The 144,179-nt window shown below is 37.8% G+C and overlaps 1 protein-coding gene across 1 annotated transcript; it reads left to right on the top strand.

Moving 5' to 3' along the window:
* The first annotated feature begins 63,022 nt into the window (after positions 1–63,022).
* Positions 63,023–133,756, top strand: ATP11A (ATPase phospholipid transporting 11A). Its single transcript, XM_075728105.1, has 29 exons — positions 63,023–63,046; positions 65,859–65,981; positions 77,821–77,910; positions 79,041–79,121; positions 82,639–82,746; positions 86,681–86,809; positions 87,296–87,399; positions 90,244–90,294; positions 92,437–92,501; positions 94,047–94,128; positions 95,032–95,182; positions 96,409–96,606; positions 99,505–99,678; positions 101,099–101,262; positions 101,560–101,631; positions 103,371–103,444; positions 103,686–103,789; positions 105,593–105,774; positions 107,890–108,141; positions 110,701–110,875; positions 112,144–112,246; positions 112,497–112,642; positions 113,604–113,663; positions 115,244–115,371; positions 117,679–117,814; positions 123,679–123,744; positions 124,045–124,148; positions 126,008–126,173; positions 133,356–133,756. The coding sequence occupies exons 1-29, from the start codon at positions 63,023–63,025 to the stop codon at positions 133,611–133,613; spliced, it is 3,570 nt and encodes a 1,189-aa protein (XP_075584220.1). The 3' UTR covers positions 133,614–133,756.
* The last annotated feature ends 10,423 nt before the right edge of the window (positions 133,757–144,179 follow it).

Here is a 144,179-nt window from a genome sequence, read left to right as displayed (position 1 = left end):
ACTAATGGAGACTTCTAAGAGGCTTCTGAGTTCTGCATCATTTCTTTTCTTTCCCCATACTATGTGTTGTAGGACATAAAAACATAAGTTAAATATCAGGGTTCTTGTCCTAATTGTGAAGGTCCCCCCATTCCCCTTTCCTTTACTGTTGTTGCAGTCGCTGTCCTGGAGCAGTGCAAAATAGCTCATATCTTTCTCCAAGGCCCTGTGCAAGCATAACAATGACTGGGTGCTGTCAGTTCAAGTTGAAATCAGTTTCCTGGTTAGCATTTTCAAATACTTGCCTGCTGTTTTACCTGCACTGAGTGTTGTCTTTATATCTTCCACACATTGGAACAGTTTGGTTATGTGGGTTGAATAAGAGAGACGTTCAGCGTGCTAGTCATACAGTAGTTCATATCTCTTCACCAAGAGATGGTGTAGCCTCTTAGGACAGAGACAGTGATGTCTTTCCCTTACTAAATTTCTAAATTGACATTCTGTTGTTCTGCCTCTTTATAGCCATCCTGCAAATTTCTTTTTTGTTTGTTTTCACTTCAGCTCTTGTTTTCCCTTACCATTACTGCAGCCATACACAATTTATAGGACTGTTGATGAAGAATAACTTTCTATATAAAAGGTGTTAGTTTCATTGCAGTACAGCTGACATGAAGTTCAATGTATTTTTCGAAATGCTTCATGATCCTTCAAACTGAAATGTAGCAATGTAACTTTTCTTAATTGTGTCTGATGAGATTGTTCTGTATATTTTACTGCTTCAAACTGTGTGAGCTGTAGTAGAGGCATCTTTAGGTAACAAAATAGAAACATCTTATATATAGCTTTTCCCCTATGGAACCACAGAATCTGAATGAGCCTTCTACAACAAGATAAATTTTGACAACTGTATTGTTTAATTTACTTTTCTTAATAATGGAAATAATGCCTATGTGGGGGTAGTATGAAAATTGCCTTGAGGGAGGTATACAGTTTGTCACATATTATTAAAATACAACCTCTTTTTCTGGATGCTGTTTTTGCATCAGACAACATGCTTCTCTGTCTTCTTGGATTGTTTGTGCGTTCCCCAGAGGATGTGTGCTACCCTGGGGAGGGCAGCCTTGCAGCCTGAGAATGTGGCATTAGTGTGTACTGTCCTGTAAGTGTCATGCAGAGCCTGCTGTGTGCTCAGTAATGAGAGGAACTTGTTAGCTTAATATTAAGCAGTACGCTATTTAGAGAAAAACAAACATACAATGATAATTAAAATTGTGTCCATACAAGATTAGCTTCTGGTTTACAGTTAGATTATTTGGGATGCTTTGTGGATATCAGTAAGCAATGTATTTTGCCCATATAACTGCAGTTGCATTAGTTTTCTCTAGTAACTTGTTTCTTGCTGATCTTGGGAATTCTGGAGTTCTTCCTCTTTATAGTCAAGAGATGTCTAATAATCTTAAAATCAGTCTTGATGATGTCTTATCTTTCATAAGCAATAAAAGGAGAGCCAAGGAGGATCTCCATTCTTTGCTGGATGTGGGGGGGAACATTGTCACCGAGGACAAGGAAAAGGCTGAAGTACTTAACGCCTTCTTTGCCTCTGTGTTCAACAGCCAGACCGGTCATCCCCAGGGTACTCAGGCCCTTGAGCAAGAGGATAGGGATAGGGACCAGAATGGAGCCCTCATAGTCCAGGAGGAAGCAGTTAATGACCTGCTATGCCACCTGGACGCTCACAAGTCTATGGGGCCGGATGGGATCCACCCAAGAGTACTGAGGGAGCTGGCAGAGGAGCTTGCCAAGCCACTTTCCATCATCTATCAGAAGTCCTGGTTAACAGGGGAGGTCCCTGATGACTGGAGGCTTGCCAATGTGACGCCCATCTACAAGAAGGGCCGGAAGGAGGACCCGGGGAACTACAGGCCTGTCAGCCTGACCTCGGTGCCGGGGAAGATTATGGAGAGGTTCATCTTGAGCGAACTCCACAGGCAAGTACAGGTCAACCAGGGGATCAGGCCCAGCCAGCATGGGTTCACAAAAGGCAGGTCCTGCTTGACCAACCTGATCTCCTTCTATGACCTGGTGACCCACCTGGTAGATGATGGAAAGGCTGTGGATGTCATCTACCTCGACTTTAGCAAAGCTTTTGACACCGTCTCGCATAATATCCTCCTCGGGAAGCTGGCAGCTCACGGCTTAGACAGGCATACTCTTCGCTGGGTAAAGAACTGGTTGGGTGGCCGAGCCCAGAGAGTAGTGATAAATGGTGTTAAGTCCAGTTGGCGGCTGGTCACGAGCGGTGTTCCCCAGGGCTCTGTTTTAGGGCCAGCCTTGTTCAATATCTTTATCAATGATCTGGATGAGGGGATTGAGTGCACCCTCAGTAAGTTTGCAGACGACACCAAATTGGGTGGGAGTGTCGATCTGCTCGAGGGTAGGATGGCCCTGCAGAGGGACCTGGACAGGCTGGATCGATGGGCCGTGGCCAACTGTATGAGGTTCAACAAGGCCAAGTGCCGGGTCCTGCACTTCGGTCACAGCACCATGCAACGCTACAGGCTTGGGGAGGAGTGGCTGGAAAGCTGCCTGGCTGAAAAGGACCTGGGGGTGTTAGTAGATAGCCGGCTGAACATGAGCCAGCAGTGTGCCCAGGTGGCCAAGAAGGCCAACAGCATCCTGGCTTGCATCAGGAATAGTGTGACCAGCAGGAGCAGGGAGGTGATTGTCCCCCTGTACTCGGCGCTGGTGAGGCTGCACCTGGAATACTGTGTCCAGTTTTGGGCCCCTCACTACAAGAAAGACATTGAGGTGCTGGAGCGTGTTCAGAGGCGGGCAACGAAGCTGGTGAAGGGTCTGGAGAACAAGTCTTATGAGGAGCGGCTGAGGGAACTGGGGTTGTTTAGCCTGGAAAAGAGGAGGCTGAGGGGAGACCTTATCGCTCTCTACAACTACCTGAAAGGAGGTTGTAGTGAGGTGGGTGTTGGTCTCTTCTCCCAAGTAGCTAGCGATAGGACAAGAGGAAATGGGCTTAAGCTGCGCCAGGGGAGGTTTAGACTGGAAATTAGGAAAAATTTCTTTACGGAAAGGGTGGTCAGGCATTGGAACAGGCTGCCCAGAGAGGTGGTAGAGTCACCATCCCTGGAGGCGTTTAAAAAACGGGTAGATGTGGCACTTCGGGATATGGTTTAGTCTGGTCTACCCTTGATTAGTCTAGAGTGGGCTTGGTAGTGTAGGTTAATGGTTGGACTGGATGATCTTAAAGGTCTTTTCCAACCTAGATGATTCTATGATTCTATAAAGCGAACATTACTTTCCTTAATAAGATAATGTGCATATGTCTTTTGTATATTCATGATGGCTGTTTATGGCTGAATGTGGATTTGGATATTTCTGAATATTGTGGATTTGAATATATCTGGGCAGTCTGGAAAAAGGTCACTCTTTAGCATATGTTTGTTTGGACACTAAATGGTTGCTAAATATCTTGCAGCCTATGGTGACAGTCTGTTCTGTATTTGTAAGACAGCTGGCCGTCATCACTAAATGCTCCTGCCCAGGTTGACAGCTTTGGGTTGTACAATAAATACTACTGGATCAGAGGTCTGTATTACTGAACACTTTTCCCTGTATTATGTAGTATATTTGGAGATCCTGCCACTTTATTGCTTCTCCTCTTTCATGTTCTCCTGTTACTTCAGGATTACAAATCTGGATGTTAAGTATTTGTTGCCTGTGTAAATATCTCTAAATGTGTATAGCAGCAGATAAGATTCGCTTCCAGAAGGAACGGTGATTTATTACAGCTCTGGGAAGCTTCTGGCCTATTAGTTCTGCAGATATTTCTGAAAAATCTTTTTTTGGGAGGTTGGAATAAATGAGTTTACAAGTGGATGCTTCATTTTTCACTTTTATAGGACTGGGTCAATGTTAATCATAGTTTGAGAAGGTGATTGACTAGCCTGACCAGGAAGTTTTGTTACGGGTTTTTAGCAAGTTCTCTACTAAATTTTATGGTAGCTTGTGGCTTTTGGTGATCGGTTTAGACAATTTTGTTGTTTCTGTTGGCAGTATACTTCTAAAACTGTTTTCTAATTAGATTTTCTGAGTATTTTACTTGTGTATGTAGTCTGAGTAGAAATAAATGAATATTGAGCTTCAGGGGTTTTTTTTCCATTTATCTAGCTTTGATACAGCAAAGGTTGATAACTGCTTTGACCTGAAAGTTGGAGAAATGGTAAGCCTTAGTGCTCTGGACCAAGAGCATCTAAAATGACAGTCCACTTATCAAGTGTTTTAGATGACCTACTGTTTTTAATCTAAGTTCAGTTAATACATATGAGGGTACCCTTACATTTTGGTTCTTGCTTTTGCTCTGTCATTCAGCTTTCTCTGCACCCTTGCAGACTCCTGTCAAACTAGTACTGTTTAGATGTTTCTTAGTCAGGGTGCCTGTAAAAAACACCATTTTCTTCTTAGCTGTCACTTAGTGCAAGTCAAAAGGTTTGTGGTTTTTTGTTGTTTAAGTTCCAGGGATATAATTTGATAAAATCTTAAGCTGCTTTAAATGTTGTGTAAATGTGTTTACTTACCGATTCTTTGTCTGCAAACTGCCCTGATTGTACAAAAGATGTTCTCAATAGGGGCTATGCCTGTATTCATAGGTCAGCAGTTGGTAACTTGTATTTCTGAAGTGTTTGTTTCAATACCTGATATGTAACTCATTTTTGTTATCTCTTGTGGAAGTCAGTGTGTCACAATGTTTTCTTGAAACCTGAGATGCTTCCCAGTTGTGTCTGTTACAATGTGTCTGGGTAGCTTCTGAATTCCTGTTTCCCCAAGCACCATTTCTTTGTTGTTCTCTTAACTGGAGAATAACTGGTGTGTGTAAGAGTCTGTATGGTGTGCTGCCTGCATACTTTTCAGCGTGTTATTTAAAATAGGCAAAGTTTGAAAGCTTTATTTACCTCAGAAGTTAATTCTGCTGAACATTGAGTGTGGCTGACAGGATTTGGCACTTCTGCAAATCTAACTAGCTATTGCGTACTAGTAGTGACTCTTGTTGTGTTCATTCTGGGTTTTGTAATGTACTCTTAAGATATTTCAGTATAATCCAAGGCTCAAAAAAATCCCAGACTCTCTCCCTTCCCCATCATTACTTATTGGTGAGGGGCAATAAACATGAGAGTTGCATGGGCTTTGTTTCTGCACCCCTCCCCACTCCTCCCCCCAATCAATTAGCTAATTTACACATGGAAAACATGATTTGCTTTTTCTTTTGAGAATAAACAAATGAAAATAGGACATTGTGTATGTAAAACAGCTCACTTACAGGAAGCCACAGTACATATTACAAGCTGGTTGCTATTGACTACAAAATATTGCTCATCTGCACTCATCAGATGCTCTCTGATAGTAGACAACGTTGCTTTTGGAGCATATAAATTGTAGAAGTATTTCAGTGACTTAAAATAGATCAAAACTTTTAACCTTGCCATTTTTAGCATGAAAAATACTTGTCTCTTCTGAGATGAGAACTGCGTAGTTGCTTTTGTCAGTATGTTTTTGATTTTTTTAAAAAAATATTTCATGTAGTTCTGCTTTTATGCCTTTTCTAAAGTACCACAGAGTATTTTTCAATACTGAAAGCAGGAAGCCTTTTCAAAATCATTTTTGGGAATGGAAGAGGGCAAGGTATGATGCAGCATGTATGATGTTATAGCTTAACATCTCTGATCACAGTTTCTCATTCATTCTTTGCTTCTGTCATACAACAGTAATTGAAGCAAGAAAAGTGGCAAGGTGGATTGGGATTTTCTAATGAGCCTGCTTTTTAAACTGAAACACTTAGAAAACAGTAACTGGGCTGACAAGTAAAATGTTCCACAAATACTATAGCTGGCTACTGTTTGTGCTGTCGAGATGGGGATAATAAACCTCGTTAGATTAAACAAGTTTAACTGTGACTAGAAAACAGTTGTGTTTTTTGAGGAGCTGCAACCTGATTGATGGTGAGATGCCTCCTCTGTGTTATGTGCAGGTGTGGCAGGCAGAGGAAACCAAGGGAAGCCTGTGCCGCAGAAAAGAACGAGCGCACCTGTTATGCAACTGGGTTAAACTTTAGTGGGATTGTTTTTTCAGCAAAATAGCCTTCCTCTCCTCATATAAGTCTTTTAGTCAGATTATATTTTTCCAGAATAATGCTTCTTACTTACCATTACACAGGATAATGTAGTATTTCTGTTTGTATAATTGTCAAGGGACATTTCAGTTGAAGTTCATCCTGAGCTACGAGGCAGAATGACACTGGAATGCTATTATCTTCTCTGCTGTAATTGCCATGGCAACAGCTGCAGGTAGACAAGGCAAACCAAGGATTCTTTTTCTATATCATACAGACACCAGTTGGGTTTTTTTTTTCTTCCCTCTCAGTAATGAGTCTGAGAAGCCTGTGGCACAAACACATTCTAGAGCCATCATGAAAAGTGTTTTGTTTCAGGTTTGGGGTTGGTTTTTTTTTTTTTTTTAATTTGACTTTGCTTTTAATTTTGTAAATGTTGAGTATTTGTGATACTATATTAAAAATGCATTCTTTCTAGGAAGAAACTGGCAGCCTAGCCTGGATTATTCTAGGAGACTGATGAGATGAGCCAGTGGCTGGGGAGTTCCTTTGGAACATCACAGAAGACCACAGGCTGATAAGGCACCTAAATATCTTTGTGGATATTAATTTCTCTGTGCATTCATCTTTCCTTAGGACAGGGATGAGAGTATTACCCAGCTCTTCCATAGAGAGAAGTTGTAAGGGTAGTTTAATACTCTCAGGTAATAAAATTATTATGTCACAGAAAGAAAACTGGGTGTGAACATAAGCCTATAATGACTGTATTTTAGGGTTGGGGTTTTTTTCTTGTTACTTAACAGTGTTCTACACTGCTTCTCCTTCTGCTGCCCCTGATTTCCCCCTTTATTCCTCCATCTGCATACATGCACGTGCATTCACATGCAGATGTGTGCACATGTACTTCCTGAAATTGTATGCACTTCATTTGGCAACATCAAGAATTATGCCAAAATTTACCAGGGATCCAGATGTGTATTGGTATTTAAAAAAAAAAGGGGGGGGGGCTTCATACTAGCTCTTCTGTCTGATTACTGAGATATACTGTGAAACTGTGTTCTGGGATGCTTGTTCCTATTTATGTTATCGTGGTAGTTACTATGAGCATGAAAACCTAAGAATTTGGAGATCTTGTAGGGACACTTTTCTACTTATTCTGCTCTTCCATGTAGGCTAATTTCCCTTTTTGAAATAAGAGACTAGTTAATATGCTTTCTTCATTAATCATTAAACTTATCTAGATATGGGGCAGGGTGAGGGGGGAATAGTGTTTCTTTTTCCTGGTGGCACTGACTAATCTCTTTGCTTCAGTCAAAAGAGGATTTCATCTAACCTATTTTAAATAGAGGATTAAGGACAATTAGGCTCTTCTGCTTCACCACTAAGATAGGATGTTGTGAAATCCTCTGAAAAGCACATCTGCTGATGTGCCAGTAAAGATTTGCAAAATTAATGTTAATAATCAAAACAGTTATATGCAGAAACTCTGTGTATGAAGTACTTGTCCAGAGAAAATTGTGTGGGTGAACTGGAGAGAGGGAAGGAGTTGAACTGTTTACCCAGTAGTTTTTTGTCTCTAATGCTTTTAATTTACATTGTGAAGTAGACATGTAGATGAACTGAAATAAATTTATTATCTGAATTGCATTAGCAACTTGTAGTTCTTGCTTAACACTTTACCTAGCCCTTCACATCTTTTCAAAGTACTGTTAATGAGTTGTTTGCACAAATGATTATAATGAAGTACAAACACCAGTATCCATTATCTGTGCTTGTACAACTATTTTATGCCACTCATAATGTCAGATGTTTTAATCCTAGTACCTATTAGGCTATTATGACTTTAGCTGTATAGATGGGCGTAGTGTCAAACTTTACTGGTGAATAACAGAAATGGTATATCAATCACTGGATGCATTTTATGTAGAGCATAACAAATGTGGGAGAAAAGTTGATGTGCTGTTTATTCTGCGATTTTTTTCTTTTTTTTTTTTTTCCAGAGGGAGAAGACATTATTTAAAATTTAACTGCCATGAAAGCTCTTAAAAACAGGCTGCCATTTAATCTTAACTATAAAATGTGCCTATGTAGAAACGGACTCTTTCATTATGTGAAATATGATATGTATGAGAGCAAATACTGCAAAGGTAGGCTCAAAAGAGTTTATTGACCAAGTTATAACTAAAAGAATAATTAACTTTTCTGCTGAAGTTAGCAGACCTATAATGTGAATAAGTTCAGGCTGGACATTTTGCTTTGGTCAAAAAGACTCCGTACGCTGTAAGCAGATTTTGATTGATTAACTTTAGTGCTTTTCTTTAGTTTAATGCTCAGCATTTTCTCTGTAAACATGGAATGTACTGAAATGCTGTTGTTACTCATTGCTGTTTTGTGTGCGTTACAGAATAATTGCAACTCCTTTCTAGTAAATTATTTGTAGTTTCCTTTTGATTTACCAGTGGAATTACATTAATGTAAGTGTGATCTTAAGAATTATCTTAAAAATCTTTCAAATTCTAGCCTCCTGACTACCAGTATGAGCTTTGGAAAGCTTAACTCTCATAAAAGACCTTCTGTTCATCTAGGCTTTAAAAAAAAAAAAAATCAAAGATTTGTCAGGTGACCTCAAGTATTACAAACACTGTCAAGTTAATTTAATGTTTAAAAACCAATATATAGATTTTAAAATGTCTTATACTGTCTCAGTTTTAAGAATATTTAGTATTTTTTGCTTTGGTACCAGATTTTCAATCAAGTCCTGACTACCTTAAACTAAAGCAGTTCTAGGGGTTCTAAACAAATCCATTCTTCTTGTTAACTTTAAGCTCTTTGCAGGAATGTGTATCCTCTGTACAACAGATATATAGCCACTGAAATGTATGGCTGGTCTTTAATATAGTGGGGGTGTGTGGGGGCAGGTGGGTTAAAGCTGAGGTAAGAATTTTGTTTAATGACAGTCATTGAGCACAACTAGAAAATCCTGTCACCTTCTAAGACTTAAAAAAACCCAACCAACCAAAAAAAAAAAAAAAAACAAACCCCAAACCAAAACTAACACACAGATTTATCATCACTTCACCTGTGAATGCTGGAATATTGTTAATCTTTTAAACAGTGTTAACTGAGTGTTTACTGTTTACAGTTGTCAGGTGACCAGATGGCCTACTTTGGTAGGAGGTGCCTGTGTATTGGTACTGGGAGGGGAGAAATGAAGGGAAAATGAAAAAAGCTCTGTTCTCAGCCCTGACCTGCATGATCACTTTAACATGATTCACGAACATGTTGACTTCTTGATGCTGCAAGTTTTTGTCTGACATAAGGAGGTTAAACTTCCATACTTAATGGCTGTAATGACAAAGAAGCAATAGGAAAGCTTCACATGCTTTTGTGAAGCAGTGCACAGTGAACACAAGCAGGTATAAACACAGGTTTATAAAAAGCAATCTGGATTGTGGTTTTGTATCTCCTGCCTCTTTCAGCCCAGGAGGTCTCAAATTTGAAAGACTTATCCCTTTTTCTTAAAGGAAGGCTTCTAAGCCCCTGACTTCTTTCCTAAGAAGTGGAAAGGTTACCTTGAGCATTTTTACTCTGTTAATGGTATCTGCTGTAACTTGTGCAAAGAGCTTTTATGTCAGCATATATACATAAAATAAGTTTTTAAAAAAATATATTAAAAAAAATTATTTGAGCCTAGATTTCTGCTGGGCATGTAGAATTAAAATACCAGTATTCCTTTGCTATTTTCCTCCATATAACAAATTACAAGGTATTGTAAACTGAAAATAATAATGCTTTTACACATGCATTTGCATTCTTGTGTGTTAAAAATAATGACAAAAGCCAGACAAAGTTTGGTTGAGTTGTGGTTGTAGTTCAGTCATTAAATGAGACAACTGCAAATACTTCCAAACTTTTAAGGCTAGTAAGACTGTAGCATTGGCTTTTCTTCTTGCCTTCTCCCTCTGCCCCCAGTCAGACCACTTAATTCTGCTTATAATGACTTCTTTTTGCTGCAGAATAGCAGCTGCTTGGTTACGTGGCTTTCTCTGCTCATCATAATACTCTTCAAAGATCAGCTAAAAGTGCCACTGCACTCTTCATGTCAAATTCATATCTGTGTCTTGGAGATGCACAAGGGAAAAGCAGAAATGTGGCCTTTACAGCCCCTGACTCGATTGTAGGGAGCTTCCTGCCTGGTGCTGGGTGGTTAGATCAGCACAGGAGTGGAAAAAGCATGTTTGTGGTGCTGCTGCTGGCCTCAGGCAGCTGCATCATGTCACTTCTTCCTTAAACTGATTAAAGGTGTGATCTCAACGTCTCTTCAGTTTCTCATATGTAGTATGTAGAAAAGACCAAAGCAAAAATGTTAAGCAGGCTGATGCAGCAGCATATAGCTCTTGTAAGGGCTGTCAGAAGGGACTCTGGCAGTGGAGACAGGTTTGCTCTTTCTTTTCCCTTCTGTTTTGGATGTGCTGTTGGCTTGTTGATGGAGACATCTGTTTTACTTCACTCTGAGTGACAAACCATTGGGCAATTGAGTATATGTGGGTGCTTTCCTAAAAAGGTAACTGTCGCTCTGGGTTTGAAGCTGAAATGGGTAAAGTAGTAGCAAGTTTCACTGAGGGAAAGAGTGCCATGGTGGGGTTCTAGGTAGTGCTTCTGACTGGGATGCAGTGACATCCCAGAGCAATGACTGATGAGTTAGGGCTGATTTGACAAGTTGCTGATGTCCACGGAGCACTGGCTTGTTTTGTGGGTAGCATCTGGCATCAGAAAATGAGTAATTGGGAGAGACGTGGGAGTTAACACCAGGAAGCCTTACGGATTATGGAATGAGGAGAAGTGTTTGGGGGACTACATACTGCAGGGAATGTTAAAAACAAGCCAATCAACCAGGAAATAACTCCAGCCTTTCCTCCCCAAACTAACCCTGTGATGTGCACTCTTGTAGTGCTTGCATGTCATGTGGCTCAACCTTCCCAAAGTTCTAAGTGCAATCAAAGCATAATGACTTGAGGGAAAACGGAACAGCCATTACATGCTTAGCATTTCCTCCCATGTGTATATTATAACATGTTTTATTGAAATAAGGATGCTAGCCAGCACAGGAATCCTTTGTTAAGATTCTGAAGGCCTATAGCCCCTTTAACCCTTCCACAGGCAACTGTGGGAGACTGGTAAAGGAAGGTTTCTTTGGTTTAGTGTGAAGGCCAGTGTCAAATGCTTAAAAACTAAGGTTTTCTGTGCATGAAGACAAGGTGTACATGATCTGTTTCACTAAGGTTATTTGGAATTAATTTGATATGAAAAGAAGTATTTAAACTTGGTATTTCTGAAACAGGCAACAAAACATTTGTTAATGTCAGACTAGTCTGAAAATGCTTTGTGCTTTTTAACTCTTTCTGTAAAATGTGACCAGATGATCTGGAGAGATTCCCTTCTAACCTGCATTATTCTGATTCTAAAATAAGAACTGTTGACTTCTGCTTAATGTTAATTTAAAGTAGAAAATACTCTTGCCCTCCATGGTTTGCAGCCATCTTGGTTTTCATCTCTGAACAGATGGTACTAATAAGACATCCTAGTTTAAAACAGGCTCTGGATAAAGCTGCATAACATCTTAAAGCGATAACCTACAGACTCCACAGGTTGTTATTCTGAGCAGTAATTATACCGCTTGGTATGTTTGCTCATTCATGCTTTAAGATTGCCATAATAGAGGTTCACAGCAACTTCCCTGTGTACATCTGCTCAGTAAGAACTACTGTAGGCAGAGCTGAGGCTTTAATAGCTGTGGACCTGACTAGGTTAAAGTATTTCTCCTGGCTCCTGTTGTTCCAGTTAAATAAAAGTTATTGAAGTCAGCCTATACCCAGTTATTGTCATCACTCCCTACTGGCTTTAATTGCTAATGTGGCTATTCTGAAACCTTTTTCCACCAAAAAAAAAAAAAAGATTTTTCTCAAACTACTGAGTAATTTGAGGTTGACCAATTCATGTTCCTTAATCCAGATATTTGTAATATCTGAGGAAGTGCTAACCTTTTTGAAACAGGATGGTAGTGAGTATCTAGGTGGGTAGGGAGCTGTGGATGGGGAACTCGTCTCCTGGAGCCTGAAGAGGCTACATGCCTATAACTTTGGAATTTTGGAAGCTGCTGGTGTGTATGTGTGACCTGAGAGACTGGAAAAGAGAAGCTACTAGACTTTAATTAGTAAAAAAAAAAGTGAAAATGCTTGTGCCCTTGAGACTTAAGCTGGCTGGTCTCAGCTTTCATGACAAGATAGTTGTGTCACCATGGAGCACTGACTGCAGGTGCATGTGCTCTGAGAAGTTACTCTGGAACTGCATTTAGGTGTTGAAACTACATGTGTGTTCAGTTTGGGGAGTGTGGGAATGAGAGAAAGAGGATGGAAAATAGTATCAACTCTGGATGTCTGTATAAATGGACTTATTTATTCAATGCTATTACCATAAAAAAATTGGATCATGATGATGGGCTGTAAGTTGTTCTTGAAGGACTTCTTACTGGGTTAAGAGCTGACGAGTTCTGGAAAAGATCTGAGGCCTTAAGCTGAATAAAAAGTGGTGAAGATTATTTGACCATTTGGAAGGAAAGTATGGAAGTAAAACCCCATTGATTTCAGTGTACCTGACTTCTGTTTTCTTAATATAGGTTGGGGCATGTTAATGCAATGGGTTTCTATATCTGGTTTAAAATAGCAAAGAGAGAAGGAAGGTGAAAGAATATTCCATAGAAGAGAGGGAGTCCTTGGCTGAAAGAGAAGCTTGAGCACTTGATATCATGTGCTTGAAGTCATGTGTTGTAATGTGTCCTTCTGTGGTTTCTGAGCTGATGGCCGAGGGAGAGCAAGCTATAAATACTTCTCTGTTCTCCATTTATGTGGTCAATTGAAGCTTGCTGGAACTTTTATTTAGAACTTGACCACTAAGTTGGCAAATCAGGCCAGCTTTTCTGCTCTGATTGGAGTTTGCTCTTAAAAAAAAAAAAAAAAAAAAAGCAAAGTGAATCTACCAGCTTAAACAGTTTGAATTGTGGGATGCACTCTTAAAAGATGCAGATTCTAAAAGAGGACCTGGAAGCTTTGACAGACTACCCCAGAAGGAAGATTTTTCTTCATCTCTTTGAAGAAGACTTCTGAGGGATTAATGATACTCCTTCCATACTGGGCTCAGCCTTTCCATCCATTTACATAAAAAAACTGAGCTGTTGCTTTTCATTAAAAATGTTTATTTTCATTAGCAAGTGTGTTAAAACATCTGTTCTCACCTTGTGCAGTTCATGGGTGTGCAGTCTGTTTGCAGCAACTCTTTGAAACACTGGAGACGTTCCTGAAAAGGCTTAAATTCTGAGCCTGGGCTCTAGCTATAATCAATACCAGAAAGTATACAACCCTTGCTCTGGATGGTGTCTAACAGCCTTGCATGGCTTGCTAAAGCACTGTTTGTCCAGCTTTGCTTCCTCTGCAGGTGGTTCAGCATGCTCTGTTCTTCCATGCACTATCTCAGAATAATATACTGGTCTTTAAGCCCAGACTTATCCTATTCCAGTGCCTCAGTTTCCCTTTGGTGCTGCCTCAGCTAGTCTTACTATGGTTTCTGTCTATTCTGAAAAGCCTTTCTTATAGGCCTTTTTCTGTTCAGGTCTTCTGGTTCATTGTTCCACAGTTATCCTCCTTCAGCCTGTATTCTTATGCCAATAGGGTTTCTCTGCGGTTCTGTGCCCTAGCTTGTCTATCTTCCCATATGCATCCCTTTTGAGAGGTTATAGAAAATGGCATAGTGAACTCCAAATGAGTTCTCCTAGCCTAACAGAGAAATTGCCTCCCTCCTTCCCAACAGTCTGATCTGGGTCATCTGATCCCCAGCTGAGCCAAATCAGCTGTTGCTGTGTAGTAGGCCTTATGCAGGAGGGATAAATTGACCCTCGCTTCCTTTGAAGATCCAACTTCCTTTGGTGCTTGGAAAACTACGGCCAACAAAACATGCTTTCGTTATCTCCCTCAAACTGATCTGAAGCATATGATTGAAAGGATTATGCCATACTAGGTTACTAAATATATTTTTGCATGACTCTCTTTCACTAAAAAGAAAAACGCAATGATAGCCATCTCCAGTAATGATGGGAGTACCTTCTCTTGGTGGACTTCAGTGCCAAAACTTTATTTTAGTACCTTCTCAAGTCATTAGTATGGAAAACAGTGCAGCTGTGTTGGCAGGCTGTGCTATGAAGGAATGCAGTTCCTAATTTAGTGGGTGTCTGATTGATGCATTTAGAAGTGGCAATTCAGACTGGCAGCAAAAGAGGATTGAAAGCTGGTGCTGAGCACAGTAGTGATTAGCTTATGGTAGGTCAGGGTTACTTCATTCTTTACAATAGGGAAATGTTAGTGTGTTCACCCTCTGCTCTCAGAGAAATGGATTGCAGAATGGTCAATGTTGCAGCCTGGTTGCTTGTTGCTAGGAAAGGAGTTAAAAAATAAAGGCATCTTTTGAAATACGTGCCTTGCTGTCCTGAGACTGAAGGCCTTGTAACTTTGGTCTGACCTACTAGCTAGAAAGCAAGCTTTGTACCTGGGAGAATCACCTGAAAACATTCCCAGCCAGCAATATTTTGGTCTTGTCCGGGGCTGTTTTGGAAGATTTTTGTTTATCTAAATAATGATTGGATGCTTAGGCTGGGAAGTTGTTGTGAGGGCACTGGTTGCTACTGCTTCACTTCAAACAAAGCTTAAAATCTGGATGCTTGTTATCAGAGGCACATGGTTTGCAGGAGATTGTGATACTTAATATTGTCTTCTAACAGTTTTGTAAAGAGAGCAAGTGGCTGAGGGAAGCATGTTCCTTTGGTCTCTTACCGGAGACCTGCTTGGAAAAATCATTGCATTACAGTGTGTGTTAAGTCCTGCCAGAAACCAGCTTGTGGCTGTTATTGCTTCAGTGTCAGCTCTAGCTCTGTTGATTGGGATAGGCAGTTGTGCTTTTAAATCTGAAAGTTGCAATGGTATTGCTAAGTCTCATAACTGTGCTGTGTGCCTGTTGTTTGAGATATGGTTATATGGCTACTGCCAGGGCAGCTATGTAAAAGCTTGGTGAAACAGTCTAAAATAATAGATTTAACATAACATTGAAACTTTCCTTTGGTGACAGGGGGTGGGATACTGAAGATAGCATGTTACTTTAAGGCCCCTGCATTCCGCATCATCTTATCGGTTGTCTTGTGGATGTTACGCTCCAAGTTAGATTTGTTAGGTTTGCTTTTCTGAAGGTAGAAATGTTGCTGGCAGAGGGGGATAGATATTCTTTTATAGTGTACATGAAGTTGGTAAATGCTTCTGACCTTTCTAAGTTTGTAACATAGACTGATGGAAAGCTGTATGGGGAAACAAGTTGATTGTCTTTTTGCTTTGCTAAAACCATTTTTACTTTTTTTTTTCAGGTAGTGACAAATGTCCATTTTATGGAAAAGTATTTGATGCATGTTGACCTTAATGCAAAGGGTTAAGCTGTCTTGTGTGGCTGCTTTTTGTCCTGGAAAGAATGGGCAGTGAAAGTTAGGCTGTCAGCTTTATTTGCATTTCCCAGCTATTGTCTGCTTGCCAGTATCTTTTAAATATTTTAAATGTAGCTTTTGTATTTTTCTAATGCATAACATTTGTATGCAGTGTTTCTTGTGATGATGCCAGAACAGCCATATGGTAAATATTTAATAAGAGTAGTAAAGATTTCTTGTTCTCAACAGGCTGAAGTCCTGTTCTAAAGGAAATTAAATTGCCATTCTAAATTATTTATGAAAAGCTGCACATAACAAGATTGGGTTTGTTTGGTTTATGATACATAGATGGCAGGAGTAATGGTCTTAGTTAAGACATAAACAATGTAGGTGGGTTGTAGGCATGATAAAAATCTAAGTAATCCCACTCTTATGGCTGAGGGTGATATATCTTCATCCAAGATAGTAGCTAGTACAAGTTGGATGTTGGAAATTCTCCTGTTGCTCCATACTTCAGCTGATTCAATTTTAGGACAGCTTGCTTTGTAATCCTTTTTCTGAAAAGTGTGAATTGACACGCAATTGACATTGTGAAGACAATGGAAATGTCTTACTTATTTTTAAGATGGTAGGCATGGCTATCAACTCTCATGGGAACATGAATTTCCCTTGTGATTTACTATTATTTAAAGATGACAATGATTATTGGTATAGCTACAACTTCAGTGGAAGGGGAAAGTGTGTGAAGCAAGTGTGGTTGGTGCTTTGAGCTTGCAAGTGAACATGAGAAAAGTACTCTTTCCTCTTCCAATGCAAAAGGAAAGTATGCAGACTGGTTGAGACTAGGGAAGGAGTGAACAGAAATAGAGAGGTATATAGAGTAAAGGAGACCAAAGTTGTTACAGAAGGGCGGGGGGGGAAGTGTGGGTACCCCTCTGTCCTGAGACATAAAGCTTGAAGTGCAAGCCCCTGGATGTTTAATTGGTTGAGACACCCCATACCTGACCCCTCTCCCCTTCCTCACTATTACTGTTCCATTTCTGTCACTTGGAATGAAGAGTGATAAAACTGAGGAGAAACGTGAAGACTTCAGAAGGAGGTAGGAGCTTACATACTTCTCACAGCAAGGGCCAGCTATTTGAGGAAGTAGCTGTCTGCTGAGAATGTGCTTCCTTTCAGCATTACCATTTTCATAGGTGTTTGGTTGTTTGGGTTTCTTCCCCTGCTCCCCCCTGCCCCAGGACCACAGATCTCTTCAGGGATAATAACTCTTTATTTCAAAACTGAGTCTGTCCTAGTGATGCGAGACATGTACTGACATGGCCTTTACTCAGGTCACTCTAGGCTTTTAAATGTAATCCTGGTCTGGTGAGAAGCTGCTGTAGTTTTTAGAGCATTAAAAAAGAGAATGATCAAGATTGCCTGGCAAACAAATAAGAACTGTGCCTGAGAGGAATAATCCTTTTTTAAGGAAAAAGCTTAAATGTGCTTTCTTTCATGCCTCAATTCTGCAGTTCACTTTTGATGTTGGCATTTACTTTTATGTACTAGTATTAATTTCCTTTCTTGCTTATTATATTCTTGTTTGAAGCATAAGTTGCCTTTTGTAAGTTTGAGTGTATCTGGAGTGAAAGCACATTATTCTCTTTAAAAATACATGAATGTGTCTAGCAACTTTTAACATAAATTATCCAAATTCACTTTTTTGCAAAGACAGATCCAAAGTATACCCATGGAAGTTAAGCTCCATAAAAATGAAGTTCCTGCTTTATATTGCCTCTCAGTGGGACTGCAGTACTGCCTTCCTTTGTTTTAAAATAAACCCATTCTAAAGCCATTAAAGAGCGTGTGTATATCTGACTGACTGTTTTCCACTTCTACAGAAGTGAGCTTTCAAAACAGTAGTTCAAGACATAGACATTATATTGCTCTTTAAGTAATACCACCTCTGAAAATGCTGATAGTTGCTCTGTTTTATGAGCCTGTTATATTTCTGTCTTGGGTAAGATGGGAAGCTAACATCCTTGCTATTGAGTGTTTGGGTTTTGTTTTGGTTTTTTTTTTTTTACATTTTAGAGTATAACCTGGTCTTAATAAACACACATGAATACTATGAAATATGTTACAACAACATTAAAAAGGTTTTAATGATTTCTTTTTTTTAATTGGTCATTAGGTTTGGCTTGAATCTACTGTGGTTTGCTTCAGAATGTGGTGGTGGGGTGTATTTAAGTGGTGGACATTATTAGATGCAAGACCTATGATGAAAACAAACTCACCTTTTTCATGGTGATAATCCTTCAATAGAAAAGGCACAAAAGCAACTTTTGCTAGTGGTATGCGCTCTTTCTGCCAACTCTTGATGTCTCTTGGGGGACTGAAATAGAGCCTAATAGTTAACTTGCTAACAGTTGTTGTGCATGCCCTGTCCTTAATGAAAGATGTGATAGCAGATGTGTGCATGTTAATATTGCTGGACCTGGAAAAAGTTACAGGACTTACTTTTTTTTCTGTTCTGAAACATCCCATGGAATAGACTTGACAATTTATTTTAAGCTGTCTCTTTTTGGGTAATAAAGATCTAACTGTGTACTGTGTATTGTATTTATGTGTATACACGCATATACATATAAAACTATTTTTGTGGAAACAAATTGTGTGCTGTAGATACCAAGCATATAGATGTTCAGAGGAGGAAATGAAATGTGACCAGAAGAGAGATGTATCACTGTTCCAAGTCTCCATACTCCTCCTCTGAGTAGCCCTTCCCATCTCTCTTATTTGAATGCACCAATTCTTGTGCTTCTGAAGTAATTTGTCCTTCTGCCAAACTAGAAAATGTGTTTGGTTTTGTTTTGTGTGGGTTTTTTTTTTTAATGCTACCTCCCATGTCTACTGCAGAAAAAGCAAAATGGCTTAACAAAGCAAGCAGCCAATTTCTGACTCATGTCTGGTTGAATCCACACTTGGGTTTTCCTGCCTCTGTGTCTGAGCTTCTGAGAAACCTGTTTCTTTCCTGGGTTTCGTGCTCAAGAGCCTTTTATAAGCAAATGTTTGCAGTTTTCTGCTGTCCTTTCCTGTCTGCATTTTGAGACCTCCTAGAAGCTCTTTTAGCATGCTGTGCTATTAGTTTGCTCTTTTGTAGGAAGGCTCATAATTTCCTCCAGGTTTGAGGAAAACCCTGTATCTTACGTAGGAGCCTTCCTGTCCAGGCTACCTTCAAAGCCTATTTACCACTTGGTAAGCTAACAGCAGAATTGATCTGACTGCAGCTCTTAAGTGGTCTGCACTCTCTGGAGCCTTTGGAGTCTGTCCTTTTTTTTTTTTTTTTTTTTGTAAGGAGACTCTAAGAAAGCAACACTGAAATAAAGTACTGTTCTTGCTATGTTTAACTCCTTGAAATAAGGAGAGAGAAAAATGAGAGGGGAAAATTACTAGCTTAGATAGCTTTCTGATTAAAAAAGCATCCTAGAGAAAGGATGACAAGGGAGATTCTTCCAAAATGGTTAATCACCAGCAAGCTATGCTTTCAGTTGGAAGACAAGCTAGAAACAGGTTGTCCATTGAGCAAATGCTTTTCTTGTAGAAGGTCTTAATACTCTAGAATATTTTTGATTGATTAGTTGCACGTGCATGCAGAGTTTTGTGTTCTCCTTGAACTCCCTCTGTGCTTTCAGTGGTCTAATGTGGCTGTGGGTCATGCACTTTTCCAATTCTGATATAATAAAAACAATTCTTATGGAAAAGTGGTAGGCCAATCAAGAGCTGCAATTTAGTGTGGAGGAGAATCAGGGAGAGAGTGAAACTTTAGAAGTGATATAAACCACTCAGTTGTTTATCAGAGCATAATTTCATGCTTCAACTATTTAAAATGTTTGAAGAATTAAACACTTGTCAGTGTTAATCAGTTTAAGTGTAAACTTAAAAATTAAACCCAAGAGAATGCTTAGACCCAGTTCCACAGGTTGTTTGTTAGGTACTGATTGAAAGATGCTGTTCCCTGCATGAAGAGAACTTTTTCTGATATCTAGGAATCTGGAAGGTATCAGGAGTCAAGAACTGTGAAACTAAGAGAAATATGGATTGTTTTTCTGGTTGTTTCTGCACAAGTCCCTAAAGGCTTCTCTTGCAGCACAGTTTGTTTGAAAGATGCCTCCCTGATGAATATACTGTGAAGTATGTTTTGTTCTGTTGATTAGCAATATTACGCGTACCGCAGTGCTAATGTTACACTCATCTACTACTACATTGATAAAAGCCTAATCAGTAGAGGCAACTGCTCAGACCCTAATGGCTTTCCTACAGTGCCATATGTATAACAGTGATGGTCTAGGGTAACGTGACTCTTGGTCTGATATTGCTGCAGTAGAGGTGGAAATAACTGGAGAGAAGGAAGATGGTGTTGCCTGCAAGAATTAGAAAATATTTTCTAAAACCAATTTAAGGTTTCCTCTTTGTATTTTCTGAATCTGGTGGTATTGCATACTACCGTGCCATTTAGTAAAAGGTAAATTCACTCAAGCGTGGTTAAGTAAATTGTTTGAACTTAGAATCAAGCTTTGTTCATTTTCTTGGCAGTTACTGCCCTTTATTCGGTATTGCACTCTTCAAAATTTTGTGTTTTAATTTTAGAGGATAAATCCCTTGCAACGTATTGTGATGGTACATATAGATGTTACTCTACTTTTTGGTATTGAAAAAGAAAAACTCCCTCTTTACTGTATAGATATTTCAGGATGTGCCTCTAATGTAATCTCTACTCCTTGTGTGTGCATGTTGGAAGCTTTTATGTTGTAATGCATCCTGTATGCTGCTGTTATGCATCGTGGATAAGTAACTTCATTCTCTCCATTACTGGTACAGCTTTCTAATGTTTTATGGAATGGCCTTCCCTTTCTGTGTTCTCCAGCAGCAATACTGTCTGTGAAGCATCCTTCTTTCTAACTAGTATTATACACCAGTATTATATGCTGAGTCTGCTTCAAGGGAAAGGTGTTGCTCTCCTTTCTCCAGTCATCAGGCCTGTTACTGAAAAAGTGTCTCCCAGTGGCAAGTAAACATTTATTAATTGAAGTTTTTGGTTTTGTATCTGAATTGTTCTTGAGATTTTTTTTTTATTTAACTAAGACAAGTCTAAGCCACCAAAAATGAACAAAAGGGCACTCAGTGGGGTCTGGCATGCAGTTTAGACTTCTCAGGAACAAGTTTGTACTGGTTTAAACCCTTAAGCGTAAATGGCAAAAGCAAAGATTGTGGTATCACGTCAGGTCATCTGAGAATCTTAAAGCTGAAAATGGCATACAACTGATAGTTTTACATTCCTAAGAAACCCTGGTGAATAGGATGACTAAAAGAACAAAATGTTAGACATGTAGTTAGCAATTACAGTTTTGTTATAAAACAAGATTATTAATCTTCTTCAGTTTGGTATGCTAGTTGTGTCGCAGTTTGTGGACGGAATTGTAAGAAGGTAGCTATTCATATGCCTGGTTCTCAGGAGGATAAGCCATCATATATACAATTAGTATCAGGTGAATTAAAGCTTTTTAGAAACAGACAGACAGACACCTCCCCCCAATACAGTCCAATATGTAACTCATTTAATACATGCAAGAATTCTTGTAATTTTGACCTTGGGAGATCAGTTAAGTCAGTACTGGGCATGCTTGAAGGCTTAGCAAGGAATTAAGCACCAGTGAATTGCTGTCTCTGTTTCCAGATCTGGGTGAGCTGGACAAGTTTATTTCATATGCAGTGCAAAAGCTGATAAGCAACTTGGCCAGGGTCCCCCAAACCTAGTGCTAATGGTGAAAACTAGAATTTGCCTAGTGAATGCTCTCAATAGACTGGTCTTTCTGGTAAAACTGGTCAACTAAAAAGAAGGTTTTAGTCTTTCAGTGCCATCTGTTCTGTGGGGCACCAGCAGGTGATCTGTCCATTCACAGGACTGGCAGAAGTAGCCCTGCTGCAGGGTGGGTGAAGCAGTGATGGCAGAGAAAGCACAGTGGAGTTATTTGCCTGCTATCGCTTTCTCCCTGCCCGATTTCCATTTAACCAATTAGACAGGCATTAGGACCAAGAAGTCTGTACTTTGAAGACAAATTATGAGAAAAAATACAACTGCCTGATGTTTTAAAATGACTCTTAACCTGTGTTCAAGCTGAGGTTTCAGATCAACTGCAAGTGACTTAATTCTTCCTGTCTACCACTTTTGCTTACTTTAAAAGGGGCAGGTGAATCACACAGCTCAAGCTTAGGATGCCTAGTGTTGAATCACAAGGTTTGAAAAGATAAATTATGTGATACTCTAATTGGTTGTTGCACTTGCATCAATGTATCAAAACTCCTATACCATTCTAATCTCACAAGTTCCTGGAGCTTTCAAGTGCTCCAAGGTGAACAAAAGCACTAGCTTATGTGAAGTGCTTGTCTGCACACCCACAGAGGAGTGCAGAGACACTATGGCAGTTGGAGGTGCCTGAGGAGTACCTTGACTGGCTATATTTGGAGGCCCATCCCAGGAGGCATCAGCCCCTCAAAGGCCCATCTCCACAAGCCAGTGAAGCACAGAGGCAAAATGGTGGGCAGGGAGAACCCAAATCGGGGACTCAGAGGAAAGGAAAACCCTGTCCAGGCCCCTCCCAGGGCTGTCCCAGGAGACCCTCAGCCCTAGCACCCAGGAGTGAAACCCAGCAAGATGGGTCACTGCTTGGACTGAGGGGGGAAAAAGCATTTTGGGGTAGCACAGGATTTGCTATGGGATGTTTAGGAGATGAACCAAAGGCAGAAAAGGGAGGGATCTAGGTCATTTGGGGAGGAACAAATGTGGGGAAAATAAGAGGGATAAGGGGATAAAAAAGGCTGGTTGCATGTAAATAGAGTGATTGTTTGTATGGTTATCTGTCCACGCCCTTCACCTTATCACTGCAGCCTGTCCGGTCTCTTTGTTAAATTACTTTCTCTTTTGCTGGGTGTGTGTGATGGGGGTCTGAGTGCAGCAATGGCGTGGGATCACAGGTGGAAAGGCCTGTGTGCTGGTGGTGCCAGCAGTTGCAGACACTGCAGTGAGAGGCTGCAAGTGCCAGCAACTGGAGTGGGACCTTGGGTCAGAAGGGCCCCTGTGTCTGTGGTGCCAGTAGCTGCAGAGAGTGTGGGTGTGCCAGTGAGTGGGTGAGCACTAGCAAAGATCAAGCCTGGAAGAGAGGTGTGTCTTTGTGTCTCTAAGGGTGAGACCATAAGAGGAGCTTAGTACTGGTGGGACCAGGGGAGTCCCACCAATTGCTAGAGTTGGTGGGGTCTGAGGGTCTCTAGGAGCGAGACCTACGTGTGTGTGTGTCTAAGGGGAGACCATGGGTGTTTGGCTGCTGGGGGACCAGGGGGGTTCCAGCCAGCTGTGTATGCAGGTGCATGAGAGTGTACCAGCAACTGGAGCTGGACTGTGGTCTTGGGGGCTCTTATATCCAGGTAGCAGCAACTGGAGAGACTGTGATCCTGGGGCTGGCTACTGGGCAGACTGCTGGAGGAATCCGCATTGTACATATGTATAGATATATCCTCCCTAGTGGACCTCCATCTTGCTCAGACTGGAGAGGAGATCAGGGTAAGGCTGTGGTGCTGCCTGTGTGTGTTTGAGCGCTCAGTGCGTTAATGTCTCTGGCCAACCATGGTATGTAAGTATGTACATGTGTTGTGTGTGTGCCAACAGAGTGCAAGCTGAGCCTTGCTCCTGGTTGAACCTGGTGACTTGGAGCTGCAGCAGGCTCCCCTCTATCAAGCTGCCAGATTCAACCCCCCACACTAATGCAAAGAGAAGTATAATACTATACTATCTGTTTGTCTTAAATTGTGAAGCTGTTCTTGTAAACTAGTAAGTAGTGAAAAAAGGTCACACCCAGGATTTTGCATCTTCATGGCTTTTGTCATGGGTCACTAAAACTCAGCTTCTGTTATTACTTGTTTTAAAGCCCTGTCCAGTTACGTGTATGAATGTAGTCCTATGAACTGAAACTATTTTTAAATATAACTGCAGTCCTTCTGAAAGGAACACTGTATCCACACTGAGAATTTATGTACTGAGTTTGAGATATTACTTGAGATAAATTAACATCAGCCAAGTTGGCCTTTATTCTGAGGGTGCTTTTGTCTGGAAAGCTTCTTAGAAAAGTCCCTTCCAAATGTCACTTGTAATCTTGGTTTTTTATCTCACTGTTGCAGAGGGAGGTGCTGATAATGACAACTTTGCCAAAACCCCCATAGTATTGTTTTAAAAACTTGTATAGCAAGAGATAAAAAATCATATCTGCCTTTTCAAGAAACTGACTTTCACAGTGTAGCTGAGTAACACTGGGCAAGGAATGAAACCCAAAGTGCCACATGCAAGGTTAAATACTTCAAATAATCTCTAAATTGAGATTATTCACATTTGGTCTCCTACCTAATGGATGTGTTGCTCCAAGTGCACTTCTTTCCTAAATATCCTTTTACTATTTGCCTGGCACTTTGCCATATTTTGTATTTTTGCTCATATTCATGCCAATGACTAGCATGTTATTAGAACAACAAAACGAAAGCAGGTTATGTTGACTAAAGGGCAGGAAGAAAAGATGTGCTTGCAAGATGTACACTTAGGACCTTAGTCATCTTCCTGTTTTATCTGTCCGTCTCCTTAAACCACTCTGTTCTCTATAGTGTGATTCCTATTACGCTGGGCTGTACGGTAATGCACAAAGTATTTTGTTTTAACAAGTGTTGAGCACTTGGTCTCAGCAGCTGAACTGTAGCTCTAGGCAGAAAAAGAAACTGCAAAATGCAGTGAATGCTTATATGGAAAATAACGAAGTTTTCCCTTCTCCAAAATCTAGTTGATTTAAATAAGCAAATTTAAAGCAATTTCAAGCTATTTTTTTAGCTGTGTTTTTAACTGAGGGAGTAAGAATATCTTTGGGCTTATGGGTTTCCGTAAGAGACCTCCCGGCTGGGTGAGCACCTGAGGTTCGTTTGATTTGTTGTTTTGATTTTAATATCTACAGTAGAGGAGCCTGTAGTGGATGGGGGAGCAGTCCTCTGATTCCTGTCTCCTACAGTTACCAGGCAGAGTTGGTGAGCAGTCTTTGACTCTGCTCACCTGCTAGGTAGTGGTATTTGGACTTCACTCCTTTTCTTTATGACTGTTCATGATTTCACAGGTTCAGGTTTTATATGTTAGAATCATAGAATCGTTTAGGTTGGAAAAGACCTTTAAGATCATCCAGTCCAACCATTAACCTAACACTACCACGTCCACCACTAATTAAGGGTAGAGTAGCAACCCCATGCATCCTGGCTTGGTGGATGGATCATTTATAATGAAAGTAAAAACTAGGAATCATTAAGATTGGAAAGGATCTCTAAGATCATCAGTCCAATCATAAAACCAACACCACTATGCCCACTAAACCATGTCCCAAAGTGCCACATCTACCCATTTTTTTAAACTCTTCCAGGGATGGTGACTCCACCATGTCCTTGGGCAGCCTGTTCCAAGGCTTGACTACCCTTTCCGTCAAGAAATTTTCCCTAATTTCCAACCTAAACCTCCCCTGGCGCAGCTTGAGCCCATTTCCTCTTGTCCTATCGTTATCAACTTGGGTGAAGAGCCCAACACCCACCTCACTACAACCTCCTTTCAGGTAGTTGTAGAGAGTGATAAGGTCTCCCCTCAGCCTCCTCTTCTCCAGGCTAAGCAATCCCAGTTCCCTCAGCCACTCCTCATAAGGCCTGTGCTCCAGACCCTTCACCAGCTTCGTTGCCCATGTTGAGGCATGCTGAGGTGTGTATGGCACCACCTATGCTTGAAAGGTATTTTTTCTAAAGGAGGTGGGAGGAAAGACAGTACTCTGAGGAAAGCAGAAACTGGCAGGCTTGAGCACAGTGTCACAAGAACAGTGAAGCTCTTCTAATTTTGAAGTTGAAAGCTCTGCTTGCTTGCTTCCTAAACCTTTCAATACTCGAATATCTCTTCTAGTCACAATAGAAAGTTGAAATAGAACAAGAATGAAAAAAATATGATTAAGCAACTTAATTCTGTTTAGCAGCTTATTTATTAGAGGTAGTTTGCTACTATGATAGTTCTTAAAACAACAAAACCCAGAAGTCTCCAAACTCTTGGAAAAAATTATTGTGCTTAAAAAGCTAGACTAAGATTCTCACTCTGTCCTTCTAGAAGTAGTGATATGTAATCTGACAAAAATGAGCATACTGTAATCTAATATGTCATTATTAGTGTAATAAGAAAGCTATTCCATGCTCTACTTGCTTTCATGCTATTAATAAAAGGCTGCCACATTATATTATTCATTTTGAGCTGTGACTTAAATTTTTTACCCTTCAAGCAGGCCACATTCAGTGATCTGATGCCCACTACATTATTTCATATACAAAGTCAGATGAAGTGACAGAGTAGCTGCAGGTTATAAAATTTTGACATTTCAAGAGGATGCAACAAAAGGCATCAAGAGACTTTGACAGCTAGTGAACTACATCAAAAATGCCTAACAATTGAAAGGTTGCACTATAGTTCAGTTTGATGGGATACCAAATGGAATACCAGTATTTTGCTGTATGCTAACATTTTTTATGGAAATAAAATCTCTCCCACCCAGAGAGCATCTGAGCCGAAATCAGTTCGAGACTGTAAGCAAGGGCTGTTGTTTGCCATATCCTTGCTTATCCTTAGGCATTTGCTAACACCTGCTGTTAATGTAGCTAGTTATTTGTCTGTTGTTTTATTTTAACCAAGTCTGGTTTTCTCCAGACTGTTATGCTAAGACAAAGTAGGAATGTTTGTATTAATGTCATGCTGTTAGTAATTTCAAGGCCCAGAAAAGTTCAAACAGACCTTAAATAGGACAGACCAGTCTGCAAACAGGTGTCTCAGCTGTCTCACCCATTCAGTAGGGTTAAGCAATGATGACAGAAAAGGGGAATTGAAAGAAGAATCTTGAACAGGAGCCAAAATTGAGCAAAAGGCATGCCTCAGGTAAGAAACAAGCTTTTCAGGCATCCTCAGGAACAGTCTAGTAGTATTAGAGAAGATGAATGTAGAATGCTCAGATGTAACATGCTGGTGGAGACACTGAAGTGGTTAATGAAAAGCGTTTGGCTGAGGAGGAGCTGTCTGAGAGACAGTATTGCTAAATGAAGGTGTGCTGAGCTGCTACACCTCCCAGGAACTTGCAAAGGGGCTGAATGGTTTTTCAGTGAAGAACTACTGGGAAGTGTAGGAGGGGGCAGTGAATGGGCAGGTGAATGAAAAATGTGAGGATTCTTTTTTAGTGCTGGGGATTGGAAAGGCACTCTTACCTGTTGTCAAAATCTGCTGTAATAAAATGTAAAAAGCATACTAGTTTTATTGTAATAAATTTTTAGCATTCCTTAAACTGAAAACAGAAAGCTGTAGAAGAAAATGTCCTTTGGATAATATTTCACTGGGTGATGAAAGCCCAAGGAAAAAACTTTCGTGCCTTTTTTCTTGTTGCATCTGTCCTGAATTTTAATGTATCAGCAAATTAAGTATTCTTAAATAGTGCACATAAAAATAGACAAGCTGATTAAGTGCAGAGTCTTGTGTGCTTTTATCAAAATGCTCTGTGCCTTTTAAAAAAGGTAGTAGACCGAAATACCTGTTTTAAAATGAGCATGCTGATGCTGTGAGCATTTTGAGAAACTTGATGGAAGACAATCAATGAGACTGCAGTATCTGGGTGCAGATATGTAGGAAATACATTACAGATTAGTTCCTTTGGTAGAAAAGTGCTGTATGATTAAGGAGAATGGGTTAAAGTAAGATGTGTTAATTGATGTGGATTGAAATATGCCTTAAAAGTAGATGAAGGTGTTTAATATTGTAGCTAAGCTGTTGACCACATAATCAGAATACTGACAATTTTGTAAAATGCCAGAAGACATAAAAGAACTTAAGGAAAAAGTTATGGTAATAGCAGGAAACTTTATTTGCTCTCAAGAGGGAGGAGGAGGAACAAATCTCACAACTGAATGTGAAGGAGAGAACATTTTTTCAACTGTCAAGGATGTTCTTTGATCATCTGCCTCAATCTGCCAAGAGGGAATTTTAATCTTATGCAATGCAGGAGGTCTGGTTTAAGATGTTACTTGGCAATCATCTTGTAAACTTTACCTGTGTTGTACTGTTATTTGGCATTCTTCTATGAACAAAAACACTCACAAATTTTTTTAATAAGGCTTATCCTCACCCCTTCCCAAAAAACTTAAGCAAGTTTCACAGACTTAGTGAAGCCAAACAAGAAGCAATGAAGAGGTGTAGCTGTGAAGGTGAGTCTTGCATATGTCACGGAGACCAGATAAAGACAGCAAATTGAAGACTTGGAAGGAAAACGTATCAAAAAAGTTTTTGTGGGTTTTTTTTAAAAAAAAACAAACAAAACCCTACTGGTTAAATAGAATGAAGAAAGCTGATGGTAGCAATCCTTCAAAGAGCAGAGCTCATATCTAAGAAAATAGGAGGAGGAAGGGAGTGACAAATTTAAAATTAAAACCCTAATATGCCTATCACTGACAGTGGGAAGCATGCGAGGAAGGCTGTAGTCTGTGAAGTGACTGTCACGTCAGGGAATTCTCAAGAAAGGTGCTGCTGCAGCAGGCAAGCCACAGGAGTTCTTTGCAGTAGTGTTCACTGCAGAGGACTATCGAGAAATTCCCAGACTGAAGAGTTTCTTGCAGGTGTGGACAAGAGGAACTGTCTTTAATCAGTGTGGTGGGAGTGAATCAGTAAAATGAATAGGAGGACATCATGCAGACCAGATGATATTCACTCAATCTGTAAAATACCTCAGATATGGAAGTGTCAATTTTTTTGTCATAAGTATGTAATCCATCCCTTAATCAGGCTGTGTTTGCTGGAGGAGTGGAAGATGCGAGTGGGATACCACAGGGGCCTAGGAGGGAAGTAGAACTGGAAGCTTCAAGGAAATAAAATATAAAAATTCTGTAAACACATAAATACAGTAAAGAGATTAAGGCTTTTTTAGTTAGAAATTGCGCTTCACAAAGCAGTTAGAATCCTTTGAGCAGGAACAAGTATATGACTGGTATAATGCACTTCGATTTATAAAATGCATTTGACAAGACCTCCTGCCAAAGGCTTTTAAAGGAAGTCAGCTGTTGCGGATTAAGAGGAACCACCTCCTGATGTATTAATAACTGGCCAGAAGATGAGAAAAGAGTAAGACTAAATGATCAGTTTCCACAGAGGTCTTTCCAGTGGAATCTTCAAGGATATGTGCCCTCAGCAAAGTCATACATGTTCTAGACAAAGGAACAAAGTAAACTGACATTCAGCTAGGAATACAAAATCACACAGTCCAAAATTGTGAGACACTCAAGAAGAATTTCAAAATACAGAGAAGCTGGAAAATAAGTAGCTGCTGGGATTTGGCATTGCTAAATGCAAAGTAATGCATACTGCAGGAAGACAATGAAAATAATTCTACTTATATGGCTATCTTAACAGAGTCCTAGTTAGCTGTGATCCTTTGGGAGAAATTTTGTTGTTATTGTGGGCAGTTCTTTGAAAGCATAAGCATTGTGCTCAGTAGCTGTGAAAAATGGAAACAAGGCAGAAGTGTTTAGGAAAGAAGATGGAACAGAAAACATCATTACTGTTACTCCTTGGTATACTGGATACTGTATGCATCTTTGGTCACTGCCTCAGACCGTGAGTAAATGTAGTAATGGTGACAGGAATAATTACTATAGCATGACTTCCATTTGAAGGAAAGCTAAACAGGATTGAGCAATGAGAGGAAAGTTTGTGGGTAAAACTTAAGCAGGTGGATGTTCTGGAAAAGGGACCCAAACGGTGTGCTTCCATGCTTTTTCTGTGCAAGTCCTACCACTTTATTGCAAGTGAATTTCCATTATATAGATTACTGTATGAGTACTGAAAGACACTTTGCACAGTGGATTTTATGGAGAGGGTTACAGAATATCTTAAAGTCCTGATCAGTTTAAGAATTGATGCTAAATACAACAAAATAAAGCACTGTGGAAATAGAGCTTTTCAAGGCTGTCATGTGAAGTATCATTAATTCTGTCATCTAGGAACGATTGTCTCCTGTGTAAAACTTCAGAAAATTTTGGTTTTCATTATCTACATATAGGAATATAAATGTGGGCTAACCTGGGCATGTGAACTTTGAAACCTGAAAAACAGCATTCTTAGTTAGAGGTATTAATCACCTACAGCCCTGATTATCTACAACAGGAGAAGCTGTAGTGAAAACTCTCTTTAAAACCAGAGCAGCTTTAATTTAGTCACCTTCCTTCAGGCCTGAAGTGACAACTTTGGCCATAACTTTCAGAGGGGAGGATTTTGTTTCCTGTTCAGAGACCTTGGTGAGTGTTTCTGGGTCAGGTTTATGGCTAAGCACTGTTGCTTTTGTGAAGAGGAATACAGGTGTTACAACTTCACTTATGGAAAATTTTTCCGTGTGTCACCTTGAATGACTCATCAAATGGACGAGCTGAATAGTCTCCTCCCTGTAGGTTGTGGTGATTGAAAAGCACCTACCGTAGATTGCTTTCAGGTATTATGGATAGTAGAAGAAAAAGCTGATCATCTAATATAAGCTGCTAGAAACTAATTTTCATTTTTAAATTTGATGTAAGAAAGCGAGGATATTAACCCTTCCTTTTATTTCCCCAAAACACTAGCAGTAATCCACCACAATTTTCTGGACAACACTTTATTTTTTTTCCCCCACCTTTGCAAGCTGAGTAAAAAAAAAAAAAAAAATTAGGGAACTATTCTTGCATGCACTGGATAAAGCTGGAAAACAGTTCTGTTTAAAGTTCTAGATTTTCTGTTTAATGCTGTCTATACTTAATTTAAGTGCCATGCAACATAGGGTAAATTGTAGCTTATGCATTACAAAAAGGGGGCAAATTGACCTCCCAAATTTTTTTATTATTCTGAACAAAAAAAGTAAAATAAATCATCTTGTCATATAAGCAATTGAGCAAATGTTACAAGATATTAACAAGGTTCTCAAAACTTTTTTCCATTCCAAAATGATTCACTTCAAAGAAAAAAAAAAAATTTTTTTTAAAAAAAGACCCATCAGTATCTCATGCAAATTCAAACTGATGGAAAGGATTTTTTCTGTATTGAGTTGTGTAAGTGTACACATTAAGCTTTCCTCTTTACTCGTATATTCGGTCTTTTCTGAGCAGAATGGAAAGCCCCCTAACCGTACATAATTCTGTAGTCTAACAAGATACTGTGAGTTTTGAAATGGGGTAGGTTTTCTCAAATTTCAAAATCAGCCCTGAAATCGTCCATGTTTTCTGTTCACGTTTTTATTAACTAACCTCTATTTTGCACTTCCCCCTCTGATGTTAACTTAACCCCATTTCAGACATCATTTAACTGAGCCCTTCCTTTGTCTGAACTGTTGTTCCTTGTCACATACACAAGCAGTTCTGTTTGTCACCTTCTTTCCCAACCTCAGCTTGGGTCTGAAGTGGAACTGCAAGTTTTAAAATTACTTACCACATAGGTACTAACCATGGGAAGGAGGTTACTTGTTTTTTTGCAGATAATATGAAAAGTAGCGTGTGTGCACACTGTTAATTGCCATAAGAATGGAACTTTCTACTGATGTGCTTTATATGTGACTATATCATTTGCTGATTGTGAGTAACTGTTCCTGGCAAATAAGATAACCTGAGAACAGTAAGTATATAAATAGATATTTCCACTGTATCTCTCTCAGTATCTTCTAATTGATTTAGGATCGAAAGAAAAATATTTTGGAGACTGACAAGCACAAGGGGAAAACCTTGTAAAGCACAAGGCTAAGTTAATAATACAAACAAAAGAGAAGTTATCCAGTAGCTGCAGTAGATAAAACATCAAAACAATATGGACAGTGAGTGAAAACTGATAAATGCCACACTGTAAGCCACTGTAGAGACACAGCTGGAGACAACTGCCATTAGACCCTATGGCTTGGGGTTATTTCTCCTCTTTATTTTCACCTTTATATCTTTTTTTGAGGGAGCTGTTTAGGGTTGTTTCTTGTTTGATATCAATTTAGTGCTCCTCACTTTTTGCAAGATATAAAGTTACATTTATAGTAAATGCTCTGTTTTAAAGAAAACCTCAAATCTTTCAAACCTTGTTCTTTGTTTTTAGGACCTCCTTTTAGGAGAGGGGAGGAACAGAGAGGACAGCAATGAATGAAGAGAGTTATATTTTGAATTTACATAACAGGCTGAAAATGTGGAAGATGTCTTATTTTCAGTGCTTTCTGCAACTGAATATTTAAAGCAGATGCACTTAACTAGTTAACTTAATGAAAGAAATTTCTGAACACAGTCTTTAGTGAAATGTATGAAGGGAGATAAAACGGAGGTCACTCTTTTTTTAGTGGAAAAGCTCTAAACTAAGTTTGACATAATCAGGGTTAGTCTGGTTAAAACAAGGTTATATTTAGAGCCACATACTACAAATGCAGAAAGGGAAATCGATGCAAATTGAGGATTTTTATGTACTGTGTTAGAAATTGTATCCTAAGAGGACTGTTTCTGAAAGACTGTGTTTTTTCTCCCTCAAATTAAAATCTGTGAAAAGAAATTAAAGTTATAGTTGAGACTTCTGGTATGCTTGAATCTGTTACAACTGAGGATAATCTCCATGTAGAGTAAATTAGCAATAAAGCAAAATTCAACCTGGATTTTTTGATTTTGCATTTTTTTAATCTTGTTGTAATTTCCTGATCTAACTTTCTTGAATTGGATGTTTATTTAATGTTGTAAATATATTTTTTCATTTTAATTTTTGTTGAACTGAGAAAGTTGTCAATTTCTGCATATGGAGATGAGAATTGACCACCCTCTCCTCTTAATGACTGATGCACTGGACTTCTGACCTTAATAGTGAAAAGTCACCTAAATATTAAGAAAGCTAGATACAGCTATCTCTACAGTTAAATTTTTTGTGAACTTTTCTGAAGATTATTCTATTTTTATCTATTTTAAGAAAACTCAGCTTTTACAAAAACCTGTGAAATGCTTCCTGTGTTAATAATCATGATTACTTTCAGAGTGGTTGGAAGAACAGTACTGGCACAGCACTGCTCTTAAGCCTTTGAATGTGTAAAATCTTTTCAAGGCTTTCTGTTAGAGTGGAATTAAACTCCAGCGTAAAACACAGCCTAATCCATACCAGGCCCAGATTTTTTTAATAAAAATGAGGTTTTGCAGTGTTTTTGTACTGGTTATGCTTTCTACAGAAGTGATTTACAAATGCTTCTGAGTTTAAGTTCAAATATTCATTGTAATTTTGCTGTTGCAACTTTAAAAATTTTTTCTGATATGAAGATGTTCTTAGTTTGTGCAAGAATTCGTGTGGAGATCAGCTGTGACAGGATTAAGATTGCAGAGGGTTGAAACAGGTTTGCCTTTAGGGACTATGACTGCTGGAAACCATTTGTTTAAAGGTAAAAATGTTTGGCTTCATTTGTAGTTTGTGTGCACACCAGTCTTATCTCTAAGCAAAATGCTTCATGAAACCAACCCCTGATAATTCCACATTTGTTTGAAATGCCAAAATGTGTCTGTTTAAATAATTAGAAATCCTATTATTTTTGTTTTGTTTGCCAAGTCTGACACTATACTGAAACATGACCACCAAATTGCTTCTGTTCCTTTTGTCTTTTTTTGTGGTTTACCATTTACACAGTAAATTGCTTAATCCCTCTTCCTGCTTAAGTATTGTTAAAGCAGCTAATGCTGTGTAATGTGGGTCACTGGCTAAAATGATGTCTACAACTTAATTCCTTCTGTTCAGACAATTATGAAAAGGGGAAGATTGATATACTTCTGAAAAGTAGGTTTTCAACAGTTTTTGCTTTCTTCATGCTTAGGTTTTTTTCCTTACCTTAAAGCATTGGATGCATTGAAGAGTTGAGATTTAAACTCAAACTATCTTCCTGTAAGGACAGGGTTTGGACTGTTCTCCTTTTTTCAACTCGGAATAAGTCTTGGTGATACTGTCAGTTTATGTAGCTGTATTATTGGAGAAAGTAGGTGCATGACTTACTGCTCATGTCAGTGCAGTGGAAATTATCTGAAGAATTGTATAGTTCACGGAAGGATTAGTATTTCACAGTTGGAGAATATCTGAAGCTGAAGTTGTCATTCTCTCATTTAATGTGTAGAAAGAATGCGGGTTCATTTCTAGGGCCCCTTTTTAAAATCAAGATATGGAAACATCAGTGCAAGTGGATTGCAGTATTTGTAGCGGTGCTTACAAAAGGAAAATCTCTTCTGTTGTGGCAGAAATGTCGCTCAGTCCTTGGAAAAGGACAGATAGTTTTATAGATGCTTATGGAGTATGAAGTAAATACCTTATCTGCATATTGTTTGAGTGTTAGTGCCACTTAGCAATTTGCTAGTAGAGCACATCTTTCTTAAATGGATTTCTGTCAGGAATAGAATAGCTTCTCTGTGTTGTGTGTCAATTCCCTTTTTTAATGTGGCATCATATTTACCAAGAATGTTATTTCAGTGACAGCTAAATGTGCCAGATTTAGAAATGGTGTTTCTTCTGATTTAAAAGGACTTCAACCTATTTTCCATTTTCCCTTTCAAGACCCCTTCTTTCCTTCAGCAATTTTTTGTCTTCATTCCAGCCTCTTTAGCTTCTGGTATTCAGTAATATGGTGCTATCTCAGGTATTGCTGTTGCCTGGAAAGGCTCAGGAGTTGCATGGAAAATGAGAATACTGGGCCTACTGATCTTCATATGCTCAGAGCACACTTTACCTCTTGAGATGATTCCCTTCCTGAACATTAATTCTTTTGGCTCATTCTATGCATGATGTATTCTTGTTCCTATGCCCATGTGCCCTGGTTTCAGCTGGGATAGAGTTAATTTTCTTCCTAGTAGCTGGCATAGTGCTGTGTTTAGTACAAGAATAATGTTAATAACACACTGATGTTTTAGTTGTTGCAAAGCAGTGTTTGTACTAGTCAAGGATTTTTCAGCTTCCCATGCTCTGCCAGGTGCACAAGAAACTGGGAGGGTGCACAGCTGGGACAGCTGAACCAAACAGGCCAAAGGGCTATTCCATACCATATGGTGTTATGCTCAGTATATAAACTAGGGGGAGTCGGCTGGGGGGCAGTGATCACTGCTCAGGGACTGTCTGGGTATCGGTCAGCAGGTGGTGAGCAATTGCATTGTGCATCACTTGCTTTGTATATTATTATTGTTGTTACTATTTTACTTCAATTATTGTTGTTATTTTACTTCAATTATTAAACTATCTTTACCTCAACCCACGAGTTTTCTCACTCTTCTGATTCTCTCTCCCATCCCAACCACGGGTGAGCGAGTGAGCGGCTGTGGTGCTTTGTTGCTGGCTGGCGTTAAACCACGACACCATGCTAACCTGTTTTCTTTGTTCAGAATAGATTTTGTTGAAGCTTGATTTGAATGTCACATCTATTTCTTCTTGTTTCAGGAGAGTGAAATTCTTCTCCCTGATGGCTATCTTTGGTGAATAGTCATGCCTGAAGAGTGCTTAACATTGCTAATAAAATTAGGCAGCATTTTGTAAACTTTGTCTCAGCTGAGTACTAAACAAGCTTTTGTGGAAATTTAATAATGTTTGTATTTATTGCCATGTCCTCACAGTAAACTTTCTGTGTGTTCTCCCAGCTCCCTTTGTCATACACTCTGGTATTATGCCTGGGTTTTGGATGCCTTACATGCGTATGTTCGTGTTTGCAGTTAAGATATAGTTTAAAGCCTTGTTTACGCTTCAGGGCAAGTTCTGACCCAGCCACTTTGCAGAGATGGTGTGCAGTCAATCTCATGTTAGGTGATCCTTCGGTGTAAACCCACATTTCTTAATCTTCTGGCCCTTTTGTCCACTCATTTCCTATGACCCAAGAGTTGTCTGCCTTTCAGTGTTAAACACCGTTCAATTTCTGCAGTACATGGTTCACTATACCCAGGGAGCCATCAAGGATGTCTAGCTGTAAGACTGTTAGTACCATAGTCAGTAACTGTTAAAAGTTTAGGGAGCACTAAAACTTTAGTTATTGTTGCCTGCATCCACTAGATAAACAGGGCTTGGTGGCCTGTGGATCAAGTACTGTTAGAAGCCAGCTATTTATTTCAAGCACACTGGTTATATCTCTCACTTTACAGGTAGGCCATTATTATAGTGGAGGCTTGTTGGAGATTGTTAATCTTGGTATGATAACCCCCCAAAATATTATCTATAGGTCTTTTCAAGGCTGAAGTAGGTAGCTTTCTGTTAGCCATAGCTTAGCAAGTTTAGACAGGTATGCCATTTCTTGCTCTGGTTTCCTTCACCAGAATAACCTGTTACACTCAGAAAAGTCAGTGACTGCAGCATGCACAAAATCTTCCTCCAAGAGGCACCATCACTTTCTGAGGCAGAAGAAACTTCTGTGGAATTGCCCTTGGCCTCTTATGCCTTATCTGTATCTTGGGGCAGCAGCTGGGTAGTCAGAAGCAGGAACACTTTGTCTGTACTGACTCCATGACACAATGTTGACTTGATCATACAGAAGCAAGAACGGAAGTTGCTTCATTTATGTGTGTTGTGGGCTATGAATGCCCTAATAGGGAATCTGAAAGAAATGACAGATTGCCTTACAGACAGTGATGACTGTTTTCAGGGTGCTTCTAGTTTGTCACCTTTTTAGCCCTGAAAATGTTCTGTAGAAATCCTATTGCAAAACTAATGTAATTACAATATAAGTATAATTACAGGAAGATGTTTGAGACTTTTGATATCATAAGTCATCCCCGTATAATACTATGGGGATACTCCCAGTCTCAGACACTGTTTTCTTGGGCAGGATTCCACTAGTACCTTATAGATAGGTTTTTCTTTAAGCAAAGAAAGGCCATGTTGCTTGCACTTGTTTTTAACCCCAGGCTTTCTTGTTCAGTTGAATACTGCCACCTGTCCAGGAACTTAAAAATCTTTTCAATAAAAAGGTTGAAATTAGCTGTGGTGGCCCTCATCACAATGGATTATCCTCATTGGTAGCCAGGAATATTTTAGTAACAGCAGTTATTGTTCTGCAGCTTGAAAACTTGAAAATTCTGGGGTTGTGCTATTCTCTTAATGTACTTTGCTATTTTTCTTAGTATCCAAAGCTGTTCCATAGCAATTAGAAAAGGCTGTACCAATTCTTAGTGTTGAGATAGTTTTGAGAATGTAAGTAACTGTACTGATCTTCAGCTTTGAGGTTACAGCCTGCTAGGCTTAGATAACTGAAATAAGGAAAGTCAGAGCTTCTTCCATTTGTTTGAGGAGTGCATTGGTTTTCAGTTCTGACTTATTGCCAGTTCTGTTGACTGCACAATAGGTATATCCAATAAATGCAGATGTATAGGCGTAGTCATCTGTCTAGTTATGGTTGTCAGCAAAAAGTCTTCTGGGATGGAAGGACATCTTAAGTATAGACTAGATGAGCAATTTCAGATGTTAGGTTTGGTAAAAATTTTCTAGTAAAATAATGTGTGTCGGGTGACTTTTCTAAGCTGTGTTCTGAAATACTCCTCATAGAATCCCATTTAATAAAATGAAGTGTCATTATTTCTAGTGAATATGTTTGTGTAATGAAAAATATTTTAGGAGATTAACATTTTTCAGTGAAAAAATACGCAGATTGTTAGTGGCTTGAAAAAATTCTCAGTGAGAGGGCATGTGTCCGCAAGTGAATGATAAGCAGTACCTCTCCCCCTGATGACTTTTGGCTTTTATTCTTTCAGGTAAAGCTTCATATTTCAGACAGCCGGCATTTATGAACCTTTCGGGCATTTCTGTCATCAATTTATCAAGTTCAATCTTAAGAATTGTTAGAACTCTTTTCCCTTGTTGAAAAGAGTTGGTTTTTTTTTTTAATTACACCCCCCCACACCCCCAAATAACCCAAACTCTGCTTCATTTGGAAGCCTTCTTTTAATTTCAAATCAAACTTTACAGACAATTTATACACATCTGTTCATAAAACAAACTTTTACTGTTACTTAGTGTTATTCCTTCTTATTCCAGTGTATTTTAGAAGACAAACACACCTCTTTTCACACTTAATTTCCTAGATTCCTAGGTTTGCTAGGTTTTCCTAGACCAAGATGGGTTAGTTTCTCCTCATCAAAAAGGCTCTCTGATGATTATTGAAGTAGCACTGTGGTGTGCCTGGCTTAGTTTGAATTGGTATTTTTTTGAATGAGGAGGACCAGAATCATAAATGTTTTTTTGATCTCACCCATTGCCTTATATAATGACATCAGTACAGTACTTTCTCTACAGGCAGCATCTCATCCTCTGGCATGCTCTCAACTAATGAACTGCCAGTTTATAGCCACAACTCCTGCTGTGAGTCCTTAGAAATGCTTCAGCTTGTACTCTATGATTAAACTTTACTGCTTTTTTTTGCTATAGTTTTCAAGGTGTTCTAGTACAATATCCTAGTCCTCTTTTGGTGTCCAACTTTCTGCTGTCATCAAAATTTACCACTACTCTGTAAAACATATTCATAGTTATTTGTGAATAACGGTGTGGATGATCCTCATTTCACCCAGGCCCTAGCCCAGTTTAGTCCACTGCTATAGATGTAGCCTTTGTTTTGCTGGCCAGTCTGCATGCTTGCTATGTTGAGTGTACACCAGACACATTGCAGCTTCCAGGCTTTCATTATCAGGCAGCTCTTCACAAAAAAGCAGATTTGTTGTTCTCCTCTGAATTTCATTTGGTTTGCTGTAATAAAATGCAGGACTATGGGCTGTATTTCTTTTCTTGCTCTGGTTCAGAAGAAAAGATAACAGACTGGAGATTCCCTATTTGTGGAATAGGGAAGCAAACACACACACAAAACAGTTCATGAAACACTCTTAATCATCTCTTGGGGACTGATGCAAAAAATACCATGCTACGGTGCAGTGTGTGGCCCTGCTGCTGGTCTGATCTTGGACCTAGCTTGTGGTTCTGTTACATTTTATTAAATGATATCGTAAAGGCTGCTTTCTTGTGTTGACTCACTCTAATATCTAGTCAGAAGATTCTCAAGGTAAAACTGTTGTTATGGTCAGATTTTTTTGGTCTTCTGTTAGAGTTGCATATCAGCAAAGAATAGGATGAGCCCACTTAGTCTCACACTGTGTTCTTGGAACTGACTTTTTGGTGGAAGCCTTTTGTCAGTATGAATGCGGAAAAATGCTTTCACAAGAGCAGGACAATAGAAATAAACTAATAACTGAAATGAGTAATATAAACAGTGGAAGAGCAGATGAGGATGCTATTAAAATGTTGGTACTCTTTAGGGAAAAAGAGAGATCTCTTGTGTGGCAGCCTTGAGAGAACAAAAACATACAGATGAAACTACAAGTAGTGTTTGGAGATCTTTTCATGTCTTACAAAAGAAACTGGTTTTCTGTTCAATGTGAGTTGTATGCTTTATTTCCCTTTCCATGTATCTAGGTTATGGCAATTTAAACTGTATTAAAGATTGAGCAAGTGACACTTTGCATAAGAGGATGCTGCTTATTATATTACGTATGGGTGACTTAACAGCTTATGCTATGGCTTACTTTTCCTTCATGAAAGAGGAACCATTTTTATTAATAAAAGCTTTTTCTTCTAGAATAATCCTGAATAATTCCCACCACAGCTGCCTAGATTATGTTGCTTTGAACACAATTAGGACTGAAGCTGTATGGGAAACTTAAAACCCGATTTTCTTTTTTTAACTTGACACTGAGTAGCACTATATTTAATGTGATGATCTGATTCAAAAGTTTTCCTTTCTGATGTCTAGAGTAAAACCTGCAGTATTTGTGATTTGTTTTTGCAGATAAGTAGATTGCTTTTTCTCCCTTTGCAAATGTTTGTTATGGATTTATGCATTGATATTAGTAGATATGTTTTTTCTGACAAGTAAGTCTTGTTATCTGTAACGGTGCATTGTTAACTTCTAATCTCTTATTATGCGATTACTAACAGAACATGGAAACTGAAGTTTGAAATTCCAAGTGCTTTGCTTTCGTAATAGGAAAAAAGTCAGTATAGTCCTGTAATGAACCATTTTCAGTTTGTGTTAACATAGAGTAAAGGAGTAGAAAAGTTCTTTTAGGTTTCTAAATGGAACAATATTCAGGAAATAGTCTATACACAATAAAATAGTACCGCATGCACCTTGACATAGAGAGGACATGGGCTTGTGCCTTTTTAACTATAAAACAACTGACTAAAGTGTCATGTGGACAACAAGAAGTCTTAGGAGTAAAGGATGGATTTGCATGGGATGGTGGCAAAGCCTGCCAGGGAAAGAACATTGCTTTTTCTATAGTATTGTCATATATATGACAATCAATTACTAACTGTAAAAATTTTTGGTTATGAATTAAATCTTTTCCTTTGCTGCTTCAGACTTGGTAGTAGTTTAACTGTTGAGGGAGGGAGGAATCTATTCATATACATAACAAGAATTAAAACCAGAAATCTGAGATGCAAGTTTCCATCAGTACACAGGTAAGGTTAGGCACACCAAGAGAGTCAAGAGTCATTCACTATTCTAGAATTTTTTTGTTTGCTCATGCCAGGTACAAAATTGCAAAGGTCCAGCAATTTTTCCCACACCAAAGGACCCAGGACTAAAAGATGTGACAAAAATGATCCGAGGGCTGGAGCACCTCCCCTTATGAGGCCAGGCTGAGAGAGTTGGGGTTGTTCAGCCTGGAGAAGAGAACGCTGCAGGGAGACCTTATTGCGGCCTTTCAGTACTTAAAGGGGGCCTATAGGAAAGATGAGGACAATCTTTTTAGCAAGGGCTGTTGTGACAGGACAAGGAGTAATGGATTTGACCTAAAGGAGGGTAGATTTAGACTGGATATAAGGAAGAAGTTGTTTACAGTGAGGGTGGTGAAGCACTGGAACAGGTTGCCCAGAGAGGTGGTAGAGGCCCCATCCCTGGCAACACTCAAGGCCAGGTTGGATGGGGCTGTGAGCAACCTGATCTGGTTAAAGCTGTCCCTGCTCACTGCAGGGGGTTGGGCTAGGTGACCTCTAAAGGTCCCTTCCAACCCAAAGCATTCTATCATTCTATGCCATGTTTAAATGAAGATTGTTACAGTTAGGAGTGATCACGTGTTATGGAGAGTAATGATGGGGGGGGGGGGGGGGGGAGTTTATGTGGTCTTTTTTTATTGTATATAAATTAATTGAGATGTGTAAGATTTCTGAAGTTCTTAAATACATGACTTCAAGAGTGAAGTATTTTTGCTGATTGGCATGTGTCTTACATGGAAAGACAATTTTGGTGATGAAGGAAGTGGTTGCCAAGTCACTGTTCATCCTAAAATCACTTGATTTGTCTCTTTAGCTTATAGACTTAGATATGATATGGCATGAAAATAATATTGGTTACATTGCTTGTTTTATGCCTGTGGTGATGTGCATGCAGTAGAAAGCTGTCTATGCTGACTGGATTTGTGGAAGTGGCGTTACATAGGTAAGTTGTTCTGATGACCTCTGGTCCAGTAAGGAGTGAGAATTAATATTGTGTCATTGACTGGCTTTACAGTAATTCTCAGTGAAGAATGATATCAGATTTAATTTTGTCCAGTGGTATATAGATCCCTAGTAGAAGATAGAAGTGATGCTGATAAACATGAGGACCTTCAGAAGACTGAAGTGCTTTATCTGTGCTTGAGGCTACTTGAGTTTTGGACTTTTCTTTGTTGTTTTTTCTGGGTTTATGGTACCATGCTAAATACATGGACCTTATGGAAGCATGAACTAACATGTCCTTTCATCTGCATATGGTAGGTCTTTATTCTTGATGTGTCATGTAGAAAAAATTACCCACACTTTGTCAACTTCAAATATGTTTATGTTATGCCTAATGTGCTTCAGAACCTTCAAAACATTAAGTAGAAATAGAATCATTGAGCAGACAGGATTTCCGTGACAGCATAGTGTACTTAGCTTGGCAAAGTCTGACAGCCTGCTGAATTTAAAAGGTTAGCTGTGTTTTTGTGAAAAATCTGTGGCCAAACAACCTTTTCCCCAGAGAAAATATCATTCCCTCTTCTCCGCTGGACTTCTGTTTATGCTTGAAGGTTAGATATTGAATGTCCTCTGACCTTGGAAGTTGATCTACTTGAATTTTCTAGAGCCTGAGCTAGGGAACCTTTAGATCCTGCTCTGAGGTTTGCTTGCTCAGCATGTATAGTTCTGTTTTGTTCTGACTTTTCATTTCTCTTTAGTTGGCTGTGTGGTTTTATATTGGCTGTAGCTAAGGAAATGTATGTAACAGGCTGAGCTGACGAAGTTATTTTTTCTTTTAAATGCCAGGCTGATGTGCTTCTTATAAGCACTCTTTAACAGAAACTGGATAAGCAGTGTTGATTCTTGGCCATGTCTGGTAGTGGGAGAAACACAGGAAAGTACATTTATCCAAATGTAAGGGATGATGAAATTGGTGAGTTTTTCCCTAGGGCAAAAAAGGTGTCATGTGTTTGCCCAAGTCACAGTAATCACTAAAGCTCAGAAATAGTATTGGTGTTTAAAGGATCTGTAGAAAACACCTGTAAAAACTTACCTTGGGTATTGGTGTAATTCTAAGCAAACTGAAGTACCTTTTTAGTGCTTTTTTTCCTCTTCCATTTCTCTGAAGGGAAGAAGCAGCAACAGAGAGCTTGTGTGTGGGAGTGCATTTATGTTGTTATATTTGGCCTACAAGACACAGTGCTGACCTGTAATCTTGGTATATTGGTACTGAGTGTCAATCTAGGGGTCTTTAAAGAAAAAGCTTGAACATTTCTAGAGGGCCTTGAGGAGGGAAAGGAAAGTGTCTGCAGAGGATATGAGTTTCAAAATGTCCCAAAATGGACATCGGCTAATCAATTTTTTTCAATATTGGGGCTTGGACAAGTAGTAATAATCTCTTTAAACTAGCCTCACATAACTGTAGATTGATCTTATTTGCATCACTGGAAGTAATTGTTGTAATTAGAGCTAACTTGCGAAAGCTGTGATCTGTTCTCTTATTTCAATATTGGAGAACAGGAAAAAATACTGAAAGTGATAGGTTTTATGTCTATTGATTCCTATTACTTGCTGTGACTTGAAGGAAAAGTGTTTAATATAGGCCTTGTCATTTATTTATTAATTCTAAGGAATCACCAAGGTGACTTCTTTTCTTAGCCTAGCCTTGTTCTGTAACCGCAAGAATTTTTAAACTAAGGTGATGGGACAATCCAATAAACTTCATCATTTGTCTGAATTTAATGTGAGCTTCCTGGAGTGGAACTTCTCAAATCAATAGGTTTTAGTGCTACTTATTTTTGAAGGAAATGGCACCAACCAATAATGACAAGCTAGCAATAAGAGGAATAGCCTTTTTGGAGAGATTTCAAAAGAATAAGAGTGTTCTTAGATCTTTTGGTGTATGATCATTTCAGAGACACTGAAACTACTTGACTAATGTTGAAGAGACCAAACCAGAAAGCTGGCTAAATGTTGGCTCTGTATGAAATGGGAGAGGTGTAAGTTTTTTGCAAAATGATCAAAGATGCTATCCACAGTTAGATGTGTAGTACTTTAAAATACAATATCAAACTTTAATTTAGGGAGCTCATTAGCTTGTGGCAACTTGAGTACCAGTACAAAGGACAAAGGTAATCAAAGAACAGTGTAAATAAGTTTTAAAAGGCCATGAATACAGGTTAAATGTGCTTGTTTTAAAAACCCAAACCAAATTGTCTAATTGTCAGTTGACTTAACCGTAATTACACTTAAAGGAAAGGACTTTCCAAGAGTAGTACCTACTAATTTTTTTTTTCCCCCCAGGTTTACCATGTGAAATAGAAAGTGATGACATCAGTGTAACATCTAGTATTGGCATTGCCTTTTTCAGTTGCTGAGAGGGGACTGCATTGTTTCCTGTTACCCGTTACGGTATTGATAGTTGAACTGATTCAGTGGTGTGAACTGATCCACAGTATATAGAAAGCTTAGAACTAAAAACATGAATAGAAGTTTGAGAGATTAACAGGGTAGCAATATGGGGCTAGATTATGTGTTTTCGCTATTCTGTTTAACTCTACACTAACTCAGTTTTAACAGAATATGTCATTTAGAGCAAATTTGGTCCCATAGATGGAAGTCTTATCAGGGACTAGAAATATTCATTTCAGCAAATTTAAGACTGCCTTGGAAAAGATTAATGATTACTTTTCACTAGCTGCTTTGTGATTTCAGACATTATATGACTTTTGCTTGATAATACAATTATTTAAAAAAATAGTAAACATATCTCCTGTTTCTGCTAAGATGTGTCTGATTTTTTTTTTTCAAATAATACATATATTTGTGTACAAGGTGGGAGGGGGAAAAATTTATTCTTTATAGCAAGGGAAAATATCTGTGTCTTCAAGTCCAGAACAGTAAAGGAGAACACCCTTTGCAGTGTCTTTCAACAGCAAGAGGTTGTTGCAACAATTGTTCCACAAAACTGCATCCCCGGTGCAAATCAATACTTTTTTTGCAATGGTTGTCTCCTTGATTTTTGTAATTCACTAGATGGGACCTTCTCAGGTAGACAACTTTCCTATCTCCATGCCTATAAATAAAGTTCCAAATTCATGAATCTCTCCAGCGCTATATTTTTGTAGAAATCCTTTGTTTGCTTTTGCAGCTTCATATGGAGATCTGGTTAAGGAGCTTTCTTACACTTTCTGATACTAATCTTCATCTTACAGGGTGTGGAATAAGCAGGTTGTTTTGTGTGTTGCTTGACCTTCTGGTGGTAATGGCGGTGGCTACCATGGAAAGCCACTAAGGTGACTGATGCACTGTCACAGGTGAGAATTTCAGTATGTGCCTGCAGTTTTGTACTGAAGATGCAGTTTTCCTGTGTCCTTTTTTTCCTGAGAGAAAGAGGCTTTATAAAATGAGTGTGCCTGTACACTGGCATTTATCACGTGTTGAGACAATGGTGACTGCTTCTTGGATGGCAGTGTTATTCGTGTGCGTGCAGGACTGCCAAGTGAGGGTGAGATCACCTGTAGCAGGGTCGAGGCCAGGGTTTCAGCAGACTCTAAAGTCATGGCTTTTTGACACTGTACAGCAATGGCTGCTGTTGTGGCCCCAGGGATTGAGACCAGTTTTACCTATTTCTTGCGTTCACTTGTAGTCTGGCTGTAGTGATGTTACATTTTGTGTGTCAGGCCAGACTTTCAGTAGCATGTGCTCTCCATCAGACAGGGTGGCAGCTGCATAGGCACAGCAGAGGTGGAACTCGCTGGTTTTGCCAGACCTTCAAAAATACATTGGCTTGGTTGTTTGGTTTTTTTTTTTTAACATCGGGAAACTGAGTATCATATGAATCCAATTCTTTCATCCAGATGTGTATGCTTTAAAAACAGTTCTGTCAGTGAAACCTGAATGCTTAGAAAACTAAAAAAGTGTGCAGATGGTCCATTGTAAGATTCACCTTTCTTGTTTACTGTTGGTTTCTTTGTCTTACAACAGGGGCTTTGCAGCTATCTGAGCACAAACTACATTAGCTTTGTCTACATGCACCTCTGGCTTTCTGGGAGTGCGTGATCTGGGGTGCTGCTGTGTCTCTTGGGACCCTCCCTGTGCAGGCCTGGCAGCCATTGGGCACACCCTGCCTCTTTCCGCACAGCACATCTAGCGTGGCCGCCTCTCCACCCCTTCCCTCAGTGCCTTTCCTGCCACTTTGGGAGCCCTGCGTTAAATTTCCAGCCAAGTGTTTGCTTGCTTTTTGTGCTTAAAACTGGGGCCTAACAGACAAGGCCTTCTGGAAGGCTGTGTGGGTCCCTGGTGGCGGCCATCAGGTGGCCAGCCCTGGATGGCCATGGTGAGTAGCTGCTGTCTTCCCACACGCCTGCAGCCCTGGAGGCAAAAGCTAAGGTGGGTTTACCCTGTTGCATGGCCTCCTTTGGTCAGTGTCTTAGCATGTTACTTCATCAAAGCCCTTTGACCTGTATGGGCTTTTCCCCTTTTTGTGTGTGTTGGTTTTTTGTTTGATTGGGTTTTTTAACAGCTTCTATCATCTAGACTTTTTTTTTCCTGTTGTAACTACAAGAGATAGCATTGGGGAGTTTAACATTTTTACAGATAGCAAAGCTTTTATCAGCTTTAGTGTTCTTCCCAGGGACATGCATTTTTTCTGCCTCCTATTCAATAGGTCTAACTTCTTCAGCATATAACCCTCTGCTTGCTGGTTCTTCACTTCTTTCACCAGTCAGTCTTCACTTTAATTTGCTTTGCAAATCCCATTGTAAATAAATTGGGAAAAAGTATGAAGTGTAGGTATTTCCCTTTCTTCGAATGGGAGAGCTTGCAAAGCTCACCAGCATCGGTGGCTCCTCTGTGTCCTTTCGTCTTTGAGGTATACCTGAGGTACACCAAGACTGTGTACCTCACAAGACATTGAGACAAAACTATGTATTTGTCATGAGAGTATTCCTAACTATGGAATATTTGGCAAATCAAATGCTGTATTGATCTTTACAATATTTAGAAATGCCTAGACTTTCAGAGTGGATGTGTCAATAAGGAGGTTGGTATTAAGGTGAGGGATTAAAAGGGAAAAAAAGCTCAGTTTCATCTTGAAACCAAAATATTTATTAGCAGATGGAATTGGGTTTTGTTTCATTTTTTACCCATAAGGTTTCTAGCTAGCACCACATTTGAGGAAAATCCTTTCCCATCTGTCCAGTTTCATATTTGTGCAGATGTATAAATAAAGCACAAAAGGATTTATGAATAATATTTCACTTAACCTCAAATAAGTATGTCACATTAAAATGCAAACACTAGGAGTAAGCAGAGTTTTATGCTATTAAGAATGAAACCAGTATGCTATTTCTTCCTTGTTCTGGTATCTACATTGTAAGAAATCTGTTTAAATGTCGGAGAGAGTGCAATAAAAAGCCAAAGATAATGTCTGAGAATTAGAAGGATTACCTTACATTGATTAAATTGAGAATAACATAGAAACTAATATTTTGCACCATGGAACCACAGGTTGCTGAGGCAGTATACATTCCATATAATGGATAACCTAAAGCAAGTAGCATCACAGTTCTGACACGGGTAAAATTCACGTGCCATCTTTAAATCCAGATCTGACTATTTTTTAGACATGTTCTCTGTTAATGTATTATGATATGAGATTTAAATACCTTCAGAGTTAAAATCCATCTTCATAATATTTGGGTTTTTCTAAAGATAACCTGTTTATATACTTACTATTCATCTATTCAAAATGTTTTCAACAGTGAAAGTTTCAGGCTTTGATATAAAATATTGTTTGTCCTTGAAAGTACTTCAGTCTGCTAAGCAAACTTTAGTTTGTCATGTCAGCTGTTCAAGTTTACATTTTCTTCTTCTTCTGTTTTTGTACTCTTGATTGTTTTCTATGTGATGGGATAACTAATTTTTCTTTAAAAAAAATCCTAAAATGTGCTTTTGTCACTGAATTGGCAATATTGATATTGCTTTCATGATTAACTTGAAAATAAAACTAGTGATGGGTCAGTCTTGCAAGAAGTGTTAGTTTTAATGGACAACTCACCATAAAGTACAAATTTGGACTTCCTGGATCATTTATCCAGTTTGCTGAAAATCAGTTAGCAATAACTTGGTTTTTTTAATAGTTTAAGTTTCCCAAAATAATTTGTTGATCAGCTTTATTTAACCTCCTGCTTTCATCACCAACTTTCCCCTAGTTCAAAGAGCAATTTAGAATATAATTGGTGCCTGGTATTAAATCTGCTGGTATTGAAGTATGGAGAACCTTAAAAAGGTCAGCGGCATATAACCTAAAATGATAACAAGAGGAGGGAAAGTTATTTGCTTGAGCATTAATTGGAAGGCATGGGTATCTGTCACATAATACAAGTTTTCCAGCATGAGTTGCTTCATGATACCTTGTCTCTTCCATCTCCATTGCCTAGCCTGCTTCCCTTTGTGCACATGCACGAAGAGATGAAGAGAAAACTTTCTTCTAAAGTTCATCCTATTTCAGCTCCCTGAGCAAATGCAGAAGAGTTCTCTTTGAGGGTGATATTGTGGGGTTTTTCTGCTGTGTCCCCAAAGAGAAAATAGGTAATATGATTTAACCTCTGTGTACTTTCAATAGATCTGAAGCAAGCAGCTTCAACAGTTGGACATAAATAATACTGTTGTAGAGAAATGGTATTTTTATTGTTTGCTGGTCTTGAGTGAAACACTAGTTATTTCACAAGTGCACAAAATTTTGATGTTTTCTAAACCAGTTAATTTTGATACTAAATTTACAAATTTGCAGCATAGTGACTTTTAAGAATAATTACTACTATGGAAATCTAAGCCACTTTCAAAGAAAAATACTACAGTTTTTATAGGGCCACTAGGTCAATGTAACTTTTATTTTTGGGACATAGCAAGCCTTTCTTTTCACAGTATCTCAGTCTTTCAACTGTGACACTGGAATAAGCGAAAGCAGGCCGTTTAATTTGTGTTCGGTCCCTGTTAACAGTCCAGTGTTAGCATTGCTCCTTACAAGGACAAGCCTTTGCTTTTGTCTAGTGTTGAGGCTTCATTTTACAGTCTTTATAGAGTATATGAGAGGGAAGATATAGGTTCTAATGCAGATTATTTAAGATGCATGATTGACTCAGGTTTTATAGCTTTTGCCCTTTTTTCACTCAAGATGTGCAAAGTCCAAAACAAAACAAAAAAACCCCAACCCCACAAAACCCAATGTTCTTGACTATTTGAATATGTCCATAATAAATCTCCTTAGGAGTTACAAGTTCTATTTTTATTCAAAACAATAGCACATTTAACTTGCTTGTGGTAGAACTTGCCATGTAGTATCCATATGTGGCAGAACTCATCAAACTGGTGTGAACATGACTTAACCTACCATCAGAAGGAAAGTCCAGTGCCGTTTCCACCTCACAGTGCCCCATTGACTAGAGGCAGTGGCTCAGCTGAAGTAAAACCTCCAGCTGCCACCGGATAGCCTCTTGCATAAGCACATAATCAACTTACTGTGTTTCTTAATGTTAGTAATTATCTCTTACAATCAGAATACTTCATTTGAATTCAATTTATAATGTATAATTGACCCCTTAGGAGCCATGTGTACTACAAAAAAAACAGAATAACTAGTAGACTCATGATCTTTCTCTGCACTAGACTTAACAGCAGCTATCCACTTCCAGGGATATGGTTGTTGGATATGGTAACTGATACTGCTGCTGTGGCAAGGCCTCAGATGCAGTCGTAAGTGCGCTTTACTTGGTTTTAGTCATAGCTGCTTATAAATAAGACAAAATGGTGAGTTTTCTTTTTTGTTTGTGCTATGCCTCATAAGAGAATTCAAGTCAGCATCTGTGCCTGGTATTCCCATCTGCATTTATTAAACATAGTTGTATTTTATTTCCAAGGAATTGTCCAATAGAATGCTTCCTAAAACCAAGAAAGAGTAGTTGTTTCTAGAAGCCAAAAGTAAATGACTTTCCCCTCCTGAAATTACCTCTTTTATTTATGGGTTAAATCTTCTTATATTTAAGGAGGAGAAAAAAGGAAAGTATTAAGAAGTAGACAGAAATAACTCCAGTAAGACATTGCACTCCCGACCAGGGCACTGCTAAGGATTAGTTATCTCATTTGTAGTAATACTCCTTGGGCTATCACCTGAAGCTTTATTTTTGGCACTATAATTTTAGTATCTTGCCCCATCTTCTCTCCCTGCAGGACAGCTCATGCTGTCTGTAGGATACAAGTCCTGAAGTGCACAGAGTGTAGTCAAAACCATTTGTAAACATGCAGATTTTACAAAACTGATAGTATGTTCTTCTGAAGGAGGCAAACATTCCTCATTCATTGTGAGCATATATTTGTGATATGTCTGTGGTAGGATTTGTAGAATCTTCTGTTATTTTACTGCATTGGGGGGGGGGGGGTGGGGAATGAGCCTAGAACAATGATTTCTGACTTGATTTGGATTTTGCCTTTGGCTTCCAACTTTCTTAAGGGCTTAAGGTAAAAAATCTGCCTGATGGGATAAATGTCTTGAATATTCAGGCTTGTGTTTACAAATACAGTTGTTACTGAAATTGGCGTGGTAGTCAGTAAACTTGTGTTAGCTGGTTTTAGTGATAGCCTAAAATTACCTCTCCTAAAATCACTGAATTGTGGGCATTTGTCTGGCAGTTTATGCACCCAGTTAAACTTACCTGTGGAAGTTGTTTGATCCAAACCTCTTGTCAGAATATGGACAGTTTTACAGTTCAATTGAACTTTGAAGTCGGATCATGTTGCTCAGTAAATCTGTAATCATTTGAGAAGATCTATGAATAAGGAAGTATGAATCAAAGTACAGAATTGTTATGGTCATGTATTTTCCAAATAAGCAATATTTGGAATATATGTTACAGTATAATAAGAGCATTGGATATTTACTTGAGACTTCATTTATTTCCTGGACACAGGGGTGTTAAAAAAAAAAAAAAACAAACCACGAACCACACAACAAACCCACAAACAAAGGGGAAAAAAAACCCAACCAAACATGACAAGCTAGATCAAAATTCCTCATTGCTTTTCCTAACCCAATTTTGCAGCAATGGAGGATTTGCTGTTTTGTTTTGTTTTCTTCCTTGGACCGGTTCCAGGAATTTCTAGTCAAACAGGAAGAGACAGATGGGGGACACACTGTTTTCTGGGCATAGATGAGTTTTATTGAGCATAAAAGCTAAATCTTTAAAAAGAAAGTCTGTCTATTGGACTGTTTTCAAAAAGATAACACTAAGAGAGGAAACAAAATATTTTCTTCGCTGTTGTAACAACTCCATTCTTAAGTATGTGTATACATTTTAAATACAACAAAATGTTGCAAAAGAAAAAATATTACATATTTTTCCCTGTTTATGATTACCTAGCTGTTTCAGTTTGTAGCTTCTTTAGCCTGTCATACATAGTAGATTAAAATAGATAATCCTGATGATTTTGGTTTAAAGTGGTTTTTTTTTTTTTTTTTTTGATACTCATTCAGTTGAACTAACACCTCTCAGGTATCTTCCTTCTATTTAAAGATTAATTGTTTTTTTTCTAAGATAATCTTAGTCATAGAGGCTATCCAGAAGCCTGATACTCTTGACTTGGTTCTTGAAGGGCCTGTGATGTCCTCAAGTACATATACGATTTTTCAAGTTTGCTAAATAAAGGTGTTTCCTGCCAGCATGTACTTTGTACTGGGAGTTTACTTATGGTAGGGTATGGTATCACAATATGTGGGATACAGGACACTGTCAAGCTTCTGTAAGCTACTCTTGGCTAATGTTGGTTTCCTTTGTGGTCTTCTATTGAGAATAAAATGCATTCAGATTTTTTTCTTATTTATTTGCTTATTGTTGACAAAGGGAAGGGAAAGCAGATCAGCCTTTGAAGTTTGAGAAACATTTCTTTAGGGAGTAGTTCACCAACTCATTAAAGATGTGAGTTAATGCTGTGGGGTATGTTTGTCTAGGGAAAAAAGGGGGATTTTTTTAGATTGCTAGAGTCCTGAGAGAGTGAGTTTTATGGCAAAAAGAGACTATCCCAGCACAAGCTGTTTTTAGGAGGTGATGTATTCTAACTACTCACCTCTATCACTCCCCACATCAAAGAAATCACAGCAGTAAATGAAAGCCTGGAAGTGGGTGCCTTCTGTTGTGTTTTTATGTATGCTTTTGCTGCTGAATAGAAACCCGCAATATCAAAAGGTTGTTTAACCTTTTCTGTATCACTGAATGGCAGACATGTGAAGGTTGAGATTGCACTTATCGCCTCATCCCAGACAAAGCTACATAACTTTCTTTGCCTTTACTATCAAAATCATTGCAGCTCAATATATATTAATCTCAATGTACTACCCTTAATAGAAAAAAAAATCTTTCTTTAAAAATATCTTTGCTTTCCTGCATGAAGGACACAGAACAGTTTTGATACATTAAAATGGAATGTGGACATTTGTTCTTCCACATATAAATAAAAGGAGGTACATGGAGCATCGAAGGCTTTCAAAAGCATGTTCCTCATGTTCTATAATTACATTGATACCAGTTTTATAGCATTATTTAGGACCTTCCTTGCTGAGCTATAGATAAATGCTAGAGTGTGAGATTTACATTTTAAAGTGGGAAATAGCTACAGTTTTTACTAAAAAAAAATCATTTGTACCTTTACTTTTGATCAAGAGGTGGTCATAGACACTGTATTGAGTATATTGGAAATTTACTTCAGATGCATTGGGCATAACATGTTGACCTTACTGTGAGTTCCCTAGCTATCATTAATGCTCTTAGTAGTAGTATTTTACAAGTATGGAATGTCTACTCAGGACAGCCAGTCATTGTGGATCAACTTCTAGTACCTTACATGTCAATGAATATATGTTAGAAAAAGAGTGCTTTATTTAAGTGTTCCTCACCTTTGTTATATCAGAAGTTCCCTCTGAGTTATTAATGATATTTTGGTTTAAACTTCACTCAGTCTTCACTGAACTATTTTAAGAGGGTAAAAACCAAAAGTCTGTCTTTGATTTCCAGTGTCCTGTCTTGTTCAGTGTTTAGTTAGGTATTGGAGTTTCTCTGAATTTAGGTACAAAAAAGTTTAGTTACAGAACTTCCTTTTCAGTTTTGACTACTAAGCATTGCCTATTTTGATTTCTGAAGTATGCTATTTAATTACTTGTATAATATATGTTCTGGACTTCTTAGACTTTTTTTTTTAATAGCAGCTGGCACTAGCTTCTAACTGACTAGTCAATTTCATTTATTTTGTATTGTGGCTAATTTTTTTTAGTTGTTGCTTACATTTTTCTGAGACTATGACAAAGCTGTAATGTAAAATAATTTTGTATTAATATCTAACTTTTAAAATATAACTAATAGCAAGTATGTTTAGAGCTTACTTTTTATAAATATTTGACTGGTTACTGTAGAAGTGTTTGTTCATGAAATAACTCTTTTGATGTTTGTAAAAGTAAGAAGTTGTGAAATATTTGTTGTACTTTGTACTGTTCTGTTGCAAATCCTTAAATCTGTTCTTTGAGAGTAAAAGAAAATATTGAAAAGCTCAGCACATCAAAGGAATTGTCAAGTAATATTTATTCTTTGTGGAATTCATGTTCTTCAAGTGCAGTGAAAACAGAAGGGATTCTAAAATCTTGTGGTTATTGGTGTCATAAAGCTTTTTATGCATCATGAGTAGGTTTACTCATGCTCCTGATATGAACACCCAAGGGTAACAAATGTCCTTCATGCCATTTTATAAGTTTAAAACTCTTGTTTTTCATCAGTATAGATTTTACGTGAAGTCAGATTTATGATCCTGATGCCTGCTACTTTTGGAAAATTTAAAAGATCTTCACTATTATGTGTGTGGATTGAATGTTATATGTAATCAGCAACACCTGTATGATAGTAGGTAAAATTGTAAAATACTATTTGTGAGCTCTTACTTGAATTGGCACATGGCCTTTTCCCCTCAAATACTTCAACATACGGCATGGCTTTGCAGTGTTGGAAGAAGTAATAGATGAATATCTTACATACATTTATTGTGCCAGAGCTGTACTGGAATCCTATTGTATAATTATGTAAGAGTTTGAAGTTTCTTGAAAGTAAGTTTTTCAAATAGCTCCAAATAAATGTTTCATTAACCTTTATAACCCTGTGTAGTTAGGGTCCTTTCTCATATCAAAGTGTGTGTCTGGGTGTTGGTGTTCACCAAACTGAATTTGCATCACATGGGATTTGGTGTTGGTATGCAGTAAAAAGTAAGATGATGAAGGGAAAAGCTAGGTAGCTTCCACTGATATATAATTAATCAGTTATTCTGAACCACCAAGTTATTTTTGAACTATCAATACAAGATTTCTTCAAGATGAAGTATAGGTATGCTGGGATTATGATGTGACTTTTTAAATAGCTCTCAAAACCAATTGCATATAAAATAAAGCAAGATATCTAATTTGCAAGTTTCACTGCAGGGAATATGGCAAAATATAATTACTGATAGTAGAAATTTGGCTGTTAATATTGTCATTTTGACTAATGCCAGGGCTTCCAGGCTGTTGATAAATTTACCAGTAATGCAGGGAAAGCTTGTCATTTGCACCTTATCTGTTTACATCTGTGGGTAGTTATGTAGACCAATACAGTCTGGCTTTAATGAGGGGAATAAGTTGGGGACTGGAGTAAGTGAGCAAGATGTTACTTTGAAAATTTGTCAGAACATGACACCTGACAATTTTGCTGAGGATTTAGGTTTCTCCTTATAGGTGTGGAATCCTAACAGGTAGTAAGTATCTACATTAATTGTACTGCTTTCTGCAGCACCCATGTAATAGTTTTCTCTCTCATTTTTCTTGGGGTATTTGCTTCCGATAAGCTTGCAGCCTGACCTCTCAAGTATGTATGGTAGCATAGATAAAGACACACTGGGAAGGTTACTTTTTTAATTAGTCTTTGTGTAGCAAAAAACCCCAAAAAGGGGTTAAATAGTAAGTCACTGTTCATTAAAAAACTGTAGTTCAGTATCAGCTAAGTATAAATAGATGAATATGTAAAGATAAATATGAGATAAAAGAGTTTACAATAAATATTTTGGTGAATATCCAGTACAAATATATAACATAAGGGCTAAAGCCCTAGATTATTACAGATGGAACAGTTCATGTAACGTCTGAATGTTCTTTGGCCACTGACTCAATGGCCTGCAAGACCATCATTTTACAAATTGTTAGACTTATATTATAAAATATGATGATACCGCAAAGTAGCTCCTCCTCTCTCTGCTAGAATCATAATTTCACTAGCTCTGTATCCATTTAGGAATGAAAATCCTGTTGAACTCTAACAAAAACTGACCATCAGGAGAATGAATAGTTACTACTCGCAGTGAAGTTGTTATAAATTTAAAAACGATGACAAGGGTTAACAAGGAAGGAAGGAAGATGGTTTTTTGGCTGGAAAACTGCATTATATTTCTCTAGTGAAAGTACAAATAGAGAGGTTTCCTGCTCAGCTGTGTGTCAGTAGACTGTAGAGTGCAATAGTTAACAGCTTTTTTTTATCCATAGCTGACCTGAACAATTTAGAAACTGGTTAACATATAATGAGACATTTTGACAGTCATTGTTCTAAGTGTAAAGAAGCATATGAAAGCCTGTATCTTTTAACTGTCCTTGTTCTGTAATCCAGGCCAGAAATTTGACCCTTCCCCTTGCTTTTTTTATTTAGGTGTAGTCATAACTCGATTTTGGCCTGAGGGTCTGGCAAGACTGCCACCATGTTGCAGGCAGGTAGGTATAGTACAAAAATACAGAGTTCTGTTTAGGACTTGCTTAAAGAAGAGCAGCACTTTTGAGAGTGAATAGAAGATAGGCAAATAAATTGAATATTAGGTTCATTGTTTGCTAAAATCCTTGTAGAAGGTGTGGTCACTGGCCAGTTCTTATCAGGTCCATGTGAACCACAGAATCACAGAATCATTTAGGTTGGAAAAGACTTTTAAGTTCACCCAGTCCAACCATTAACCTAACACTACCAAGTCCACCACTAAACCAATTAAGGGTAGAGTAGCAATTTCGTGTTTCCTGGCTTGGTGGCTGGATCATTTATAATGAAAGTAAAAACTAGGAATCATTAAGATTGGAAAGGATCTCTAAGATCATCAGTCCAACCATCAACCCAACAACACCATGCCCACTAAACCATGTCCCTAAGTGCCACGTCTACCCGTTTTTGAACACCTCCAGGGATGGTGACTCCACCACCTCTCTGGGCAGCCTGTTCCAATGCTTGACTACCCTTTCCGTGAAGAAATTTTTCCTAATATCCAACCTAAACCTCTCCTGACACAGCTTGAGCCCATTTCCTCTCATCCTATCGCTTGTTACTTGGGAGAAGAGACCAACACCCACCTCACTACAACCTCCTTTCAGGTAGCTGTAGAGAGCGATAAGGTCTCCCCTCAGCCTCCTCTAAGCTAAACAACCCCAGTTCCCTCAGCCGCTCCTCATAAGGCCTGTGCTCCAGACCCTTCACCAGCCTTGTTGCCCTTCTCTGAACACGCTCCAGCACCTCAATGTCTTTCTTGTATTGAGGGGCCCAAAGGCTGATGGTAGGGTAATTGACTGGTCTAAATATAAAGCATATTTTTAGAATGTGTCCCTTTTGAATAACCTGAAGCTTCTTTAAGAACACCACTTAGAAATGACTTTTAGTTGCCACTGATATTGTTAGTCTTGCCAATGCCTATTGTCCCCATATGCATTTACTTGTGCTTTTGAAAAGGTTGACAGCAGGTATTTTTGCTTGATTTTTCTTAATCATTTAGTATATTCATATAAAAGAAAACAAACAGTATGGTATATCTGTGTTTTGATTACTTATTTTTGAATGAATGAAAGCAGTCTGCTGCTTGCCTCCCTCCATCCTCCTGTTTCTTTTGAATATGTAATCTGTAAAAATAGTATTTTTTTGAAATGTCAATTTTCTGACCTCAAAATCTTGATGAATTACTGCAAATAGAATTATTTCCTGGCAACTGAGAGTATAAACCCCTGCATTCTGAAATATCTGTACAACTCTCTTTAAAAGTATCTATCTTTAGAAGTATCTTTACAGATACTCTCTGAGTTTGACTGGCACTGCATGCAAATCTTAGTGGTGTTTAGTTGCCTTGCAAGAAATAAAATTGCTCTTGTTGTTTTGCAGCTTTTGTTAGCACCTAAGGAAGCTGTAAATTTTCTCCACAAACCTTAATTTCAGCTGTTGGTCTGGAGCTACTTAAATACAAACTTGATTTATAATTAATTTAAATGCTAAGGCTGCCAAATATCATGTGTCTTATGTGACACTTTCCCTTCTAGCTTCTCTTATCACTTCTATTTGCAGTGTAGTTTGTTCCTCATTTGCCTTTCTAATTGCAAGTGTGACAGTCTTGAAAGGATTTCCATGTAGCAGTTCTTGACTGGGGCTGGGGAGGTGTGCAAGGAGGCACACTATCTCCCTGTCCCGCTGGCAGCAAGAAGCAAAATGTGTCAGAACCAGTATAGTGGGAGGAAGGGAAAGAAATGAAGCAAAAGCATTTTTCCAGCTGTCCAGTAATTCACATATTTCACAGATCTACCTTTTTACCATCATCCCAGTGACTCCTTGAAATTGGTTGAAGATTAAACATGTGAAAGAAATAGAAGACTTATCTGTATCACTCTTATTGCTCCTTTTCGTGGAAATAAACAGGGAAACTAAACATGATTCTTTCTCTTGAAGAGAAAGCACAAGCGTCACAAATAGGTATACCTAATGGGCCAGTTTGTCAGCAATATTTGGTGTTTAAATTGACCATTTATGAAAGATCTTAATCTTGCTTGAAAAACTTGGGTTAGTTTTTATGTATTTGAAACAAAGAATTACTGTAACTCTTTTTAGAAGGAACACAGATCACTGGCTTTGTCATCCATGAAGTTGAATGATTCAACCACTCATGTACATGGAATTCAGTTAAAGGTGATGCTCTAAACTGGAAATCAGAAAGGACAATTGGACTGTCTACAAAGTGCTATATTATATATTAGAATGTCCCTGTGCAAACTGATGTGACAAGATCGGAATATAGCTGTATTAGGATAGCTTCAGAAACCTTTTATTCTAAGTACAGTGCTCAAGGAGGCATGAACTGGAAGGCTGAGATAAATTTATATTGAGTGCACATACAGAGGTGTTAGGTATTTTACAGAAACTGGAATATTTGCTATTGTGTCAGAATGTTTGTTCTAACCACTGTGAATTACAGAACTTTTACATGATTTCATCATCATATTTCTGCATTTCCTCTTTCCAACTTCAAGCAATTTCACAAAACTTTATGTAGCCTATTGCTATGAAATCATTTACTCTTCTGCTTGCATGCACAAGACACTTGCAGGAGATGGAAAAGAAGGATCAGAAAACCAGGATCCACCAAATAGTATAGGTGTGGCTTTGTCACGAAATTTACTTGTGGACCTAGCACCATTTTCTGTCGTTAAGATGTACCTCACTTTGCTTCTAATCACATCCCTTACCTGAGATTTGTAAATAAAATAACCTATTTGAAGTCAAAGAATGTTTATTAATCTTCTCTTTCCTCTCCCTCCACATGTACTTGTGTCCAACATTGTGTGATTTGTAGGCAATTGTATTGGGAGTTTTATTTTCAAATGTTATTTCTGATGAAAATCACCATGCAAGGATTTAAAATGCATTTGCTGAAAAGAAATGCAGTGGTAAATATTCTGTAGCAATGGTACAAGGCAACAGATCCCATGACAGTGACATTTCCTGTAGGAAATGTGTTGATTAGTCATAGAATTTTCTGGGAGAGAGTTGTTCTGGTTTTGTTGTGGTTGCCTCTGAAGTGCTCCATTTTGGTTTTCCATTAAATTAGTGGTTTAATGGCATATGTCCATATGGCTTATAGGTGCATGAAATAATTTACTTTCTGTTTACAGTACCTAGTACTGAGGTGGTCCTTTTTCAGATTATAAAACCTGATAGTGAATTTATCTGATAATTATATGTTTGAATTATTTTATCTCTGCCAGTCTATATTCATATGAAACATATGAAAGCAATCTTAACAGCTTTAAAAGTTATATTTACACTTCATTCTGAGCTTGGTTCATTCATATGGAGGGCTGATACAATGCTGCGAACAAAATGAAAATCTTAGGTGATCTATATAGGTCTTAGTGAGTTTGCCTAACATTTAAAATCTTACTAAGATCCTTTAAGTGGATGAGAATTTCACCCTTTATCTCCATGGAGACAGACATGTAAATTCATGAGATTTCTTGCAAAGTGTGGGCTATTTCAATTCTTAATCTCTTTTACTGGCTAGCCATTACAGGAAATGTAGATTTATTTATTTATTTAGAGGGATTCTGCTTTTTATGATTCATAGATCAGATCTACCTTTAAAAGGACAGTGTATCTGACTGGATTTGGAAAGTTTTGGTAAAAATTTGTACAGTGTGCCATTGTTTGCATAGGACGATGGCTGCACATTTACCTGTAGAATGGTGCTGAGTCAAGTATAAACAGGTACTCGGTACCTTTGACAAATGAAGACAAAAACATGGTTATATGATCTCATGATTTGGTAAATAGTGTATGATAAATAAAGAAGATAGTTTGCCTAACATATTAGAAAGGAAAAGTAGTTCCTTTTTATCACTTTAGTGAATTACAGCTTTCTGAGATACTGAAGTTGTTTCTCTCCACTGAATGAAAAATTACAAACTGAGGGCATTTTTTTAGTGCAGAGCTGTTGTAATGTACCCAATTAGATATGAGCAAAATTCTCTATATGTGAAAGCTTTTCCACACTGTGTGCCATTAGTTCTTCCTGCAGGTTTTGAGTGATAATAGCTTGTCAGTGTCTGCTGTCCTGAAGCTCCAAAGTGATTGAGCAGCTGTGCATTTGGTGTGCAATTTTAACAACAGTGCTAATTGCTTTACTGAGATCAAATAGTGTTTTATTGAAACACCAGGCTGTGGCCAAAGCCTGCCTTTACAAGTGTAAACTATTTTGTTGTGTAAGAACTTGAGTTACAGCCTGTGTGAACAAGGCTGTAGCTGATGCTGAGAATTCATTGCTGTCAAATCTGCGGTTAGAGTGTACTGTCCATTAATGACTTTCTGAGAAAGCATTTAGCAAAAAAGTAGGAGAGAATATTGTTCAACAAAGTGTACTTACAGCCTGGCCAGGGCAGATTTTAGCTGAATTTTCAGCTGTACTTAATGCATATTAACTTATTTTAGTGGTGGTTGTGTTTACATTATTTGGAGAGAGACTATAATTTTAAACCAAAGACCATTGCTACTAATTATGCCCAAGTTACTAGTTTAAGTGGAGAGTCAGGAAATGTCATTCAATGTTTCCATTGATTTCCAAACCATAAGTCAAATCTCTTTACTAAAAATACTTGGAAAGACTTGGAGTCTTCCAAGGTCTGTTACTTTTCCAAGAGCTACTGCTAGCATCTTCCCATCATCCTATTGCCTGTTGAATACTAACTCCCTTGTCTTTTCAGATAATATATTTTTATTTAAATTAAATTTAGATAAAAATTAGCAGAGTAGCATGAAGGTCAATCTCAAGGTAGTTTCAGTTTGATTTTTAAATCAGAAAAATAAGCTGCATGAATACTTGAACTCATACATGCATTAAGGTATAATCCTGTTAACTGGCTTTATTTAGTGTTATGTAAGGAGGACTGTAGTCTTTTGCTGGTCTTTGCTTTCTGTATTGCTGACCCTGCTTGAAAGAGTAAAAGCTAAGTAATGCTTCTTCCTTGATGTGCCAATGAAAATAGGTCTCAGTACATTGAGCTTTATACTATAAATAGAAGCAGATAATGCTAAGGTTTATTTATGGTTTCTTGGACAGAGCCTTAATGGGTTTAAATAATAGAACTTAAAAAAAAGTGAATATAGCTCATTGTTCTGGCAGCAGCATCAGATTGCTTTTTTCAGTTACCCTGGTGTCATTCTGTAAGTGGTCTCTCATGTGCAATACCTGAACATTAAAAGAATTTTTGGATCAACGTGTTTGGCTTTGTAGATTAGCAATACCAGACATTCAGTTGGTGTGTTTTGATATTTCTGTGGCATGTGTCCTGACTTACAATGCTGTTTTCCTAAAAGCATCTTTCTGCTTTGTGTAAGGGACTTTCCTTGTGGTCATACTGAATAAGGCCTGCTACTTTTTGCATTGCACTTCTATCTTGCTGAAAAACATAGCCTTACTCTTCCCTGCTAAATTTTTACACTTAGACTGTGAATGTTTTGGGGTTTTGAAGCAGTTGAATTGGATTAGTGAAGTGCATTTATTTTCTGTTCACTATTAAGGGCGCAGTCTCAAGGGCGCAGGAGCGGGCTGTCCCCGTGTGCCGTAAGACCAACCGGAGGGGAAATCGACCGGCCTGGCTGAATAGGGAGCTTTTGCGGGGACTCAGGGAAAAAAGGAGAGTCTACCGCCTTTGGCAGAAGGGGCGGGCAGCTCAGGAGGAGTACAGGGATCTTGTTAGGTCCTGCAGGGAGGAAATTAGAAAGGCAAAAGCCCAGCTAGAACTCAATCTGGCCAGTGCTGTAAAAGACAATAAAAAATGCTTTTATAAGTACATCAGCAATAAAAGGAGAGCCAAGGAGGATCTCCATTCTTTGCTGGATGTGGGGGGGAACATTGTCACCGAGGACAAGGAAAAGGCTGAAGTACTTAACGCCTTCTTTGCCTCTGTGTTCAACAGCCAGACCGGTCATCCCCAGGGTACTCAGGCCCTTGAGCAAGAGGATAGGGATAGGGACCAGAATGGAGCCCTCATAGTCCAGGAGGAAGCAGTTAATGACCTGCTATGCCACCTGGACGCTCACAAGTCTATGGGGCCGGATGGGATCCACCCGAGAGTACTGAGGGAGCTGGCAGAGGAGCTTGCCAAGCCACTTTCCATCATCTATCAACAGTCCTGGTTAACAGGGGAGGTCCCTGATGACTGGAGGCTTGCCAATGTGACGCCCATCTATAAGAAGGGCCAGAAGGAGGACCCGGGGAACTACAGGCCTGTCAGCCTGACCTCGGTGCCGGGGAAGATTATGGAGAGGTTCATCTTGAGCGAACTCCACAGGCAAGTACAGGTCAACCAGGGGATCAGGCCCAGCCAGCATGGGTTCACAAAAGGCAGGTCCTGCTTGACCAACCTGATCTCCTTCTATGACCTGGTGACCCGCCTGGTAGATGATGGAAAGGCTGTGGATGTCATCTACCTCGACTTTAGCAAAGCTTTTGACACCGTCTCGCATAATATCCTCCTCGGGAAGCTGGCAGCTCACGGCTTAGACAGGCATACTCTTCGCTGGGTAAAGAACTGGTTGGGTGGCCGAGCCCAGAGAGTAGTGATAAATGGTGTTAAGTCCAGTTGGCGGCCGGTCACGAGCGGTGTTCCCCAGGGCTCTGTTTTAGGGCCAGCCTTGTTCAATATCTTTATCAATGATCTGGATGAGGGGATCGAGTGCACCCTCAGTAAGTTTGCAGACGACACCAAATTGGGTGGGAGTGTCGATCTGCTGGAGGGTAGGATGGCCCTGCAGAGGGACCTGGACAGACTGGATCGATGGGCCGTGGCCAACTGTATGAGGTTCAACAAGGCCAAGTGCCGGGTCCTGCACTTCGGTCACAACAACCCCATGCAACGCTACAGGCTTCGGGAGGAGTGGCTGGAAAGCTGCCTGGCCGAAAAGGACCTGGGGGTGTTAGTAGATAGCCGGCTGAACATGAGCCAGCAGTGTGCCCAGGTGGCCAAGAAGGCCAACAGCATCCTGGCTTGTATCAGGAATGCTGTGGCCAGCAGGAGCAGGGAGGTGATTGTCCCCCTGTACTCAGCGCTGGTGAGGCCGCACCTGGAATACTGTGTCCAGTTTTGGGCCCCTCACTACAAGAAAGACATTGAGGTGCTGGAGCGTGTTCAGAGGCGGGCAACGAAGCTGGTGAAGGGTCTGGAGAACAAGTCTTATGAGGAGCGGCTGAGGGAACTGGGGTTGTTTAGCCTGGAGAAGAGGAGGCTGAGGGGAGACCTTATCGCTCTCTACAACTACCTGAAAGGAGGTTGTAGTGAGGTGGGTGTTGGTCTCTTCTCCCAAGTAGCTAGCGATAGGACAAGAGGAAATGGGCTTAAGCTGCGCCAGGGGAGGTTTAGACTGGAAATTAGGAAAAATTTCTTTACGGAAAGGGTGGTCAGGCATTGGAACAGGCTGCCCAGAGAGGTGGTGGAGTCACCATCCCTGGAGGCGTTTAAAAAACGGGTAGATGTGGCACTTCGGGATATGGTTTAGTCTGGTCTACCCTTGATTAGTCTAGAGTGGGCTTGGTAGTGTAGGTTAATGGTTGGACTGGATGATCTTAAAGGTCTTTTCCAACCTAGATGATTCTATGATTCTATGATTCTATGATTAATATATCGAAAAAAAATGTTCTGTGCTAGCAGATAGTTAAAATTAAGTTACATATGGGTTTGTACTTTGTGGCGAATTTATCAATTCATGATAAAACCACATCCAATTAAGCTAACAGAAGAAGTTATCCTGATTTGATACCCATGCTTAAAGTAAATTTTATAGAGCCTTTCTCTAGGGATACAAATTCCAGGTTGTGACATTAACTTGGTTTACTTAATGTTAACACAATACTCCAGGGCCATCAGACCTTTAAAAGCTGGTAGTAATACAGGAGAATGCTGTTTAGAGCTTTGTCTTTGGTACTCCCTAGCTTGATAGGTAATTTCAGAGGACTGTTTTAACAAGAGTCATGATAAAGATCAGTTTTACTGTGAAATTTAAAAAAAAAATGCTTTTTTTGAACTAATAATATCCTTCTCAAGCTGTCTTAGATTGTCTCATAATAAATATAAGAGAAATTGTCAGGCTGGGCCTGTGTAGAAGGAAGGAGAAGCCGAGGGATTTCTTCTTGATGTTCGAGGATTCATGTGTTGAATTTCCATTAGTCCTTTATGCAATAGTCTCTGAACTCAAGCACTTAACTGTATCAGGAGTAATCTTTGTGTTGCTTTTGTGTCTGGAATGTCCTCCCTAACGAAAAATTAATAAATGTTGTACAATCTAATCTACTACTTGGAAATATCTCACACTCTCTGGCATTTCTAGGAGTATTACTTAGGACAAGTGTCAATAAATCATTTGTGTGCGTTGTACATTCAAGTGCACTGACAAGGTAAAATATATTGTGTTCCAATAAAATGATAAAAGGTACCACATTTTGTTCTTGGCATAGAAGGAGGGTAGAATATGGAAACATATTCATTGCTTTACTTTCAAAATACTTTGGGTTGCTGAAAGAATTCTACCTGGTCTTCATAAGTGGGCTGAATGTCAGTTTGCTTTTTGAGTTGTGAAAAGTCTAATCAGTGACACAGAAAGAGTTGTCTGGCTGGAAAATCAGTGTAATTTTTAAACTAACCCACATCCTAATTTCAGGTCCACACTGGAGGGATCTGACGTGTGAGAAATGTTGTGTGTGCATTCCTACTGAGTCAGGCATACTTACAGAGTGTAGCATAACCTGTGACTAGGCTATTGGTGTGTCCTATGGCTGTCACTTTTATTTCCTTTAAGTAGCTTGTCTTCATATAATATTTAGGTGACTCTTTCAAATTATTGAATATTGAATAACATATTGAAATGGCTAAGAAAAACTTTGGGTTTACCTTTATTTTTAGTTTTACGCCTAATTTTGTAATTTTGGCCTTTGGTGACTTCTGAACATAATGCCTTCATTTTTCTGTAATGTGCAAGAATTGGTAATGGTTTAGGGTCCTTTTTAACTAGTTCTACTATAAATGCCTGGGACAGCAGAGATTGCTTCTCTTTCAGCCTCTTATTTCACTTTACATTTTACTTCATGACTACTCAGCTATTCTGCGGTTAATAGTCTGAGTTCAATAGGTTTTCTCTCTATTGTTCCCCCCACCTGCACGAAAGTCATGCACATCACATAGATAATTGTTTTATAAGCTTCACTGCTCCAGGTTTTGACAGTATTGCAAGATTTTATAAGTGTATATAAACTGTAATTTCAACAGTAATTTATGTTGAAAGCTTGTTTTTTGCATATGTGTTGCACTTAAGGCAGTGGAATAATCATAGTAATGAACCAATAAAAGAAATGTTAGGGTGAATATTTTTTTAAGTTTGAGACTAAATTTTATTTTAGGCCATGTCTGTAGTAGTAAAGTAAATAAGCCCAGAACTATTGACAGCAAGGCTAGCTAGAAAAGAAGATACCATGTCTATATGATTGAACTCTTACTGTCAAGAACTGCACAGCTACATCCAGCTGCTTTGGGGAGTGATGCTTTGGTTGTTCTATTTACCAAACTGTTCCTGGTATTTTTTGGTCTTATTTTGCTAAGTAGCAGTCTGACAGGTCACCCTTAGAGGTGCCCAGGAGTGCTTTCAGGACATATTTAATAAACCAAATAGATGTAGCTGTTGAAGATGCAGAAAAGAAGCTTCCCTCTAATATGCTAAATGGAAGTGTATGTAAATACATCATTACAACATAAAGCAGAGTTTTTGAGTTTAAATTGATTACATATTTAAATAGTTAAATTACTGCAGACTTGACCTAATGATGATGTTAAAAGAGCTGATGCGTGGGCTTCTCTATGTGGGACAAAGTATTAAAAATGTATTTTGTACTTAAAAAATATTTTTCATATGGTAGATTGGAATTAGTAAGACTGTTGGCTAAGGGATGAGCATTTTGTAATCCAACACCCTAAAAAAATATTTCTAGATAAAAATTGATCATTTTGGTTTTATGTAAATTCATTTTCTGCAGTGACTTGTACATTTTTTTACAGTGAATTGAAAGCATAAAGTGCTGCTTTTGGACAAGCTGTAGGTGTGGTGGGGTTTCATGATGCAAATATATGAACATTTTACTTCGGCTTATCTACTTTTTTTTTTTCTACTTGCAGACACAGCTTTCATTAAAGAGAAAGGGATCTGAGTTGACAAGCTGAGGTCTTTTTCCTGGCAATCTAAGAGTCCCTAAACTTGTTCGTGTCTGGGGAAATAGTTATTACTAGTGTTTCAGAGAACAGAGTATCACTTTGCAAATAAGATACCAAGTTATGGCTAGCTAGTCTTAAAAATGAGATGTACTTGTCATATACATAAACATTTTAATTACCACTGATTTTTATCAGCAGTAAAAAGAGTAGCAACCACATAAACACTTATTAAATATCTGAGATACTCTTTAGCCATTCTTCTTTATTCTGACTTTTTAGCTTTATAATTGAAAAGTTATTTTCATGGATTCCCTTTTATTGCCTTAAGGGAAAGTGCAGTGCAATTAGGGCAGAGTTTTGACACTTAGTTTTATGTGTTTTAGTGGTCTTGATTATACAGAGAAGTGTGAGGGGTTTGCGGTGATAGCTGTGTGTGTTGATGATCAGACATGTGACTAGTTAATTCAGCATGTGATTTCTCTTACTGCAGAAATACTGAGTGAACTGACACGATGACTTGTTTTTCCCCCCATAGTGTGCTGGAGAAGAGAATTGGGTGGACAGTCGGACTATTTATGTTGGGCATCGTGAGCCACCTCCAGGCACTGAAGCGTACATTCCACAGAGATTTCCAGATAACCGAATAGTTTCATCAAAGGTAGCAGTATTTTCCTTCATTCATTTACATAATCAGCTTAAGTTATTCTTTGTGTGTTCATTTAGTTCTTTCAAGATTTTCTTCCTATGCTTCCTATATATTTCTCCTTTACCATGACTGGCAAAGGTAAAATGAAGGTATCTCAAGTTTCTTCCACAAAAACTAATTGCCATATTGCCTCTAACATGAACAGGAATAGAATGACTTCTCCAGTTTACTGTTATAGTACATAGTAAAGTCTTAGAGTGATACTGTGCTTTTCCAAAAAGGAGTAAGAAAGCAGTTTTCATTTGGGGCAACCCTGGAGTAAAGAAGATTTTCCCAAGGAAAGACAGTGTTCTTTGTAATCTAAAGCAATACCTCAGAGTACTAGAAATAGTGTGATCAATATAAGTGCTCAACAAATGAAGCTATCTCCACAATAACAGTACTATTCCCTTCAAAAGCTCATATTTACAAAACCCCATAGAAATTATATTCTTTGTTACACACATACAGGTGAATCATTCTTAAACTCTTGGTACTATGATACATTTGTGCCCTTTAGAAACCTCCCAGTTGCCCCTCACTGTAACTAGTAAATCTTTCCATAAGCTTCAGCAGCTTTCTGTGAGCAGTTTCGTTGTTGGTACTCTCCACCTGTTTAGACTGGCTTGCTGTAGCCAAAGGTTCGTACTGTAGTGGCATGGAAAATTGCATATTTACTGCCTATTGTATGGCTAACATCCCAAGAACTTCAAGTTTTTAATGTGCTTAGATTTTAATCTTCATGAGCACACATCTTCAACCAATTGCAAAATATTGAATTAAAAAAAATAGCTCCTCTGCTGGGAAAATTTCTTTTTGAACAGTGGCTCAGCTCCACAGACTCATTTTAAGAACCTTAGTAGCATTGTGATCTCAAGGAACTGAGTGCTTGCCTTCATGGATCTGAACACTTGCCATCCATTAATATAATGGCAAAGCTGTAATAAACCCCACACTTCTCAAACGGTGCCTCATTTCTTATGTGAAATTTTGTATTTTAATACCTTCCTTCACTACTACTTTTACTACTTTATTTCTGTACTTCATTCAAAGACAGTACAATAACAAACAGCATAGTATCTAGGCATCTTTAATTAGATAGAATGTTCAAAAGGTAATGTGATGAATAATCCAGATGGAATACAGTCACACCAGTATAGTGGGAAATTCTGTGGTCTACACATAAATTTGTTTTGCCTTTTGGATTATTGAAGAGCAAATACATTTTATACAAGTCTTTTTCATTCCTGTGACACTTTTCTTATTTTTTTCATCTTGTACATCTCATCTGGGACATACGTAAATAAGCCATTGAAGTTACTGCTGATACTTTTTGAAATAAAAACATCCTACTTGACTCTGCAAGATGTTTGACATCTTTTTGTGATTATCAAGTTAGTGGAAGTTTCAAGTTACTGTGCTTTCCAGAGTGAGATTTTTAAATATGACTTAAAGCTGGATTGAGCTGAGGATCCCTGCCAGCAATTAGTAAATATGTATGATTTCAACTAGTTCAGGAAAGAGGCTTCACTATGTTTTTATTTGGATATAAAGCCTGTTCAGTTAAATGTTTTAAATGTTAAACTCTGTAGTTGTGAACTGTATCTGTAAACAGTTTTCCATAAACAAAAGATTATTAGTGGAAATAATTTTTTTATATATACAATGTTTCTTAAATTTTCTGTTTATTGACTAAACGTCTCACACTTAACATATGTCTTTGTGAAAGTAAATACAGTGGTGGTATTGCAGGAGGGAACAGAGTTCACATAAATGCTTTATAATATTGAATAGCTCCTTAGACTGAAGGCTCAGTTTTAGTGACAGTTGTCTTTAGATGAAAACTTTCCATACTGTCTTGCCTGTACCGTCCCTTTTCAAGTAAACTCTGTTATTCACATGCTCCATCCCAAACAGCCTGGGTAAAACACCATCATGACTTGACTTGCATTCATTCTGGTTCTGTAAGCTCGCTAGCTCTTAACCTTTCATTCTGTCCTTGTCACTTGCTCCCTTATGAGCACTCTGGTGGGACATCTACCACAGCTTAGGAAACACAGACATAAGCTTCCTGAAAAATGATCAAATGTACAAAATTAAGATGGGGAATCTGTAGTTGCTAGAGTAAAATATACATGCACACAAGCACACTGTATAATGTTACCTCAGCCATGAAGGATATTTCCTTTGTCTCTCATCCATAAGACAGAGAGTAACTTTCAGCTGTGCTTTTATAGGTCTTTAATGCTTATATAAGAAAGTATATGACTGCTCTTCAAGGATGAGGAATTCTGAACTTCCAAGTACAGATTTCACCAATTTAAGACAAACTGAATTTCTAAAAAGGGTAGTTTAAAACCATGAGGAAACCTCATCAATTAGACTACATGTATGCTGCTATACTAACAAATGTCCTGTCATAAAGCTGTGAAAAAAGGCAGCAGCTTGAAATAACTAGGAAAGTCTAAGGTTCATATTATTTCCTTCCAAAGGTAAACTCTACTGTTCTTCGCCAGAGGTTTCCTGGTGTCAGCAAGACAATAATTTGATTCCAGTACAGAGGGATATTTCTTGTGTATTGCAGTGTCACTGTGGAATGTGGTTAATGCTCTGTCTGCTTAATGACATACTCCTGGTGGTGAAAAATGATATCCAGACAGACCTTGGCCAAACAAAAATGCTCTTTTGATTTGATGTGTTAATTCAATTATGATTTAACAAAGCATTACAAAAAGGCTGTGTTGAAATAATAGAAGGCAAAAATTTATGCCTTTTGGATTGTGTATGCAGTTTGCTTATGTTCTAGAGGTAGTGACCTTTGTAAGGTGGATCCTTATGTTGATCTAGCTTCTAGCTACTTCAGCTGCATAGGGTGTTAGCCTTTAAAGTAGCTTTTGTGTACCCTTGATTGAATTTATCATATGACAGTGATGCAGCATGGCAGAATATCAGCTGGTAGAAAATCCTAATGTTTCAAATGAGAAGAAGGGAAAAGTAATTGAACTGGCAGGGAGGCTGCTTGCTTTTTTTTTCTTTAAAAATTATTCACATTTTGAAACTACTTACTGATTAGTAGAATTGCTATGTCAAAAGGAAAGTAAGTTAAGCTAAGTTAAAACAGTAGCAGTTAGCAGAACTCTGTAGGAAAAATGTTTTTTTCCTTCTAAAACAGGATAACAAAAGGGTTTTGTTTTTTTAATGACTGATAAATTACAAAACAACTTTTTAATATGAAACTTCCTTAAGGTCCAAGCTTCATATTTTTGTGCTGGGAGTATCCCAATCAGTATGCTAAACAGTATCTGTACATGCATAGTAATATGTGGATGTGCCTGACCGACTAAATTGCCGAAGGTCGATACTGCTCAGTATGTTGTCACCAGCAGTAGATGCCTAGGGAAGAATGCAAGAACAAGTAAGCACAGAGTGATACTTCCCCCGACTACTCTTAGTGTTTGCTGATATGTGACCAAGCTGTTTGTGAGCCAAAAGTGGTGGTTTTGTATTTAATAAGTCTTTAATGGATTTCTCTTCTGTGAATTTCTTCAATACTTTGAGCTCATGTAAATTTTCAGAATACATCATTAAGGCACAGTTAAACTGTAGAAATGTTTGCCACAAGAAACTATGAACTTTAATTTTGAAACTCCTACTTGCTAACTTCAGTTCACGTTCCAAGTACTTGAATCTGAGAACAACTGTTATCCCCTGTTTACCTTCTTGATTCTGTTAGTGATCTTTCACTCTATTTCTTTCCAGGCTGAATAACCTTAGTCTGTTGAATAATTGCTTGTGTGGAAGCTAGTTCATACCCTTGTTCAGATTGGTCTGTACCTTTTCCCAAGCCAACTGTAGAGTTTTTAAGATGGAGAAATGCACGGAACAGTCAATGTATAGGCTAACTATGGATTTATACAGTGGCATAATGATGTTTTTGGTTCTTTAATCATTTGTTAATTTCTAACATTCAAATTCCTTTTCCTGATGTTGATCAGATATCTTTATAGAACTGCTATGCTTCAAGGATCTCATTCATCTGTAGACAAAGTAGGGGTTTGCGTCTCCTGTTCTAGCTGAATCAGTGAACTGAAGACTAATTGAATGTGTACATTTGTCTCATGAACAGAGGGGAGAGTCGTATAGAAAATAAAATCTTTTTGGGGCAACAATATGGAGTTCTGTAAGAACATGTTTAATTATAGCTGCTTACTGCTTTTGACAGACAACATAAAGAATAAACCACAAGAAAGAACTAAAAATTTCAGAGATGTCAGGATAGGGACAGCCTGTTGAATGAGAGATCAGAGACAGCTGACAAACTTAGAAACTCCAGGAACATTCTGCAGGAGGACTGATTGGTTTTTTTCCATACCACCCATAGAGAAAGCTGGGTTAGAGAGGCTTGCAAAGTCTTTTATTCTTCTTTTCAGTCTGGGGGTAATCGGTACCTAGTATTTTGCCTTGATGATCATATCTAGCTGCAAACTTTTACTGTCATAGTTTCATAAAGAGAAATTTTTACAGCTACAAAAAACGCATGTGCCTGGGTCACTAACATAAGTGGAAGCAGTGGGGGCCTAAGCTCCCCAATGATGATACTGAAGAGTAGCAGGATGACTCGTAAGTGAAATGCAAGATTGAATCTACAGTGGATGCAGAACTGTTATTTGAAGAATTTGCCCTGAAGTAAAGAGATTTCATTCAAGTTAATTTATGATATGAAATGCTGACTTGTACTGTAGCTTTATTTCCTGTGTAGGTTCTTATAAAGAAGCAATAAGGTGAGCTTAGATGGGAAAACAGTATTATTATTACTCCTGCTTTGCAATGCTGTACAACTATATTCATGGACCATAAGTGCTCCTGGTTTTGCTTTACAAATAATACTGTCTCCAGTTGTCTGCATGTTTCCTTGGGACTTCTCATCAAATACTGATCCAAACATTGATTTGTATGAGAATGGCCTGAAACTATAATGCTGCATGTTGAGAATCCTATAAATTGCAAGGGAAACCTTAGCTACTTTCAGTGCTAATCTGATTAATTCTGAGTCATCTCAATTGCAGTGACTAATAGTTAAATAAAGTTAAGTAATTCTGACATGTTTCAGTGGATGTTGTTGAAATGTTCCTTTCTTCCAGCAGAAGTTCATGCCCTTGTGCTATACCTCTTCCCTGCAGCACTCACTCTTAGTGTCTTTACAAAAATGCACAGACTGGGGGTGTGTGTGTGGTGTGTTCTGATTCCTCATTTTGTTGCCACATTTAGAAGAAATGTTAATGCTGAAGCTTAAGGAAGTATTATAAAATGCCTCCACCAAGATAAGCCACTTGGAACCCAGAGGAGACATAGGCTGTCCCAGACCTCTCCAAGGTGATGCTTCATAACTGGAAGGATTTGTCTGGCCTCTCCAGGGCCATGACACGGCAATTTTAAGTTGAGGAGTTCAAACACAGCCATAAGAAATGACATTTGAAAGTCAAAAAAGCATCCAAAGCCCACAGTGGAAACTGGCATGGTTGTATGTTTGTGAAGGTGACAAATATTTATGTAGCATGCCATGTGGGGTCAGAGAGGATGGGTAAACACAAATGCATATTGGGACAGGTATCAATGCAGGGAATGTTGTGTGTGCCTTTTAGTGTGGACATACTGATCTGCTCTAAAAGCAGCTGTAACATGGAGCTCCCAGCTTGTGCTCAGGTAATGCACTGACTCACAGCCTTACTGGCTGAAGCAGAAGGTCAGATCCAATGCTGCAAGGGTTAAATAGTCAGGTTTGCGCAGCCATGCCAAAGCAGTAGTAGCTGTTAGCGATGAAGAAAGAGCAAAGGGGCTTTATCTGGCAGTCAATCTAAAATGTTTCTGAATCAATTGGGCTCTCTAAGGTGTCAGGCTGAGGGGTAGCAATAGCAGTGATGGGATGGGAATGCATGTGTGCAGTTCTCCTTCCAGGCATGATAATACAGTTTCCTTCTGTGGACAACTGCCAGTGCCTAGAGAGCAAGGAAGAGCTGTTAGCTCTTGGTGATTGTTGTGGTTTAGCCCCAGCCAGCAACTAAGCACCACGCAGCTGCTCGCTCACTCCCCCTACCCCGATGGGATGGGGGAGAGAATCGGAGGAGTAAGAGTGAGAAACACTCCTGGGTTGAGATAAGAACAGTTTAATAATTGAAATAAAGTAAAATAGTAATGCTAATAGTAACAGTATAATAATGATAATAATAATAATGATACACGAAGCAAGTGATGCACAATGCAATTGCTCACCACCCGCCGACCAATACCCAGACAGTTCCTGAGCAGCGATCGCTGCTCCCCGGCCACCCCCCCCAGTTTCTATACTGAGCATGACGTCATATGGTATGGAATAGCCCTTTGGTCAGTTTGGATCAACTATTCTGGCTGTGCCCCCTCCCAGTTTCTTGTGCGCCTGGCAGAGCATGGGAAGCTGAAAAAGTCCTTGACTAGCATAAGCAGTACTCAGCAACAACTAAAAACATCAGCATGTTATCAACATTCTTCTCCTACTAAATCCAAAACACAGCACTATGCCTGCTGCTAGGAAGAAAATTAACTCTATCCCAGCCGAAACCAGGACAGTGATCCTGCTCGGGTGGGATTTCCAGGGCAAAGACTCTCTGCAACCTCCCAGGAGAAGCCATCTACCCTTCCCCTGACAGCCCAGGGTTAAGAGTGATCTTCTATTCTCTGCTGGTACTGCCCCAAACAGAGCTTTTAAGTTAAGTTTTTCATATCAGTATGGAGTCTGCATGCAGTAAGAGAGAAGCGGAAGAAAGGAAGGAAAGCAAGCAGGTTCAAACCCAACACTAGGGAGGACAGGTGTAATTTGTCTCACTTTACATATAACAAAGCGAAGCTCACTCACTCTTGCACACACTTTATTACGCTTTCTTCTCTTTGCCTAATGCTCTCCGTGACTTCTGTCTTTTAGTCAGTCATTCTTGCTGTAAGTTTTTGGTTTTTTTTTAAATTGTAATTAGATAATCTTCCAGATGCTGGGGGTACCTTTGTCAGAGGAGTTCCTGGAGATACAGCTCCCATTTGATAAGATTGAGAGTTGCTGAACAAGGACTCCTAAAGATATGCTTCTTTGTAGTAGAAATCCTGTTTTACTAGCAAGTATTTTTAAGAAACCCTATGACAAAATTTGTATGCTTGTTCATTCAAATGCATAGGCACCATTTGAACTGATTTCCCCAAATCAGTTTCATTTTTGCACTGTCTCTGAAGTGTACAGGTGGCTCTGTCACATGCAAAAGCCCTACATGTAACAGAGCTTACTGTGATCCATGTAATGTGAACCACCCTACATCATGTGGTGTACAGAAACAGGGGCCTCTCACTCAATGGGGAGTGATAAACACTGTGTAGGTGGCATGCATGTTAATATTTTCATTAAAATGTAGTTAATTGTGTATCGCTACATTAATTCCAAATTGTCCTAAATGTTGCAAAATGCTTTTCAAAATTTCATGCATATTACTATTCTAATTTTGAGTTGTATATAAGCACAGAAGTCTGAAGTTGTTTGCTTGAAGAAGTTAGAGTTGACACTGATTTAATACATGGTAGATTGTAGATCAGTTCTGCTACAAACTTCCTGTGTGGTTATAAGCAAGCCACTTGAGATAGACAAGCCATACTCTCAACTCCGTTCTTAGGACTTCAGGTAATTATTGATTTCCTTTTTTCACAGCCTTTACTATAGTTTTCTCTGCCAGTTCTCTGCTCTATTAGACTTTCACAAACTGTGTCTTTCTTTAAAAAAAAAAGTAACATTTTTAGAAATAAAACTAATTTTAAAGAAGCTGTCAAACTGCTGATCAGACCCTTTTCAGCTGTTCTCTTGAAGGGGGATAACTATAGGTATATAATATATGTAATACTCATGCTGTTTTAATAGCATAATAATATGTAAAGTAGTATATATAAAATGTTACATGCATATATATACACACACATACAGTCCAGTTGTTAAGCTGGCAGCTTTAAGAATGTGTTGTCTCTAGGTGATTGATAGGTACTATAAAAATCTGTATGTTAAAAATACTGAAGCCACTATGGACATGTTTAAGGTTTGTGTATGTGTCTTGATCTATTAAAAGAAAAACACTGAAAAACTTAAAGAAGTGACTGCAAGATTATTGTTCAGCTTCTATCTGTTCTTCCCTGAATTTATTATCCTGAAGATGGATTCTGTTTTGCACAAGGGATGAGAATCAGCATAGCAAGATGTCTAAAAACCAGGGCTGGAGCAACATAGTAGATATTTTTGTCAGAATAGTTTTAAGCCTCTACAAGAAACAGTAGAAAAGTTTGAGGGAAAAGAGTGAAGTCAGAGCAGGTTAGAAGAGAGATGATGACTAAAACAAATAGGCTGTAAGAAACTGAGGTGTTGACAGAACTCAATAATGCAATATGGAGTGCTTTTTTTCTTACAGCTCCAGCTTTTGATGTCAAGTGATTACTTAAGAAACTCTCCTTTTAATTAAGAAAATACCTGCCTCTTACGGTGGAAAGAGAAGCTGGAAATGTCAGCCAAAATTCTGACATACAGATATGTCAGAATACAGTCAAAATATGTCAGATAGGTCAAAATACAGTGTTTAAAAAAAAAAATTAAACCATTATTAAGATGACCTATTCTATATTTTTTTAATTCATGGGACTGGGTCTAACGAGGAGGTGTTGGAGCTGGAAGCAACACAGCATTAGCCAAGAGGGTGCAAGAAGTGCTGGGATGGAACAGGGGCATGAGCGGGAATACTGTGGAGGTGTTCATAAGTAGTCCAAGCACGTGATTACAGAAATACACCAGCACTGCAGGTGCTATTGCAATTATAAATGGGAGGACAATCTACTTGAATTATGCTGTTTTGATTCTACATAAACTGATTTTATAGTTCTTTACACAGTGTTCAGATGCATCTGTTCACACAATGTGTTCATCTGTTGGATGAAAACATAACTCTACTATTTGCTGTCTGATGTATTACCTCCTGTATGTAAAAGGCATATATGTGCTATGGCCTTTAAGTCTTTTGCAGCAATTGAAAAAGATCAGTTAAGCCTTCCCCAGCTTAAAAGCTTCAAGTGGACAACTATTTGGATACCCTTACTTCCTTCAAGTGAGTTATAGTGAAAAAAGGTAGTTAAATATACATAAACTGCTTTTCAGAGTTTTCAAAGAGCATGACTAGAAATTATCTGAGGAAGAGAGATGGTATTAACTCTCTATCTGATGCATTTGATATCCTCATTTTTAATGCCTTTTCTTCAAAGATTTTTTTGTGTGTGTGTGTAACTAGGGTAGAGAAACTGCCTTGAATGCAGTCATGAAATAAATCTTGTTGAGTGGCAGCCATTTTGTTGTTTCTCCTGGGAGTGATTATGGTGGTTAAACATTAATCAACCATTTGTCGATACTGCTCTGAGCTGCTGATGGCTAGGGCAGGGGGGGGGTCTGTCTAGGCATCTTAGTGGTCTGTTTTTCTTACCTAAACTCCTTTAAAAATTGTTACTTCTTCTTTAAAGAAAGAAGAATGGGCAGAATAAAGGTGTGCTTTGTATGTCTGAAACCCAGTGTAATAAAGTGCTAGAAGTCTGTCAGGTTGATTGAAAATAAAGTTTTAAGAAGTTCTCTGTGTTAAAGAAGCATCCATTTTAAGTAACACCTCTTGGACCATAAAAATTACCTGCTCCCAGGTTATTCACACTTATTTGGGTAAGAGAGATGCTGACCAAAGGTGGAACTGCAGGAAAGACCACTGCTTCACAGGGAAAGCGGTGAAATGAGGTTGGAATATGAGGAGGATCAGATACTAAGGGTAAAGATGAACATTTTTTTTTTTACATGTTTTTGTAGATTGTTGTTTAACTAATTTACTTGACTCCCTCAATTAGGTGTTTTAAATACCTAGTCTGACAACAGTATGCTGTTGCCACGCATTTAGTCAAATAACCCTCTAGGAGATTTAAACAGGGAGTTAATTGCTTAAGAGATTTTATTTTATGAATGGTCATTTGAGGAGCTTGTATACATCATCAGACTTTAACAGTCAAAAAAAACCTCCTTAACGTGGAAAAAACACTTGTTCTGTCAAAAGAGCTAAACATAAAAATGTGAACAGAAGTTTTTCACTGAAACCTCTATAATTTTTCCTTCTCAGCAGAGATTCATAAAGAAATAAATGTGTAAGATTAGAAAACAGAGATAATTTGCCTGATAATCAAAGTTAATGATGAAAATAATAAATTCTTAGAATAGAATCTATATTGGCATATATCGCAACAGCAGCTTTGAATGAGTGGGACTGTTGTGCAAGGAAAAATAATCAAGTCTAACCAGTTCCGTTTTGAAATTCCAAGATAAGTAGCTGGGTAGTGGGCAGTTCAAGCAGCATTCCAGTGTGATGAAAAGTATTCTGATTGCAAGATGAGAGCACTTGACTTCCTAGCTGTTGCATGTATGCCTGCCTGAGTTTTGGCTTGCTCAGAGGTTATTTAATATTGAGGTAACTATTAAGCAGGATAAGTGTTTACTTGGGACATATTTAGAATAGATATTGATTTTTGGCACATGATAGAAAAAGAACATTTCATTCCTATGTCCTACAGATGTCCAGGTTTTAACCCAAACGAGTAGAAAGATGACTCTGCATACTAGGGGTTTCACGTATAACTAAGGTGTGCTTTTTGGGGATCCTTTTCATCTGCAGGCAGAATGGAGGTATTTTCCTTCTACAGCTCTGGCTGTCTTTGCGTTTGGGGCCAAATTCAGAAGATGTATAACTCATGGCATAATTTGCCTATCAGCAAGTATCAGTGCAAGCTGCCAACAAGAGACAAGGCACATTTGTAGCAGAGCAAATAATTAGGAGAACCTTTTTAGCCTGTCTCCTTTGAAATGAAAGTTACATTGGAGTTGTCATTTTATTATGTGTCAAATGATAATTTGTATAATAGGATGATACGATATTAATTTTCTCAAGCCATTTTCCACGTGTTTTCACACAGTTTTAGCTGGCATTTTCACATGCATTCCAATAAGCAATCCTTGCCTTTTTTTTTTTTTTTTGGCTCTACAGAATGAGCTGTGTAAAAAGACTACTTTTGAAACTGCTGCAGGGCAGGGGAAGGGACTAGATGACATAAGATGCTTTTTCACTTATATGATTTTTCTCATTTGGAGTTTTTGTGTTTTCTGTTTGCACTTTTATATACTTATAAATTTTAGATAGTTTGTAAGATCAGTGGAGAAATATGCAGCCATATACTCTTATTCAGTCCTACAGTTTATTTTGAGAAGTGTGCTTGTGTCCAAGCCAAGGAAGAGAAGTGGGGCTGACAACTTTTATTTGGTCAACTTGCTATGACTACATAGTTAACTCTCAGAATGCCACCTACCTCCTCAAGTCATGCGTGCAAATATGGAAGTGAGGTAAAAACGATGTTAGAAGTGACTAGGATGTTTTTAAAATCCTTTGATTTAACTGAACTGTTCAGTTATCTCTGAATGAATATTTTTGCTAGTCAAAAACTATTTCAGTCCCTAGTACCACAATTATCACAGTTGAGAAAATTCTGAGGCAATTAATATGATTCCAAGAATACATGATTGCCAATTTAAGATTCCATTTCAGTAAATTATTAAACAAAATAACATGAATACTACCACTTTTTGTCTAGTTTAATCTAATTGTGAATTATGAATTTGTTTGATTTTAGAGCATAGAATGCAAATAATACTTCTCTCATAAATACTGATAATCTGTGCGTTTGTTTTCAGTACACGTTTTGGAACTTTGTACCGAAAAATTTGTTTGAGCAATTCAGAAGAATAGCTAACTTCTATTTTCTCATAATTTTCCTTGTTCAGGTAAGATATCCCCATTGTTTAATAAATTTCTGGACTCTTCCTAGAAAACCAAGGAGTTGAAAAAGATTTAAAAATCCACTGGTTTTAAAGACCGGGGAGGTAAATGGTTGAGCCTGGATAGCCTTTTACATTCATGACGTGACAAAAGGAGTTTTATTTCATTTCCAGGTTGTAAATGTGAATCTAACCTAAAGAGAAATTGACACGATCACTGGTTTGATGGCAAGACATCCCTTGATAAAATTGAAAAGAACGAGGGTCTTTTTTAAATTTTGTAATAAACAAATACCCAGATCAGTAAAACCATTGTTTTAAATTATGTGGACAATAAACTTTTATTAGTTTTGCTAAATATTACATTTTTTATAATGGAATGATGCTTAGGTAGAAATTTTCCAACTGTTCTGTCATCAAAACCTGTGGAGAAACCAAAATATAGATGCTTATACAATACTTGCTTAGAGTAGTACATAAATATTTGGTTTTGTAGCTATTACCTCAGATAACTAGTTTGCTACTTTCTAGGTGTCTTCATTCTGATCCTTTCGCTGTTGCTGAAAGGTGTTAAAGAATAAATATTTTCCTAAGTGAAAAGCTGTGTTACTTTGTACACCAGCTTGTGCATCTATGCGGATTCCCAGAGCAGTTTTGTTATTATCTGAACTCCCTCTATGGAGTCTACCTCTTTGTATATAACTGTAGAAGCCATAGCTCAGTATTTCAAGATTTACTCCTTGCATGCATGCAAACAGCTGTATAGCATAATGTGAAAACAGTACTATGCTAGTTTCTAACACTGCTCAGTAATTTTGCCTCCAAAGCTGCAGCTTTCTAGTCTGGTACTTAATTAAACTCTTGCAAGCAAATATTTTTACTAGGCATTAATATCTTAATGTTAATATGATTTAAATATAGTATTGTATCTTACTATAACGTATAGTTATTTTTTAATTTTTGTTGGTATGGTATATGTTCTTAAAATTGTATTAAAATACTGTTGTCTTTAATTCAAGTTCTTTGGTGCTTTGTGACATATTGGCGAAATGATTACTTGAAACATCTTGCTTGAAAAATTGACTGCTTATATTCACAAAAATGTAACCAGAAAATATTTGTTCCTTTTGTTGCAGTTAATTATTGATACACCTACTAGTCCAGTTACAAGTGGACTTCCACTTTTATTTGTCATCACGGTAACGGCTATCAAACAGGTGAGTAATTTAGCGAGCAAAAATAAAACTAAAGAGAAAACTGAAACTAAATTATTATTTGTTTTGCATTTCAATTTTCCCTGCCTTTTTGTGTTAGAATGTCTCAGGGTAATGCCTAAAGAATGATTGCTGTGAATTTTGACAGAGTAATTTTATTTTTATTTCTGTAGCTTAAATAGAATTGATTGCTATATGATGTGATCTCTCTAATTCAACATAAGCTTCTAAATTATTTTATAATTTTGATCTCATTGTGTTCCAAGGAGTCATTTACATTCTTGTGTTAACTCAGCACACTTTTACTTATTGTTTGTTTCTAAATAGCTGTCCACATCCTATTATGTTTTCCCATAATGACTGAAAATCAGTTTAGTAAGAACTACGAAAACTGCTGTTACCTTTGAGGTTTCCTTGGCCTTTACAGTATGAACAGATAATAAAAATTATTTTGGTTCAAGTCTTTGGTATATGTTCATTATAATCTGCCATTCATAACAGTAGCTGCAGTGCTTTCTACAGATTAGTATTGACCAGACATTATAGTATTCTCTCATTTTTAATGTGAAAATTAATCCATAAAATTGAAGTATTTTTTTAGAAATCGGTTCTTGCCACATCACTGAGTATAAAAGATCCTAATAAAAGTTGTTCATTCAAAATAGAATTGTATAGTACACATGTGGAATTCCACTTTCAAGTTAGCACTACCAAAAGGAAAAGATTAAGGTGGTTTTTCACTTGCTACCCTAATGCTGCAGTGCTACAGTTGACATGAGCACTTAAATGTAGATGGGATCTTACTGAAATGAGTGGAACCTCAGATGAATATAGAATGTTTTAATTAATATGGGGATATTGCAATCAGATCTATGTGTTATTAGGGTTTCTGATATTACAAATTTGGTCTGGATCAGGCATGAGCTTATGATTGTCCTTCTGTTGATTTAGCCAGAGCCAAATTTGACTTTGTGAGTTTCAGGCCATCTGCAGATGATACCTGATCTGGCATCAACCTTGCTAGTGCAAAGTTATTTCATCAAAAATTTTACTAAATTTGAACTAGCAAGTGAGTTTATAAGCAGTACTTTGCATTCGGTGCCTACAACACTATTCTGCATTTACTGTACCATCTCACCATAGCCACAGAGTAGATTCTAAAAATCTGGGCTCCTAAAGTAATAGTCACAAATAATGGTCTTTACAGTGGTTCTGTGATGTGTTTGGCTTTTTGCCTTCAGTCCAGTTTAATGATAATTGCTCCTGCAGGACAGCTATCAGCATAAGAACTCAGTGGTCCAGTGAGTTCCCTTTCATGGTTTAGTCTTCGCTATCTCTGGGTCCAGAGCACAGCCATTTCTTTCCTTCATTTCAGTGAATGGGATGGGAATGTGAAAGGAAAATGTGTGCAAGCAGCTTGACGTTCAGCATCTTTTGCTGGGCCACTTGAAGGAGTTAGCACTTTCATGGGCATAAGAAAGATCTCTCATGTCATGCTTCAAAAAAAAAAAAGTAGTTCTGTCTTTTCGGAAAAAAAATTCCATGAGGTAGTTGAACATCAAGAAAGTTTCTAGGTCAGAGTGCTCCTTGTTTTAGCTCAAAATTTGTAGGGGGAGTGTCTGTATTTCTTATGTACCTATGATGGACTGTGATGATTAAAACAGTGAATAACAAAAATGAGAGTGTGGTGGGTTGACCCTGGCCAGCAGCCAATCACCCACCCAGCCTCTCGCTCAATCCCCCGTCCTGTGGGATGGAGAGAAAATAGAGGGAAGGCGAAAAGACTCGTGTGCCATGTTAGTGATGCTTTAATAGGGAAAGCAACAGCTACGCACACAAGCCAAGCAAGGTAGCGAATTCATTCACTACTTCCCATCAGCAGGCAGGTATCTAGCTACTTCCTCAAAAGCAGGGCTTCAGCACATGTAACGCTTGCTTAGGAGGACAAATGCCATCACAACAAACAATCTCCTTCTGCCTGCTTACCCTGGGCTTTTCTTGCTGAGCACAATGCCATACAGTGTGGAATACCCCCTTTGTCAGTTTGGGTCTGCTGTCCAGGCAGTATCCCCTCCCAGCCTGTTGCCCACCTCCAGCCTCTTGGTCTTTTTTTTGGTGTGGGGGGAGGTTGGAGAGAAAGTCTTGATGCCGTGCAAGCACTGTTCAGCAATAGGCAAAACAGTGGGCTGTAACCAACACTGTTTTAGCCCCAAGTGCAAAGAAGGAAGAAGAAAGCTAACTTCATCCCATTCCAGCCAGACCCAGTACAGAGGGTACTTTTGATTGTCCCTTAATAGGATAGCTGATGACCTTCACAGTCTTTATGTTAAATGCAGACTTTTCCTTCATTAGTTTTCAAAGAAACTACAAAGAGCAGTGTTTCTATTTCTTTACAGTGCTAACTATACACACCTGAGTGTATTCTATAGTAGAATTCAGGTCTTGCTGGTGAGCAAAAGTTGTGATACATGCAACAGCTAGTATTTTAGGTGTGGAATGTTACGCTTTAGGGTCTTACTGTAGTTTAGTAGTGGTCTATCAAAGCCTGGATTATGACATACTGTGCCTAGTACTGCAGTTCTGTCTTTCTCCTTGAGTCTTTCTCCTGACAACTGGTGTAGACTTTAGGACCTGCTTGAGGAGCTAGTTGTACCAGCCCCTGGAATTACATTACTCTAAAATTATAAAGACTCTGTGAGTTCCCAGATGATCTCTGAGAGCATCCAAGGTAGTGATACTTCTGTTCTACGCTGAATTTTCAAATGTGCTGAAGAAAGTCAGATGTAAAAATGCTATGGAATACAAGTGATATGTTCCATCTCTTAACCACTGGTGTCTTTTTGTCAGTCCCAGTCTTTATCCCACACCAGGACCTTGTGAATGGAAAGTTGCAGATTCCCTGTCCTTTACTTTGTCTGTTTGTATAAAACAGAAATTCATAGGATAATTGCACAATCAAAATAGGTTACACTGCAAAGTCTCTTGAAACAAAATTCTTCAGGACCATATATGTTTTATATAGGATTAAAAAGTTTGGCATGATTGTATGACAATCAGGAAATAAGACAACCTTCAGTCATGTTGTGACTTTATCATCTTTCAATATGGAGTCCCAGTCTTCCAAAATATATTTTCTACACTTTTATCTTGTCAGCAACTGCTTCTATATCAGTACTTTGCACTTACTCAAGAGTCAATAGAGTATGAGCAAGAGATGATCACTTAAACACCAGAAATTGTTCTACACATTGTAAACATCCCTATTCATCCAAATGTCTTCATTAAAATACATAATTTTGTTGACTAATTGTAACCATGAATGTTCTTTTTCATATATGTCTAATATGACTGTATTACTGATGTGTATCACAATTTAACTTGTTTTAGTGAGAATATTTTCTTTTTATTTCCTTATCTTGATCAGGGATGATTTTTTAAATTTTTGTTGCAAGCTAGAGCTGTTTTGTGTCTTTATAGCCAAATATGCGTCACTGCATCATTCCATTTCACTGTTTTCTAGGGTTATGAAGATTGGCTTCGACATAAAGCTGACAATGCAATGAACCAATGCCCTGTTCATTTCATTCAACATGGTAAACTGGTTAGAAAGCAAAGCCGAAAATTAAGAGTAAGTAACTATGACGTAACGGATTTTAGGAGTCAGGCTTTACTTCACAGTTCCTGTAAAACAAATTATACAGAAATGTAGCGTAGATGATGTTGTAGCATTTATTACATTTAATGGAGAGTAGACCTACAATATACTAATTTTTAATTTAATGCCTATGAATAAAGTATTTTTAGAAGCTAGACATGTTTCTGCTTTATCGTTGTTTTATTACTTCCTCTCATAACTGTTCCTTTCATTTTCCATTTTTTAACTTGGAATTTCACTCATGATTTGTGTTTTGTCTTTTCTCCATTTCAGTCCTCTGTGGGTATGCACATTAATAATTTATTTAAGCCTGATTATGATAGTCAACGCTACCGATTTGTCCTACGTATACAACGCATATATACATATGTATGTATATACAACACATTCAGAATACTTTCTTTATTACCCATCAAATCAGATCCTCTTCATTGGCCATCTGAATGCTGCTACATTCCCTTCCTGGTATTTTGAAGGTTATTTTCAGAAATTAATTGCTGCTGTTGCTTTTTTTTTTTTTTTTTTTGTGAACGGATCGGCTTTTCATATTTGTTCTCTTTAGAACTCAGCAAATTAGATATTTGTTTGGAATTTCCTTATTTCTAATATCTTTGTTAGGGATATCTTTTTCTGCTCTGCCTTGTTTGGGCATAAATGGCTCTACAGTGTTCACAGCCTTTCTGCTGTGACCTTCTCTTTGAGTGTGATAGCTTCTGCCTAGGGCTTCCTGGTAATAAAAAAAAATAAGACATCATGTGCTGAGTATTCTGTGTGTGTAACTAAACAGTTAAGTATTCCAAATAAAAATAATAAACTGCTACGTAACTGGAATTTGTATTCCATTAATTAATCTATCGCCTATATTTTCTCAATTTCTCCCATATTCGTTGCCTTTCAGAGATTGTATTTTAAGCAACTAAATGGTAGGAGAACCAGGCATAGGAAATAGTTGCATGGAAAGGGATATCTGTATGTATGGGTAAATGGGCAAAATTCTCTGACCGGTTTTACACAAGAAAACAGACTAGATCGTATAAAGGTAGACCCTTCTGCACCTAAAGCCTGTGGACATTTGATTAAAGAAAGGAAAAAGAGAATTGCTAAAAGATGAGGTTTGGTTTTTTACAGAATCACAGACTGGTTGAGGTTGGCAGGCACCTCTGGAGGTCATCTCATCCAACCCTCCAGCTCAAGCTGGGCCACCAAGAGCTGGTTGCCCAGGACCTTGTCCAGACAGCTTTTGAATGTCTCCAAGGTGGGAGACTCCACAACCTCCCTGGGCAACCTGTGCCAGTGCTGGGTCACCCTCACAGTTGAAAATGAGATGGAGCCTCGCATGCTTCATGTTGTGCCCATTGTCTCTGGTCCTGTCGCTGGGCACCACTGAAAAGAGCCTGCCTCCATCCTTTTTGCACCTTTAGCTGACACAGTGGCAAATGTCAGAACACCTTTTAAATTTTATTAAAAATATGCTGTTTGCTAGTATTTTTTAATTGTTTTGGGTTTTTTTCTTATTCCTGCTTTTTTTTTTTTTTCTTTTGCAAATTGCTTAGATTATTAACTTCTGTTTTAATAGGCTATTGTATTATATATTGCTCCTGGCCTGCAGGGTGACTTGTATGCTGTGGCTTACAGGGAGAATCTTGCTAGATTAATTAATAAATAATAGTGATCATTCAACACTATGATCTATGAAAATCAGAAGTAAGAGGACTCTTTTGTCTTTGAGTTACATCTAAACTCACTTTCTGATGTGTAAATGTTTTCAGTGGCAACTTAGGAAATGCCAGACATAGTGGGCATTTTTTCTCATACTTGTTCTGGTAGTGACACTTTACTGTCAGGAGGGGTTTCTTAGCTAAACTGGCCTCCCGACTTTCTCTCTGGCCATGTTCAATGTCCTGAAGAATTCTGATTTTTCTTTTTATGGCATCTGTAGAGGTGATTAAACTTGCAGTAATATTGCTGTGTTTTACGTAGCTGATAATTAAATTAATATTGTTTTCAGTGGTAAAGAGAGCTAATAAAATCAAAATAGTTATGTGGTGGTCTTACAGTTTGTTCTAGGAATAGGTGGATTCTCTGTCTCCTAACAGTTTATTCAAGATAATTCCATAACAGTGTTGTGTCTGGTTGTGGTAAAGTTCTCACTTTGAGGGGTTTATTACAATTTGTCATGTCACTATCTTTCATAATTAATGATTTCATGGCAAAAAGACAAGCTCTCTTGAAGACACATCTTGGAAGAATAAGGCACCTTGAGCAGTAGTGTGGTCCATCAGGCTCCACTGCCCTTTGGGTTGAAGGCTCTGTGTTGTTCAGGCTGGCTCCAGCCAGGACATTCACTGCCTCCAGTTCCAAACTTACCCCTTCTCTGTCTCACTATGTATCTTCACTTCCTTGAGTCTGCAGAATCAAGCACAAGAAGTCATTTAATCAGAAGGAAATACATGAGGAAATGAATCCCTTTCTAAATTTGAACAGCCCAAAACTTTTTATTATTTGTTAAAAGTGCAGCTTTTTCCCCCCTGAGAAACGGGGTAGCCAATTGTCATTATGCTGTTTTAATACATCTCCAGTTTTTGTTCAGAGAACAAAAATTAGTAAACTGTACAGTTCTTCTGCTGTACTAGAAGTTGTAATTTTCAAAAAGATGCCATCATTTACACAAAAGATGGAAAATTTCTGATTTAAGTTTCTCTTAATTTTTTATACCTGATTGTTGCAGGTATGCTTAGCAACTTGCACTCTCCTATGCCATGTGTACAATCTGCAGTTTTTCATTGCTATTGATTAAAAAAAAAAAGCCTTTTTCATATCTACAAGAAGTTAAATATCATTTATTATCATCATTCTAGTTCTTCAATACATTTTAGTAAATCTGTACACTTAGTACTGTTAGTAGTGCTTTCTTAGTACTGTCACAATTTTATTTTTAAATGTTACTGTTGCTGATTGTTTTCAGACTATTCTGCCTAACTAGAATTTACTGACTCCTGCCAGACTGCTAAGGCTATTGGAATTTAGCTTTATAACTAAGAGAACAATGATTAAGCTGAATTTTGTAATAATAAATTATGACATAAAAGTGTGTTGAGCAGATGCTGAGCTACATGAAAAATGGCAAAATTTACATATTTTGGTGGGATTTTTATCGACACTTTGATATTATTAAAACATATAGTATATCTTTGCCATTTGTTCTTTTTTATATATATATTCCTTCATAAAAGATGAGCTCCAAAAATGTATCAAAGACTGTTTTTCTCATATGAATGCTTTACACTAGTCTTTTGAATTTATAGATGGTTGGCTGTTCTGTGACGCTGTAACAGGCTGTAAGATATTATCTGTGTTTACATGAATAAGAATTAATTTGCTCACTTTTAAACATGGATAAAAAAATAGTATGGATATCTAGTGACAGATTCTGCTGAACATGTATCCTGTTTTCATCGGCAGACTTGGAATTCTTAGCTTTTTCAGCTACTTCTAGTTATAATATTCTGAGCTAGATGCTTCTCCTCAATAGCCAACGAGAGTTGCTCACACCTCCAGCTGTTTTGAAACTATATTTTGTTGTATTTAGTCTTAAAACAAGGCTAGTATCTTGCATCTCTCAAATCAATGTTGCAAAACTTAATAAGACAATACATGCAAAATAGTTTGAGATCCTGAGAGGAAGGGTAGTACACAGTAGACCTCATTCATTTTCCAAGGTGTAATTCAGTTTTCAGAGGTATTTCTGTAGTTCTTTCTGCTGTGGTAAAATCCTGGTGTAAATAAAATCAATGAATTTAAGATATTTGAGTGAAACTAGGTTTTGGTTTTGAAATCTGACATTTGGGCTGCTACATAAATGATAAATGCATTTTATTTTGTTGTGTTTTTTTTTTTTTTTCCCTAGGTTGGAGATATTGTAATGGTAAAAGAAGATGAAACATTCCCATGTGACTTAATATTTCTATCAAGTAGTAGAGGAGATGGAACATGTTTTGTTACAACAGCTAGTTTGGATGGTGAATCCAGTCATAAAGTAATAAAATGTTCTACATTTTCTTTTTAAGGCAATGTTTGCATTTAAATTTTTACACAGATCACACTATGACTTCATGCATATATGTGTGAGGACATAGACTGACTTGTGTAACTTTCATTTCTACCAGTTGACTTAATTTTTGCTAAAGTTTCATTATTTTATGTAAAGTTTTAAAATATAATAATTTGTGGTTTTGTCAGTGTCCAGTATAGGCATGCAGATTACAGAGACAATGCACAAACTTTATGGATGTAAATGCTTTTCATGGTGACCTGATTGTGAATATACTGGAAGGTACTCGCATATAATCTAAGATGATGCCCAGTTAGGAGCATTTAAAGGTGCATCTTATTTGAACTATGAGCTCATATGTAAAAGCTAGTAAATCTATTTCACACTGAACTGAAGTATATCTGCAGATTAACATCTTGTATATCTGTCCTTATTTTTTCGATCTTATTTACACCTTTTTATTTGTTCCAGACTTACTATGCTGTTCAAGATACAAAGGCATTTCACAATGAACAAGAAATGGATGCACTTCATGCTACCATTGAATGTGAACAACCTCAGCCTGATCTTTATAAGTAAGAAAATAATTCTTACCTGTTTCATTTAAGGTAGCTTACCAGTAAATTATAAGAATATCATAATGAAAAGATACTGGCTGCATCTGTGTGGTTAGAGTGGGCTCAAGGGTGAGCTTGAAGTCAGGTTAGTTTTCCATGCATGCTCCTTTCCTGCAGGTAGTTCAGTGGTCTGCTGTAAGGCAGTGGTCTCCAAAGGGGGGTGCACCAGAGGATCCATTGGGGTGTGTGACAAAAATTTTAGAACTTCTATTTATTTTTTAAATCTAAAAAATAAGAAATTAAGCTTTTTACTAATATTTAATATATTTATGGACACTGGCACCCTCACTCAGTCTGTATGTCAGGGGGTCCTGTGTCACCTACAGTTTGGGAGGTGTCCTGCGGGAAGAGAGGGTGTCCCATAACGTGAAGAGGTTGCCAGTGGTGTCCTCACTCATTCCTTTGCTTTCAGTGTATTGTGAAGTTTTACAATTTGTGCGTACCTGGTTAAGTGGATTTATGGGTTATATTATCTAGTTTTGACTAAACTAGCCCTCACAAAATGGTCAAGTGGCTTAAAAAGATTCCTGCAGAGAAACTGCTTGTTGAAGATAATACTAACAGTGCAAGCACAAGTGAACAACAAGAAAATGGCAAATGTTTCCACTCCTAGTTTGAGCTCTTAATCAGTCACATTATGAGATAAAAACAATGCCAATCTAATAAGATCTGAGAAGCAGCAAAAAAACTTTTAAATTGTCAAGACTGTTTGAAAGATGGATTTACATCTGCTATTGTTAACGATGAACCTCACCCTACGTGCTTTGACATATTAGCTCATGACAGTATGAAGCCATCATGGTTTGCAAGACATTTAAAAACTAAGCATCCAGAACATGAAGAAAAACCTTTACAGTTTTTTAGCAATTTTGAAGTCATGCAATACTCAATATTTTACAGAAGTACTGTACAAAATTTCACTAAACTTAATGGTGAATCTTCAGAAGCCTCTTTTGGGGTTTCTTTCTTAATATTGAAAGACAAAAAGCCACATACCACTGGGGAAAACCTTGTTCTTCCTGCTGCAGTAAAAATAGCTGAAATAATACACAGAAGACAATATGGCAACAAACTAAAATGCACTCTTTTGTCAGCAAATACTGTTGGAAGATGCAGAGGAAACATTGCTTATTTCTGAGGTGTGAAGGTATCTCTTTTCCCTGATCTCAGGGACCAAGGCACTGCTCTAGAAATCTGCAAGAGAACAGATTCTTTAGAATACCAATTCCGTGAATGGTTTGATTCTTTTTTAAATACATGGCTCGTGAAGGGAACATTTGGAAGTTGAAGCTCACGCCATTGTAGATGGTGGAATTTCCTGGGACAGCTGTTGAGACATGAATAATGAGAACACATTGGCAGACAGCTTCTATCTCTCCTCCTTTTTACTTGGCACTTTACCTCTCACCAACCACAGTGGTGAATCTTTCTTTCCAAAGGCACATGGTCATTTTACATCATGAAGCATCATAACAAACTGTATGGTGTCTTTAGATGTGGCCCTACTGCCTTGTGTATTCTCTTAGCAGACAGGACGCCACTCCTCTGAGCCTGAGAGGTTCCCTTCCAGGGTAACAGACCTGCCAACTCCCTACAGTTTCCTCCTCCATCCAGAATGCTACTGTTGGGCTTAATCCCTTTTGGTTTGAGGTTACCCACTTGGATAGTGTTATTGCAGATACATGGTGTACTGGGTCTGGCTGGAATGGAGTTAATTTTTTTCCATAGCAGGCCATGCGGTGCGGGGTTTTAGATTTGTGACTAAACAAGTGTTGATAACAAAACACTGGTTTAGTTATTGCTGAGTGGTGCTTGCACAGTGTCAAGGCTTTCTCTGTTTCTCACTCTGCCTGCCCAAGCAAGTAGGCTGGGGCTGGGCAGGAGGCTGAGAGTGGGCACAGCCAGGACAGCTGACCCCAACTGACCAGAGGGATGTTCTGTGCCATACAATGTCATGCTCAGCAATAAAACCAGGCAGGGAGGGAGTCTTTGCAAAATAGCTGTTGCTTGGAGACTGGCTGGGCATCGTTCTGCTTATGGGAGGTGGTGAGTGGTTGCCTTCACATCACTTGGTTTTTTGTGGGTTTTCTTTTTTTTTTTCCTTCGCTTATAGTGTCATTATCTTGCTTTTGCTCTCCTGATTCTCTCCCCTGCCCTGCTGGGGTGGGGGGTAGGGGGATGAACAAGAGGCTAGGGGGTACTTAGTTGCTGTCCAGGGTCAACCCACCATATATAGATAAAATATACTTAGAGATATTCAGAGGGAAAACTGCTTTTGTTTTGTTTTGGTTTTAACTCAGTTGTAGGATGTAAGTTTTGTAAAGGATAGGAATCACTCTGTTACTTACCTCAGGTAGCTTAGAGAATAAGATTGGGAAGAATGGGAAGATTTATTCATAATCTTATCTTTTATATCTTTTTATATGCAAACTTTAAATTGACTTACTGTTAGTGTATTTTTGTATCTACATGTTCTAAATGTACTCATATGTATCTCTGTAGTCTTGTTTACTTCCTGGATAATCAGAGCATGTTTAATTGGAAGGTGTTTGTTCACTGTAATAAATACTTTCTATAAAATATTTCTCAAATAGTCTATTCTCACATATACTTTTTAAAGATTTTAAAAGTGAGAGTAATTTGCTTTTTTAAATATGTATGTGTGGTATATATACATCTGTATATAGAGAGAATGACATGTCCTTGTAATGTACATTTAAAAAACTGAAATATTGGGGCATATATACACAAGAATACACAGATTAGCAGTGCTGTTAAATGACTTGTGTATTTCCCTTGCAGATTCGTTGGTCGAATAAATGTTTACCATGATATGAATGAGCCTACTGCAAGGTAGGGAAAATCCAGGGCTTCTACTCATTTAAACATTTGTAGGGTTGAATAAGTATCAATAATGAGAATTACCTTTGTTTCACCGACATTGTGCTGCCTTGTCTTATTGATAAAATATTTTTCTCTTATAAGTTTACAGACTGTAATTTGATATATCATAAATATTTAATATTTTAATCTGTTAGATATCTCTTATTTTATGTCTTTATTAAACTTCAGTTTTTATTTGACATGCATTTCATTTGTAAATTATGTTGATAGGATTTTGACAGTACTTGGATAATACTGCACCATTAGCATGGCATCTTGGTAGTGCACCAAACATTATGGATAGTTTCACTTGTGTGTTTCTCTCCTTTTTCTTAGAAATTGAAGAGTGTGACCATGCCAAATATCATATTTAGTTTTACTAAGGGGGGTTGTACATTTGTCCAAAATGTCCACAATGTTATGTGTATTCAGGAAGGCAACATCCAGGGAAATGCATTTTGTATGTGGTGTAGGGGAGGGTGATCTATTACCCTGGGTCTGGCACCTGGAAGGGTGGCAAAGAGGCAAGAGTTTTTCTGTCTCTTCTGCCTAGAATCTTCACTCTACCCAGCAAGGAAGAGACTTGCTATACTGATTTTGTTCAGCACCTTGCCACAAAGAGGCAAAGCAATAGGAGGGAAAGGCTTCTCGCTCAGGTGATATCCTAGACCCCAGCATGTGGGAAGTTACTCCATTCTGGCTAAGTGCCTTCCTAACAACAATGTGTCTGTAGAGATGTGATTTTCTATCAGTAAGCAAAGACGAGGGGAAATCTGGCTGCCGAGTGTGTCACTGTCATAGCTTCCTCAGGAAACACCTGTGCAACTGCACTGGAAAACAACGCAAAAATCTCTTATCGGCATCCAGACCGACCATCTCTTGGCAGTTCTGGTCTGTATTCTTCCTGGTGTCTCTCAGATAAGAGGGTCAGGCAGAGAATTGGCCACGTGAGCTGTTCTAGCAACAGCTGCCTACTTGCAGGGAGTAGGGATCCTTTCCTGAGGATCCTGCTGTCCTTCACACATTGAGTGATGTATCACGTGATAGTAGATTGCTACAGTTGGCTAGGAAAACCGTCTTTTTTGCTTCTTTCACCTTAAAGATTCTTTTGGCTAATAAAGCCAGTCAGAAAGGGACTTGGGTGGGAGACAGAAGGAAAATAAGCAGAAAAGACCTTTTTAATCTCAACAGCAACAGATTGATCTGTCTATAACACTGTGAATGAGAAGAAAATCTGTGGCATTAAACCTTGTATTCCTTGGACAGCACTATTAAAGCAATTGGTATTTTTTACTGTATTGGGGTATAATGTCATATAACCTAAATCATTCCTATAACATCACTCCACTGGTTTAAATGGAACTAGTTTCAAGTTTTACATCATAGTTAGGGCCCTGGGGTTTTTGTTTGTTTAGAGTTTCTTGATTTTGGGGGGTTTCATGCCACAAGAACACTTCAAATAACATTAAAAAATACTGAACATACTTCTTGTTTCTTTTCCGTTGCTGTATAAATTGAGTCTGACAATTCTGCGTGCTGTCTGTCTATAAAGTAGTCCTTGGTTTTGTACTTATATGGTGATTTGTATTACATATCATGCTCCAAAATACTGTTTTAAACTGCATAGGGATCCTTACATTAATTCCCCTACTCCTCAATAAATTATCTTTACGCTTTGAAATGTATACAGTAAGTATCAAACAATACCTTGTATGCCATTTATACTTAAAATAAAAATTGAAGAATGTATTGTCCTTAGTAAGTAATTCTAACATGCAGGACACTATAGTTTATATAAGCCTAAAAATTACTTGAATCAAAATTTTTCAAAATAAGCACCTTAAATTAGAATGATGAGTCTTTATTTAGCTACCTACATATGTGGTTTTTAGATGCATTAATTTAGGACTTGAATTGTGAAATTATGAGCTTAATTTTAGGCACATATGTTTTTTTAAAAAAAAATCACTTAAAAGCTTTAAATACTGTCTAGTAATTTTGTTACACAAAATAAAAATATTTGAGTAAAACTAATTTCCTGTTTTACATGGCTTCCACTAAGGTCCACTGTTTCTCTAAATGTTTGTATCTTGTAATACTTACCTTTTGCAGGCCATTAGGATCTGAAAATCTGCTTCTTAGAGGAGCCACTTTAAAGAATACAGAAAAAATATTTGGTAAATATTTTATTTAAATGGACCCTGAAGTAATAAACAAACATCAAACAAGGTTACAGCTCTACAGTTATTACTAGGCATATGATTTCTATTGAATCACTTGATTTACAAGTTTTTAATAAGGTTTACTGTTGCTATAATTGCAGTAAAGTAACTGTTAATGATGTACAATGACTATAGAGATTTTGGGGAGGGGGATTTCATAGTTTAGTCTTCAAGGATTAGTGAAGATGACTCAAATTCTTCATGTAAATATAAGGCTTTTGAACAAGCACTGTGAATTAATGTTGTTGTCCCAAAGCAGTTAATGAGCCTGTTGAAAAATTTTAAATGTTTTGCTCATTTGTCAAAATAAACAGATATAAATATGGCTGATTTAAAAAAAAAAAGATCCAGTTCCTGATCAAAATTAGACTTTCTTCTAGCCAGTATATTTTGTGTGTATGAATTGTCTTCATTCCATGGAAAATTTTGAATGTTTTAGCAGAAAAAGGAAGCACAAACTGAGAGATGTTTTTTGGAAATTCTTCAGGAAAGCCTAGTGGGAAGAGTAGTTCTGTTGTAACAAGCCACTCTTGGCTGGTGACAAAAGGGACAAGGATCCAAGTCATCCTCTATCATATACAACTTCCATACTCCCAAGAAAGAAGATCATAGATAGCTATGAACTACTTTAGCCTATAATACCAAAATCTTGCAACTTTTTCTCCAAAAAGAATGTAAAAAGTATATATTAATTCAGACGTGCTCTCTTTGCTTTTAATTGTAATCTAAAATAGATGAACTAATGTAATTAGTTTGTAGTAACTATTTCTGTACACTTCAGAGGATGGTTTTAATATTTCTGTTAACTTGTGTATCGGGCAGAGATGTTCCTAATATGAGTGGTTGTTTCTGGTCTGCCTAACATGTGCAACGTTTGCCATTACCCCAGCACAATTCATATCCTAAATTATTTTATTTTAGCAATGTAAAGGTGTGCTGGTTTAATAAGTACTTTAAATCCATTGTCTTGTTTACAGCTTCTTTTAGTTGTATTTAATCTTCTGAAGTTTAGTCTCTCAATTTGTGTTATCAACAGGAAACTGGTAATATCAAAAGAACACTCCTTTCATGAATTACTAAATTTTCCTGAAGCAAGCAATATTGATGGCTGCTTTTTATTTTTCTTGGATGTATCCTCTAGTTTAGCCCTATATGGATTTTCTTTTAAAATTTATGACTTAAATTCTAAAATTAAAGCCAAAAAAGAACTTAAAAACACAGGGGATTTATTCAAAACCTAGCTTTGGTCTGGCTTTGATACATAGCAACGTGTTAGCAATTGGGAACTGTGACTCTGGAACGGGATGTAAATGCTGCTTAAAATTTCCCTCTAAGAACCAAGGTATTAAAGCCATTTCTAGTTTTTGAGCATCATCCAAATCTTTTTCTTCAAACTACAGAGAATTAAAGAAATGACAGGGTATAATTATCTAGTGAGTTGTGCTTTTATTAAGTTGTTGTACTGTGCAATCTTTAGTAAAACAAGTTGTCTAATTTCAGGTGTTGCTATCTACACTGGCATGGAAACTAAGATGGCATTAAATTACCAGGCAAAATCACAGAAGCGATCTGCTGTAGAAAAGTAAAATAACTAATATTTATTTTAGGGGTGGAAAACTGCATGTTTGAATAGTGAATAAAAGGGTTTGGTGGTTGTGTTGTGTTTTTTTTTTTTTTTCTAAAAGCGTGTGTTTCATTGAAATTAAAAAAGAGGTGCAGGGACTTAAAATTTGCTTTTTTTTGTGTATCATTTTTTTACATATAAAATGCATCATATAACACTATAAATGAGGTTCTCAATACTGAATTTTTATTAAATGTTAAATATTTTTTAAAAAGCCACCTTAATGTAATGCTTACCTTTTGATGTGTTTTGCTGTTCTGGAAGACTTTTCTTTCACTAGTTAGAGTACACCTACTGACAGCTTTCCAAGATTATGTGCTTCAATATCCTAACATTCCTTTACATTGCAATTAAGTCTTGAATTCAGTAAAAATAACTGTCTTGATGCACTTCACTTTGGATCAACTGCAGTAACACAAAGCCTGTCTGTGGCAGGTTTTCCGTGGTTTAGCTATAATTAAAAGTTCTGTATAGGCATATATGATGGGAAAGGAAGACACTGCTATGTGAGTGTTTTTATATTGGTTCAGGGAAATGGCATAAAAAGGTCTTCAGATACAAGCCTGGTTATTCTGTTATGATTCCATCTATGCTATTGTTTTCACTGATATACTATGTTTGGTAACATGTTGCACACATTTTGGAAACAATTATAGCAGTTAACTTTTTAAATAGAAAAAGTCCTCAATTATATTTTTCTTCATTGGGAAAACACTGTAGAGAAGTTTTTTAACATTATAGCGTTGTTAGACTTGCCGTAAATGTTAGGCTGAAACACAAGTATAACATTTTTTAATAAACTCTGTAGTTTGTGTGCTAATGGAAATTTTTATTTTGTCCTTTTTTTTTTTTTTTTTTTAGATCAATGAATGTGTTCCTTATTGTATACCTCTGTATTCTCATCAGTAAAGCACTAATAAATACTGTCCTGAAGTATGTTTGGCAGAGTGAACCATTTCGTGATGAGCCATGGTATAATCAGAAAACAGAGCCAGAAAGGAAAAGAAATCTGGTATGGAAATAAGTCAAAATACAAAATAAGTCAGAAGTGTCACTAAACCCTTAATCTGTAAGAATCCTACTGAAAAGTATATACAGCCAGTCATAAATTGTTGCTTTTTTTGCTAACAGCGGTGACAGTATATTTGTAGAAATCTTGAAATTTTTGCACTTAAGTTGCATGTGTTAATTTAACTGATGAGAAAACGTCTCTTTTAGTGTAAAAGCCTCATGAAAGTCTTTTGGAGTGTCCTGTCACTGATGTGATTTACTCAAGAACTGACCTCTTGCAGAGAAATATAGGACTGAAAGGAATCCCACAACTATTGGCAATCATATAACAGATGCGTGTTCAAAAGAATCTGCTGTAGGAATCTCTGTAAAAAAAAAAAAAAAAAAAAAAACCAACACCTTCAAAAGCTTAGTTTCATATAGCCCTGTAACTCTGTCATGAGCACTAGAGACCAGCAACAGAGTTACCGGTGTCCGATGTCCTTACAGGAGCAAGCACACAGTCCAGAATGGATACCCAGATGATCCGAAGTAACAAACCGAACCCAGCAGTACAGAAAGCATAATATTATTTCAATAAATCCTCCTAGTTAGGCTAGGAGAACGTTTCCTTCTTTACCCTAAATGCCTGATGAGCACGCACTAGGCAGGCATGTTCTAGATCTCTCATTACTACCAGTAACACAATCTCAACCTGCTTAGCAGATTGACTGTACCTCCAACAAGTCTCCACCACTGAAAAAGTCAAGCCAGGTTATGTGCACACATTCTACTTGTATTGAGAGAAGGAGGGGAAACCCTTTATTAATGAAATGCTGCCTGCAAGTTATGTAATTTGGTAATCCTTGAATGAGTTACTGTATTTTTATGGTATTTTTCTGGTGATTTGTGAATGCACATTTTATTGTTTTCCTTGTTCATACAGGTGTTCACCGCTCTCATTAGTTGCTCTAGAACTTTACAACAATGATGCGTAACTGCACCCTACACCTGTATGTCTGTAAAGAAAAATACAAATTTAAAACAAAGTTTTTTCTTCATACTAAATTAGTTGTGATGTTACAGATCATGAAGGTGTACATCCTGTGCTGAACTGTGAGCTGTGAAAGGTGTTGCTTACTGTTTGAAGGTTATTAGAAAAAAATAATTTGCAAATGTATCTAGTCGTTGTTTGGGTTTTGATGGTACATGAAAAAAATCAGTATTTTCATCTTCTTTCTTTGGCAGTTTCTTCGAGCATTTACAGACTTCCTTGCATTCATGGTTCTTTTCAACTACATTATTCCTGTATCTATGTATGTCACTGTGGAAATGCAGAAATTTCTTGGTTCTTATTTCCTTACATGGGATGAGGAAATGTTTGATGAGGACACAGGTGAAGGACCACTGGTGAATACTTCTGACCTCAATGAAGAGTTGGGACAGGTAAATTTCATTGAATGCTAAATTTTTTCAACTATTTCTATGATAATTTTTTGTTTTAAAATTGTCACTTCAGGGTTTTTTTTTTGCAGCTGAGTGTGCATTTTCTTTAGTGCTGATTAATTTTAAAAATAAATTTTGAGATCTTCTGATTTTCAGAATAAAAAATTCTGATTTCTCAGCCAGTCAGTGGAAGTCAATTAGCATTACTGTATTAGTAAAGGAGAAACACTTTATGAAGGTAATGATTTCTCTCCACTGACTGTAGAGGGAGATTATATAAGCATCTAACTTCCTTAGAGTAAAAGTCAGATGGAAAAAAGCCCTTTTTTGTCTGGCTAGACTTGACACCAAATCTTCAGACACAAGTTTCATCCAGTAAAATGATTGACTGTCACTCCCATTTTCCAAAAGAAATTTTATGTTTAGTATTCTGTGTTAAGAAAATCATCACCTTGACGCAGATACGCATGAATATTTTTTGAGAAAATATTTAGGATCTCTATTAATTAAAAATGTTTTCATAGATTTTCAAATAAATAAATAAGATGGTGTATTTCCTTATTTTTGTACAGCCAAACTAGTAATTAAGCTTTTAGGGACACATATCTATTTGGATAAAAGGTGGTATTAAGTATTTTATTATGGGAGACAGTGCTGACTGTCTCCCATAAGAACCTCGTAGAAAAACTGATGAATTATGGGCTAGATGAGCAGACAGTGAGGTGGATTGAAAATGCCGAACGGCCAGGCCCAGAGTGTGGCGGTCAGCAGCGCAAAGTCTTGTGGGAGGCCAGTAACTAGTGGTGTACGCCAGGGGTCAATAGTGGGTCCAGTCCTGATCATTAGCAGTCTGGGTGACGGGCCACAGTGTACCATGGGGGTGACCCAGCTGGAAAGCAGCTTGGCGGATAAGGACCCGAGGGTCCTGCTGGACACCAAGTTGAACATGAGCCAGCCAATGTGCCCTTACGGCAAAGAAGGTGAATGGTATCCTCATCTGCATTAGGCAGAGTATTGCCAGCAGGTGGAGGGAGGTGATCCTTCTCCTCTACTCTGCACTGGTGAGGCCACACCTGGAGTACGGTGTCCAGTTCTGGGCTCCCCAGTATAAGAGACATGGGCATACTGGAGGGAGTCCAGTGAAGGGCCAACAAAGATGGTAAAGGGACTGGAGCACCTCTCGTGTGAGGACAGGCTGGAAGAGCTGGGACTCTCCAGCCTGGAGAAGGAAAGGTTCAGGGAGGATTTTATCAATGTATATAAATACCTGAAGGGAGGGTGCAAGGATGGAGCCAGGCTTTTTTCAGTGGTGCCAAGTGACAGGACCAGAGGCAATGGGCACAACCTGAAACAGGGAGGGTCCATCTGAACATCCGGAAACACTGTTTTGCTGTCACAGTGACTGAGCTGCCCAGGCAGACTGTGGAGTCCCCATCCTTAGAGGTAACCAAAAGCTATCTGAACATGGTCCTGGGCCACCAGCTCTTGGTGGCCCTGCCTGAGCAGGGTGGGTGGACCAGATGACCTCCAGAGATGCACTCCAACCTCAACCTTTCTGTGATTCTCTTATAAAATATAACTTACTACTACTAAATTTAAGTGTCATCCCTAGAATTGACTCTCATCAGTACTTGGCATTATTAGTATGAATCCAATGAAGTAAATTTTACTTCTACAGTTTTGAAAGATATTATACATTGTATTTCTAATGAAGGCTTTGATTGTGAATCCTTATTTGTGGTTGTAGTAAACACTGTCATAGTGATATATACACTTTATTCCTTTATTCATGTAATGGATGCTGATTCCAAAGCAGCACACTGAATGAATAGAAGACCTTTGCTTGATAGCATTTTGTATCTTGTATAAATGCATTATGAAATGGAATATAGGAGTTGAGATGGAAGAAATCCATATAATCCTGTCCACTTTGAAAAAAGTTGAATATGGGTATTGTGTCCACAGATAACTAACCACTGGAAAACTTGGAAAGTTGCCTTTTCAGATTAATCAATATTAGCAAAGTCAACCTAGGAAAAAAGTTCACATATTTAATAACTTCTCTTATGACTGAGAGTAAAAATCTGGTTCTTATTTTGTTTGAAGCACTTGATAAATGTTGAAGTTTTTAAACACTGACAAATACTACATAATTGCCTTACTTCTAGTGTTTAATTCTTATCCTTGCATAATGCTCTCAGTTTATCAAACATACGCATGCAATCTGTATATAATACCTATATCCAATATCCAAAATTGAGCTTGTGCCTATCTAGCTGTTCTGGTTTATAGTTCAGGTTTTGGTTTTATTTTTGATGTTGTTGTCCTTAAATGCTGGGGGTCATTGTAAAAGATAAAATTAATGAAAAATTCAGTATTGAGACAATATTGTTATTTCCAGGGCAATAACAGTGCCCATGTGTAAACCGGTATGTGACCATTACTCCAGAGTCCTCATTTAAACTAAGATAATTGTAGTGGGGAATTCTGATACTGCCCTTAGGACTATTCTGACAGTAACTGATCTAAATCCAGGCAAGTACATTAAATAGTGATCCCTGGGAAATGAAATCTGTGTTGCAGCAAGACACTAAAAAACCCAAGACATTAAAAACCAAAAAAGAGCTTGAGAGAAGAGTGAAAGTAGGTTAAACACATTATTTTTGTGTTATGAGGCAAAAGATAGCTTTGCTGATAGTCTGGCACGATGAAATCTTTCAGGGCCCACATTTCCATGGAAGATGACTCCCAAAAGAAATTGTTGTCTTCCTTTCTGAAAGAGCCTTCATAAGGATATTTGAAGGAAGGTGTAACCCAGTAATAATCTCAGTTTTGTTAAGAGACCTTGGAAAATCTCTGTTCATATTCCTGCTGTTTTTAATTTGTGCTCATTTGCAGATTGAGTATGTCTTCACAGATAAAACAGGAACGTTAACTGAGAACAACATGGAATTTGTAGAATGTTGCATTGAAGGGCATGTTTATGTACCACACGTTATCTGCAACGGACAAATTCTCCATGATTGTACAGGCATTGATATGATCGATTCTTCTCCAGGAGGAAGTGGAAAGGTATGATGACTCTTTGTAGGTTCTCGGGTTTTTTACAAGGAAACATGAAAAACTGAACTGTGTTGATGAAGGGAATATTAGAAATATAATATCCTTTAATTTCTCTAATCAAAGTAGATAATGGCAGGAAATGCATCACAACACAGACATTTTCCTTTCCTAGTTTAGAGTAAGATTTAAAGGCTTAATAGGAAGTTTTCCCAGCTTACTGCAGCTGTAAAACTGCATTAAATAAAACCCTAAAATGTAGAACTTTCTCTGGTTCTAAAAAGAAAAGAAATGTAATAGCTGGTTTCCATTTAACATTAGCTACAATAGGGAAAGCAAGGCAGGAAACTCCTCCAGGGGGAAAATGAGTGCTCAACGCAAACACTTACTTAGTCATCACTGAATAAAGATGTGGCCAGAGAATGGTTTATGATCAAATTAAATTACTTTTAAATGTGACTTAATATAACCACATCTGAAATGTGCTAGACACAGCATGTATGTGCTATGGCTTTTTTGTTGTGTAAAGCATAGTTGAAAGTTAAGGAGACTTCACATGTCCATTGATGAGCAGGGTGTAAATGGGCAGAATAATCATAGCTAGAGGACAATATATTTTAAATATATCAATACAGTCTCAAATCATACTTTGGCTATACCCTTCATTATGGCAAAACAAGGCCTCTTAAAATATGTTGGTGTAATTCAGCAGCCTTATGGCTCTCTCCTATGGCCCTCAGAATGTGGTCCCAACGTGCACTGTGTTTTTATCTTGAAATTGTAATGCCACAGTTTGTATTGAACAGCATAGAAGAATAAGATTCAGACACAAAGATACACAGCCAGGTATCTGTGAAATAGAAATCTCTTTTCCTGTGTCAGAAACTGTCATTACCAAACCATCTGAAACTTTACAGAAGTTGGTTGGCTCCAGCTGCCAAAATGTCCACACTCCTTTTATTTTATATGGCTCTGAGAGGTGTTCAAGCAGTGTAAGAAACTGAAATCTGTAAGGCTTGTTAACACTTGTGCTCCAGGTGCTGCATCCCTCTGTCTGGACTTGGGAGTCCTAAAATTGTACCTTGACTAGTATTTAATATGGGTTGTTAAAGTTTAAGCAAAAGTAAAGAAAAAAAATCTTTAGCCGCATCTAGGCACTCAGAGGAAGCAAAAGATGCATGCTGTCTTTTTTGGGCATCAGCAGCTTGACTTGCATGGCAATGCTAGTAGCGCTGGCAGCTATTAAGCAGTTGTGTGGTTACCACTGGGAAGGACTTGGCTCCCCCTAAAGGGTAAGTGACCTGTGACACTGCCTTTATCTGATAATAAATAGTAGTAATCAGTGACATTGCTAACCTTCCAAAAGAAAAGTTTTCAAAGGAATGCTTGAAAGTGATCACACGTAATGGCAACCATTCCTTTCATTTTTTAGGAGAGAGAGGAACTATTTTTCCGAGCTCTTTGCCTTTGCCACACTGTTCAGGTAAAAGATGATGACAGTGTAGATGGGTTGAAGAAAAACCAGCTCTCAAGAAGGTCTTGTATATATATTTCATCATCACCTGATGAAGTTGCTTTAGTTGAGGGAATACAGAGGTATGTGTGTAATTACGTGTTCTACTTTTCAATCTAGAGATCTAATCACTGAAGTTCAAAATTGTTTTCATCACAAAAATCGTAATAACAAACACCAAATCATCTAGAGCTAATTATTTTCTTAACATACAGTCATGATTATTCATATTTATAAGTCAAATAAAAACAGTTTGGGTTGGGTTGGTTTTTTTTTTTTTTCCAGAAGAGAAACTCAGTGTTAAATCCTTATGACATGCTTAAACTGGATAATTATGTATTTGCTGTATTCATTCTCTTGATGTGTGTTTCATTTTACAGACTTGGTTACACCTATCTAAGACTGAAGGACAATTTTATGGAGATCTTAAATCGGGAAAATAACATAGAGAAGTGAGTGGTTAAATATATAACAAAATAGACTGAGTTTTTCTGATATGTTTAATAAATCATTCTTTCCCTATGCCTTAATTTTAAATTCAGAAAAGTCAGAAACTGTACATTTTAGTAGAAAAGTAAATGATCTACTAATATTTATAATTTTAATAGATGCTGTAGTTCTGTATTTTCACTTAGTTTGTTAGTTTGACAGTATATGCAATATGAAATATTAATATAACAACAAAGATGTGGTGTGGGGTTCATGACCTAATCTAATAGTTCCTAATAGTTTTAGGAATTGTGGGTATTTTGCCTTTGTTATATGATAAATAATATTTTCTTAATAGAAAATGGTATGTAGCCCATTTGTTGTTCACAAATAATCCATATCATTTACAGGAGTGTAATATCTATAGAATAAATTTTTATAGCTAGGTCAAAGAAAATTTAAAGCAGGTGCTGATTTTTTGTCATTTTCCTTTGACATGTAGAATAAATCTTGTAGACCATAATTCGAGTAAAATTTTCAATAACATTTTAGTAGTACAGCAGTTTAATGAGATGTACATACTTTTGAAAATGTTACCTTACACTTCTGTAGATGCCTACTGGTTAAGGCTATTGTACATCTGTGTCTTCCTGCATGTGTGTTCTGTTAACTACACAGGGACTCTTGGACACAAATACAGGAACCCTGCTGTTATTTTTCCCCCTTCTAGGGGAATATGGAGGATTTTTCCCAAAGGTTACTTCTGACTTTTGTGGCTCAATTCATAAGAAGTGCAGTCAGTATAATTTGGTGATTTATGAAACAACTATAATTATTAGGAATTTTCTCCAAAATACATCACAGTTTGTTAGACATAGGCCTGATCCAGCTCCTTGTTAGAATCTGTTGTAATTTTTAATGAAATAAACAATGTGGTCTTGCATAGGTTTGAATCCCGGGCTGTTGTAAGGACTTAGAACTGAATGATCTAATTAAATAAGCAGATCTATTTTATAAGCAATTAACAGATGAATCCTGAAGAGATTGGGATTAATGATTAGGGTGCTTCTGTTTGTGCAGAAGGGGGGGCTCTGTTAGATAAAAGGAAATAGGAAAGAGACTAAATGATAGAAGTATATAAACTGATGAATTAACCTAAACAGTACAACAGGAGCTTGTGTTCATTTTTCCTCCTACAAATGAAAGGAACATGGGATAAAATCAAATCATAAAAACAATGGCAAATATAAAACCAGTAAAAAGAAATGTTTTTTCACTTTAATAACTTGTCAGTCAACACTTGAGCAAGATTCATGAAATTAGGTGGGCATTTTTGGGAGATAGGAATAGTCAAAATTAGAAAAATATTAAATAAAGACTTCTGTGTAAGCATCTACACACTTAAAGTTCTAAGGCTATGCCTAGGTATTATAGGTAGGAATTTACTTACATTATAAGCAGTATAGTACTCTACTGCAAGGTTTCTAGTCTTCTGCTTAATAAATTATATTGACTATACATCCAAAGATACTTATGAACGTCATGCATACAAACTGTTTCAGGTAATTAGGAGCTGAGGGCCTCTCCTATGTGTTATTTGAAACCTGCTGTTTCATTCTGTACTAGTTCCATATTCCATAGTACTCAGCATAATTTTCCATGTTAGAAGTCATGTTTTATTTGATATGCTCAAAGTCATAATAACCAGTTTAGTGACCTGGAAAAGCACAGTTGTTTAAAAAATACTCTGTTTCTGTTTCAGGTTTGAATTATTAGAGGTTTTGAGTTTTGATTCTGTGAGACGGCGAATGAGTGTAATTGTTAAATCTTCAACAGGTAGGACTGTCACATTCTGTTTCTTCTTAGATGTTTTTGTTTCACTTGAATTTATTTCAGGTTTATCAAAGAGTTAAGTATTAATCACAGTCTGTGTGTCTTTCTTTATAAAAAAGAGGGGACCTGGTACCAGCATGAGTGCAAAGTTGGAAGAAAACTTTTGGAAGACTTAGTAATTTGGATGTTTTTTTGGAGAGAGATATATTTGGCCATTTTGAATTCCATATGCTGTCTCTTTTAGGTGATATATTTCTGTTTTGTAAGGGAGCAGATTCTTCCATATTTCCTAGAGTTAAAGAAGGCAAAATTGAGCAAGTACGATCCAGAGTTGAACGCAATGCAGTGGTAAGATTCCATTTTGTTGATCTGTTCACGTGATATCAGTGTCAAAAAAAAAAATTAAGTGTCCTTACATCCTGCTTGATCTGGTAACAGTTTTGTCTTCCCTGGCACTGAGATTATTCTATGCCAAAGTGCACACAGGCTGTATGGGTAGCAGTCTGTGTTACTCCCTTAATTCAATCTGTCTTCCATCTCATCTTCCAAATGGCAGTTGTGGTGAGATATGAATGCATTAGATCTGCACAATGGTACGTTATATCAGAGGTCATCAATTAGCTTTTTAGTATGGCATTTTCACAACTGTGGTGGTTTGAATTAACCTTTGAATGAAAGAAAAGTGAAACACTTCACTGAAAATCTCATCCCTGCTTTCAGTCCTCAGACTTAGCAATTGTGATTTGCTGCCTTTGATTGCTTTACAAGCTCTTAAAAAAGAAAATCCATTAGAGCACAATGTAGGAACAGATGTGCTTCTTATGGGGAAACAGTGCAGTGGTCATCCTTGTACTTACATTTTAGCTTGCTAAAAATGAACTTTGAACTGCCTGATAATCTTTAAAAGAAATTGAGAACTTGGTTTTACCTAAAAGGTGAAAAGGTATTTGGAGTTGTAAAATACTGGATTCTGCCAAAAATATGTAAAACCCATTGCAATGGAATATGACTGCCAGTCTTATAAATAGGATAAAATTTGCTGGCATCCAGTACTCAAACTGAAAACAAAGTATTATTACGTGTATGTGAAAAAATACCTACAGTGTTACCTGCTTTTGTTTTGAAGGGAAACTTCAAAACTCTTTGCCAAAGTGCTTTGCTAAGCTTTACTATATGAAACAGCTGTCTGGTAATTACAAGTGAAGGAGGCTGGTGAAACTGAAAGAAGTGTTTACATACCATATCCATCCAATGTCTGTGAAGAGAGAAATCCAGATCAAGAGCTATTTCTTCATCCTGGATAACTGGAAATAGGTCTGGCTTCTACACGCAGAAGCTTCTGAAAGAAGATACAGGCAGCCACCTGGCACGTGCCCTTATCAGTAGCAAGAATCAGGGAGATTTTTTAATAATTCTCCTTCTTGAGTTGGTAATAAGTAACTATACAAAGACATACTGGATTAAAGTTTATGAAGATAAAGTGCCAGTTAAATGGTGTTGTGAGAGGCAATATATTTGAGGTGGCAATACTTCCTTTCTGTGTTGTAGCAGCTTTTTCCCACCTTATACGCTCTATGTACTCCCTTTCTTACTCATCACACAGTTCAAAAGTCTGATCTAGTCTGAAGTACCCACAAATAAATTTTAGTTTTCATTTGACCGAAATGGCACAGTTAGATTTTCACTTTGAATACTCTCTGAGATATTTTGTCCTTGTCCCTTTCTCTGCTGCAGCACACCATCAAAATCAGACTCTGCAGAGCTACTATTTATATTATTGTTATTTATTCTGATTCATCCTGCCTAATTATACACATAGGGAAGGAAACCTTTATCTTGACTCTCCTTTCCCTGGTAATCTCATTCATCCAGCTGGGTGGCTGAGATGTTTCTCTTCTGGAGGACTGAGGTTCGTCCCTCAGGTTGTAACTGCTTCCAGGGCAGCACAGGATCAAGCTGACCCATGTTCTAGTCTAGACTATACTGTACTAGTCTATACCATACTCACTTCACTATAAAAGTGAGTAGCGGGACTCTTCATGTTAATTGTAAAATCATTCCAATTTTTCATACATTCCAGCAAAAACACCAGCAAGAAGTCTAAGAAGAGTTTTCTAAGAGGCATTTTGGTTTTTTGATTGCATTCTTTAGGAGGGACTGCGAACATTGTGCGTTGCATATAAAAAGCTCACAGCAGAAGAATATAGAAATGCACAGAAGCTGCTTCAGAATGCAAAGTTGGCCCTCCAGGACCGGGAAAAGAAATTGGCAGAAGTGTATGAGAAGATAGAGAGGGATTTTATTTTACTTGGTGCTACAGCTGTTGAAGATCGGTTAGTACATTTCTTAGTTTCTTATGTTTAGTGATGTTACCAAAGTAGAATCATAGAATTATAGAATCGTTTAGGTTGCAAAAGACCTTTAAGATCATCCAGTCCAACCATTAACCTAACACTACCACGTCCACTACTAAACAAATTAAGAGTAGAGTAGCAATTTCATGTTTCCTGGCTTGGTGGCTGGATTATTTTTTAGTGAAAGTAAAAACTAGGAATCATTAAAGTTGGAAAGGATCTCTAAGATCATCAGTCCAACCATCACCCAACACCACCATGCCCACTAAACCATGTCCCACAGTGCCATATCTACCCGTTTTTGAACACCTCCAGGGATGGTGACTCCACCACCTCTCTGGGCAGCCTGTTCCAATGCTTGACCACCCTTTCCGTGAAGAAATTTTCCCTAATTTCCAACCTAAACCTCCCCTGGCGCAGCTTGAGCCCATTTCCTCTTGTCCTATCATTATCAGCTTGGGAGAAGAGACCAACACCCACCCCACTACAACCTCCTTTCAGGTAGTTGTAGGGAGCAATAAGGTCCCCCCTCAGCCTCCTCTTCTCCAGGCTAAACAACCCCAGTTCCCTCAGCCGCTCCTCATAAGGCCTGTGCTCCAGACCCTTCACCAGCCTTGTTGCCCTTCTCTGGGCATGCTCCAGTACCTCAGCGTCTTTCTTGTAGTGAGGGGCCCAAAACTGGACACAGTATTCAAGGTGCAGCCTCACCAGCACTGAGAACAGGGGAACAATCACCTCCCTGCTCCTGCTGGCCACACTATTCCTGATACAGGCCAGGATGCTGTTGGCCTTCTTGGCCACCTGGGCACACTGCTGGCTCATGTTCAGCCAGCTGTCAACCAGCACCCCCAGGTCCTTTTTGGCCAGGCAGCTTTCTAGCCACTCTTCCCCAAGCCTGTAGCGTTGCATGGGGTTGTTGTGACCGAAGTGCAGGACCCGGCACTTGTTGACCCTCATACAGTTGGCCTCAGCCCATCGATCCAGCCTGTCCAGGTCCCTCTGCAGGGCACTACCCTTGAGCAGATCAGCACTCCTGCCCAACTTGGTGTCATCTGCAAACTTACTGAGGGCACACTCAATCCCCCTCATCCAGATCATTGATAAAGATATTGAGCAGAACTGGTCCCAAAACTGAGCCCTGGGGAATGCCACTTGTGACTGGCTGCCAACTGGATTTCACTCCATTCACCACAACTCTTTGGGCCCAACCAGCCAGCCAGTTTTTTTACCGATCCAAGCCATGAGCTGCCAGCTTCCTTAGGAGAATGCTGTGAGAGAAGGTGTCAAAGGCTTTACTGAAGTCCAGGTAGATGACATCCACAGCCTTTGCCTCATCCACCAGGCGGGTCACCAGGTCATAGAAGGAGATCAGGTTGGTCAAGCAGGACCTGCCTTTCATGGACCCATGCTGGCTGGGCCTGATCCCCTGGGTGACCTGCACATGTCTGTAGTTGACGAGTCTCTTGTAACTCTTTTTCTGGATTAGAGAATTATTTGAAAAAACTTTTATTTGAATCAATTCCATACATTTAGCCTGCTAAAGCTACACATGGTAACTTTATAATTTAGTAAGCTAGTAACAATAGTTAAGTGTACAAAAACCAGTATATTCAAGCCATTTACATGTAGTTCATGTAATACCTTAATGAAAAAATGTAGGGAAAAGTTTGGGAGGAAAGAACTACAAAATGGGTATTGAGAAAATGAAGGAAGAATCTTTAGGTCTTACGAAAATGCAAAAACTGTCTGTTAAAACTGGGAGGTCACTTTAATAACTCAGCAGTACTTCACTGTTTGATGTCATTAGCTGAAAGCACTGAAAATGTTTTGATTAAAGTACTTGTCTGGGGAATGAAGCATCTTGTCTTTTAGGCTATATATATGAAAGGTGAAACTTTGAAAGTGTCAAAACTAATTATTTATAATGTTCTACTCCCCTAAACAATTTTTAGATTCACACCTTGGGGAAAATTCTTAGATCTGATAACTTTTATTGGAATTTTTTATTTAGTTATAGAAACATTTCAATAAGGACCTCTGAATTTCTCATTTCCAAGCAATCTATCAGTGTATGTTGTCATTTGACTTCCACAGACTACAAGAAAAAGCTGCTGACACTATTGAAGCACTCCAGAAAGCTGGAATTAAAGTTTGGGTTCTGACGGGAGACAAAATGGAGACTGCTGCAGCTACTTGCTATGCTTGCAAACTGTTCCGAAGAAATACACAAATACTTGAGCTAACCACAAAGAAAATTGAGGAACAGAGTTTACATGATGTGCTTTTTGACCTAAGCAAAACTGTCCTAAGACACAATGGCAGCTTAACCAGGGATACTTTCTCAGGGTAAGGAAAAGGTTGAATTTTTAAGCCAGGAATGGGCTTCTGTGCATTCCATAGACAATTAAATTTTTTTGGTAATTAAATCAATTACCTTAAGAGCAGCAACATACTATGTTTCAGTTTCTGTTGTTAGTGTGACTTATTGTATGGTAATTAAGTACAAATTTGTTCCATGTAAGTTTAAATTTTCAGTCATGGTTCTTTATCTCATTACTGGTACTGCTGTAACTGTTACAAGAAAAATCACAACTGACATTTTAATTATATATTTTTCCACTACAAAAATATTCTTGGCAAAAATGATAGTAAAGCAAATACTGTTTCTAACTTCTAAAAGGAAGCAGATATGATTTATTGCTGTAATCAGAGTTAGTATGTGGTGTGACTTTCTTGATAAGACCAAGGCCGTAGGGAGCAACAATATTTGGCCCTACTGAGCTATTTCTAGGGAAGATTATGCTACATTTGCAGACAGGTAACAGGCAACAGCATAGTACCAAATCTTCTGGTGTGCATAAAAATACTTAGTGCCCTAAACTATAAAGAAACCAGTAACTTCTGTGGATTTTGAATATCTAGAGAAGGATAGGTATCATGTATACAGAAGTGATTTCCTTGAAACATAACATGGAAGAAGATAAAAAATGGCATTAAAAAGCAAAAAAAAAAAGGTATAATGTAACTACAGGTAGTGAATTAGGCTACTTATTTGAGGCATAGTGTTTGGAACGCATTAATTGCTCTTTTTTTTCCCCACTGTAAAAACCTAAGAATTAGGTTCTAAAACTTTTTTATCATCTTAAGATATTGTTAAGAAAATAAGTTGTCTTCCAGACATAATGGTGTGTATTTGCCTTGTTTTTCTTTTTAATATGGAACCAGCTAGCAAGTCCATTTTATATGCATTTGCAATAAGTTTTTAGTAAAGGAACAACAAGCTAACAATCATTTGTGATATTTTAGCAAAGTTTCTAAAACTCTTAGCTTTACAGCTTGAAACTCTGAGCCTGAGCATTTTTCTTAGCTCTTCTTAAACTTTAAACCCTATTGGTCTAATCGAGAAAATTTGTATATTCAGTTAAATAAATTGTATTTCCCTATATCAGCTATACCTCATTTAGCTTAAATACCACAGTTTTTACAACATATGTCTAAATATGTTTGTTTAACTTTTTATGCAATGCCAATTTTCTAGACATTAAGACTCATCAGAATTTTTTGTCTTTGGCTCCAGATTTGGAGAATGTGCTAAGATAGTAATAGCAGGATTCTGCCTGGATGTTGAAAGTCAGGCTGACAGTCTTTCACTGTAATACATTAAATATGCAGTACATTCCCTGAACTTCATAATAGTACATTTTTGGTTGTTATCATTGTATAGTAATGGCATTGCCCTATTTGTGCCAATAGTAACAAGGTACTGAAAATACCTGTGAACTGTTATTAAGTATAGTTTACAGTACTTTATATTATTTGTCAAAAATAGCTTGTGTTCTAGTAGTGAAGATGGAGAAGCATAGAATACACTTGTTAATAAATGTGGTGTTTTCCTCGCAAACATTGGTCCTGGTGAAACTACGTTTGTTGAAAAACCATGCACAGTAGTACAGCCTTGGAGCACTGAAACCAGAGCACAAATAAACCTCAGTGTATGTTTAGACAACACTCACTGCTGAGCTGGAGCCTGAGGCTGCTGTGTAATGCAGGCAAATCAAGGTTGCTCTGAAATAACTGGTTTGGATGCTGCAGAAAACTGTTCTTGTAGTGTGGCACGCAGTGTGGACCATCTTCCCCCATTGTTCAGCATATGTTATGGTGGTAAACTGTGCTTCATGTGACCATGGTTACACTTCTAACAATGTCCGAATTATTACAGGTATACCAGTAATAGATTAATATATATAACAATATATTGTAGTGTTATAGATTACATATATAATAATTATGTTATAATATTATAATTAGAGATATACCTGTACTGGACTTAGCCACTACACTAAACACAAAGTAGACATACTGTAAATGTAAGCAGTGGCTTTATTTCTCCAGGCCAACAAGTCTCTTTTAGGTGTTTCCTTCAGAGTGTGGTTCACTTCCTTAAACGTAGACCCTTGAAAAACAAGGCTATTTTCTTCATGAAAGTAGATTTCAGAGTACCAAAGGCCTTTCCCTTTAACTTTTTTCTCTACATTATGGAATGTGCCACAAAATTAACCTTCTTCCTGCAACTCAGTTTACCTCACTGCAGTTCTTGGAGCCCTTTCAAACCAAACTGAAAGGTCATTAATTATACACTCATATTCACTGGTGAAGTCACTGAGGTATCAGATTTCTGTCTTCAAACTGGTGAAGCACTTAGTGTTTTCAACATAAGCTAGAATTTTAAAATGTCATAAATAGCAGTCCTACACAAGGAATTTCCTTTAGAAGTATATTAATTTTGCAGTATTCCATACTCATTATTTTTTCATTAATTAATTTTCACAAAAGAACTATTGCCAAATTTAGAATATGTCTGAGAATTTTACAGTGACTCTTAGTTTATATTTTATCCCTGAACAGACTTTCAACTGATATGCAAGATTATGGTTTAATTATTGATGGAGCAGCATTATCATTAATAATGAAGCCAAGACAAGATGGGAGCTCTGGTAACTACAGAGAGCTCTTTCTTGAAATTTGCAGGAACTGCAGTGCAGTGTTATGCTGTCGAATGGCACCTCTGCAAAAAGCACAGGTTTGTATTTCATTTCATAATTGTTTGTTAGCTGTGCACATATGTAAATATTGGAAGTTAATATTCTGTATGACTTACATAATAACTTAAAATGTTGCTATTTACTTTTGTGTCTTCTAAAAAGGAAAAAGCAAAAAAAAAAAAAAAGGAGGGGGGAAAATTTCTACTGGCAAGCAATTCAGAGAATGGTATGCTAAAACGGCACCCAGCTGTGCACCTGAATTTGGTTTGTGTACATATTGTGCAAATTTTATGGTTGGTACATGCTGATAAATAAATGTATTTAATGAACCGAACTAATCGCTTCCTTTTTAACCTAATAATCTTTGAATAGCCTACTATCTGGTGATACTACAAGAACCTGCATTATTTATTACTTTAGAGTGGTATTTTCTATTTTTAACATAAGTGGGAAGCCAAGAAAGAAGAATCCAGACAGAAAAATATGTGCATTATTGTTTTTAATACTTCTTGACTGTTGTGTACTAGTTTGTATCAAGTAACAACATATCCTTCCATTACTGAAACATCTCAATATAGCTGAAGAACTTCTAAAGGAAACAAACATTGGAATATACACTTTTTTTCCTTTCAAACTGTCATGTCTATTTCTTAGTGCTCAGGAACAGTATATGTAGGCCTTATTCATCTTAACAAATGTATTTAGGCAGCACTTTTAACTGTGTGGAAGTTTGTAGAAGTTTTTAGTTGTAGCTAACTCAGTACCAAATTTACAGAAGTGATAATTTATAATGGAGAGATTTGAAGTCAAATTTTTGGACAGTTTCTGTGTCAACAGTGTTTAGATATATACGGAGTCCTATTATCTTTCCTTAAACAGTAAGAAAAAATTTCAGCACAGATAAGAATCTTTCAGTGTTTAGTTTCAGAATTTCTTTGAAATGGTATGCTCTGTTTCTGGAACCCTTTTAATTTATTAATGCACTTACACAGCATTAAGAAATCTCAACAACATCTTGCTTTCTTCTGCTCTTCCTTCCTCCTGTCCATCTCTCTCAAAATAGTTTAGAAGTATTTGAAAAATGTTTTGTTTTTTTTTTTTTAATATTTGGAACAAATACTTTTAATATGAAGAAACGACTGTGATCTTTATGCATAGTAGTTGCATTGGGTAATACTGGTTTTTGTGTCCCTTCAGAGAATTTCTTATGTAACCGTGTTGGTCATTTTTAATTAATTGAACACTCATGCAAAATAAGCAAAGCATTACAGAGAAGAGTTTTTAACACTTGGGGTTTTTTTTCCAGATTGTAAAATTGATCAAGTTATCAAAGGAGCATCCTATCACATTAGCAATTGGTGATGGAGCAAATGATGTCAGTATGATTCTAGAAGCACATGTTGGTATAGGTAAGTGCGCTTTTTAGAATATTAGTTCAAGTGAAATGACAAAAAACACGTCTTAAAAGCAGGCGGTCTCAAAGAATCAGGTTATACATTTTATAGACAACTTTTAGTGAATTTACCCCAGGAATTTTGAGATACAGTGATGATCACTTATTAGATCAATGTCATATCATTATTATATAATTTTTCAAGTAATTGTATCTTTGAAAAAGCTCTTCAGTTAATTAAACAGCTTCATCACTTTTTTTTAAAGGAATCATTGGCAAAGAAGGTCGTCAAGCAGCGAGAAACAGTGACTATGCAATACCTAAATTTAAACATTTGAAAAAAATGTTGCTTGTTCATGGGCATTTTTATTATGTTAGGATATCTGAACTTGTGCAATACTTCTTTTATAAGGTAGGAGAATGCTTATTCTAATTACATAAATCTCAAAAACTTCCATGGTAATATCTAACTATATACAGTTTGTGCAGTCAATAGTACAAAAAGCAAGAATTCCATAAAGAGATTTTGAGTGCCAGACGCAAACCTGAAATGGGATTATTGGTTTTATCCAGACCATCAAGTGAAATAGCTTTTATATAGATATATTCTGTAAACTATGGTATGTTTAAAAGCAAAATTTGCCTTGTCTTTTGTTTTCCCGTCTTACATATTCCAGCATAGACTGTTCTACTTACTTTCTACTTACTTCTGGTTCTCTCTAGAGTGGATCAAGTTGGAAATAGTATTTGAGAACTTAGCATAATGTATTTTACATTAGTTCCTAAATTCATTAGGATAGCGTAGGTGGTGAAAGTTTGTAATGTGCGTCCCCCTGTTTAGACAGTTTTGTTTTGTCTAAATGCTGGGATCCAGTCAAAGTCCTTTCAGTAAGCAATAGAAGATCATAGGAAGGAACCTTCAGAAGATAATTCAAGGTCTTAGTGTTTGACTATATGTATCCTTAGGAGAGGATGAAGTTTGGGTCATAGCTGGAAACATCTTAAAATTACTTTGCTGGGAACCATGCTAACCAGAGTATCCCTGCTTGCTTACCACAGTTTGTGTCCTACTTTGGATTGTACCTTATTTCCCTTGCCTTAACTGAGCTGTGCTCCTGGATTGCAAAATTCATTGCCCTTGAATTTTGAAACTGTAGCCTTTAAGTTTGCTTTCAAAATATTTTAAGTATTTTTCTTAACAGTACTACTGTAAGATGGAATGTTGATGTTTAATGTATGCAGCTCTTTCTACTGATCCTGCAGTGTTTATATTATTAGTGTTATAAAACGACGATATGCATAGCTATAGCATTGTACGGCATATAAATCAGTGCTTATATTTCATTTGATGACTGTGTCACTCTGTCTTTCAGAATGTCTGCTTCATTTTTCCTCAGTTTTTATATCAGTTCTTCTGCGGGTTTTCACAACAGGTTAGTTGTTCTTTTTCCCTCACTGCCATATTTTCTTCAGCATTTTTTTTTTTAAATGGATCCTTTAACACTGTGCCTGTTCAGCTGAGAAAATTTCTAGGTTAGTTTAGACATTGTAAAAAGAGCAGCATCATTTTGGTTCATATGGTTTTCAGTGGCAATTGCAGTTGAGTTACAGAAATCAATTTTGAATTATCATAAAAGCAATGTTTATTTTCAAAGTCAAAGAACACAGAAACAAAAATTTGGAAATGTCAATGCAAAGTGAAATGTCTGTTAGGTTTCAGCTTATTGAACATGAACAGAGATAATCATGAAAGATAAGTGATTGAACTAGTTGTTCATTTTTAGCATTCAGAATGAAAATGGAAGAACTAGTTTTCTCGGGGTGTGCAGGTATAAATTGCAAACTTCAGACAAATAGCGGCATTCAATTTGTTGAAAAGGAAAAATAAACATGGAAAGATAGAGCAAAAGTGAACTGCTGCTCACCAGAAAAGTGCCGTCATTCATGAGAGGATCCAGTATTCTCCTTTCTAAATTTTTGTTTATTTGCTTTTCCCCTTTGCTCTTGTCTAATTTGTGCAGGAAAATCTACCTCTTCTTTCTTCTAAATGAGGGAGCAAAAAACAAAGGAATGAATGACTGGACTTAGACAAAGAGAGGATTAAGTTTTCAGGATTAAATTGGACAAGAGGAGGATTTAATTGGGAGAAAATAGTACTGTTGCTTTGAATTTATGGAATGTCTCAAAAGAACGCTTCAGGAGGAGTAAAAATGATAGAACTATTTTTTTGGTCTGTTTTGGTTTTCATTTCAAATGACCATTGAAAACTTTGTAGGTTTTTGTCAAACATTATTAGGATTTATATATGAAAGCATGTCTTGATGAAAATTTAGTTGTAAAATTTCCTGTTCTTTTAAGTGCTAAATATAGTTCTAAAACAAAAAAGGGGTTTTGACAACAATTTTTATGGCATAAATGATCACCAAATAGGTTTTGGGAAATAAACAACTTTTTTTAATGGGGTGATGTGGTAAGTTTGAGTGCTGGTTACAATGATGATACATACGTGGAAAAGTAGTTCAGAGGGAAGAAGAATCAAAGGCATGTTGGGGTGTTTCTTTGTACAGCGCATTGCAGTCACCCACAGCTGAAGAACCTCTGGAGTACTCCCCCTTCCTCCCTGTATGTCTCCGTGTTAGAGACATGGAGGAGATAAAAGTGGGGGTGGAGGTGCCAGAGAGGAATTTCTGCCTCAGCAAGAATCTACTGTTGTTCAGTTTGGGTAGTTTGGAGTTGGTCTTACAGTTGAAACAATAGGAGGGACCGATACATGGACCAGAGTATTAAATCAATCTTTCAGTTGACCTTTTATCCTCTAGATGAATGGGGTACAAGTGCAGAGTGGTGTCTTATATCAATTAGCAGCTGTGCAGGGATATTTGCCTCAACTGTGAAGGGATATAGTTTTTTTTTTTTTTCTAAAGAAGTTGACTCATTCATTTTAAATCAAGTGTCATGCAGTGGATCATTTTTAAAATTAAAACTAGCTGATTTAATTCTTTTCCACCTACAGACTTTATATGATACTGCGTATCTAACACTGTACAATATCAGCTTCACTTCCCTTCCTATCCTCTTGTACGGTCTACTGGAACAGCATGTCAGTGCAGACACACTCAAGAGAGAGCCTTCCCTATACAGGTAAAATTAATAATTTATGCCCCACAGTTTGGCTGTTCAGTTGTGGAATCTATCTCCATTATAATCAAAGTCCTCAGGATTTCTGTATGAGGTTGCTGTAGAACATCAGACGCTGCAACAGAAGGGTTGAAGACCAGAGGCGCAGTCTATAAACTACAATAGATACACATGTATTTTTACATGTATATTTACATACTGCAATCCACACCATTCATTTGCTATGTTAGTGAGAGCAAAAGAAATTACTGTTCTACAAATTGAAATATGATTTATTTTAGTACTCTCTATTTCCTCCAGCTGTGGGGAACAGAAGTATTTTAAAAAGAGAAAATGTACTGTTTCTTCTATATACATGTTTTATTCTGAAAGAAAAGAGGACTGAGTGGTAGAGTGTTGTATCATAGCATGTATTCTGTGTGGTGTCCAACATTGTCCTCTGTACATTGTTGACTCACTTCTGTGCATTGAAATCATGACTGGTTTAGATTCTGAGCCACTTGAAATACAGTTCTTGCTAATTAACTGCATGTGGCCATCTAAATTAGGAACAGTGCACAGTTTTCATTCTTGTAGCTGCAAAACCAGTACATTTTAGAGAGTGGTAACAGTAGATAATCAAAGGGAAAACATTTTTTGAGAGGTAGTATTAGATGCCCAAAGGTTAATCAATGCAGTGATGTGTGTTTACCTATGAAATTGAAGAGGAATACAAGATATTCTGTGGAAACCCAATGCCCCCATTTTTATTTTCTCTTCTATATTTTAAATGTTTTCAGTTTTAGAAATGGCCATTCAGAAGACCTTCTTGGGTTTTGAGAGCTAGCAGAGGTTATCTGGTCAAAACCAAAATGGTTTTGATATCTAACAGAGTCTATCACTAAGCTGTTTTGGGCAATAGTGGAGTCATTCTGGGTCAGATGAGGCTACTCTTAGCCCTATATGGTATTGCACTGTATATTGGTAATCTGTGGGGAGAAATGACTTAAACTGTCTGATGACCATATGAAAGTGCATATGGTGAAAGTATTGGTTGGTAGTAAATGTTTCTGTAATTCAGGGTTTTCATTTAACTGTGTTCTGATTTACTCTGATGTCTTTTATGATATGTGCCAAGTTGAGGGCAAGAACTAAAGTTGTAATATGTAGCTTTTCTGTAGTAAGAAAGTGCATGCTAGTGAACAGTTCCATTGTTGACTAATCCCTGTATTTTTTGCGGGAAAACATTCAAGAAATCCAATTTGACCTCAAGCTGCAACTTGACTGCAAAATCCTTGTTTCGCATGTTCCGCATAACATTAATATTTTGTTTTGTTACAATATTCTGTATAAAAGTACCCCATGGGAAATAAAGCAAAGTCTCCAGAGACCTCTAGTGTTTCCCTTTAAAATCTACAGTGGATCATCACATGCACAGCAAATACTGGAAAACAGATATCTTCTTGTCCTGGTTTCGGCTGGGATAGAGTTAATTTTCTTCCTAGTAGCAGGCACAGTGCTATGTTTTGGATTTAGTATGAGAAGAATGTTGATAACACACTGATGGTTTAGTTGTTGCTAAGTACTGCTTATGCTAGTCAAGCACTTTTCAGCTTCCCATGCTCTGCCAGGTGCACAAGAAGCTGGGAGGGGGGCACAGCCAGAATAGTTGATCCAAACTGACCAAAGGGCTATTCCATACCATATGACGTCATGCTCAGTATAGAAACTGGGGGGGGTTGGCCAGGGAGCAGCGATCGCTGCTCGGGAACTGTCTGGGTATCAGTTGGCGGGTGGTGAGCAATTGCATCGTGCATCACTTGCTTTGTATATTATTATTACTGTTATTATTATATTGTTATTATTACTACTACTATTTTACTTTATTTCAATTATTAAACTGTTCTTATCTCAACCCAGGAGTGTTTCTCACTCTTACTCCTCTGATTCTCTCCACCATTCCATTGGGGTAGGGGGAGTGAGCGAGTGGCTGCGTGGTGCTTAGTTGCTGGCTGGGGCTAAACCACGACACTTCTGTAGAAAGATTGAAAAGTAAAAGGGTGCAGCACAGCAAAATTTACCATACAGTTGGAATAAGCAGAATTACAGGTAGCAGTTAAATGGGTTTAGTAAAAATTAAATAAAAAAAATAAAGAGGAGATGTTCAGGAAAGATGCGGTTGTGAAGTGGTAGACAGTTCTCATGTGGAAATGTGGTGGCTTTGCATGCCATCTCTTAATTGTTCTTCCTTCAAAAACAATATGAGTGACATCATTTGTCTAAGCTTTTTGAACATGCTGATAATGAATGCATATATCTTGTTTTATACAGAGATGTTGCCAAGAATGCTTTGCTGCGCTGGCGTGCATTTATCTATTGGACATTCCTAGGAGTGTTTGATGCTGTGGTATTTTTCTTTGGTGCCTATTTCTTGTTTGACAACACAATTGTGACCAGCAATGGACAGGTTAGTGTTGGATTTGATCAGTCAATCAAAGGTAATTTTTTTTTAATGTCAAATGTGCTATGAACGTAGTTTTAATTGTTTTCTTCAAGATTTCCAGCACAGATGATAACTGTTTTATGAGTTACGATGAGATAGATGGATTATCTGTTTAGCAAAGTCTGAACTATGTAATAGGAATTCCATGTATCAGTAAGCAGAGGCATAGGACTAGATACAACTTAGGAGAAATATAGTTTGTAAATTCCAAGTATTCCTTCAGAATTTACATAGTAACCTTTCTGTTTTGTGCTTAACATGCGTCTGATGAATATCTGATTAACATATCAAAAGACTCCTGGTAGAGTAGTTATGAATGATCATAAAAGAGCTTAAATGTAACAAGCTTTTTAATATTTTAATTACTTTTTACATATGGCAGCTTAAAATAATCTATCTCTACTTGCTTTGCAGTCACATGAATGCAAATTTTAAGAACTTTTGCATTTTATTTATTTTACCCATTGATATTTTGGTCTATTTTATTTGTGTGCTTTTTTTCTTTTTGCTACTTGCTTCTCTTCCTATCCTCAGCTAATGACAACCAGCACTCACATGGTAAGACTATTGTGGATTTGTCATGATACCCATTTCATTTTTCACTGTTCTTTAATTAAACTGTTAAAGAGCAGTTAAGTATTTCCTATAATGATTTCAAAATATCACTTAAAGCTATAGATAAAAATGTTCTTTATTCCTTCTTTGTACGTACTTAAAATATAAAGAGCTTATGTAGAGTATAAGGTGTATTAAGGTGTATGTGGTATGGTAAAGAGCCATGAGATTTAAAAAATAAGTAGGCTTTTTGCTTCCTTGAGTTTTGTTATTTTGTTCTATGCTTTTCTGTGACCTACATTTTGTTGCTGACTGCTATAGAAAATTTATTACAGTTTCTGCCATGAAGTGCTTGAATGGCTTTGGAAAAGACCCTCAAAGTGAGAGAAAATAAACTGGGCACAGTTTTGTTGCCTATATCTAATGCACAAGTTTGCTTGAAATGCAGTATACAAATATCATTAAATACCATCTTTGTGATATCTGTCAGGGAAATGAACTTCTAGTGTGTGAGAGAACACTTGTTAGAAAGAGCTTTTCTAAGGACAGAATGAATTTCCATTAGACATAACTGTACACTGCAGCACTTCTTTTCCAGGTAGCATTATGTTCTCTGTCAGATGTTCAAAACTCTGCATCAGCTTCTATTTATAGTCCTGAAAATTAGTCTTCTCATACCTTTACACATTTTGTAAACAGTTTGTATTGCAAATATTCTGACTGGGTTCCTGTTTGAAATTTTAGTTTACTTCTGTTGCACATATTAAATCAAATTATTCTTGATAAAGCTCTAAAGCCAGACTAGTGCCTAATTTCCAAATTTTGAATACATATGTGTACAACTAGAGACCCATGTTAATATTTGATGATCAAATGTGTTTCTTGATGAGACATTCTGACTCTTGAGTGCCAGAGTGGGTTAGAAAATTCATCCTCATTCAGCATGCATGCTTGTGTGTATGTATAAAACGTACAGATTTTGAGTTGCAATTTTAGATTTAAAGGCTTGAAAATGTTAATGTTTAGGAGTAGTCAGAGATACATATGTGAGTTCTTACATATATGAATGCTAGTTGGTGTTGATGGTTATTTCCAAGTATTTAAATTATGCTCATGTCTGGAAAAAGTCAGTGAAAGATTTGAAGATTTGAAAGGTTTACTGCAACAATATGTTATTATGGAACAGGAAGAAGTAGAAAGCGGGAAAGGGGATAAAAAAGCTGAAGGTAACACTAATGCTATAAACGATATAAGATGTTTCAAGTTAGGTTCAAATTGTTAAAATGGGTGGTGAAGCAAAAATTTTGAATTATTATTTTCTTCCAGAAACGAATTAATCAATTGTTGCAAAACTAGTAAAACATGAAGAAAGTCAATGACTTTCACTTAGATTGATGCCCGTGTCAGACTAAAATTTACATACCATTAAGCTTGCTTCCAAACATAATCCCTCCAGGATGTTTCTCAGTATTTAGAAATTTGTTTGAAACTGTTTGCAAGTTGTAGAGTGATGTTACTAGAATAATGGAAAAGCATACTTTTAATCACTGAGATTTACTTAATAAATGCCTGTCTTAGTCATTTCCTGGTAAACAAAACTAAGATGCCAAAGATTTATCTCTTATTAATTGTTATTAATTTGTGATACTGCTTTGCGTATGGTGTTCCACTTTGGATATGGCATGGTTGGTGTTGTAAAAACATATAGTCAGAGACCAACTACATAAGGAAGGTAAGAAGAAAAGAAGGCACCATGGAAGTAATTGCAGATTGTAAACGTCATCTTAATTTACCCATATAATAAAATGTATTTCCTGTGTGATTTTTTTTTATTATTTTAACATTTGATGCAGTGGATTAAATATAATTGTTAAGCTGGGTTCAGAGATGGGTAGGAGAAACTAAGATAAAAGGAATAACAGAATAGGAAATACAAAACAGCAGGAGGAGAGAGAAGTGAGTGGAATGATGAATTGGAACATGGAAAAACAGTCGCAGAAGGAGGAGGGCAAGCCTTGGACAGGCTGTGAGCAGAGCATGGAAAAATATTTATTAATAAACTAGGTGTTAACAAACAGACTTACAAAAGAATGATTCACATCCTGAAGACATCAGTAGCATCTTGAGATAGTCAATGCTTAATATACATTGTGAGTTTTTGTAACTCGCACCATCCTGTATTGCTCTGCTTACCCCTCTCTGGGCCAAATTAGCAGCCTCGTGGAGTCTGCTGTCCCTAGGCTATGACCTCGTTTTCTGAGCCAAAAAGATGGGTAGGTGAAGGGTTTGGCTGCAGCCCAATGCTTTCTATCTAGCCTGACAGAGACAGGGGAAGGTTGTTTCAACTTTTTTTTATTTAATCTAGCAGCTTTTATTGGAAATATGGACACACCTGTTTAGTATGCAGAAACTTACCAGACTGACACTAGGCTTTCTGAGAGATGCCAGATAGGACATGACAGTATTGTCAAATTTAACTGCAAGAAGAAAGTCAGTAAACAGCATAATTTGAAGTTCCTGAACCAGATTCCTGTCTACTATTAACTGCACTGATTTTTTTTTTTAAGGCACACAAAATATTGTAGCAATGGCATGACCCTATAAAATTGTTATATTCCATATCAAAGTAAAAAGTCAAAATGGTGAAGGTTTTCTGCACTTCATCTTGTGTTCTGTGCACTTGGTCACATGTTGAGTAATTTTAAAATAATGAAATGGTTACTCAGAATAATGACTCTTTGAACCAGTCATTTGTTTATTTTTTAAATGGTTTTCCCTTTCCAGTTGATCAGATTATCTCAGTCTAGTTTCCTACAGATTTCTGTCTCGTGGCTGGCTGTGGTCTCCATTCAGAGTTTTTCCTCTGGCAGCACATTTGTGTGATCACTTGCGCATGTGGATCCCTTGTCATCTAATATTGGGAGAGCTCACATGGAAGAATGTAGATGGGAAGGGACCCTGGAGGTCATCCAGTTCAACTCCCTGCTTTTTGCAGTTGCTCAAGGCTTTGTCTCGTCTTTTTCAAGGTTTGAAATCCCTCAGGATGGACATTCCATAACCTTCCTGGGCAACCTGTTCCAACATTTTTCTGCCTTCATGAGGAAAAGATTTCTCCTAATACCTAAGCAGAATTTTTCTTGTTGCTGAAGAGAGGTCTGTTCCAGTTCTTCATCTTTGTAATTGTTCTTCAAATATTTGTGGGCAGCTACTAGGTTGTTCCTTAACCTCCCCTCCACCAGACTAAATAAGTCCTTCAACTTCTCGCAGGAGAGCTGTAGACTGCTAACCACCTTGGTTGCCTGCCAGTTGATCCTTTCCAATTTTTCTCACATCCCTCCTGAACTGAGGGGCCCAAAACTGGGCACAGTGTTCCAGGTTCAACCTCACTATAGCTGAGTAGATGGGAGTAATAACCTTTCTTCAGTGGCCATGTTCCTCCCAATACAGCTCAGTTTGCAGTTTCCCTTATGTATAGAAAGCACACACTATAGGCCTGTATTCCACCTGGAGTCCACTGCAAACCCACTGCAACTTCCTTTCCAGCAGGGCCATTGCTCAGCCAGTCAGTTCCAGTATATGGCGTTACTCCTCCATAGGTGTAAAACTTTGCACTTCTCCTTGTTTAATTTCATAAGACACCTGTTTTCTCAAATCAATGGAGGTCCCTCTGGATTGAAACTCTGCCATTCATTGTGTCAGCTATTCTCTATTTTTGTGTCACCTGGCAATTTGCTCATGGTGCTCTCTGTGTCATCATCCAGGCCATTGACAGAGATATTCAACAATATCAGCCCCAGTATCAGTCCCTGGTGTAGTTCACTGATTGCCAGCCACCAACCAAGCATCAAGGATATTGATCACTAAACTTTGGAGTCCAGTGGTTCAGCCAGTTTTCAACTCAAGTAGTAGTCCATTTACCCACCCTCTGCTTCCTTATCTTCCAAACGAGAATGCTGTCCGAGTCAAGTGTCAAATGCCTTGCTAAATTCAAAATAGATTGCATCCACTGCTCTCCCTCCTTAACAACTCCTTAACCTGTTGCTCCCATACAGTTGGCTGTTCCTTTCCTTCCCAAGTTTTGCTGTTAAATGCAAGGAGCAGGTTTTGCTTGTGAAGACTAATACCCAGAGTATTGAATACTTCAGCATTTTCTTTAACATCTTCCACTAGATTGTCTTACCACTCTATCAGTGGACTTATGTTTTCCCTTTGAAACAAGGATACCTGTAAATATCCTTTTTGTCACCCTCAACACCCCTGGCTAATCTTAGTTCGAGCTGGGCTTTGTCTGTGTGATTTTGTTCCTCTGTACCCAAGCAACGCTTTTATGCTACTGTTTGCTGCCTACCCATATTGTCACCTCTTGTGTGCTCCCATTTTGCTTTTTTGTTCATTGAGAAAAATCCTGCTTGGCCAACTGGGTCTTCTGCTGACATTTCATGTCTTCCTGCAGAAGAGAGTTCATTGAGATGTCAGCAGTTTCGGCTTTCAAAATTGTTCATCTCCCTTGGGCACCCTTCTCTTTCATGGGTGCAATGCCCTGAATAAAAACAAGTCTCTTCTCCTAAAATAGTGTCCTAACTCTGTTGCTTACTTTTCCAACATTTCTCTGGATCCTAAACTTAGTCATCTCACAGCTGCTGCAGTCCAAGCAATCCTCCGTGTCCATGTTCACCACCAGTTCTTCCCTCCACCAGCATTAATGATTATTTCTGCCCACTTGAAAAGCTAAAGTGTTTTTACTTCATGATGCATATGAGGAGAAAATCAACCACAATTCAAAGTGTTTTATCTTAAAATGTATGTAGAACATTTATGTATTTACATGGCTTTGATGGTCATCACATCCTTTCTTGTACTGTTATTCATCTGCATAACATGCTGTTGAACCCCCAAGAAATTGTGGGACAGCAGAGAAGGGAGATCAGAGAAAAGATAATATCCAAGAAGATTGATTAAATGACTGCAGTTCGTTTGTAAATCTCAGTGATTTGTCAACTGTGCTACACTTCATTTTTATTAAGAAACATACCTGTGAACTTTATGTTGAGTGCATTGATTGTGTTTTTTTCCTGTCAGTATGAAATCTGAGGTGTGTACACACAAGGGCAAGAAACAAAAACAATTTGCACTGGATAGATCACCTAAGAATTCAGTGTTGTTGCTTAAGTGTCAGTTTCTGATGCAAAGCAATACATAGCTTTAAGAAGTTTATTCTGGACAGTTCGTAGTGGACAATATTACCTATAACTGCTTTGGACCATTTTTTATAGATGTTTGGAAACTGGACCTTTGGAACACTGGTGTTTACTGTGCTTGTATTCACGGTTACATTGAAGGTAAGGTATGCTGTATTTTATCCATTGAAACTTTCTTAGAGCTTGTTTTCTAATTGCTGCTTACTTATATCCATTTTTCTCTATGACCATATATTGTTGTATTAGTTTGAATAAAGATTTAAATTAGTTTAAATATCTATGTGTTCTTAACTGTGCTCAAAATTGAAAAATGTTTTTTAGCTAATTCTGTGTAGAATCCTTCCCTTGTTTCAAAGGGTGTAATTTTATTTCATCTGCTGCTGAGTATTCTGTTGCTGCTAGATAGTAATAACATCATATAATCTCCTGGGTTTTTTTCAGCTTGCACTAGATACACACTATTGGACGTGGATAAATCACTTCATGATCTGGGGATCACTGGTATTCTACATTATCTTTTCTCTGCTCTGGGGAGGAATTATTTGGTATGAACCCTAATATAAATTGCATTGCAAATGTTATTTCAGAAACAGTTGTTAGAAAGTTGTTATGTATTTCACTTTTTTTGTCCCAAATAGAATTAAATTTAACTTTTGTGTATTGCTGAACTCCAATAGCAGTCACGTTTTAAACACATCAGTAATGGTAATTACAGAATGCTCAGCTCTTCTTTCGCTGAATGGCTGCTAAAATATTCTTAGAGAAGACTATGAAGAGAAGAATATCAGACCTCAGAGTGCCACTGGGGCTATCTCAGTAGTATCAGTCAAAAGCAGTCCAAGGGTTGGTTCAAGTAGCTGAGGCTGTCTGTCTGAAGCAAAACGTCACAGAGTAGGGTCACGTCTATGCAGCTTGGGGCTAATCACCCATCCACTCGGCTTGTCTTGGAGGGAACTAGCTGTAGCAGTCTAAACTGGGGTGAGGGAGTGGAAATAACATTGAAGTAGTGTGGATGACCAGGAGTCCTGTGTTTGAGCTCATTATTTGTCCCCTTATTTAGCAAAGTAGATTTACTGTAGATGTCTGAGCACCTACTTGTTCTACTGTTGGCAAGAAGCTTTTGAAGAATTAGTATAACTCTTGTGCATAGCTGAATGAAAATAGTGGTTTTTTTTTTTTTCTTTCCCTGTTAAAAAATTCTGTTTACTTGAAACTGAATTTTTTGGGAAGGAGACCAAGTTGAAACAGGTTCAAGTTTTCACTATGCCTGATTGCCATCAGGAACTTAATTTGCATTTCTCACCTGTAGAGTGCCCAGTTACAAGGTTGCCTTTTCTAACCTCTTCTGCTGGAACTGTTCTACTTTGTATACATAAGTAAACATTTTGAGAGAAAGCAGAGCCAAACTGTTGCATGATGATTAAGGTGCCATTTAATTTGGAGTAAGGATTTGTATTTCAATGTGTCCTTTGCAAACGAGTAACCACCTGTCAACTCCTTGGATATTCAGTAGCCTCTTCCTTTTTTCAGTAAGATCAGATCTCAGTTTCTTCAGCATCAGAATGAAAACAGTTTGCAGAAGTGACATTTGCCCTGCTAATGTTTTCCAGCCAGCCTTGCTGTGTATTAGAGATGTGACTATTCACATGCAGCAATGTATTAACTTGATTATCTTTTTAGATTGCAAAGACTTCTATCAAATTTTGGAAACTAGCAGGAAACTGCCCTATTGGTAGGAGGGCTTTACACTGCAGTGTTGCTACAAACTGTCCATTGATCTTTGCTCTCAGGAAATGTGGCCTCTGGTTCCCATTACCGTACAGTGATGGCATTTTAATGACCAGACAACTGCTATGGAGATACAGGAAAACATGGAAGTGAAGGCAGTGAAAGTGGGGGTAGATAAAAATGTGGTGACTAGGTTAGGGAGCATAACATGAAACCATCAGAGCAGCTTAGGGGAGCTTGAGAGGTATGAAGAAAGGTGTGCTCAATGAGCCTTACTTTGAGGATACATACAAATGAATGTGCGATGGGAAAGAGGAGGAAAATAATAGGTGGGACACTGAGCAGAAAGGTGGAAAATATCTGGAGCAAGATAAGGAGTAGGTGGAAGAGCGTAAGTAGGATAAGAATGTAACTTAGTTTATCTTTGCAAGGGAGAGGCAGCTTGGGTGGGAGGATAGCATGGTGTTTCCTACAGCATGGAAGACAGAAGTAAGGCATTTCTCTCTAGTCAGTGAACGTTTAGATCTCCTTTTGAGAAAACTGGGATGGATGAACTCCCACAAATGGGGGAGCTGAACATGCAATATTTCATCAGTGTCATAATTTTTATATTTAACATTGCCATCTTTCTTTTGCATACTGAAGTGTAATGTCTATTTAATCTTTTTCCTACTAGGCCTTTTCTCAATTATCAGAGGATGTATTATGTGTTCATGCAAATGCTGTCTAGTGGTCCTGCGTGGCTGGGTATAATTCTGCTCATAACTGTCAGCCTTCTTCCAGATGTTCTCAAGAAGGTCTTATGCAGACAGTTGTGGCCTACAGCAACAGAAAGAATCCAGGTAACAATATTTTTCATTGTGGAATTAGTCTTTTGTATCACAAGTCTCTTTAATAATTAGACCTCTTTCAAGCTTAGAGACAAGATTAGAACAGAGGTTCCTCATCTGTGGTGTATATCGCTGGGCAGTATGGTGAAAGAAGCTCCCTGGGGCAACCCCTGTGCCTCTGTACCAGCAACCATGGGGAAATCAGCTGATGAGGGTAGTGGGAGACAGGTGTATGGCTCAACATGATTCCTGACTTGAGGAGATAAGAAGGGTAAGGGGATTGGGATCTTGGTGAGGGTAGGTAGGAGGCACTTACAGCGGCCTGGACAGCCGTTGTTCCTGCTGTTGTGGAGTATTCAGAGGCACTGCCCACACCTCTGAATTGAAGTAATTATCTTTCATACCAAGTCATTCTACTGCATAAATGAAACTCTAAAGTGGACATTTTAGCATTTACCATGCAAGCTGAGCATAGTTATCTGAAATGGAAAACCAGCTGAAATAAGTTAAACTCAAAATAAAACCAGTAGGAAGGGAGCATGTGATTTTATTGAAATCCCCTTTAAAGCAGGGATTTGCACAAGCAGTTGCAGTCCTATACCACGGGACTCTACAACTGCATGTGTGTTTTATATTGAATAAATCTAGAATTTAGACACTTAAAATAAACTTGATGAATATATAGTATGTTGGTAAGGAATATGTAGTAAATTCATGCCAACATTTATATTGCATGATCTGTGCAATACAATACTTCCTTAGCAGACTATTTTGTACTGTCGCTGTCTGTTACAAGAAGACATGTATTAAAACTTACTCATATTCTAATAATAACTTTTTCCTCTTTTATATTTCAACTCACATTTTGCCTGTTTTCATACGTTATCTCTATGTAAATGTGCCTTGCTGTGCCAATGGGAAGACTATGTTAAAATCTATTGGCACCTCTCTTGTGATAAGCCCAACAGGATAAACTATTGTGTAGATAAAGACTTACTCTGATGAGGCTGAAAGGGAAGTCAGGTTCTGTGGGACACATGGTACTATTCTAGGGCCAAAAAACCAACCGCAGCTGAAAATTTTACATGTATTTTTGACCCCAAAAAACTTACACATATTATACATGTTAGAAGGTGAAGGACAGTAGGGATGTTAAACCTGAAACTTAATGTTATTGTGCTTGCCTTTTTCAGCCCATCAACTGCCACTGTTAGGTTAAAATAATGAGTTACCAGTGACTGTGCGTGTAGCAGTTAGTTAGTGTTTTGATGTTTATTTGAGAAGATACTTTGCATTAAGAGGAAAGGAATAAAGGAACTTTACTTCCCAGGAAAGTAAAATTTCCCTTTTGGCAAAGGTAAAAAAATTCTTCTCTCATATCTGCAAAGTAAAACCCCTTGCCATTGTTTTGTATTTGATGTACAGTTGTGAAAATGGCACACTTCAGGAGGACCAGAAAGGATAAAGAATAGCAGAAAAGCATTCCCAGGCAGATCAGCATTTAGCATCTTTCTATTTCAAGGTGTTTAATAGATGTCTCTTTGCCATATATGCTACTTGTGGAAGAAATTGATATCAATATAGGTTCTACGTGCTTAATTTAAAAGTCTAAAGAGAGAATGTGGATGGGTTAATGCAGAGAAACAAGCTAGCAAACAAAAGCCCCAAACAAAGGTATTACTGCATTTCTTACAGACATTGTATGTTAGTGCTGGAAAATTAATCAATTGTAAAGCTGACTTGGGGCTTAACACTGGCAATACTCTTTTTTTTTAATATTTAGCAGAAAATCTTTGACTTTTAACCAGATATATCCCTTGTGTTTCTTCTTCCCTCTCTCTGTTTCTTCCTGTCTTCCAATCCACTTTGTCTAAATAACTGCTACCTTGCTTTAAACATAAATGATGTGCACGGTTACTTCCTACAATCTTCTGGGGAAATCAGACTAAACATCAGTGCCTTTCTGTTGAGCAGTCCACCATCTTTATGCTTTCTCAGACTTCAAGCAGTCTAAGTTTCTAATGGAACAAAAGGTGACTTTTTTCTGCCTTTCTGCATGCTTGGCCATTTCATTCAAAGGACAGTAAAAAGTTTATCATCAGAAGTTATTTACCGTACTCATTATCTCCATTTCTGATTCACATAAACTATATTTTGAAGAAAAATACTTGTTAGTATAGTTTTTTCCTTCTTCTGTTTGTTTATCTCAAAGATTCTGTGAATTGTTGTCACAATCTGTCACTATCAATATCACTTTTGTCACCGTTGTTACTGAATTTTACATAATGTTTCTGCCTCGATATCTTAGATCCTCATTTTAATCATTGGTCTATCTGTAGGTGAATGCATGTCATGCTTGCATTGTACCTGAGTAAGTGGAATAGTTGCCACACAAGTGATAATTCTGATTATGCTGATGTTACAAGTGTAATATAGTAAATGTGGTACTGGAAGCCATTTAAGCAATCTTTGGAATACATTAAGATATCTGCTCTGCTGTGATAGAAGAAAATCCAGCTTTTTTTTATTAATAAGTTATTTCCAGCATGCATGTTGAAACTGAGCTTTCTTTATACTCCATTTTATGAAATTCTGTGCTCTTCCTAGAAAGAAAACAGTTCAAGATCCAGAAGCATATGCCATTTAATTTAAAAGTGGAAGAAATGCTAGTAAATCTTGGCTTCCCTGCAGTCTGCAAGAAAACTCCTTTTGACTTAATACTAGAAACTGTTGGTTTCCATTGCAGATTTTGTATCTTTATTTCTTAACTGGTTAAGATAAAAAATACATTTCCTCTTTCTTTCCCCTTTCAAAAATGTACAGTCAATAAAAAATGACTGCAATTATGTAAGCCACAGGGAAAATACACAAAGTTTTTTTCACTATTGAAAATTCTGGCTAAAATTGGCTTTTAAGTGCCTTAGGATTGGTTTGAACTGAGCTTTTAACAAATTATTTTTAAACTTAACTGCATTCCTATAAGCTATATTGCTTTCTTTATAATAAAAGGGCTTCTGGAACAGTTGAAAAGATTTAACATAGGACTAGCAGCCACCTCCCAGGTGGCTAAATTAGTTCTCCGTAAGCAATAAGATCGCATGAAGCCTTTGAAGCAATTCTTCTCCTTCTAAATTTTGCAATTATTTAAGTCGCTCCCATGTGTGGTGGGTGGTTGTTTACCATCATTATAATTCAGAGGTTTTTAAACATTCCAGATTTAGTTCTGGGTTTTTTTGAGAGTGCTTTTCAGTGAGAGAGAGATATATACACACACACGCGTGTGCGTATGTGTGCATACACATACATATATGTACATACAAGTATATGTATATATATGCGCGTGTATATTTATGTATCTGTTACACACATGCGTGAACTGTTGTCTTTCTTGGGCTAAAACAATTCTGCAAAAGCTTTGGAGGAATCTGTTGTCTTTTGGTAATTTCGGTCAAAATCTGCTCATGTCTTATAAATGTCCAAGTCTCTTTGGCTCAATGAAACAAGCTGAATTTTGTGCTTTAACTGGAAATTGTGCAGCTGTGAGGTTTCTTTTAGCCTTTACTTCTAAAAAGCAAAAGGGTATTTTTTTTTTTTAATATATCCAGTCTACACGAACCGATTATTTCCTTTTTCTTTATTCTTCTTTCATTAATAGCAGAAGCTCTGTTAAGGAAAATATAAATTCACTTTAAATTGTCCTCTTTTCATTTTTATAATTGTCTCTTCAAATGGCAGTGTTTCAGCAATCCCAAATATTTTGTAGCTGAAATGCTAGGTGTTTTGATTCTGAGCTGTAAATAACTTCTGTGCTTTCATCCCTTTTTAAGATATATTTTTCTTTTTCTCTTCACTTCTGACTGATGGTTTTTTACTTCACTTCCACTTCAGTCACAAGATTGGCCCATCAGCCTCATTATGAGATCTCTACCCTTTGCTGCACTTGGGGAAACCCAACGTGGTACTTTTGCCTGGGGAAGCCTCTCGGGGGATGATGATGATTCTGCTGTTCCTCAATGGGCTTAGCTGCTGTTGAACAACTGCTTAGTGCTCTTAGAAAAATAGTCACCAGCACACTCGCCTTTGTCATGTGGTGGGCTCCTCTTCTGTGGAAAACAAAGAAAAGGAGCTGGCTGTTGCAATATTTGAATCCCATGGAAAAAGTTACCTTGGTCACTCCCCTGCCCTCTCTCCCTATGGCATAATGACTAAGCTGTAAGTCAGCCTTCATTAGCACTGGCCCCATCACCTCCATTTGTAGCGCTCCCTTCAGTGTACCAGTTGTTCTGGGGAGTAGTGAAGCGGGACATCCGCTCCTTAATATGGAATCGATCTGGCCTCATCGTATCACGGGGACCTCTCGCATTCAGTACAGGTTATTATCAGAAGGGCAGGACACACAGCCCACAGTACTTAGTCATGATACAGTTTAAGTGCTTTTGAGAGTAATTAAGTATTTTTAACAGAGTTTGAAATGGAATTTAAAACACCCTCAGAGTGGCTCAAAGGATTAACCTCAGGATCATGAAATAGAAACCTTGTTTTATACTGGATAACCTTTCCTTTTTAAATCTATCAGAAAATCTGTCACTTTTACAGGACTTTGCCATAATAGTTACGTTTGTACCAAACGGTACAATTCATTCACATTTCCCTCTTGTATTCAGCAAGTCTCACTGTTTTTCCTCATCCTTGCAGAAGAGTATGAAACATAAAACAGCCCTAAATGCACTGGCGAACAGCGATGGGCCACTTCTTGAAGGAAATCTTTCAGCTTCCGAGCCATAATTAGATCAAAGCTAGGTAACAGTACTGTACGTGTTGCCAATTTGGATTAATTTCTATTGGTGAACTGTGCTATTTACAAACCAACTGTTTCCTCCAGAGTTTTTGATGTACTGTATCAATATTGATACAAAATCATTATGTTTTACTTGGAGAGCCTAGTTTTTGCAAGAGATGTTCCATGCCACAGGTAAGATCTTTTTGTCTCAGACACTTACTCGTGCAAGGCAAAACAATGAATCAATATACCCACGTTAAAGCCCTATAAATACATTGTGTTCTGTATAGGTGTTGTGTGACATTTCTTCTATAAGAACTGCAGTTGTTATTGCAGAGTGTGCTCACATTACACCATGGTGTTGAATACGTAAAGTCAGAAGTAATTCTTGCACGTTAGCAGTTTATCCATCATCTCTCGTGCTCTTGAATACATATATAGACCAAATGCAGATGGTAAAACAGGAAGATAATCACGCAAAAGGAAGCTAGTTACTTGTGAATATGACCTTGGATCAGGAGACTGGGGCTGTATATTTGACAGTATTTACCATAGCAATGTGTTCTGTATAGACCCGTGCATCACTGCCTCAGATCGAGAGAAGTGTGGTAGTCTTGCCAAATACCTGAGACAGCAGCATGAGTGGTGAGCTCCTAAATCCTCAAAACATTAGGGCAGCCGAATGAAGTTCTCTGCTTTACATCATCTCCTTGCCATACCACTAACATGTATAAACAAGAAGGTACACTTTTTACTCAGATACATTCTCACCTGGATGCCATTGTCTGCTCCAGTCCCTTCATGCTCTCCTGACCCCCAAAGCAGCACGAGGAACTAAGTGAAGGTGCAGAGTACCAGTATGTGAAGAGGGCAAATGCAATGTCATGTGCTGGTGTGGGCTGTAGGGCTTAAAGGTAGTTGAGGGGTGCTTTTGATTTACTTCCAATGACTGCTAGACAAGTAGTAGTAGAAAACCCCAGCTTTCTTGAGTAGGTTCAGGCATGGCAGATTGAAAGCACTTGCCTCGGAGCTATGTGTGGAAAAAAATTATTTTATTTTTAGAAATATGTACAGTAACTAAAATACTTCACTTTCTAGCTGGAAGAATAGGAGAAATAGTTACCATACAGTGTTTGACTACTCCCTTCAACATTTCCAAACCAAAGTGTATTAATCTGTTATCTGATTATCTATGTTTTCCTGTATTAATGTTGGTATTTGGTCTATATGTGTGTTTAAAAGAATCCAGGCCTCACTGTTAGTGAGCAGTTTGGTATAGTTTGCTGACTTTTCCAAGAGTAACTGTTGTAAGAGAGCTTTCTGATTGCTTTTGGTTATGCAAGAGTAGTGTTTCAAGCTTGTGATTGGCATTAAAAGTGTAATACTAAATCTTAGTCAAACTTCTATAAGCTCCATCATTAATATTTATTTTGTGATTTCATCCCTTTTGCTACTCTGTTTATGTTAACAGAGAAGGAGGAAGGGGATGATTAAGAATAAAGGATTAACTGGTTCATGTAGTATTCATGGAGAGGGTAATTTATAACATTGATTTGAATCATGCTTATAATAAATTTATATCTTAAGTACTGGCACATAACCTCCATACCTGGAAATTATATGTGCATTTAGCAAGAAGAATGAGATAAACTCATTGGGGAAAGTGCTGTGCTAATTTTCTTTTAGTTTGTGCACGTCTTCCAGGTTCTTGTCATGCCACTGTGGTGTTACGGTAGTCCTGAGTATTTCCTGAGTGGAAGTGCTGATACTGCCAGTGTGGAGTGATTATGTAGTACAGATAAATTTTAATGAACAATTAGACCAAGATAGTATAAATTATCTGTATAGGTGCTACATGTAACCTAAGCAAGTCCAAAATCAGGTACTGCTTAAGTACAAAGCAAGTGAATTAAACCTCTGGAACTTTCATCTATTAGCACAAACCATCTGTAAAGAATTCCCTCTCTTTGGAAGTACAGGGCAAAGTACTTGAATCTATTCTGTCTTAAAATTCCCCATAGAATATCCTGACTAAAAAAGTTCAGAGATAAAAAGATGTATCAGGAGAGATTGCAAAATGAAATATAAACCTGATTTAAAACAATTCAACTTGAAAGCAGTCCTCTGTGTCCCCATCTGTTCTCTGAAGAGCCTATTATCAGATTTAGAGATTATATGTAAAATTATGCCTCGTTCTGTAGGTCTTAATGTAAAACTAATCATGTGGAAGTGGTTGATCACTCAAGAACATGAGGGGTTATACCTTTACATGAAACAAATAGCCAGAGTGGTGATCTAGTGAAAGGCATTATTATCCGAAGGGCACAATGGCCCTATGAAAGAACACAATAGTAGACTTTTAGCTCCAAAATCATGTATTTACTGTGTATTTGGTGTTTTTTTCCTTTTAACAGAATGCTTCGAGGCACTGTCGGGAGCACATCTCAGAATTCACACCTCTTGCCTGTCTGAAAAGCCCAAGATACAGGAGCAGTGACTGCAGCAATTCCCCAGCAAGAAGGTCTAATTCTCATTCTAAAAAAATGATGTTTACGCACTGGAGAGGTGTTGATTATTCAGTACTTCCATCTGTCTTTGGCTATTCAAATAAGTATTGCCGTTCCAGTGCAGGCTACTGCTACAGTGGGTCAGGTTTGGAAACGTCTGTATGACAGAACACCAAGTCAAGCCTTTAAAAACTGTATTTTTGTTTATTTCTTTTTTCAGGAAACAAACATGTCACAGAAATATATTAAACTGTACGTGGCTTTTGCTGTCTGAGGTAATGTTCAGACAAACAGGATCAAGAGCTAGAAGTATGAACCCTTCCAGGCCAATAGGCCTCTTTTTATGTTTTGAACTACTGGAGCAATGAACAATCTTCACAGTCTGGTACTGTGAGACGGGTAGCACTAAAAACTCTCTTCATCCTGTGTCAAGACTTTTGTGCATTTACTGCTTCTGTCATCTTTAGTCATTTTCTTTGTTACTTGAAGTATATTGTTTCAGTCAGTGACCTAAATTTTGAGATCAACAGTTTTACTTTTCAGCCAGAAGCAATGACCTCAGTTATCTCCAATGAAAGTCTTCTACAGAGTATTTAACAAGTGCTGTTTCTCATTTTCCTGTGTCCTTTTTCTTTCTTTGCTCTTTCTGTAGAACAAACTGGTGTTTCCTCTGTGCAAATCTGCTTTCAAGAAACACTCTCTAATGTTCACTTCCTTGTAAGTGGCCAAATCAGGGCTATGTCTGGTTTTCAGTTAGTTTTCTCCTGTAGACAGATAGGCAAAACAATCCTTTGGTAGAGTATGTACACACTATATGGAGTCAAGTTGGCTGTTAAATAGGTAAATATAATTGATGTTGAAATCTACTCAGAAACAGAATGTAAGCATTTTGCCTAAAAGGTCTTTGGGAATTTGTCAAAGATGCAGATTACCTGGTGTTCCCACTTCCTGTCCCTGTGATTGTAAAATATGCATAGCAGAAAGTATTATATATATTAAGCTTTTTTTGACACATTTTTTTTTTTCCTTAAAAGAAGAAAGGCTTTTTTTCCAAATAAGCATCTTTTACTATCTGGATTCATCGTCTTCATTTTGATTTTTTTTTTTGTGTGTGTGTATGGTTAAATACTGGTTAATCAGCTTGGTAGATGTATTACAAAGCACACAACTGTTAACTTTTGCAAGCAAACCACAAGGTGGCACACGGCTGTTTACTAACAGTTGAACCGTAGTTGCGGTATAGAAACTAGTTTGACTGCAAGGATTCTGTTTTAAATTCCTTTAAGAATGACAGCCAACTTGCACTTCTGTTTTCTCTGCTACATTTATGTTACCTTGCACTAATTCAGCTATTAGCTGTGTCCTTGTCTTGTTTCTTTAGTCCAGTGTTTTATTTTGGGGTGCAAAAATATCTGAAGGAGTAACCTGACTTCAGTCCATTTCAGCCTGGTAGTTAGAACTGGTTAATAACCATAGTCATTAAATACCTCTGGGAGGACATTAGCTAAAAATTTATTTCAATGTGAAAACAAAATATTTGCAATCAGAGCTGCAGCCTTTATTAGAAGACTTGGCCAAGACATTGTTAGTTGACTTTCAGATGGACTAAGGTGGCAGAGAAAAATTTTTTCCCTTTTTGTGTTTTTAAAAAAAAAAAAAAAAAAAAAAACAACACAGAGGCAAAAGAGTTTACTTACAAATTTACTCTTTAATAAAAGAAAAATCAACTTACTAGGAAATGTTCCTCACACTATTCTGAATTACTTTCACATTAAACAAACAGTGAAATATTATTAAAAGGCCCTGGGACAAGCAGAGATTGTAAAGCGACTTGTGAAATTTTCAGTATACCAAAGATAAGAGAATTTTAAAAAGTCTAGTGGTGAGCACCACAGATGAAGATATTTTTACCATTTAGCATGTAGCACTTTTAATTTTCAAAAAATGTCCTCATAGTGTAACATTTTGAAATACATACGTGTGTGGGTGTGTGTACATATACTTGTTGTCACAGACTTGAATGTTGGTCAGTTATAACCGTCCCCTACATAAAACACTGGTGTATATATTTTTAAGAAGTTAATATGGGTATAGATTTTATACCAGTAGCAGTGACAAATTTCTTGTGTGTAGTTAACAAATTATTTGTAACGTATTTTTTAGAAATCTTAAAATTGCCTTTGCACTGAAATATTTTTCATACTGTAGCTATTTATAAATCTGTTTTACGCATACATTTGTTAACACACCATTTCTATTTTTTTTTAAGTATATGTTTTGAAGGCTTTTTTTTATACCTATGAGTTTTGGCCACTTAAATTTAGCTTAGAGGGGAGTTGTGGCTGAATGTTAAAATTCTAATGAATGTCAAATTAGAAATACAGGTCTATTGCTCTGTCAGTCTCACCTAAACTATTGATGTTTTGTTGGTATTTGTGATAGTGGTGATTAGAGCACTGTACTTTCAGTGCTTATACTATTACTGCTAGCTTTTTTACTCTATAAAGCCTCCTGCTTTTTTTACTTTTCTGAGTTCCATCTTTTAGCCTTAAATAAGGAGATTTTTGCTTGATGTTTTTGAAAATGCTGCATTCCTGTTCTGCCTACTAACAAAGCAGTTCATTGCGAACTTCATGTTGCCCAGCACTTAGAAATTCCTGACAATGTGATTCAGGCTGAAAGACCTATATAAGTGCTTGGGAAATTTTAATTAAACATGTCATTTTTTTGGAGGAGAAAGAATGCTTGAATGTAAGTGGAAGTTTCTGCTTTGATTTAGCAATACTTTTACCTGTAAGAGTTGGTACTGTTTGTTTGTTAAAATAGACTGTTCAATGGAAAAAACATATAACATCAACCAACTCGGTTTCACTTGATGTGCTTTTGCTTCAGTCCCTGTCACTATTGCCACGCAAACCTAGTCCACTGCAGCAGGTGTTACCTTGGAGTTTCATCGCAAATGGATCAGACAATACAAAGACGAAAAAGTAGAAGTTAGACCAAAATGAATTAGAATGTTTTATTATGGATGGGACACTGAAGAGAGACAGATATTTATGTATTTTAAAAAAAAAAAAGCATTAACAGGGAAAAGTATAAAAATCTATATAACTTCCTAACTTGCCTTGTTTAAATTGTTGCAGCTTTAACAGCATAGTGTCTCCATAACTGCTTCTATAACTGTCTTGAAACTGGTAAGCGCTAACCAAATGTATGTGAAGACTTCAAAAGTATTTCAAGCTTTTCGGCCACTGAAGTTCATATATTCCTGCAGTGGCTTGTGGCAAAAGATCTTTTTTGTTTTACCATGTACAATAATTGTTTGTTCAGCCACTTAATGTAAAAGCTTACAGTTTACTTTCTTGCTTGCATTAGCCTGTTTGTCTTGACCCAACTGGCTTGCAAATACAAAAGGAAAAAAACAGCTTAATTGAGCAACTGCACTACTTTTCTTTTGGAAGCCAGTGGGATCAATGTGCTCATGCTACTGTCTCTGTTAAAAAAGCTTTAATGGAAATTTGTGAAAGTATTATGAAAGTGAAAAAGTACGTGATTCTACTTTGCAGAATAACCTAAATATCAGTTTATATAGCTTTAATTTTTTACCTTACAAAAATTCACAGAAGTTTAATCTGCGTTGTCTCTAACATAAATTCTGTGCTGTGTACACATTGCATTTTAAATGTCCTTTCATGATCTAATGTAAAGTAGAATCTGCGAAAGTTGCTGTATGGGGGCTGGGGGGTAGTTATCTGTGCATTAAACATTAAAGATGTCTGTAGTCATCAGCACCAAATACTGACACTTATTTTTAATTGTACAATTATAGGTGCATTTATTTGGAAATAAATCAGCCTTCAAATCTAATGTTTAGATTATCCTATACCAGTTCATTTATTTGATTTGAAGAGTCAGTGTGTGAATACATTACTGTAAAGTTTCTTTTCAGTGCTATTTTTAACTTTTATTTCTGTAGATAACCAAATAGAACTTGTTTATATTCAGTCACATTTTGGATCCTTATGTAGAATATATAAGCAGGAGACATGAATCTGCTTGCAATAAAAATATAAACATTCAAGACTGGTTTAAGTTTGCTCACGAGTAATTAAAATAATTCCGGTGTGAATATGAGATGGATTCATATTAGTCTGTAATAAAATGTAAGTAGATAACAGAAAATGGAATGAGTGTTCGATTCTGTTATTCAATATGTTTGTAGTCACATTTATTTTCAGAGAGTAGATGTAGCCAGCTAAAAAAGCAAGCTAACAGAAAGGCAAATTTGGAGAAAGCTAGAACACGAGCGGTGTGCGGGGTTTGTTGCAAAGTTAATAGAAATTGGTACCAGTCTGGGAGAGCTTTGTTCCTCCTGCACAGGCTGGCTAGGTGCTGAAGTTCTTCCCAAACTAAACTCGTAAGCTACGCTTGAGAAGATCTGGATTTCCTTACGGTTCTGCCGCACGGGGTACCCAGAGCTATTTCTCCTTTCTTTTGTAATGTCGGCAATTCAAAGAAAATTAATTAAAGGTGAAAACAACGTGCTTTGCCATCCACATTGGTAGCAGTGTTCACAGCTTCTTGCAAAAGAGGCTGAGTGCACAGAAATACCATCGTTTTGTTTCATTTGGTGGTACAGTATTACGGGGCTTTCTGTAGTTTCAAAACCGTTACAGCCTATGAAGTACCTTGATGCAGTCAGACTGAAGGCGTCCTAGACAGCCTCCACCAAGCAAGTCAGAGCGTTAGGTTCGGTGCCTTCCTCTTCCACTCTGAGGCTATGTAGAAAGCTTAGGTACCTTGTTTGTATATTGATTTCACACTTCCCTTAATAAAGATTTTAGAGTAACCGCTTTGTATCTATAGGAACTTTCTCTCCAAACAATACAAGCGTATCGTACCCATCTCCCTTTCGTGTGTCAAAGAATTTTGTGTTTCTACTGAATGAGCTTCTGGAGAAGGTAGTTGGAGGGGAAAAGGTAAATATGGAAGATGTTTTTCCCTTTATTCATGTAATGAAGAAAAAACGCACAAATTGCGATTAAGTAGAAATATTAAATTGAAACTGGTTTTGAAAATAAAATAATGTGATGATGCATCTGGATTTCAGGAGGAACACAGGAGCAAGAGGAACAAATTACCTCATAAGTAGGCAACTTTTTATTTTGCATGTAAAAATGTTTACTTTTTTTAAAGGAAAAAAGGATGGAAAGTCAATGGTTTCTGAAGAGCATTCTAAATTGAATACCTGATGTTTTCCTTTACCTCTTTAAATTATGCTCTTTTAGTAAGTTACATTGTAGAATTAATTGAAAACTGTTTCTTATATTCTATGATGAGACTACATTTTTTTTCTGCAATATATGCAATACTGCTATATAAAATCTTTCCTGAAGGTTATTTTCATATGAAGTGAGATAGGCTGGAGACAGACTGAAGTTTCTTGGGTTTGTTTTCTGCATATTCTGATTTCCCCAGGTGATACTCTACAGGAATTTAAAAATAGTATTTGACCATTCTAATATGGCTTTCTTGTTGTGTGTTTCCATTACACATACTCACAGGTGTTTTCATTTTAATTTCATCCAAATGCTAAAGCAAAAATCATAGCCATTCAAAGGCTTCATTTACACTGTGAAGTGATAGGACAGGGATAAAACCAAATATGGCCATCAACTCATTTCATCATACAGAACAGTTTAGCCCCCAATGTCCCCCTATATAGGTTTAGATGTGTTTATCGGAAAATTAGTGTGTGATCAGTTCTTGTTTAACTGGTGAGTCTGCAGTAAATTAATAGCGGTGACTCTTAATAATTTCAGTGTTTATTTTCCATTTAAAGGAGACAAATAGGAGTAGTATTCAATTTTAAACTACCAAAAGGTTGGTGATTGTTTTCCATTATTCATTTTGGTTAAGCAAATCTCATAGTGCATTAAGCTTTTAAAAATATATATGATACAGTGTCCTGCTAGGTTCAGAGGCTCCCTATTTAGATTCTATCAGGAAGAAGTGTTAACATCCAGTCTCCTTATTCAGCGTGGGAAAAGCTGATATGCTTCTTGTTCCTGACAAGGAAAGCAATGTTAATAGTTGTTCAAAAAGCACATCAACACTTACCTTGAGATTTTAAACATATTTTGTAAAGATACTTCACATTGAAAGGTTAACCAAATTTGAAAGCTAGATCTTGCAATCTAATAAACACTGAGCTTTAGAAAATAAGGAAAACAAATCCTGGCCCAAGGTTCAAGACCATCAAGTGCTATGTCAACTTTTATTTCAGAAAATGCTTCCAACCAAGTAGCTAGCCTAGGAGAGTATTCTAGGAAATGCCGAACAGCTTGCTTCTAAGACGATTATAAACTACATAACTAGAGAAAGTTGTCAGTATTAATTAGGTTGAAGTCTAACTGTTTATTCCCAGCTATGAAGATGTACTGTGTTCCCTTTTATTCTGATAAAATTATAGTCCAGAAAGGAAGACCTCACCTCCAAAGGGATTCCAGGCACAAGATCACAAAGTTTAACACTGATGCGGTGATACAGCTCAGTAATGGTTGGGATTCACTTGGCTTTTAAGCGAATCTTCTTAGAAGGTCCAAATTACGTCTGAGTTGAGCCCAAAAGCAGTGTTTGCGCATCGTTGTGCTGAAAGGAGCTGGCCCAGATGGAAAGAAGCTGAAGATCCTTCCATTGTAGATTGTACTGCAGCGTGAGTCGCTTCGCTCTGTCCTCTTGGATAAGGCCCACAGCGGGTGGTTTGGAATCCACCTTCCTTGGAGGCCCTGGGCTTGTGCGTGCTTGTGGGAAATGCCCAGCTGTCTGCTACCTCTAACCTCAGCAGGTGTTTATGAGAGCAGCCGCACAGAGAGTGAGCTTGCATCCATTGTAGTGCACGTCCAGAACAACGTTTCCGCCGTGAACAGGTTTGAGTCCAAGATGGTCTTGCTCCTAGGTAGTACTGGTCTACGTATAATATAGTAGGTGCTTACTGCAAACAGCTGTTGGAGATAATTCTGGCACTTCATTTAACGTCTTACTTTTTTGGGGGGGTGTAAGTTTACATATTTGTTCTCAGCCTAGAAAGAAGATGTTTTGTTTTTCTAAACAAGTATTCTATTCAGTTACTTCTGTTTTCCATTCTGAAAACAGCAAAACAAGGAAACAAAAATCCACAGCATTACCACTTTACACTAAAATGAGAGCAAAGTTGATCAGCTTCACCCCCTGCCCTGCCACATTGCTCATTGTCTTAAAATTATCTTGGTTTTCTAGTTACGCTTCATACCAGGAACTTTTACTAGCAGCTAAAATGCTTTATACAACGTATAAGGGTAAGGTAAACCTATGGAGAACATTTTTCTTAAAATGAGATTTTACTCCTAAAGCTGATTTAGTTGAAATCTTTGTTATTGTACACAATTTACAGTCTTTCACTGCCGTCTGCACAGAAAAGTTGAATTCATGGTATTGCAGCAAAAAGCTTTTAATATGCAGCAATTAAAAAAAATTCTGTAAATCATAGTACTAGTGCTGGCTAAGTCACCTAAGCTAAATTTAGTAAGACCCACTACAGCCCTTTCAAGAGTATTGAGGTGGTCTTTTATTTTTTAGGTCTCTGATCTCCTTTTCTTGTCATAACACTAAACAAAAGGTGACTCCTAGTCTCTCTCATGTGAAACAGGAGCTATTCATGGAATCGTAGAACATCCTGAGTTGGAAGGGACCCATGAGGATCACCGAGTCCAACTCCTGACTCCAGCCAGGGCAACCTAAAAGCTAAACCACAGATCTAAGAGTGTTGTCCAAACGCTTCTTGAATGCCAAGGAGCATGGGGCCATGACCACTTCCCTGGGAAGAACTTTTTTCTAATGTCCAATCCGAACTTCCCCTGACACAGCTTTAAGCTGTTCCCTCATGTCCTATTGTCAGACACCAGAGAGAAGAGATCAGCACCTCCCTCTCCGCTCCCCCTCATGAGGTAGTTGTAGACAGCAATGAGGTCACCCCTCAGGCTCCTCTAAGCTGAACAAGTATCCTCAGAGGCTCCTCGTAAGTCATGCCCTCTAGTCCTCTCTTTGTTGCTCTCCTTTGGACATGTTCTAATATTTTCACATCCTTCTTACATTGCGAGGCCCCAAACTGCACACAGTACTTGACAGGAGGCCACCCCAATGCTGCGCTGTGTGCAGTCTGATGTGCTGACTGAAGGGTCTGAGGGAACTTGGAGAATAGCAACTGCTTCGACCAGCCAGCAGGAGGAACTTAAAAAGGCACGTGCAGTTGGTTAAGTAAAAAAATGTGCACATGCAAAAAAAAAAAACCAACCCAAACCACCCAACAAAACCAAAACAAAACTGTATGTAACTTAGAATTGTCCATTCTAAGAGTTTGACTAAGGTTTCAAACTTAAATGCCTGCTCAACTCTTGTTCTCCCTATAAGTAACAAATGGGATACATAAGTTTATAGCTCTGCTTTCTTGCCTCTTTTCTAGTACCTGACATGCTGGGGTACCTCCCTTTCCCCCAGAAGTGTGTTTTAGCACTCCATGCTTCATTCTGAAAGAAGGAAACCATTCCTTCCATGTTTGAGCAAAGCATAGGTCCGTACGTGGCAATAGGAGACATCTCTTTCTCATGCTGTCTCAGAGAGGCGCTCGGCAGGCAAACCAGCACATTTGAAGCAATATGGTCACCACCACAGTGGTTACTGCCTTGGTCACTTCTATCCAAGAAGTATTTGAACATGTGCATGCAAACACCACAAACTGTGTCATCTGTGTCTGTCCATCTGTCCCCCCGTGTGAATTTCATGTGGGAGAGAATCTCGCTCTTACCTTCCTCCTGCATACAGCTCTGTTGCTTTTCCCGGGTCTCTTTTTAAGCAAATTAAGACTCAAAATAAGCTCATCCATCCTTTTCTCTACTAAAACTCCACGTTTTGGAAATTAACCCTCTCCCTATTGAGTCCATTTATGCTAGTTGCTCAAAAAGGGTATGTGGTCTCATGGGACTTTTTTTTTTCCCCTTATGAAAAGTTGTGATTTTAAGGTATTGGAAAAAAGGAATTTTTAACCCACTACCCACTGAGTTTATTGCAAACTACCTGTATCCTACAGTTTTGGCTTGAGTGACACATTACCTGACCACTCACATGTTTGAGGGTCTCCAGAAGGAATTTTTTTTTAAGAGTGATAACATTTGTAAGACAAGAGAAAATGTCCGTTTTCATATATACCCAAAGATTTTAAGGTAATGTAGAAAGGGAATGGCCATTTAAATTCTGACACAGCGCACCACCACCACCCCACCACCCCCCAAAGGAATTCTTATCTATACCTGAAAGATACATTTCCCTCATACTGATATGGTTCTGCATCGATCATGATTATATCCTTCAACTAACTTTGGGCAATATGCCACTATCCTGAGGCCATGAATCTTTCCATTGTAGCCTATCTAAATAATACTCATGCACTCAACTTTGGCATCTTATATTTCCAGATGGAGTTCATGAGAACCACCTGCCAACTCTTTATTTCCAAATATGTATGAACGTTGAAATACAGAAAGTTGAGAGATTATCTTAATTTCACTGGCAACTAATCTGCTCGTTCAAGAAGTCTCCACCCTTACCCATTGTTTAAGAGCTCTTGCTATTTTAGAACAGTAAATAATTGGTTTCTAGAAGGTGCTCATGTTTTTCATAAGGTTAATATCCAACTACCCTATTAACTTTTTAACCGCTTCAGTTTATGAAGCTTTACATTCCCCTGACTTTTCCCAGAGGTGCACACTTAACAGTTCTGATTTATCATAATTAATTTTATATCCAGGTATTGAGCCAAGACAGAATGTTTGGAATCCTACTGATTTAAGGAACAAAGTGGATTGTGCGAAAAGCCCAGACCGCTGCTGCCAGGCACTATACTATAGAACCCATGATACTCTTGTCTGCCTTCTCACCATCTGTGCGTGGACACTACAGATGCTATATTAAAGTATGTTGGTGTGGTGGGTTGACCCTGGCTGGATGCCAAGTGCCCACTACAGCCACGCTGTCACTCCCCTTTTCAACTGGGCAGGGGAAAGAAAACATAATGAAAAGCTCGTGGGTCGAGATATAGGACAGGGAGAACACTCAGCAATTACTGTCATGGGCAAAACAGACTTGACTTGGGGAGAAAACCAAATCTTAAAACACCTTCCCACCACCCCTCCCTTCTTCCCAGGCTCAACTTCACTCCCGATTTTCTCTATCTTCTCCCCCCGAGCAGTGCAGGGGGACGGGGAATGGGGGTTGTAGTCAGTTCATCACACATTGCCTTTGCCGCTCCTTCCTCCTCAGGGGAGGACTCCTCACACTCTTCCCCTGCTCCAGCGTGGGGTCCTTCCCACAGCAGACAGTCCTCCACAAACTCCTCCAACGTGGGTCCTTCCTATGAGCGACAGTTCTTCACGAACTGCTCCAGCGTGGGTCCCTTCCATGGGGTGCAGTCCTTCAGGAGCAGACTGCTCCAGCGTGGGTCCCCCATGGAGTCAAGCCCTGCCAGCAAACCTGCTCCAGCGTGGGCTCCTCTCTCTCCACAGGTCCTGCCAGGAGCCTGCTCCAGCGTGGGCTTCCCATGGGGTCACAGCCTCCTTCGGGCACATCCACCTGCTCCGGCGTGGGGTCCTCCCCGGGCTGCAGGTGGATATCTGCTCCACCATGGACTTCCCTGGGCTG

This window comes from Pelecanus crispus, chromosome 1 (genome assembly GCF_030463565.1).
Source record: "Pelecanus crispus isolate bPelCri1 chromosome 1, bPelCri1.pri, whole genome shotgun sequence".
NCBI lineage: Eukaryota > Metazoa > Chordata > Aves > Pelecaniformes > Pelecanidae > Pelecanus > Pelecanus crispus.
This window is presented reverse-complemented; position numbering and strand designations above follow the sequence as displayed.

Excerpts from the sequence above, each read along its gene's own strand:
- ATP11A (XM_075728105.1), top strand. The coding sequence starts at position 63,023 with ATGCTGTTTAGAGCTTTGTCTTTG. Across the intron at positions 63,047-65,858 it reads TGTTTAGAGCTTTGTCTTTG|TGTGCTGGAGAAGAGAATTG; the intron begins GTACTCCCTAGC and ends TTCCCCCCATAG. Across the intron at positions 96,607-99,504 it reads TCAATGAAGAGTTGGGACAG|ATTGAGTATGTCTTCACAGA; the intron begins GTAAATTTCATT and ends GCTCATTTGCAG.